The following is a 144179-nucleotide window of genomic DNA, read 5'->3' on the forward strand; positions in this document are numbered from 1 at the left end:
TTAAAAGTATAAAAAGGTATAAGCTCAACCTGCCCCAACATAATTGAACATAATCTTTTAGGTTATGTAGACAAATTGAAATCCACCAATCTGAGATTCTCTCCCTGTCGTGGTCGACGACGGCATTTACGCACAAACGAAAACCCAGCTTTAAGGTGTTCACAGACTTAAGCGCCAAGAACACAAGCATTGCACTATTCATTAGATGATGCACTTCTCATCATATCTGTATTTGCACAGAAACAGTAAGTTATAGATATAATAAGCAATCAGGTAAAGAAAAGTAAAATGCTCGTGTTCGTGGCATATAGGTCTTTAGGCATATTAAGACATTCAATTCTCCAGTTTGAGGATGGACTCAACTCCTCAACGGGACTCAACAAAATAATGATGTACTTCAAAGTCTCAATTCACTACAGCTGCACAACTCCTAAACAGGAGTCAACAAAACAAGGATGTAGTAGTTCAACTTCTTAATTAGCTCTCCTCACTACAGCTGCACGTACTAATAAGAAACAGTATACGAAACAGAAAGACTTACCGATAACAATACAAAAAACATTGATCTAATATGGGAGACCCTAACCTGCACCGTGTGGCACTCATAGGTTGGACTTGAGGAAGGGCTTCATGTACTTGTGGAAGGAGTCGTCGACAGGCTTCTGGTTGAGGGGCGACTCGTTGGCGGCGTCAAACAGGCGCTGATACACGTTGCCGTCCCAGGCGCCGAGCGCCGAGCCGAGGATCTCATCGCGGATGTCGAAGCTGTCAACAATGCCCACGGCGTTCGGTCGGATCGCAACCAGCAGCGCGTCCTGCCAGTCCTGCAGGCTTTTCACGTCCTCTTTGCGCAGGTTCGAGTACTAAAACACACATAGCAACATATCAATATTATTTATTACTAAAGCTAGTAGACAGAAGGTTGGTCACTCATCTACTGAATTTCAGTTGACATCCATCCAATTGGAGTGGGGGAACTGCAGCCGTGACGTAGGCTGTAGTACTAAGTAGGCAGAATATCGCATTCTTGAAAATCATACGGTGACGTATAGTCAAATTATTTAACACAAACATGTTCTGACATGCAAGCTTTCTGTTTTTGCTTTACAATAATTATCAATACAATTAAATAATACAAGAGTTTTGCCATTTAAAAGCAAAAACCCCACCTCCTAACCTACCCTTTCAAATCCTTAAGGTTTCTTCATCTTCTAGGTCTTGTTTATAATTTGTAGTTTGCCTATACTGTTTGTTTTCTGTTTTTGCTTTACAATAATTATCAATACAATTAAATAATACAAGAGTTTTGCCATTTAAAAGCAAAAACCCCACCTCCTAACCTACCCTTTCAAACCCTTAAGGTTTCTTCATCTTCTAGGTCTTGTTTATATTTTGTAGTTTGCCTATACTGTTTGTTTTCTGTTTTTGCTTCACAATAATTATCAATACAATTAAATAATATAAGAGTTTTGCCATTTAAAAGTAAAAACCCCACCTCCATACGAAAGAAATTCAGCTTGTGAATTTCTGGGATAAGATATTTTGATTCTCGTAGTACATGTGCTCGATACCAGCATGTGTCCAGTGCATTTATTATGAATGCAATGTTATCGGATTTATCGGGATCGGTTTATCAATGCATTGGTTTATCAAGATTGTTATATGGGTTAATCTGAAATTATAAATGTATAACGTTGTCTACAAACGCTTTTCCAGCCTATCAACTTATTCATGTCACGTTTTTAGATTCTTGAAAAACTTTCAACTTCATGTTATTCATACAAGTTGAATGAACTTAAAATATTTAACAACATCATTATAATCAGTGATTCATCCGCTATAAGTACGGAGAATTTTAAAGTTCTAGGTCGATCTTGATGGGAATAAACGACTATGTATTTGAAGATACAGTGAATAAACTGTATGCTCAGTGTGGTTACTCTATCACTTTTATACTACACGTGACGTCACGCTGGCGTTCCCCCCAACACTTTGAATGATCACTACACCTGTGAGTGATCAACCTTCTGTCTACTAACGTTGATTTATTACTACTACTCATGAACTGCGTGAGGGAGCCGGCTGGGGAGACTTGTACTGACACTTTATGATTAATATATTTTGAGTTTGGGTGTATAAATTTGTAAAAATTAGCTTGATTCTAATTTACAATTCATATACTAATAATCAGTAGAAAAACTTCATTCTCTGAAAGCTATTTAAAAATCATATACTTATAATCAGTAGGCAAACTTCACTCTCTGAAAGCTCTTTTGTGAAAAGCCAAGTAATTTTGTTTGCATCGGCTTCCATACCATCACGTTAAGGTAAATTTTCATCATCAGTCCCAATCAAAATCCCAAGATTTTGAAACTCATTATTTAAAAGATAATAATTTATAGCAAGGCATTATAGCCTTGTATTTTTTCCATCAAATCATAATCCATAAATCATAAATGGATCATCTTCCATGGGCCAAACACTACAGAATTGTTTCACCGGATATTTTCGACTGAAGTCGAACAGTCATCTGTAAGAGCTGACCTGAGAGAGCAAACAAACTACTGCACACCTGCGTCGGAAGCGACTGGCACTAACGTTCCGGTTTTCAAATGTACAGTCGAAAATATCCGGCGAAACATAATGTTGGTGGCTGGCCGTTATTCCTTCAAGTTGGAAATGCTTAAAGAAGAATATAGCTATTTATGTATTAAGAGCGTAATGCGCGACTTTATCGCTCGCGCAAAACAGTTATCACGCGACGCGAAGCGGAGCGTGATAATTTTGCAAGAGCGATAAAGAAGCATTACGCGCGAATTACATACAAAATTTTTTCTACAACTGCCCAAACCTGTTGAATAACTTATATCGGCGGAGTTACAATTACTGACTTTTTAGGTTAAGATCTGACTTTTTGGCGAGCTGCTTACAATCAGCTGATTAGGAAGCGTAAAGAAACTCTTCTGCGCATGCGCGACTGATTTGGGGGCGTAAAGTAAATCTACTGCGCATGCGCGGATGGTTAGCGAACGAAAAAGTAGATTCTCCTCAGAAATAAGCTGTTTTACGAGGAGAATTGAGTGTGTAAATTCTTTCTTTACGCACAGTTGTAGAAAAAAATAATTACCATCAAGAAATTGCCGACTTTCTTAAGAACCCAATAAACAGCATAGAGTTCACACAGTTGGGTCAGAACTTTCCTCAGCTCTGGAGATAAGTCTCTATTTGTTTCAATCACATTGATGAAAGTGTTCAATTTGAATGATCTGCAGTGAGCCTGAAAATTTAGAAAATAAATTTAGATACTCAATCTAAACATGTCAACAAGGGAAATAAAACACTTGCTCATCAAGTACAATTCCTAATACTTCACAATACTTCATTAAGTATGTTAGGAATCTGAATAAAACGTAAAATATTAGAGAATTGATGATTGTTGAAAAAGCAATTAACTTCAGAAACATAGAAGCCATAGTTCATGAGCTTCCAGCGTTGTTAAGTTTTTGTAAAATAACACTCAAGTGAGCTAACCTCACTATCGTTCACAAATAGGATGTAAAATGCTTTGTCCAAATTTTATTGGCAGTGACTTGAATGATAGGAAATCTTCAACTTTCTTCAACACACAATGAAATGAAATATGAATTGAAATGAGACAAAATAGAACATTCAAAGGTATTCAGACTAAACAGGTATTGTTCTTCAAAGCTATTAAAAATATTATTAGACAATTAATATTATTCAATCATGAATCACGAAATGGAATTAACTGGGTTTGGACCTTTTTTAGATAATTGTTATTAATACTATTTTAATTTAATTACACAAACAAAAATAAATAATATAAATATTAGGCTGAAAATGAAGCGTCGCTATCATGGTCACAATTGAGAATATTTAATACTTTCCTTATCTAAACATCTCATAATTTTTCAATTATAGAGAAATAATTCGAATCATAGTCTGGAAATCAGAAACTGAGCATACCTCCGCGGATTCCACAAGTTGAATAGCTGCTGAATTCCAAGCATCTTCAGGTGCCATTCCCTTCTTAGAGAAAATATCAATTTTCGACGCTGATACTTCAACTAACCTGTAAAAGAAGAAATCATTCTTATCCAAAATGATAATTCAACTAATTAATAAATAAAATAAATAAATGTTTATTTCCCCAAAAAAATAAAACTACAACATCAATTACACAAAATATTAGATAAATTACAATATTACATACAATAGTTAGTTACAAAAAAATCTTATAATGTGTCCTCTACTTGTTTAGTTTTTTCTGTGTGGAAATTGACCTACTCCACTATGGCGTACCATGTTCTAGAGTAGGTTTTGTTAGGTTTTTTGTGCGTATTATTAATTAGTTAGTGTTTAGTAAGTCAGGTGGCTAGTTCTTATTTGAAATAATGTTTTCTATGTTCTGTCTTCCTTTGCTCATCAACCAATTGTGTACTATTGTTTTGAACTTTCTAGAATGATTAATCTGTTTAAAGTTTGCAGGAAGTAGATTATATAATTTTGTTGCTAAATGATTGAAATGTCTTTGGTACAGTGCCTTCCTTGCAATACTGGTGATGAGAAGATTCCTGTATCTGGTGTTGAGGTTGTGGTTTCTGGTTTGAAATGTTGTTGGGTTCTTGTGTAATCTGCATAGTATCTCCTTGGAGTAAAGCTGTCTTGGATCCATCACGTCAAACTCATTGAATAGCTGGTCTGATAAATAGCGTGGAGACTTCTGGTTGATGACCCTCATGATCAGCTTCTGTACCCTGAGGGGCGGTTCGATGTGCAAGAAGCTTGCACCTCCCCATCCCACAATCCCATACAGCATGAGGGACTGTGCTAGAGAGAAGTAGATAATTCTGAGACATCCCTTGTCGACCAGTGTTCTCAGAATCCTGAATCTGCAGATAGTCTTCCTCAGTCTCCCACATAATTCATTGAGATGATGATCCCAGCGCAGAAAAGAGTCCATTGTAACTCCCAGGTATTTCTGTGACTGTTTCCTGTAAACTGTGTATGAAGTGTTATTCCGTTGATTCTTGATTACTATCTCATCTCCTGATGGCTGTCCATGTTGAGTCGCCGAAAAGATCAGAAAGAAGGTTTTCTCATGGTTCAATGTTAGCAGATTTTCAGCCAAAATTATTATTAAATAATAATAGGTATAAAAAGGTCGTGTTACCCAAATGCATATAAAATCTTCAAGATAATTTAGAAAAAATATGTTCAGCTTTATCACGCAATGTAGTCTTATATTTATTTAATTTTAAAATGATTTAGATGGCAAGATGTAACATGAGTAATCCTCCTCCTGGATAATAGCTTATTTGAATTTATAGCTAAAAAAAATATAATATATACATACACACACACACACACACCACACACACACACACACACACACACACACACACACACACCACACACACACACACACACACCACACACACACACCACACACACACACCACACACACACACACACACACACACACCACACACACACACACACACATATATATATATATAATATATATATATATATATATATATATATATATATATATATATATATTTCAACACCAAGAATTCATAGCATTGAGTGATAAAGTGTGTATAACCCCGAATGGAGAAAAACGTTTTCCTGAAAGAGAGAAGCTGGACTCATCCATCCAACCCTTCTGCATGCAAGCCAACAAACCGGTTGAAAAAAATATTCAATCGGTTTACACTAGAAACAGAAATATTGCTAAATTTCTCCATATATGGAGAAAGAGGTGAATTTCTCCATATGGAGAAATAGGTGGAATGAAAGAGATGTCAGTTGCACTGACAACACTTGGAACCGACAACTATCCTTTCATTTCACTTCAATCGGTTTTACAGATTCACAGCTAGAAATCAATTTAGGTTGATTGCATACCCGGCAGCCACTTGTTCGAAAGCCTCGGCCAAACAGTGGAGGCTGTTGATCCAGGGCCGTCTTCTCGACGTCGCCTTCCTCAGGTATTGAACGGTGGCTGGCAGCTCTGTGCTCCTTGTCAGGTGCCAACATTTCACAAGATACCTGCAAACCAATCACACAAAAATAAGTTGTAATGTTGAATTTAACAGTAACAGAATGATTATTATACATAATACAATTTAAATTTACACAGGAAAGTAGTTCACAGATTTCAAATTTGCTAGAAGCATGGGAAAAAGCTGATTTCCTTGGAAAACTGGAAATTTACGTCGAATTTTTTTAGGAAATTAGGGCCAAGCTACAAGAAGCGTTTTTGCACTGGCAGTGGACGAGTCGGCAAGCTTTCCAATCAGCTGGTTGGGTTAGCGTTCGATGGGTTGAAGCTCTTAGATTGGTTGATTATCAGCTGATTCCCTAACTCCAACCCAATCAGCTGATTGGAGAGCTTCCTTTCTTCTGCCGACTCGTCCGCCGCCAGTCCTAAAACAGTGCATGTGGCTTGGCCCTTAGTAGTTGAAATAAGATTTTTCTAGTATTTCAAATTCATACATTCAATACTAGTATTTTCATTTGATATTTTTATAAATTGCTCAAGTTTGGTCATTGATAATTTCTTATCTAGTTTCACACAAGTATTTCGAAAACTAAATATTACCGATAATATAATCTTCAAATTCAAATACGAATTGGTGAATATCAAATTGAACGATAGGCAATAATAAATCAAACATTGTATGAATATAATCAACTTGGTATAAATTACTTAATGGCAGTTGAAGATTTTATGTGGGTTAATCTTGATCACCCCAATTCCACAACGTTTGGCCAAGTAACTGCACATTGTACACCAGCACAAACGGCTTACAGAATATAACAGTTTAAACAGAACTCTATGTATAACTTCAAATGTTTTATTACTTTATTATTCTCTATAGTAAGATTCAAGTTGAATTGTCAGCATTCCTTATAAATAACATGAACTATGCTGATGTAAATTTAGATCAAAATGCTTTACATTATTATTATTCGTATGGCTTTTATTGGTGGGGAGTTCCTGACGGAAGTTACACCTCGCCTGAATATATCATTTGAGCCGTCAATGGGCCTTACGACTGACATACTTCAGACGAGAACGACAGTTCAACGTGCCCATCCGATAACACGGAAGTGACCTGTTCAAAAGCTTTTTGGTAATGAGCGGATTTGAACCGTTTCAATTTAATGCTTCACATTAAATCAATGATGACAATTTTCATAAGGGCCAAGCCACATGAAACGTTTTTTCAGGCATGTTTGCGCTGGCGGGGACGATCTCAATCAGCTGATAAGCAGGAGAGCTCCGAATCATCCGCCGCCAGTGCAAAAATGCCTGAAAAAAACGTTTCATGTGGCTTGGATGGCACTGACCTCGCCGTTTGCAAGTAGAGCACAGTATTCTCTCCCTCGTAGGTCTCGGCTGCGGTGACCATGCCATAGGTGGCCGGGAAGTTGCTGCAAGTCATGTAGCCGTGACCTCCGCACGCGCGTCTGCACTCCTCAATCGCCACCGCCGCGTCAGCCGTGCACACCGCTTTCAGGCAGCACGCCATTGCATGCAGCTACCACACCAAACATCACTCATCAGTTACTTACAAACACACTAAGAGATATTAAGAGGTACTTTCAATAAGAAGGTTATGAAAGCTACTTATGAGTACGTCTACACAATCTAAGAGGTATAAAAGGTATTAAGAGGTCCTTTAAGAAACGTGACAAATTTCTACGTAAGGTTGCCAACTTCATGTTCTGAAAGCTACTGATAAGTACGTCTACAACTCTAAAAGGTATAAGAGGTACTTTGAGAAACGAAACAGATTGCTACGTCAAGATGTCAACTTCATGTTCTGAAAGATTTATGAGGATCAATTGAGGCGTTTTGATGAGTAGTAATTTGTCTCGTTACTCATTGAACGTACCTCGTAGTGGGCAAGAATGACAAAGAATTAGGGTAATATGTATTGCCGCTTCGCTGAACATTATCACAATGTAACAAGTGAATAAACATGTGTGTGTCATAAGTAAACGAACTCATCAAAGTATAAGTTATAAAAATAACAAATAATTTTGCTTGCTTACATATGTGCACAATGTTAAAAATATCACAATAAAAGGAAGGCTCTAACAAATTTGAAAAATCAAGCAGATACTAGAAATTTGGAAATAATGAACCAAACATGAAAACTTTCTGGAAAAAAATCCGTTGGTAGTGACTGATTGATTTTCAACATGTTTCTATGTATTTTTCCACATCTACTAAATTTCATTTTTTACATCTTGAATTTATTATTGACGTTTGTCTGATATACAGTGCGGTAATTATTTACTAGGAATAGTATCCATATTGTTACTAATATTTTTTGCCCTTTTTCTTCAACAATTTTCAATTTTTATTGAACGAACCATCATGTTTGCTATAACAAATTCTTTATTATTTCTACAATAAGTATATGAATTAGATCAATCAATTTATTGGAAAAATATTGGGCCCTGCTATTATATTTACATTTTTCATCAAGAGCTTAAAGATTTCGAATGATTTTAAAACGTAATTGAAACGTCTGAATAAATATTAAATACACAGAATCAATACCAACAAAACTTTCAGATATAAAATAAGGCTTCTTATCTTTTAGGGCCGGTTTCCGAGCTCGAGATTTAGGTAAGTTCTAGACTTTAAACAACTGGAGTCAGAAAATTGGCATTCCAAAACGGGGCGTAGTCGCAGTAAATAGTTGCGGCAAAGTAAATCTTTATTTACTCACTTTATAATTTGGAAACGTTTTTCCTTGACGAATTGAAATAATTCAAAATAGCTGAAACTTCACACTATTTTCTCTTTATTTTATTTTGTGTTCAATTTTGTAGTTTTCGAAATTTAATTTAAACTTGGAATGCGACTACGCCCCGTTTCGGAAAGCCAATTTTCTGACTCTAGCTGTTAAAAGTCTCAGCTAGATCCCTAGCTCAGAAACCGGCCCTAAATCACAGAGTCAGTAGAGTTTGAGGTATGGGTAGATATGACAATGAATATGTCAGATATTGATCCTTCGAGTAAATAACGAATTAAGAAAGTATTTCCACAACATTCGATGATTTACTTAACAAACCCACCTCAGGTAGTTGTTCCAGCCGGCCCTCATCCAATTCATGCGTTACAGTGTTGTAGATATCCCACAGCCATTTGGCCGAAAAGAACATTGCAATACTGGTGGCAATCGCTGGGAACAATTTATATTGTTGAGTGCGATAATCTAGGATTTGAGGCTCTCTCTCACTGAAAATAAGAATTATAATAGAACAGAATTAAATATAATCAATGTAAGAGTAAATTGATATACTGTAATATTAATTGTCTTTTTTCTTTAGGGCTACTTTTAATATAAATAGAAATACAAATCTCAGTACCCTTTTAAATTATTTTTACTTGAAAATGGCATGAATGTCCGAAACATGTTGTGATAAAATAATTTAAAAGGGTACTGAGATTTGTATTTCTATTTGTAATATTATTGTTTAAGGTGAATTGATATAATGTAATATGAATGTTTTAGATTGTGAGTGATTGAAGATATATTAGATAAAGCATTCAATTTCAGATCTTTTAAATCTGCATTAATCTGCGTAATACTCATTCTTTAAAACAAAAAATTAATAGAGACTGTCGCTACTAAACACTCATTAGAATGAGTATAAAATTTATATTGTTGAGTGCGATAAACTAGGATTTGAGGCTCTCTCTCACTGAAAATAAGAATTATAATAGAACAGAATTAAATATAATCAATATAAGAGTAAATTGATATACTGTAATATAAATGTTTACGGTGAACTGATATAATGTAATATGAATATTTTAGATTGTGAGTGATTGAAGATATATTATATGAAGCATTCAATTTCAGATCTTTTAAAACTGCATCACTCTGCGTAATACTTATTCTTTAAAACAAAAAATTAATAGAGACTGTCGCTACTAAACACTCATTAGAATGAGTATAAAATTTATATTGTTGAGTGCGATAAACTAGGATTTGAGGCTCTCTCTCACTGAAAATAAGAAGTAAAATAGAACAGAATTAAATATAATCAATATAAGAGTAAATTGATATACTGTAATATAAATGTTTACGGTGAACTGATATAATGTAATATGAATATTTTAGATTGTGAGTGATTGAAGATATATTATATGAAGCATTCAATTTCAGATCTTTTAAAACTGCATCACTCTGCGTAATACTTATTCTTTAAAACAAAAAATTAATAGAGACTGTCTCATAAGTAACTTATGCTAGTTAACAATCATTAAAATCCCACAACACCAATGTACATGCACATTCATCTTAATCTAGATCAAGATTTATGTTAGATAAGATTCATCTTATTCTAGATCAATTTTTTCGATTTTATAGTATTTAAAAAAAATCAATGTTTTATAGTAATTCCACCTCTCGCCAATACGAAGCAATGGTGTGATTAGCATTGTAAACAAAATTCATTTTTCATTCATTATTCAATGAATTTTTTTATTCATAGATCAATTATATAACTCAAATCGCATTAAAAATTCTACATACGAGCTTCGAAACGATAAAAGCTGACAGACTACTTTATCATTAATAACCTAATTTGATTAACTTCCTGACATCATAATTGCGGGTCAGCTCATAGTTCATGCGATTATTTTATTACTCCAATAAACAATAATTCACTCGTAAAATAAATTTACTCGGAGTGATAAACTATTTCGAATAGATAAATTTTGTTTTGAGTGTATCTACAAACAATTAAATAGAAGTAGATTAAAAAATCGAATCTAGAAAAAATGGTCCAACATTGTACGCTAAACATTCGGCAATATGAATAATTGTCAATAAATGTATTATTTTATTTATTTGTTTCTTTAAAATGACTAAAACTGTTATCATAACAAATTTTTGTTGACATAATTTTGAACAAACACACTATCAAATCGTATTCCACCATTCCTCACAACCTCCATAGACTATATTCTTTGAACGCATTTCTTCAATTCAAGTGAGCCAATTTATTCCTAATCTATAATATGAACAAAATTAATACACATGTATTACAGGCGAAAATAAAACTTTACTAACAATTAATTGGTCGATAACTCATTGCGATAGCAAGTTAATTATGAGATACACGCTCAAAGTTTGATACATGATAAACCTATTAAGTAGCCCTGTAGAAATAAATGACAAATTGAACTACCGTAATTCAATTTCAATTATCTGATAGCAGAAAATTGTTGTTTACCAGTTGAAATCAGATTCATGGGGAAATATTAGACTTTTTATAGTACGGTGTGCAGTAAGGCCATGTGGCCACTAAACTACTGATTAACTAAACATAACTAACTAGAATTATGAATGAGTTTAGAGGTTTATTTAAATAAATGTTACAACTTGAAACTCACCCAGGTTTCATTTCAGATTGCCTTCTTACAGCACTGTATCTAGTGGCTATAGTAACGGCTTTGGCCAGATAGCTGGCAGCCACACCCTTAACAACGGCCACTCTTACAAAAATCATCGTTCCGTAGGCCAACTTATCACCTGGAGATTTCTGATATGTTCCATCCTGAAACACAATAATTAATTTATCAAATGTAATCAATCCTTTAAAACGGCATGAAAACAATAATTTGAAATTTACTTGCCAAAGAATACATACATTACAAATACAAAAATAAACTAATGTAATAGACATGTTTATTTTGAACTAAAATTTTATAAAAATTGTACACGTGAAATTCTAACCTTATCTTGGACTTTGTCACCTATAAATTTGGAAGAAAAATAGCACAAGGACTACCTTATTATTTTTTATCTACCAATGTTATTACATGAGTGTCATTTGCATTGTAAATAAATAAATAAAATAATGATGATAATAGACCCAATATGATAATTCATTAGTCAAATACAACCAATATGAATAGAAATTAAAATCGATTTTTCAATTTCTTCAAGTTCTTTAGTACAATTGATAACTTTTTTCTTGTAAATATTATATGCCTGTATATAATATATAAATTTGTACAAGGAGCATATACATTTTAAATTTGAATTTGAAAAACAATAGCAATACTTATTTTAATTGAAAAATTACAATCATCAGTTAAATAGCACGTATGTCGGTGTCAGTTGTGTATTAATTATTTGGAAAACTGCACTTTAAGCCTCAAATAACTGTATTAGTAACTGCTATATTCTCAATAATTTATAATCTAGCTAGCTCGAGTAGAGGAGAAAATTACATAATTTAACCACATACTTAAAAACGTTGGTCTTCTATTTTGTTTTATTCATTTATGTAACAAACGACACTGATGTGGAAACATTGATAGATAATATACTAACTTAACAAAGTTCTCAGACAATCAAGTAAGTTAAATCTTTACTTTGTACTAAAATTACAACGCATGTTTTGCATCCTCTGACCTCTAAACAAATCGGTTTTCATCATGGTGGAATGTGTCGATATAAGAGTGGATTCATGAAATTTTGTAGAGGTGAAAAATTCGGGTTGAAATTTGTAGAGCCAGTCTATTACTATATTTTATTTCTGCATTATTTGTGTGAGAATAATTCATTACATTAATGAAAATTAGAATAAAAAATTAAATGAATGCGTCTCTCACCTTTAATACTTGAGCATTTTTCATAAGCATCTGATCACGAGGTATCCTGACATGATCAAAGCCTAAATAGCCATTATTCGTACCATTCATTCCTAGTTTTGCTCCTATTTCACCAATCTTTATTCCTAAAATTAAAACGTTAATATGTTAAAAAGCTAATATTGCAAAACAATTTCGAGCACCACCATCAATTGAATAATACATAAGTGAATCTGCGAGTAAGACAGAGATAATTGAATCTCTGACGTATTTCCTTATTCATTTATTCTTTTGAAAACAATGGAGAGCTCAAAATGAGATTATGAAGTGGAAATGAAAACAATATGGAAAAACGTTAAGTTCACTGCTTTAACTTACTCTCCGGTTCACATCGTACAGTTACTCTAATCTGTAAATAAAATGAGTGATTATTTGGAAAGATCACTTGCATGAAATGTGCAAACAATAATATGCATAATACAGGCTACCACGTTTTAATATTGGGAAATCACGATTGATGAGCGAAAATTCAAACTCATTGAAAGATAGTTTTTATGAAAAAAAAATCTGAAAAAATCTTTATCAGGCGGAGTTAGGACTTTCAAGTTCTATCTACTACTCAACCTCCAAAAAAAATTGTTTCCGCCCAGGATCGAACTGGGGACCTTCTGCGTGTTAGGCAGATGTGATAACCACTACACCACGGAAACGTTGAATGCTCGAAAGCGAACGCACCACGAAAGCTTATTTATGCTCGATCTTATTTCGAAAAAACCAAGACATTTATTTCAAATTAATTCCATAAATTTAAGATAATACAGTAACAATGCTACTTACCAGGCATTGGCATATGGGTTTCTTCATCTCTCAATTGAACGACAAAAGGATGAATTCCATGACAAACTCCGTTTGTATAGAGCTGTGCCATGACCAGTGCATAGTTTGCTGTATGTCCCACTGAAACAAACATTCATAAAACATAGAACATAAAAACTCAAGTAGCGCAAACTTAAACGGAAATAGAAATATAAATCATTGAAGAATCTACTATAGAGTATTCGACTCTGCTAGTATAACTATTCTTTAGTTATATTCTATATCGTTGAACTAGAGTAGAACTATTGCATAGTTAGTTCTGGTAGAACTATTTAATCATGCATATTTATCACTCATGATGAATTAATATCATCTAATTCTCATATAATTAAAAATCAAATTCTAATAAAAACTGATAGAGAAATAGTTCTACTTACAACCACCAGGCCACCACTTGTATGATGTCAACGTCGGACTGTGGAGAACGAATTCTTCAGTTGCTGGATCGTAGGTTGATGTTGTTTCGAGGCCTCTTATGAATGTTCCATGACCTAGTTCAGTCTGTAAAAAAATAGATTACTGAAAATTCACTTGGAAATTTGGATCGTTTTAAAAATACATCAATGTAAAGACACCAGAGATGGCGTTTCACAAACTCGAACTGAAGCTGGTTCGAAACGAAAAAATATTACATACGATTTTAATTAGGTTTCAATGAACTCGGTGTTAACATTTTCTATTGAACTATTACGGTTTTCTTTAATATTAACCATTTCAACAAATGAAATAGTAGTAGGGCTGTTCATGTTTTTTCACTGATGATAAGTAACTAAATAGGTGAATACCACTAAAATTAATATTATCATCAACATTTTATAATTGTTTGCTTTTTAAATGTGAATTTGTGTTTAGAAATAAGTTTTATTAATTTTAAACTTTATAAAATAGAAACTCAGGATGTAAAAAGTGCAAATTTTTAGTGAGAAAACATGAAGAACCCAATATATAACCTATAAACTTGAGTGTTAATAGGAGATGACATTGGGTAACACGGCAAGGCAGAACATCCAAAAGCATCTCTCTGCCGACAAAGGCCATATGAGTAAACCACTAAAATTTTGCATTAAAATTTCCGTTTTAGTCAAGCTTGAAAATAATTTTGTTTATTAATTTGTAGATGATTCAACGAAAAAGTTAGGTCCTGCAAAGATCTTGAAATCAATAATTAGTAAAGAGCATTAACAAAACTGAACTAGTCTACTGATGTAAATCAAAGAAAAAAATAACGAGTCTCTTTTATGGGCTATTCTGGTTACCTGAGCATAAGTGCAAATAATTTCACAATTCCAAGCTCTGCTAATCCAATATGCTTGCTGTTGTAGGGTGCCTTGACCCACTAGGGCGGGAATGAACATCACATAATGCACGACAAAAGGCATGCCATCTTTCATAATGGCACTACCCAGCGTTCCACCAAGAATTGACCTGCAAGTCGAAATTAAATCACTTAGAAACAGAATAGGTTGACAAAAAAATAAAGAGCATGAATAGATTAGTCGTAATATTACTGTTTAACTGACCCAAGTGTGACGGAGGTTGATAGTTGGAGTAGAAAAATGAGAAACTGGATATTTCACTTGAAGTACAGCATGCGACAGTTTTGACACGATTTTTTATAATTTGTATATATTTGATGACGTTGATAAACATTTGTCTATCAATTTCTGTGGAAGAGTTTTTCAATTCAGTGTTTGTAAAAAATCTCACAAGTGAATGTGCAGAAATACGTCATCAAGAAGTAGTATAGTAAATGAAGAATAATATCACACAGATTTTTTGTATTGAAGAATTCAACCTTGGACCAATATGTAGTAAAGTTAAATATATAGAGAGAATGTTACCCGTTTTCAAACACTTATGTAGACAGGTCCCTTTTACTTGTTCACCACGTTGGAAGATGAAGACAGGATCTCAAGTAGAAAATTCTCAAACTCTTTTACGCTCTATTTTGCGCTAAAATACTAAAATGAAGGCTACAAACCTCCTCAACCCTCCCAGAACCTTATAGAAGCTGTAAGTAAGCCTCAAACTGGAGATGCAAAGAAATTATAGTTTAGATTGATTAAACAATAACTCAACAGAGGTGCAGTTAACAGTCATGCAGAAGAGTTATAAGCCCACGAACATTGAAATGCATGACAGTAACCAATTACCTATATTCTAGATAGATGTTTAGCATATAATGCTTGTTTTTTGCTAGTTCATTCTCAGTTACTGAATCATTCGAAACCAGTTTACTATTATTGTTTTCAACATTGTTGCTAGATTGGGACCTAAAACAAAAGATTATGTTGCAGATCTCGAATGAATCTTGAGATTATTTTATAATGTGATCTGGCATTAGATATTCCATGAAATTTTTTCGTGATGGCTGAATTCCTAGTTTACTCAAACCAGCTCCAAAAAGTAACACGCAGAATAAATTAAAATAATTCATACACAATAATTACTTGTGAACGAATACACACTAAATATGACATAGAGACCAATTACACAGCGTATAACACTTAAGTTCAATTTTATTAACTTGACTCAACTTTATTAAATTTGAATGTTTAATTTATGATTTATCATTAAGTTTTTAAATTTGTAAAGATTTAAAAAACACAATCTTTTAAAGCAGATTCTTGACAGTTTAGTCTATATCTTACTCTGAAAATATATACAGTAAAAGAAAGAAAAAAATTTGTAAAACAACAAATCCAAGAATATATCACAACTAAATAGGTATATTTTACATCCATCAACTTTTATGATCAGCAGATAAAAAGTATTATAGCCGTAATACTAGAAATATTTGGTAGGACAATCATATTCATAATAAAATTAGCAAACATACTACCATTGATAATGAATTCGGAGTTATTAATAGCTAGACTTACACCAGAAAAAAAATTCTTTACAGGAGGAAATTATGTTTGTACAGTGACTACCATCTTGAAGCGAATCTTAGTATTTGTTCAGCCGCTGAATTGTGATAGCAATAGTTATTTACTCATCTATTTTGCTATCCATGTCGAACTGCGAGTTAATAATTCTAATAGATTAATAGAATATTAGACTACAGTCTACGACTGTAGTGTCGTCATAATAGTTCAAAAACGAATAGAATAGCATAGAATTCTGCTAGGCTATTATAAGAGTATAAAATACTGATCCCAGATCAAACAATAATTGAAGAAAATAGAGAACATACATTAAATCCATCAATTGATTATTATGACACATATCTAATTGGAAACATTTTCTGTGCCATATTGCCAATTCTAAGTATTTCCCATTTTCCCATCCCAGCTAGGCTACCATTCCATTACACAACATATATGAAGTTGGGTGATCTCAGGATTTTTGACAAGCATAAATAAATTGTAGTGAAATATTAAGACGAACATTATGCACGAGAAACAAAGATTTTATGATAAATTTCTACTAGCTACCGTAGCTTCACTTTTATATTATCACATAAAAACAAAAATTACATCCACATTCTTCCATGAAAAAGTCTATACTAAACCAAAGAAGTGAGATAACATATTAATAAATTCTGAAAGTTCGAATTTTGAAAAAAGAAGGACATTTCAATACAAGTCGCATACAGACAACATTGAAATACGTATTACACAGATACATTCCCTTAACCTACTACATTTATCTAGGATAGAAGCATACATTAATAACGATTTCAAAATAGATAGCATTATGTTTATAGACTCACTGGTACATATCGACAGAGCTTCCGCAATTTTTGTAAGATTGCCAGTCCTGAATTTTTTTGAACAGAATACATGACTTGCGTATAGCTTCTTGGTATTTTTCAACATGGCTGGAATATTCGCCCGCTGCTCCGATGTCTTTCAGCTCAGGATCACTGAGAAAGAAATTTTCTGAAAAAGAAAAGAGAATAGGATGGAGTTTGATTTTCAGTTGTAGGAAAGTTGAACAGTGATGTCCACCCTACTAATTGAACAATACAAGAACAAAACAATTCAAACTGATCAAAATAACTATTGATAAATTGACAGAAACTAAAAACAACTGATCAACAAAAGTGTGAAATTAAATTAAAGGGCAATACTACAATACTTCAATGAAAGTGAAATGAATAATTATGAAAATTGTCAAGTTATCTCATCAAATGAACCGTAGCTATTTTATCTAAAATTTTAGCTCAGTAGGTACTCTACATTTCAGTAAATTACTTCTTAGTTCTTCATTTCATTCATCGTTTTTTTCTCTTCAGTATTTTATTTCAATCATTTTTTTTATTTGGGTTTTCGTTGTGCGTGAGTGTGTGTACATATGTGTATCTGTTGAGAAATTTTGAGTCATTTTATTTATTTAGTATTGATAGAATTTCAGGTGTATTCTCATTTCTATTCTGTATAACAAATATGTTCTACTCTTTGTTTCAAGAAGTTATCTACTCATCTACATATTTATTTTCTGTTCTGAATATGTTAATTGTTCATTTGTTTCCATTATAATGTAGTGTTATTATGCAATGGGTCTTGCAACACCTGGCAATACATTGTCATTTGTGATAAAGAATCAATTATATATTATGTAACACGTGACTTTACTAATGGACTGATAAAGAAATATAATTGATACAGAATAGTTATAGCATTTTCTCCAAAAGAAATAGGATAAGTTTGGATAGAGATTTTTTTGCTCGTACAAGGAGAACAATAAATGATGAGTATGATTCAATTATGAGTGTTATTAGAGCTACTGTATTATTTTATAATGTTTAGTAATTGTTGTGGTAGTAAAAGGTTTTTTAATTTATTAAAACTGATCCATTCATTTGAAGGATCACATATAAATATTCAAAATTATTAATTAACAATAATGTTTCTTGTTGCATAATTACAAGATGGTAAACCCCATCAAGTTTGTTTGATTCAAGTTTCGTTGTATCATAAGTTTGAATTTATGAGTGTAATATCGATTCAATTTTTTAAATTTAATTAGTTCAAAACATATTTTTTTATAATTATTAAGTATTTTAAGGCTATTTATCAATAAACTCATTAGGATGTGTTTTCCATCATTCACAAAGGCACAAGTTATAATTACTGTAATTATTATTATTTCCGAAATAGTACTACCGGTGAAAAAATATGAACATGAGATGAGAAATCTATTAAATTTGATGTGAAACTGAGATATCATCTTTATCCTTGAGAATCGTATAGTGTAGAAATGAATTCAACATGGAATTTTCCGACAAATATAATTTATTCTGGTAGCCTAATGTACAGGAAATATAAAACGAATGAAATCTGTGATTTTTTGTCAGATTAGCTTATTCATCTATCATCTGAAATCTGGCAATAAATTTCAAAATTTTTCAACTCAAATCCTCTCGAATGATGCTGAATAATCAATTATATTGAGTAATGAATTAGCATTTCTTTCAACAATGAAGAAGAAATAGAATGCAATTCACTGTCAAAAGCCATTGAACTATGCAAATGAATATTGAACATTACAACCAAGGTTGAATATTTGCATTGAAAATAATAATTATGGAAGACATAAGGGAATTGAAACTGACGTTTATTTGTAGCCTGTTTGTTAACAAAGAGAAATAATAATGCTCTAATGTTGGTAAAAAATTGTTCTAGTAATTGGTAATTAAATTGGATGCTATCAAAATATATAAAATTGGGACTAATTGAATGAAAATTAAAAAAGGAATATGGTGTTCTTAAACTAGAGCAGTATGTATTTTTGAGGTAGCTCAATATTAAGTAGGTCTATTTAAAGTATTAATAAGTGGATGAGATTTGGGAAGAGTTTGATACTTTTCAAATGAAAATTCGAAATGGATGAAATTCGGTTCAGATAATTTAGACATATTAAGAAAACTTTAAATTTAAATTTACATAATAATGAGTATGATGATCGAAGGAGCATTGCCATCAACACTCCCAAATTTAGGTATTTAGTTTACATATAGTGAAATTCAGGAATAATAGTCAGCATCTGATTAACATTGGTTTTCTATCCTTGTCTATAATTACATAAAAACCAAAGGAAATACTGTAGTTTTTCAACTATGCACCGTTACCAAACTGTTTGAAAATTTGTAGAAATATGGTTCAGCCTACTACCAGGATATTTTATCTCAATAATTGAAATCTATAATTAAATCATGAAACAGTATACCTTATCTTTGGCGAATAAGAAATGTTTGAAAATTATTAAGAAAAATCAACAATTAATGTAACCTCAGCTTCACAGGAATAACTTGGATTCATCTACTATAGCTATACAGTTGTAGCTTACAGGATATCTACTACAAAAAGCGGTAGTCGCAAAATAAAAAGTCGCAAATGCTTTCCTATCATTTCCACTGATTCACGGACGTGAATCTCACTATATATGTACTTTATTTATTCGAAGCACAGTATATTATTCTGGAGACAGAGTTCTGGTTTCTTATTCAGTCAGTTAGTTTTGTTGTTGAAGATTGATAGTAGAATAGATCCAAACGGAATCGAATTCTTTAGTTTGCGATATCAGTGTAGCCGTAGAGAGTGGGTGAAGATTGTCTACGTCTGTCCCAGATCAGCAACGGCTTTTGCTTATTAACGTCATAAACTGACGTACCAAATTAGATTGATAATGCAAATCTGCGATATTCAATGGAATGGGAGTGAGAGCAACAATATTTTGAATAAGTTACTATATAGAATAATATGAAGTAATATAGCTCCGGCAAAAATTTGACTAACCAACTTTTCATATCATCCACAAGTTTATAAAAAAAAAACATTCCTCTATTGAAGCAATCCTGTACTTCATGCACATTGATATAATTAACTTGCACTGCTCACTAATCACTATGTTTTGAAGAATTTCACCTTATGAGCTAATTTTCAATGTAATATCAGCCACAAAACTAGAAGAAAAACTGAATGAAACCAGTAAATAGAACTTGTTCTACAAAAATTGAGGGTCTAATGTCGGCTATAACAAACCGGGAATTACAATCCCTACCCTCGCCTAAAAATGCTTCACTGTGTAAAGTACAAAAAGTAGGCTAGTGTAGTATAAATTCTGGTTCCTGAGGGATCAGGTTGGTGCTGAGCTCCTTGGGAGCTCTTTTTAGAGCTACTTTGGAGTTCGTTCCTCACCCCGTCCCAGGAAATACTGGATCCCCTAGCCCGGAGATCTTACGGTGAAGGGAAAAACTGCCAATCAGGGGGAACCATAGCACACTTGATAACTGTGTGACAAGCACCCACCTTGGAGGCGTAAAAATTGGGATCCACTATATTTTTCCTGGTTTGTAGACGAGTTAGAGTCCAGGCCCCGACCGGGGTGGATGGTCAATTGGGGTAGTTACACTGCAATGCAGGCTAATCTCCTCTGTCATACTTGTGTACTAACTTGGCAGTGCCGATGTATAATAGCATTGCGTGTCACACCTCACGGGATGTGCATACAGCAGGTGCCCACTTGGAGGTGTGACGTTAACGTGAGAATAGATTTGCTCAACGTTTTTGATCAAACAGAATTTGATGAGAAAGTTTTTGATAATTGTAACCAACATCAAGTTAGACTTCCCAAGTTTTCTACCAACAATTTTGTATCTTTACTGCCATAAGTAGCCCAGTAGGTCTTTAGAAGTAAAGGGCCTCTTACCTGGTGTTGCATTTGCAGTCATCTGCCTTTTTCTCATCATACTAATCACTTCAACAGTTTCAAGAGTGTAATTACATGGTGGTTGATCAAAGGGAGATATCATTGTCTAGCCTAATAAATATTCTTTTATGACAACTCAATTAGCCAAACCTAGTACCGGTACTGAATATTATTCTGATGACAAAATCACAATAAATCATATACTGCAGTAAATAAATCATACTAAATCGATTGCAACCAAACTTTTCTGGCCAGGTAGGATGGCTCATTCATTGTAGGTTTAATTTAGGCTACTTTTATAAACATGTTGCGTAGCATGGTCGGTAATTCTTTTTCACATGAGAATTCTAGCTTATCATTGGTACTTATATCGCATCAAAAATATAATACTATACTATATCAAAGTATGCCGTAATAAAATAAAGTACGATCCAAGTTTGTTACTCACCCAGTTCTCTTCTTTCCTTAGTTTTTTCTTCTCCTCCTTCTATCAAGTATGTAAGTTCTGATGTGTTGAATGTACATGTTTTTCTTTCTTTATCCAAGTCTTCATTCACTTTACCATAAGATTTAGAAGTCATATTTTAGAAAGATTATTACACGGTCACTGAACGATGCAAAATTATTCAAAAGAAGTTTTATAACCTAGAAGTACAGTAATCAAAATAAGTAACACTGAACATAATAAGCAAACGTCAAATAACTAATTACATAAATGACTGGATTGGTTCAAAATTGGTACGTCATTGCATTTCAAAACGTTGTACCTTGAATCTCAATCTCAGTAGTGTTGTTTTTGATTAGCAAAGATACAACATACTGAGGAAATGAGTGACAGACAGCTATAATAGCAGACGCCAGTCGTTTCCCAATCAGCAGTCTCCCCCCCACTTATGAACTTTTCAACAAGTCATGTCGTCATCTATAGATTTATTTTATTTTGAAAAAAAAAACGTTTCAAATCTATGATATAAAATGAAAAATAATGTATAATTCAATTTATTAATAACTCAAATGTTAATGACAAAAGTCAATAATTGGAATAAATTACCAGGCTTCCAATTTTGAGTTGACCAGAATGTATTAACGCAGAAGAGGGGTAAACGGTAGTGAACAGCTGACAAACAGATGGCTCGTCGTTCATGTTGCTCAAAAACTTGTTGCTTCTTCATTTCAAGGACTTTCAAGCTTTCAAAAGTTTTGACTTTCCAGTTCAGAGTTCAATATTTATTTGGACAGACAGCCGACAGAGTGATGTTTTGGTGTTATAGGTTAGGTAGTAAATATCTTTAGATCTTTAGTAGGTTACATTAGTTTGTTATTAAATGATTCATAGAAAACTGTTAAATGTACTTGGCTATTTAGTTATCAATTAATGATGTTTCGCTTTATGGTGTCGCTTTGCCGACAAAACATTTATTTTATTGTAGGAGTGATACTAGGTTTGGGTCTTAGTCTTCTCTTAACACCACTAATTGACAATGATTGTCTATTTTCAATACAATTTAGTAGTGAAGACAGGCAGATACTAAGAGTTCACAAGAATGACGACTATGAGCCTAGAATTAATTTGGCAGGAAAACCGCAAAAAGCCCAAAAAACTCCTCAAACTCTAATAAGACCACGATATTTTTCTACAGAGCTTGGAATTAAGGATAAACTATTTATTGGTGTTCTGACCAAGTCTGAGACTATCAGCTCGCATGCTGTAGCATTGAACAAAACTGTGGCGCATTTAGTGGACAAAGTAATGTATTTTATTGATGCACCTTCTGCCCAAAGATTGAATGTTTCGTCTCTAAAACTGCCTGGGATTGTTGGTTTTACAGACACCCGTGATATTCTAAAGCCATTCCATTTGTTAAAATACTTAACAGATAACTTTCTTGAAGAATATGATTATTTTTTCATAACAAAAGATACAACTTACATTCGGGCAAGGAATCTGTACGATTTTGTTAAGAAAGTTAGTGTTAGTGAAGAAGTATATGCAGGGACTGAGACAGCTGAACAATCTGGATTTTGTTCCTTGGGTGAGTACCGTAGTGAACAAAAAGCATTGAACAAAATCATGGTATTCTCTGTGGGAAAATCCACACACTACATTGCTTTTTTCATTTTTCAAACATATTTCATTGTGTTTCTTTTGTAATCAACATAAGTGATGATCTGTTTATAATATTATTTAATTAAATTCTTGCAATTTTACAAAAACTCAGATGAATCTATTTTTTTCTTGAATGGAATATTATCGATGGTTATTGAAACTGAGATGAAGCAGCAAATGGTGGAGTTCTTTAATGCAACAGTCTGCTGACCTCAACATCGATTTAGACATGGCCGCTCCACCACCTGTGCTTTGCTGACATTGACCTACAAAATACAACGTTCTTTTGAGGCTGGGGATTCTCTTGCCCTAGCCATCTATGACCTCAGTAAGGCTTTTGACTGTGTGTCCCATGAACTCCTCATCATCAAATTTAAAAGGTATGACCTAGGTGGCACAGTTCAGAAAATGGAAGATACCTATCTGAGGAACAGCGGGCGGCAGTTCAACTTGGTGTCACTTCTCGATTACAAAGTGTGAATCATGGAGTTCCGTAAAGATCTGTTTTGGGTCAACTGTTGTTCACAAGCAATCAGGGTGCATTTGATCTCTAGGGCTTCCTTTGTGGATCAGGTGCAACCAGTTGAGCCAATCTTGTTGAGGAGGCAAAGCTCTTGTTCGCGGCAAACAAGTTGAAAGTAAACGAAGAGAAGACATCCATCCTTGTCTGTTAATTGAGGAGACTCACAGCTGCAGTAGGTGAACCACTCAAACTCCTTGGCTTCTGTCTTGATGGAAGACCGCCCTGGAACCACTACATACACCAGGTGTGCCTGAAGATGTCAAGAGTCATTTACCTTCTGAGATGGCTGATACACAAAGTCGACCTTGTGAACTCTTCCACAGCCATTTCATGTATGGAGTGTTCCTTTGAGCTCCTGTCTGTCAGTATTTACTGATTATTCAGAAGAGAGCACTTTTGCGGACTACAGGAATCACTGCCAACCATTTTTCAAGACCCTTTGAAGTCTTACAGTCTACAGCCAGTACACACTGTGCTCATTGTTGTATGTCGACTAGACACATGAGCATCTGCCAAGAAGCAGTGACATACACAGCCACAACACTCGACATGCTGCCAGACTGAAGATGTCTCGATATAGACTGGCGGTGATCCAACATAGCCTCCCAACTCAAGCCATAAGATGCTTCAAAACTATGCTAAGAGATATGATGTGTGATACAGTATGAAATCAGTTCAACACTGAGGAAGAGGCTGCTGGGTAGGACTCTGTATTCGCTGCAGGGGATGAGGAGCCTCTCTTTCGGGTTGTAGCACCTTCACAACCCAGATGTTTCTTGGATTTTACCTAACGACATTGCTGATACGGAAATCCCAGTCCTTGGCAACTACATAAAGTATCTTTACAGATGCGGGGCTCTGAAGAAAGACTAATTAGATTATCCTCTTTGTGATTTTTATAATATCATGCTATTTACGCTACATCATAGTAAGCATTTGTCTGTTACAATTGATTTTTTGCTATTTTACAGATGCTGGGATTCTTCTCAGCAACTCGGTTTTGAAGAAGATTCAAAAGAACTTGGAATGGTGTGTCAAAAGTGCTTACTCAGATAGTGATTCCGATAACATTGGTAGATGTGTACTCCACGCCACCAAAATACCATGTCATAACATAGTTCAGGTGAGGAATTCCTTCTTATATCTGAAACTTTTAATACTTTTGAGAATAATATGTATGGTAACCTTCCTACTGGCTGTGTCAAGAGAAGATTAATTTTTATTTGGCATCTTCCATGCTCTCGGTTCTCCCGTTGGATAAGTATTCTAATTGAAAACAGCAAACTGACTTATGAACGTAAGAACTTTATAATCACTCATTTATTTGTAGTTTATGCTTAATAAGTATATTAGAGAAGTATAAGTATACTTTGTATTTTATTTGAGATGATTGGAGTTAATCTGTATGATCTGAACATTTGAGAGGTCACCTGCAATTACAAATATTATGCATTTAATCTTCAGGGCCAGTTGATAAGCAGCTTTCATTTGTCAAACATCAACATAGATGTTGATGATAAGGAACTTTTGAAGAATCAACATTTCGAAGAATCTCTAACTTTTTATCCTGTGAGGGAGCCAACAAGTTTCTACAAGCTTCATCTGTACTTCTGTAAGGTGAGTCTCTGAAAGAGGTTTGCTGATACAGATTTTTAGAATAGAAATAGAATATAGGATGACCACGTTTTAATATGACGATTTTTAGAATAGAAATAGAATATAGGATGACCACGTTTTAATATGACAAGTTGTGAAGTGGCCAAGTGTTGTATTGGTCACTCAGAGGTCCCGGGCTCTATTCCAGGTACTTAGTATTTATTAAAAATTATCAAAATACCTCTTATTGGGCTCTATTAATGATGGAGCTTGAAAGCATGAGATGGAGATGAATAGCCTGATGAGATAAGAATGTAGCATCATTTAATCTCTCAAAACCCCAATTTGTTTTTCTCATCTCTTTAAGAAAGAATGATTTGTGTAAAAATAGGTACAGTGTTCGAATATTAGCTGATTCCAGAGGAATCAGAATTAACGCTTGGGAGGTCTTGTAAAAATCAGTAACTTAATCTCACATATCATATAGAAAACAGCTAATCAGTTACTTAATGTCACATGACGTATTGAAAACTACTAATCAGTTACTCAATGTCACATATCTTATTGAGCACTACTAATCAGTTACTTAATGCCACATATCTTATAGAAAACTGCTAATCTTAATTAAAACTGTTAATTTTCGTTTCAATATTAAAGTTTTAAAAATGAGCTTAAGGCAATTTATTGTTTGCCTTATTAAATCTAAGCTTTATTCCGCTATAGGTGTCCAATATTTATTATCAATTAATGGAAAGATATATTTTCTAGACAAATAAATATATTTGTTATAGAATTGATAATTATTAACAGAAATGGATATTATTTCACATATACCGAGATGACTTAAATCACAACTATCTATACTATATGGTAATAAAGGAAAGAAATGGCTTATACACGTATGGGCTAGGAAAATTGTATTTGACGCATCATCAAGTCTGAACTACTGGATTGATGAATGTTAAATTTTGCATAAAGATTCTTAATTCACCGAGGATGGTTATAGGTCTATTTTCAATTCTTCAAGATTTCATTACGTTAAGTTTTAAAATGTGCCCTTGCGGAGCACGGGTTACCTGCTAGTCTTCTATAAAGAGTAGAAAAGTAAAGAGTAATAGAGGAAGTAAAGAGTGCTGTGAAAAGTGAAATTGACAGCAATGCCTCCCTTCCATTTTCTCTGACTTTATGACGTGAATCTCACTATAGTTCTGTACTAATTTGTTGTATTGTAGTTAATTCGAAATATTTCCTATTTGCAGATAGCGATGATGCATGAGAAACTAGAAATTTCGAACCTGCGGCGTTCTCTGGTGAATATGTCTCACGTGGCGCCTGGTGGCAGAGAGAGTGTAACGTGGCCAGTTGGCAGCCAACCGGGGAATAAGCCGGTCAACCGGTTCGATGTGCTACGCTGGGACTACTTCACTCAAACCCATATGTACCTGGCCAACGACTTTACTAACATCAGACCCCTCACTGGCGCCGAGAAAATTGATGTTCAGGTAATGTTAATTTGAAAATAAATTACAAAATGGGTAGAGAAAAAAATACTAGGGGAGAATTTTTTAGAAACTTTTTACCTTTTTTACTGTTTACTAATTGTATTGTCGGTCTTTGTATGAGCTATTGTAGAAAATGACGTTGTTTGTAACATTTTTATGTTCTTTGACTATAAAAGATTGATTGATTGATTGAAATGTCGTCTTGAAATTTATAGTACCTACTAGGTAAATTCAATTTGTAAATCCCTTTTACTGTTAAGGACGAGACCATATTATGTGTTTTTCACGCAGCAACCCAATCAGCCAATTGGAGAGCTTCCTGCCCTGCCGACACTGAAAACGCCTATTATGGTCTAGCCTATTATATAGATTCAAGGAATAGTGAAGCACGTGTAATATAAAAATAAGGCAACGAGTTTTTACTTGAAGCAGTTCCACCAAAGTAGAAGATGAATCGATCTATCTACCTTGGTTTTCCACCTTATAAAAACACCTTTCACTACTAAAATAGACCCCTAACTCGAATTTTTAAGTTGGGACAGTCTTCCTCCTCAGATGTTGAATGTATAAAGGTTACTGATTTATATTTATTTCATCAGATTTCTTCATATAAAACGAAATAAGTGTTTTATTCAACTACAAAGCATTGTACAATGAACAGAAAAAGCACTCCTATATCTAATTAGGGATCCTAATCTTGAATTTTTATGTCAAAACTCCTCATTTCTGTACTTGGAATTAAGGACTTAAGGCTTTTTCATTTGTGTAAAAAACCCTAACAACAGGTATACATTAATAATTTAAGGCTGTGCAAAGGCTAAAAATGAACTTTCTACTGGTGATATTTTTCAAAGTTTTTTGATTTGTATATTATCAAGCTATCAAAATGGAAAAGTATTAGTATAAGTTCTCAGGAAAACATTCTCTTTATCATTACTTTTTGAGATATGAGCGCCTACAGTCCAAATTTTTGGGACAGAACATTTCAAATTCGGTAAGAGATAAATCCATGAGATTCAAAGGATAAATTCTGCATGGTATTGTTGATCTAGTAAAACAAGAAGTTTCTGAAAATATCAATTTTTGAGAAAGTTATTCAATTTACTAAAAATAACCAAAACTAACTTTTAGTTAAGCTATTTTTGGTAAATTGAATAACTTTCACAAAGATCTATATTTTTAGAAAAATTTTTGTTTTACTATATCAACAATACTATGAAGAATTTATCCTCTAAATCCCATGGATTTATCTCTTACCGAATTTGAAATGTTCTGTCCTAAAAATTTAAACTTTAGGGGCACATATCTCAAAAAATAATGATCAGAAAAAAATGTTTTTCCAAGAAAACTTTTTCATTTTGATAGCTTGATATTCAAATCAAAAAACTTATCACCAGTACAAAGTTTATTTTTAGCCTTTGCACGGCCTTAATACTCTGTATCCAACAATACTTTCAAATTTTGTTTGTCATGCTTGGTATCTTTATATATTTAATGTTGATAATTTTATACTAACAATTACTGTTGCAGTACGTGTTGAATTCGAGTATATCTCATTTAGAAGATAAATACGATGGACAGATTCATTACAGACGACTTGTCAACGGCTATCGGAGGTTCGATCCCTCTAGAGGAATGGATTACATTCTAGATCTGGCTTTCAAAGATTCTACGAATGGCAAAGAAGTACATAAGAGGTATTTTCAATTCAATGTTTTATTCATTCAAATACCAAAATAATCTATTTAAAATTGGGGAGGATTATAAATTGATTTATGGAAGTAGTGCACCAAGGAAACTTTATAGGTGCTTCTTCGTTATATGGTCATTATATGGTTTATGCTTTTTGTTCTTTGGAAAATTTGAAAATACATAAAATCTGTAAGAAATGAATCAAAATCAAATCAAATTTATTGCCGCACAAAATATGTTTGAGATTGAATACGGATTACAAAAGTAATATTTTAGAATAAGAAATATAATTTTTAACATAATATATATTAATTCGGCGACTCCAGCAAAATAAGAGTTTGAGTGCCGGTGACGAATAACAAAACAGAAAACTATATTTTTTCATGAAAACCATGAAATTTTCACAACTCAATCAACAAGATTGTTTTGTTTCTTTCAAGAGTATTGTATTATACGGGTTTTGAAATAAAACCAAACCACTCATTTTATCCAGGTGTCAACAAAAAATTATCCTTTCTATGAATAATTATTAAAAGTTTTTTAACTTGATTGAACGTTTAAAACAATTATAAAAGAAACAGCAGGAGTATTTTCCTATTTTAAATATTGAAATTTAGTGGGATAGTCTCATTCAATTACGCAGCTCAAAATTGTCCGTACAAAAACGTCATAGATTATTTGATACTGAAGACACTGAACGTTGCAGCTTCATGTACACAGGATGAGCAATGCAATAAAGTCTATTTTCAGAGAACCATACATATGCAACTGCTATGAATTTCATCTATTTCAAAACATTCCAAGGCGATTCGATGCATGTTTATAACTGTAAATAATCGTAAACTTTTTTAATTCAAACCAGCCGTTTTCTTATCCTATCATTCTATTCAATATAGTTAACTATTAACGGATAAAACGATCCTTTACGAAGGTTCTAAATAAATGATTAGAATAGCTACTATTTGTTAAAACAGAATAAATAGTTTCTCATTTGTTCAAACTATTTTCATTGCATATAATTTGAATTAAACTTGAGAAAATCAAAGTTTATATTCTAGCCAGCCAGTGCTCATCTCTAGTCACTCATTTAGACTATACTAATGATAAATCATGTTTTTCCTAGCACCGTTTTTTTATATTTTTACTGTCCTCGATTCATTATGCAGTACACCGCTTTAGATTGATTTATTTGTTTTTCGTAAGAAACATTGGAAGTGATTAAAGTGTACAGTAGTTATTAATTTCCATTCCATGTGCAATGCAAATTTCATCAAAAACATTTTTTTTCAGAGTTGAAATTTGCAAGCCGCTTGGAAAAGTTGAATTACTTCCCATTCCCTATGTAACCGAAAATACTAGAGTGAATTTTATTCTCCCAGTGGACGCTGCACATAAGAATGAAGCTGTCAAATTCATTCAACAATATACAAAAGTGTGTATGGAGAAAAAGGACAAAACTTTCCTCATGCTTGTAAGTAATCACATCTTCATCATTCTTTATAACTTTGATCATTGCTGTCTATTTCTTACTATTTTCCTTTTTTATCTTAATTATTCTTAGTGATTTTTTTTTAAAAATGCCCTGTCAGTTCATTTATGTACTATTTATTTTTCGAATGTATTCTAATCTTGGAAATGCTATGTAGTAGTGATGATATAATTGAAAAATATGTATTCTATTAGAATTATTTGACACTAGAGGAATCCTGCTCAATAAGACAATTCAATTACTGGCTTATGCTGATGACATTGACATTGCAGCCAGATCAGTCCCCTATATGAAGGAGGCATATAATAGCATGAGAGGGACAGCAAATAGCATGGGACTGATTGTAAAAAACAGAAAACAAAGAGCATGGTCTCATCAAGGTCCAATGCTCAAAGACTGAATGCTGCTCAGTCTGATCTGATATAGTGTGGTCCACGTTATAATAGCAGTGGATAAAGATAGAAGAATAGTGATGCCAATTCTCTGCATTAATTAATTATATTTCTACACCGTCAAAAACATAATTGTCATCGGTGTGGACCTAGAAAAGGATAGTACCACTGCCTTTGTCGAATGATAGACAAGGATAGCAAAACCGAAGTTGAACAAATACTGTCATTATAACGTGGACCTCACTATAGCTAATTGTGGTTTGGAGGTGGTTGATGAGTTCGTCTACCTTGGGTCTTCAGTAAACTCAAAAAATGAAACAACATAATATATGAGATCAGGCGAAGAATCCTACTTGCAAATAGGACATACTTCGGTTCAGCCAAACACTTCAGATCAAGGAATTTGAGCCGAGAAACAAAGATAAGAATCTACCGCTCACTGATTCTGCCTGTGCTGACCTATGCCAGTAAGAGGCATGGATCCTAACAAAACTGGATGAGAATATGATCAACATTTTCGAACGAAAGATTCCACGCCGAATTTTTGGTGGTATGCAGATTGATGGAGTGTGGCACAGAAGAAAGGATAGGGATCTGTATGATATGTACGATCACACCAATTCACTGGCTATTATCAGAGTAGGGAGACTCAGGTGGGCAGGCCATGTTGAAAGAGCTGATGACTCATATCCGCCTAAGAATCATGAATTACAACATGGAAGGAAGAAGACGCCCTGTTCGACCAAAACTGAGATGGATGGACTCAGTCACTGAAGATGCAAGGAGGCTTGGTATAAGAAATTGGAGACGAGCTGCCATGGACAGACTAGAATGGAGGCGATTGCTGGAGGAGGCCAAGATCCGTTTTGGATTGTAGAGCCGTGGATGATGATTAGAATTATAATAAATTGGTTAAAGTTTCATCGTGAAAAAAAAACGACTGTGGATGTTCGTAAACTTAATTAAAATGTATCATCATTTTTCATATTATGTAATAATAATTAAATGAAAATGCATTTTTCATATATAGTAAACATAAAAATTTTATTATAGAGAATTATTGTATCGAATTGATATATTCTTGATAACTGAGTATGTTTATATCAAGTACATGATTTTTAATATTTACTGTGAAACACAATTCGTATTTGTTCATAGAATAATGTCTGTATTAGAATGATTGATTATATATTTTTGTTTCGTCATGGTAAACAAAATCAATTATTTTTTCTGGATTGACAAACTTATTACTTTTGCTTTCAAGGTATTTCTGTACGATGCGAATGTGCCAGGCAAAGGCCATTCGGCTGATATTTTCAAAGAAATAAAGGAGAACGCAGTCGCCCTGAGTAACAGATTCCAGAAAGATGGAAGCAAGATAGCGTGGCTGTCGATCAAGTTGCCTTCTCTGTCCAACCAGTACACTTCTGTCCACCGAGCGTTGCTTGACTTTGCAATAGCTGACCTAGCGCTCAAGAAGTTCCCTCCCGAGTCGTTGATGCTCTTCTGCCAGACCAACATGGACATCAAGCAGGACTACCTCAATCGAGTAAGAATTTATGCCTATTCTTTTCACAGAATTCAATAAATTTTTCAAGCATAGTATCATCTTTCAGTTATGTTCTAAGGGTACGAACAGAACTGTCAGGTCAATATGAAGATTGCAGCTCGCTATTGAACTTCTTTACAGTGTGTACAAAAAAGAATGACCCGATTTTAAATAGCTATATTTATTAGGAAGAGGGGCTTAACACTAACAAATTGCATACTAAAATACTCACAAAATATTGGAGTTTACGAATCATAAATGTTTAATATGTCCTCCATTGGCTGCACGGACGACATCTAGTTCATCCCAAACGTAAGGTGTCTTCTGTCACTGAGGCTACAGCCGCTAATATTCAGGTTTTTAGTTCATCAATGTCACGAGGTAAGGGAGAAACGTAAACATGTTGTTTAACATCCCCACAGGAAAAAATAGCATGGTGTTATGTCAGGGGACCTAGGAAGCCAAGAGTGTAAAGATTGGTCTTGCGGTCCTGTATGCCCTATCCAACGTTGAGGCAACGGCAGATGTCGTCCGTGCAGCCAATGAAGGACATATTGAACATTTATGATGCATTTTCGAAAACTCCAATATTTTGTGAGTATTTTAGTATGCAATTTGTTAGTGTTAAGCCCTTCCTCCTAATAAATATCGTATAGCTATTTAAAATCGAGTCATTCTTTTTGTACACAATTTATATTATCTCTATCAATGACTCCAAATGGTCGTATCATTGCATAGCTGTTTATTGGCATCATCTTCACCGCGACTTACTGGTTCTGTTCGTACCTTTAGCCCGTAGACAAATTCATAAATTCATTATTATATTAAACCTGATGAACCGAATTCATGTGTTGTCTTGAACAATATTTTTATCAGTTACTTATACTAATGAATTCGTATGGTTTTTTGTAGTATGGCTTTTGGCTGTATTTTTTAGTACATGGCTTTTGGCTGTAAATTCGTATGGCTTTTGGTTGTAGTCTCTTGCGGAAAGTAACTTCTAGTAATAACAAGCAGGTGCACCTGTGTTCCGCTACAGTATGTGAAAAACACATATAGATGAGTATTATCAAGTCAACTTGCACATTTTTTAGGATTAGAAGACCAAACATTATTAAGTAAATTTCTTCAAAGGGTTTCATCCTAACTTGAACTACATGTAAATAACTAAACTTCATGATTCACTTATACAGCACCATGCACACAGGAACAATAGGGTCTACTATAGTGAGGTCCACCTTATAATGGCAGTGGAGAAAGATAAGAGAAAAACGTTGCCGAACCTCTGTCTTGTTAATGCCTTCTATAGACGGTAGCAGATACAGGTTTATTGAGGTTTGTTTTCTTGTTTAAAATAATCAATTATATTTTATTAAGCTATAAATAATATTTTTTAATAATTTCATAATGAATTTACATAATTAAGATGAAATATTTTGTTACTCACTTTACTTTATGTGGCTCTACAGTCCATGATGAACTTTGGCCTCCTCAACATGTCGCCTCCATATCTCTCTATCTTGTGCTCTCTGTCGCCAGTTTGTCACTCCCAGCACACGTAGATCACCCATCACATCACTAATCCATCTTCTCCTTGGCCTTCCTCTTCTCCTCGTCCCAATCACTATATCATCCATTATTCTAACCGGTCCTCTTTCTTCAGCCATTCTCACTACATGACCCAGCCATTCGATTCTTCTTGCTTTTATGGTGCGTATAATATTTTCTTCCCCGATTTTTTCATCTATCTCACAATTATATCTGCCTCTCCATATACCTTCGTCACATATTGGACCCCAAATTCTTCTGTACATCTTTTTCTCAAAACATCTCAGTGCTCTTTCATCTTTGCTCAATATCGTCCAAGTTTCAGCTCCATATATTACAACTAAATATTTTGTTAATTAACTATTAATTCTACATCGTTAAAAGACGATCTGGCAACAGAGCAAAGTGAAAAAGAGATAGCGCTATCCGCTTTGTTGAATGAAAGACAAGGATAGCAATACCATTGCTAATCAAACACTGCCATTATAACGTGGACCTCACTATAGCAGTATCCATTATTGGCAAAACGCAATCACACGGGGACGGACAGCGTTCGAACCCCTTCTCACAGGGATTAGATGGAATATTTCAGTAGTCAACACCAATGAGCAGGTCTAGTGGACGCCAATATCTGCACCTTGTTCAGGGTGTTTTGACGTAGCATGGGTATCCTCTTCCAATACTATAGAGAGGTCCACATTATAATGGCAGTGTTTGATTAGCAATGGTATTGCTATCCTTGTATTTCATTCAACAAAGCGGATAGCGCTATCTCTTTCTCGCTTTGCTCTGTTGCCAGATCGGCTTTTAACAATGTAGAATTAATAATTAATTAACAAAATAATTCATCTTAATTATGAAATTATTGAAAAATATAATTCATTGCTTAATAAAATATAATTGGTTATTTTTACTCTAGGCGAACAACTTCTGCTTCAAACAGTCTATACCTGGGTCAGATGTGTAACTCAATTACGTTTAGCTTCCACACTTTCGATGTATTTATTTGTTGACAATAAAAGTATGTTGATAGACTGCACTGAATTGTGCCCAATCTGTAATTTGCGAGAAGACGAAACAGTGTCACACTTCTTAGTGCGCTGCCCTATGTATGCAGACGCAAGGAGGCAATATACTTACAAATATATTCAAAATGTAGTCAATGTCGAAGACCAATTAATGGTACAATTGTCAAATTTTAACACAGAGATAATTAAAAATGTATATAGCTATACACGAAATCCGGTTAGGATTAGGGAATTAATAATGGACACAACAGGTTGAAGATTTAAGTTGAAATGCCAGATATTCAGTTGTTTGTTTTTGTTGTCACTTCTATTGTTATTGGGACTGTTTTGTTGCACTAATTTTGTTTTATCGTCATATTGTTATGGATAGTTATATTGATGTGTTATCTATCGATGTGTTATGCAATTATTTTAATAGCATGTAAAAATTTGAAATTTGTTACAGACAGTTAAAATGAAACATTAGTATTATTATCTATCGAGTGTTATGCAATTATTTCAATAGCATGTAAAAATTTAAAATTTGTTAGAGACCGTTAAAAAGAAATAATAGTGTTATTATCTATTGATGTGTAATCTATCGATATGGTATGCAATTATTTAAATAGCATGATTGTAAAAAGTTGAAATATTGTTAATGTAAGAGCAACTCTTTGTATGAACTAACGCTTTAAACAAATAAATTTATTCATTTATTTATTATTATTTATTTAATTGTTTATTTTAAACGAGAAAGAACAATTAATATTACATTAATAAACTTGTATCAGGTACCGTCAAGAAGGCATTGACAAGACAGTGAGGATCGGCAACGTTGTTCTCCTATCTTTCTCCACTGGCATGATAACGTGGACCTCACTATAATAGTTCTTTCTCTTGTTTAGTGTTCTAGTGCTGAGTTCACAACCGTTTAATGATAGTTTCAATGACAGTAATAATCGTTTCTAGGTAAGAATGAATACGATAATCGAGTGGCAAATATTCAGTCCGGTGCCCTACTCTGAGTTCAACCCGGCCATTGTGTATGGACCTGAGACGGCGCGACCAGCCGAGCTTGACATCAACAAAAATGTCGGACACTTCGACAGTCGCAACACAAAACATATTTCATTCTACAATCAGGACTACGCTGCAGGTAATCGATAATCTTCAACTGTTTCTCATTTATAATGCATCATTTATGAGATACGAAAACTATCTCCACTGAAAAGCACTGAAATAAACACGATTGTTTCAAATCGAAATATGCCTCATAATATTTGTATCACGCCAGTTACACACACGTCGAGTTTTGGTCGTACGATCTTTTGCCGTTTTTATGAATTCTACAGATTAAACGGAACTTGACAAACATAATTTGTTTGAAATCATCTTTTTAATGACATTTATAAGTACGTCCAAAAATCGATGTGTGTGTACTAGACTTAGGCTAGGCTACCAAATTATGATTAATTTTGTTAATCGCACGCATCGCTTGCGAGATAGTAGTAGTTCCGTGAATAGTAGACCTCACGCAGTTTTCTCATCCACAAGTATCTGGTGTCACCTGTTCACCGGCATCTGTGTAATGCAAGGTATCTAGGTACATTGGTGTAATGCATGCAATGAATAATCCACTTGTCAGCTGATTGATTATGAATAATTCTATAGTCTGATTAATCCCATCTTCAGAGTAGATGATATTATATATAGTGATATCGGAGTATGGAGAAAATTCATTTTCCTTTCATATTATCCTTAAAATGCAAAATTTCATCGGCGCACAGTTAAAAAAGGAATATTCCTGCTGCCAAATCTCATAGAATTCTAGCAACGCGTTTGACCGTAAATGCGTTACATACATACAGACAAAAGAAAATCAGAGTTGAAACATAGACCTCACTACGTTCGTTCAATTAAAAACATCAGCTTCCCTCCATTCAATTAAATTTATTTCAAAATAAAAATGTATCATATTATCATCGATTCTTGAAATGAATCAAGCAATGTAAGCGTTTGGGTTCATGGTGGCAAATTATTCTTTAACCAATAATTCATCTCTCAAGAATCCTTATTGTCATCAAGAGGTGAATACTCACGACTCTTTTGTGTGTAGTCCTGTTCTTTGAGAAAGAAGTTACAGTTGAATTTATTGAATTTGTGTTGCCGGATTTCAATGTCCAAATTCGCATAAACGTATAAGTTCAGTCACTAAGAGATGTTGATTCATTGTCTATTATAGTTAATCCCTCGAACCACACCCCTTTTTGTTAATATTGGTTGTATTTATAATTAAGAATGTTTTGTTTTATATGATAAGACTCACTTAGAACTTTCAGTATTGGTATAATGGGAAGTATTGATCGATTAAATATATTTCTTAAGAATTCTGACATTTCAAAGTAAATCTCATTATAGTTTCAAGCCCGGTTGCACTAAAGCCTGTCAATTTTTGACCGTGATTAAATGCCACGGGAACCAATCAGTGAAGCCTTCATTTCAAGAAAGCCTTGGTTCTAGTGGCATTTAGTCTTGATTAAAATTTAGCAGGCTTTTATGCAACTGAGCCTCAATAAATGTTGTAATTAATATAGTTAGTATATGTTTTTTATCGTTATATTTCTTAGTTCCACCAATTTTAATTCTGATTTCTGTAGCTTTCTATGTTCTTTTGGAGCGGAAGGTGTTGGGGTATATTATAAGTGATAAATATTTTTATTCTTCTGTTGCAGCCCGTAAAATAATTGATTAATATTGTCTATTTTTCTGTTGCAGCCCGTAAAGCCTTGGAGAAAACAATTCCTTTAGTGAAGAACGACAAGGATATACTGAACCTGTTTCAGAATCAGGCTACGAATTTGACACACTATGCGGTTCACACACTCTACTCTATGTTCGTTCGAAACAGCAATGTTCACGTGCTGCGTGGTGTTGAGCCCAGTTTGAGACTGAGATACGAGGACAGAAGCTGTGTGATGGACGACAAGTCAACAGCTAGTGCCACCTCAACCGGCCTCTATGAGCATTGCATGCTGGCTCGCTCCCTCAACCTGGGCACCAGGAGTCAGCTGGCCAAGTTGATCCTCGACTATAAAGTGGCCACCAATCACATCAAACGGTGATCTTTCGTCAGATCTGAATAGTAATATTGATAGTCATTGGCTCGGTTGTAGAAAAGTCTGTTAAATTTGAACGAAGATTGAATTATAATTTAACGGTGATTAATTGTAATGAACTAATCAGAGAAGACAGGGACTCAGTTCCTCGCGATATCAGTTCATCCAGTGCCTATTTTGGGGTAAGTGCGATAATGTGATTAATAATGAATTAACTGATCAGAGAAGAGAGAGTCTCAGTTTCTCGCGATATCAGTTCATCCCGTGCCCATTTTGGGTGTCATTCGTAAGTGCGATATCAGCTCATCCCGTGCCTATTTTGTGTGTCATTCGTAAGTGCGATATCTCAATTGTGCGCGTGTTTATTTTCTAAAAATATCAGCAAATTTCAAATAATATTAACATATTGGCATTGAAAAGCCAAAACCTAACCTTCTCTTTTACCTTTAAAACCTAATTGAACAGAACATTTAGGTTACTAGACAAAATGGAAACAAAATGGTTACTAGACAATCTCGCAGTATTGAGGCAAAATGGTTACTAGGCAATCTCGCAGTATTGAGGCCTATTTTGACCATTTTGTGAGAAACTGAAACAAGTGAGAAGTTGAGCCGTTCATTTCGTCGAATCTCACGGCATCACGACTTAATCTAGAAGGTCAAGTTTGGCTATGCTTAAAGGTTAGAAGGGTAGGTTACGTTTTCGCTTTCAATTTACAATGCTTAGGTATTATTCCAAATATGAATATCATTAGAATAAATGATACTGAATCAACTGGACTTTCTGAAAGCAACAGGAACTTGAACTGAAATTTTGAGATACTGAGACCCTCCCAAACAGCTGATTCGAGATCAACTGAAATCCGAGATGAAATAAATGTCACCATCAGAGAAGCGGAGGACGTTGTTAATCAGCAAAGTTAGTAGACAGTCTGTCTACTAATTTTGATTGATCAGCACTCAATCACAGTTTAAATTTAACAGACGTTTGTGTAACCGGGCCATTATGTGTCTCCTCTAGAGATGATCCAGTTTAACTTGGCTAGGCTTATTGCACAAGTAAGAAAAAGCAGGTAGTTCTAAAAACGCCACACTGTGTAGAGTGCAGTAGTATAGAAATGCAAAGATTTGTACCAAATAATATTCATTCCTTCCATCTCAGGAAACCTAATTCTTGAGTCAACGATACGACAGCAGGGTTCATGAGGTTCAATGAAACTGTTACGAATTTTGTGGAATAAAACAAAATGATGTTGAAATATTCCATATACATCTACAGTTACTCATTTTGTGACAAAATTTTATAATTTCTGAAAATTCAAAATCAAAACATCAAGTGCCATATTATACTGGCAAGTATCTGAAAGTCAATTCAACAATTTGTTATGCATATTTCTTATGCATTAGTGTCCATAAGTTTTTTATTAATTATTATGGCTGAATAAATAATGACTGACATAGAAATATGGTTCCTGAATGCGTCAATTCCTGATATTTTTATAGTCAATTGAATCTTTTTCATTGAAATTGTCAATGAAAAAATTGAATCTCATTCCCTCTCAAGTAGTTGCACAAAAGCCGTTTAAATTTTAACAGTGATTAATTTCATAAGAACCAATCAGAGAAGGTGTTTTTGAAAAGACGACTTCTCTGATTGGTTCTCGTGGAATTAATCACTGTTAAAATTTAACCGGCTGTTGTGCAACCGGCACTTAGACGCCTAGAAATTACCTCAGGTAAAATAACCTTTTATTGAAAAATTTCTACGAATGAAGATATTTCTATATATTATGATGAAGAGCAAAAGTTAAACTTTTCTCCTGATTATGAATGTAACAGTTCAAAATAAAATTATGTATCAAAACGTTTTTATAACAATGAATTTACGATAGAACAAAACTAATTTACAACGAAATGCGATATTTTTATAGGATATTTACACGTTTATGCTTTTGTAAACATTTTTAGGTATTTAGATTATTTTAGTTTTAGAGTATCAACGAGCATACATGATTGTCTTCCTTAGATTGTGAAAATGAATTAGAATATTTGTATGTTAGTATTATGTTTTCAAACTGTGACCAAAACTAAAATTTAATAAGTGATCGAGTAAAACGCTTTTTGATAGTTCAAAAATAAACTAGTTTTTGCAGTATTTTTTGTAATAATTAATTTTCCTCAACCAATTTTGTCGTATTTGTCGTATTTTGGTAAATATACACTACTATAGCCAATTTAATATGTTATTTCTCCAGGTATTTTCAAATATTATAAATTAATCCAAGACATGTTGGATTATTTTACACTACACTAATTCTATTTGTTAAGGTTTATGTCTAATATTAGTGATGTGGGCCGGGTAAATACCCAGCGGGTAGGTAAATATAAATTGGGTATTCACCCAAGGCCTAGGTAAATACCCAAAAACTGGGTATTTATAATTTCTAATGAATTTGGAGAAGATTGAGTTGTCTTTTTGCCGTAACTATCCTCCAAGGATAGTGAAATGATGTTTAAATGTATTCAACAGTTTTTCATGCAGCATGAAATGAGTTTTTTACTCCTGAGCATGATTGACATAGATACCAAAGTACTGGGTACTTTGATTTTCTTTGTTATTGTGATGTTACATCTTATTGAAAATGACAAAATTAAAAACTATTATTCAGAGTTCAGGGAGTGGGAGATTTTTATCAGTCAAGTATCACATGCAGTCCATTTTCTAAAGGAAAATCATAACATAATTAAAAAACAGTGGAATCATGTTCATGTTTTTTTAAATATAGTGAAGAGTTTCACTATATTAAAATATAAAATTATTTATATTTGAAATATAAATTTACTATACAATATAAATAATTAATGCGAATAAAATGTAATAGATAATTACAGTTATTTTATTTTTAAATAAACAGGATTTTTTATTTTTAAAAGAAACTGGTTAAATAAGAGTTAGTAAGCTTCATGAGTTTTATGCATGTATTTCTACTTACTCAATAATAATTATTGTAAGAAAAACATAACATTAAAAACAACTACAAGCTTGAAAATGAAAAAATAACAGTAGATTCATTTTCATGCTCACCATTTTTTTTATGTAGTGCTGTCATGATTCCAAGACACAAAAAATCCACATTATTTACTAACTTTTCAAAGAATTAATTTTATTTGCCTTTTCAAATAGATATTTTTCTCGATTTTAAGGTTTGTAGTTGTTTTTAATGTTATGATTTTCTTACAATAATTATTATTGAGTAGTAGAAATACATGCATAAAACTCATGAAGCTTACTCTTACTTAACCAGTTTCTTCTTGAAATAAAATATCCTGTTTATTTTCAAATTTTGAGTAATATTTGAAAAATAATAATAGTCATTGAAAAAAATAATTGCATTATAACTAAGACTATGCCATACATAATCACAATATCATACAATGACAATAATAATTTATTCAGGGGTATAAACATCCATGATTCCATAAATACCCAATTTACCCGGGTATCTATGAATTTCGGGTTTACCCGGGTAAATACCTACCCTAGGTATTTACTCCAAGTTTTAAATACCCGGGTATTTTACATCACTACGTCTAATCCTTTCCAAATCCAGAATAGGAACCGACTATTTTTCTAAATCTACTGTAGAAATGACCTTACTGTGATTATAGTCCTAATAGAGGGTATAAAAATGAAAACATTGAATAATAATTCAGTCAGTTGTGCCTCGGTTTTAATAAACCTAATTATTTTATACAGACACAATATTTACAAAATTATTTAATAATGTAAGATGCAATTAAAATGGTAATTGAATTACCAGAGTATTCAATCAAAACAACACTTATCAATTTGCGTATTCCTTTATTTTGATCCCAACAACTGAAATACAGTTTGTTGTTGTTACAAACCAGGTAAGGCATCCAAAAGATCTGCAAAAAATGGAATGAAAAATTAATTTTAACGGGAAAACAGAAACTGATTATGCTATACTATTAAACGAGCAATTTCTGTTTATATGTTTATATATCTGTATGTGACCGGATCTCGAAAACGGCTCTAACGATTCTCACGAAGTTTGGAACAAAGTAGGTTTATGATATGAAAATTCGATTGCACTAGGTTTCAACCCTGGATAACTCGCTTTTGTCGTCTGTCGATACCGTAATGGAAGTGAGTGAGCGAGTGCATGTGTAGGTTATTCCTCAGCTGATGTCACGAGAATAATAATCCAGGAAGAAAAACTTATTTTTGTTTATTTATCTTAGAAAACATGTTTACTTCAGAAAGTCAAAAATAGTAACAAGATGCTGTTAGTGTAGAATAGTACATAGTATATTAACGTAATTGTAGCAAACATAGTATATCAATATCGGGGGACCGAGCTTTGCTCGGGAGTGTAAAAGCATAGACAATTTGTAAAGAAATATTGAATTTATAGTTTATATTTATTTATTCATTTTCTCAGTCGTACAATTGTTTTCACAGTTATATGAGAAGGCACAACAGGCTTATGCCCAAAACTGTCCCTTTTAAAATGTATACTACAGCCAAATCAAAATCTAGGTTAAGCTACTATCACTCATCAAAATAAGAATTTATTCACAGTTCAAAAAACAAATACATCATCAATTACAAATAGATATACTATGAATTCGATTTAGAATGATACACTATCAGTCTGTATCACTAACAGCATCCAGTTACTATTTTGGACTTTCTGAAGTAAACATGTTTTCTAAAAAAAATAGAAATGAACGAAAATAAGTTTCTCTTGCTGAATTTTTCTTCTCGTGAGATCAGCTGGATGATCCCACACACATGCACTCGTTCACTCTCTTCCATTACGGTATCGACAGACGACAAAATTTCCAGCTGTTTTTCCAAGGACGTATTTATCCTTTTAATGTCCTTCAGCGAGTTATTCAAGGGACGAGACCTAGTGATATCGAATCTGCATATCATAAACCTACTTTGTTCCAGATTTCGTGAGAATCGTTAGAGCCGTTTTCGAGATCCGGTCACATACAGATATATATAAACATAATTATAAACAGAAATTGCTCGTTTAATAGTACAGAATTCTAAATCGGATTAATAGTACATCTATTTGTTATTGATAATGTGTTTGTTTTTTGAAGTGTGAATAAATTGTTATTTTGATGAGTGATAGTAGTTTATCCTAGATTTTGATTTGGACTGTAGTATAAATTTGAAAAGGGACAGTCTTGGGCATAAGCCTGTTGTGCCTCCTAATACTGTAAATCTAACTGTAAAAATAAGTGTAAAACTGAAATAATGAATAAATAAATATAAACTATAAATTCAATCTTTCGTTACAAATTTTCTATGCTGTTACACTTCAGAGCGAAGCTCGGTCTCCCGATATTTATATTTATCTTTGGAACTGGAAAATTTATGTTGCAAAATACTGCCCACATCAACACGCTTTTTCAAAGCTATCATAAAAATTATTCCAGAAAAACAACTAAATTCATGAGATGCGTGCCTGAATAGGCAGAATTTATTGGAAAGCACCTGTGTAGTCTTTACAGTAATTCAACTCTTATATTTAAATCTTATTAGATCAAACTTTTTATTTAAACCAATAAACATATTAATATTAATGTCAATGAGTAAATAGCTACTTACTTGAAATTAGTCATGGGTGTCAGTCACTCTCAGAGCCTGATTCTGAAAGCTGTAGATCTTCGTTTAGAAAATTGTCAGGCATTTGAAGAGATTGAAGAGAAGGTGAAGAGACGCCATTCACGTGACCTGCAAAATTAATAAATTGTATTTACAAAATAAATAAAACCATTGTCGACAAGTCATATAAGATATCAATTTATTCAAGACAGTATATCATACATGTAATACAATAAACAGTTGAACATCGTCATAGAGATTAATTTGAAATAAGCTACAGAAAGAAACCATACAACAATGAAATATCAAAATTGGAGAAAATTTTACCGATATAAGCTTAATCGGTCACTGGTAAAATGTGTTTTTTATGAGAGATGAATGGACCGATAATTTCATGTGGGCTCCCAACTTCCAGCATCTTGGAACTTATAACGGTTGTTAACAAATTTGAACGGAAGTAGCCACGCTTCCAACGGAAAAACCCAGAGCACGGTGCTTATCTCAGAGCAGAGGCCAATGAAGTATCTGGACTGGCCTCAGTTAGGAAACCTATTGAGCGTATTAGGAAGAATGAAACTGTTATTGAAGATATAGAATCCATAGTTAATATATTTAATGAATATTTAGTCAATGTTCCGAAAGAAGTAATAAATTCTATTAGTGTGCCCAATAATGAGTCAAAACAGTCCTGTACTAGACATTTCAAAAGTGGTACTTCCCGTTCTACAGCTTTTTTGAACCCATTTATTACCATGAAGTCTATTCCTTGATAAATTCTTTAGAAAATGACAAGTCTCCTGGAATGGATGGAATATCGTCACGCCTAATAAAATAAATTGCAATGCCTATTGTTCCGGTTCTGGTAGATGTATTCAATACTAGAATTTTCAATGGTGAGTTTCCCTCTCTGTTGAAATTTGCCAATGTGGTTCCTATTTTCAAAGGAGGAGATGAGAGTGAGGTGGGGAATTATAGACCGGTCTCTCTCATTTCAATATTTTCTGGTTGAGTACTGAAATGGCACTAGACCACTTCATGTCTCAAATCTATTCAGGACTGAATAACTCTGAAGGATTGAGGGTGTCAGGGCTTTTTCTGGATAAGAAAGGCTTTCGACACTGTTGATCATTCAATTTTATTGGATAAGTTGAACAAGGCTGGCATCAGGGTAAATCTTCTTCAGTGGTTTGGGTCATATCTGAGTGACAGGAGGCAGTGCGTTTCGCTGAAGGGTGTGCGAAGCGAAACGTTGCATCTGCTACGCTGTGGTGCCCCACAGGGTTCTGTCTTGGGTCCAGTTTTATTTTTAATATATATATTAATAATCTATTCGCTCATAAATTTCACGGCTCAATCACTTCATTCGCTGATGACACAGCCTTGGAATATGTTGCGAATGACTCAAGTTTGTGGTTTGGAGTAAATAGGCTGGCATTGAACTCTGATAAAACAACGTTTATCTGTTTCACATTGTCTCCTTCATTTGATCTTCCTGACCTTCTTAGATATCATAGTTTAAATTGTTTATTCCAAGAGAGTGAGGACTGTAACTGTAGTATAGTCTCCAAAACCATCTCTATAAAGTATTTGGGCTTGACTGTAGATGAGCTTCTAACTTGGAATTTGCATATCAGGAAACTAAAAAGATCTTGCTTCCTTCTCCTAAGAAAGTTTTATTATATCAGAAATGTTTTCCCAAATAGAATTATTCGGAACATGTATTTTGCATTTGTACAGTCCAGGTTGAGTTATGGTATTTCTTGTTGGGCATCCATATATTTATCACATTTTATGCCAATTATCATATTGCAGAAAGCTTTTATTCGGGTTATCTGTGGTGAAAGTAGACATGCTCACTCTTACCCCCTTTTCAGAGAATCATCTATATTGCCTCTGCGTCATTTATATGTATTCAAAGTTCTTTCCATGTTCTTTAGGCTAAGTGGCAATCGAGGTGCGGATGTTGCTTATAATACAAGAGGTAATACTAGAGGGTTAATAATTCCACCCAGATCATATTGCAGTCAAATAATTTTAAATCTTACAAATCTAAATTACACCTATGGTTGATGGATCATTCTCCGGTTGATATAAATGAGCTTTTTATCATTCTTAGTTGAATCACCTTGACAGTCACTTGTTTCAATTCTTTCAGTGTTTTATTAATGATTATTATTATTTCTCAATGGTGTGTGTGTCTGTGTGTGTAACAATAAAAACTACATTTCAAACTGAATTAAATAATTTTTCCTAAGTTGAGCGGTTTATTACTTATAACCCTTCCAAACTCGTCAATCGGCTCTGCCACACCCAGTAGAAAACTGTGGTAATAGAGAATTGGGAATTATAATTATGCCTATCATTCCCACCAACTTTATAAAGTGAATCCAACAAAAGTAATCAATAATCTCTAAATATCAAAATTTGACTAGCTATTTGTCAATGTATAAAAGAAAAGTCTAAATTCAGCGAATTACGCCAGGTCCTCACAAACACAGGCTTAAGCCTACATGTGAGTCTCTCACAACGTAAGGGTATTTTACCCGTTTATACATACATGTATTAATAATAATAATAATAATAACAATAATAATGGTTTTTGTTCATAGCACAGACATGTTACCAGGGCATGTCCATAAGGGAACACGTCAAGATAATAATAAAAACAAGTCCTTAGATGGACAGTCAAAATGTTACAGAAAGTAAAAAAGAAACACAAAAAATACAACCAAGCAGCAGGCAAATGCGCTATTGCAAGAAGTAGCTACTTACAGTTATTGTAACTGTACTGTATTATTTGTAAATTGTGAGAATAAATTGATTTGATTTGTAAATTTAAATGATACAAATGTTTAAAAGTTTTATATTATTAGAAAGGTTAATAATTACCATTCATATTATGGGACTTGAACTTTGCGCTCTCATTGTTGCTATGATTAGATTCGCTGTCACTATCTGAGATGGAACTGTCATCGCTTGACGAGTCACTCGATGAGTCGGTCAGAATATCTACTGCGCACCTATTCTCCTAAAAAAAAACATTATTGTATGATGTAACTTACATTAGGTCCGTGAAGAATTGAAGCAGAAGCTTGAATTAAAGCGTGCACGTAAAACGTAACAAGAAAACACATCATAGTAATGAAATGTACTGTACATTAAAATGCAATTCAATTTAATTCATTTATTATAACTTTCTGAGAAGTTGTGAAAATGATAATTTTATTTAGCGTTTATTATAACGCTGTGATGAATTAGAAAATACGAAAAAAGAACACCGAAGTGAATCTATCGGAAATTAGTCTACAGTAGAAACAGAGCAATTTTGAAAATTATTACATTCAAAAACAAAAACGTATATAGATGGCAAACTCAATATGATGGTCTATAAATATATCCTATATTTGAAAAGCTGATGAAAAAGAATGCCTACAATATACAATCAGCACAGAAAGATTATTCATAAAATCATAGAAAAAATACAATTTGTCATGTGTTTTTATTTTTCTAATAAAATAACATAGTTCATCAGTGATGTCCCGATACAAATTCATATAGAGGGGATCCCAACAAATATTCAATTCTAATAGATTTATGATAATATTATCATTTAAGATTTACAACAACCATAGTTTTGAGAATTATAAGATGATTAAAATGATTAAAAGACGAATGTAGATGGCAAACAGAATATTAATTACGAATGACTAATTTTGTCTAATAAATTTGTTCAATTTTGACAAATGACTTTTTTCTAATAAAACATATTTATTCACACGCCATCTTAAAGAATTTCCTAGTGTATTGTAAATAAACCTTTGGTAGTGATGTTTCCACAACCAGCCAAAAATTGGACCGACAATATTATTTTAGGTTGATTACAAAACACCACATAAGATAATTTATGAGGTGTCTTGTAACAAATCTGTCAACAGCCAAAAATAGTTTTAATTGAAGTGTAATTGCAAATTAATGCATGAGAACAAGAAATCCATCCAATTTTTATATCAAAATCGTTTATCAACTATCATTGCACGTTGTAAGTGATATGACATACCTCTTCATTGCCAGGACGAAATGGTGAGGCCGAATTAATTGGACTGTGGGACACATCCATTGCAATACATTCAGTATTAGGGGGAGCACTCGTGTGACTCTCACTTATGTCGTCCAGACTAATTAAAGGAAGACTTCCACCAGGAATGGCCGAAGGTGATAGTCTGAAATCAATTTAAAATGGTTACAATAATCTATTAGATGCGGTCGATATGACCATGAATTGAAAATATGCACATATTTCATGTACAGTGTCTTTGTATAAAGACTTGGAAAGAATCCAATGCTTGATATCTTCTATCGGAAAAGCCGAAAGCAGTCATCAAAACATCGGAAAATAAAACATGATTCAGCACCAATCAAGCAGCGTTACAAAAAAAAATGCTTCAATCTCTATTTTATCACAACAGATTTCAAAACACTTCAGTAAAGTCCGTATAATTTTCTATGCGAACTTATTATAGAGCTTTTTTAATAGAGCTGACAAATCATCACTACAGTTATCACATTTGACAGAGTAATAAATTAAACACAATTATTCTTGGAGTAAGTTATTCAATAATTTTAAAAACTTACAGCACTTTGTGCCTCTGATCAAGGTCAATGTGGTACGTTTGCAAGGTCAATGCTAATCAATCTTTATATAATGAGAAGGGACAGTTTTGGGCATAAGCCTGTTGTGCCTTCTCACATAAGTGTAATAATTGTACATGACTGAATAAATAAATATTTTTGATCATGTTAACGAAGCATAAACTTTGTCCTTTTCTCATCCCATTTAATCAAATATCTTTCACTCTCGACGAAGATCATCTTTTGAATGAATGAATCGTTATAAGATTAAAACAAAAATACTTCCCCTTCTTTAGAAGCACGCTTGTAGCCCCGGTTCTTTATATAATTACAAAATAGTATCTCACAGAAAATTATTAGTACCCTTCTTATATTTCTATCTAAAACACGACTAGTTTCGGGTATTTATCCCATTCTCAAGGGTCGAAAAATGGTGTCTTTGAACGCCAGCTGAAATGACTCCTGGGATCGTGAGCCATAGATCTCTGCCTCACAGTGCTGGTGCAACCAAAATGGCTCCTCCAGCAAATCAAATCACTCAGCCTTACAAACCTGATTTGGCCAGTAGTAACTCAAACCTTTTCCCCAAACTCAAGATATTACATTGGGGGCGAAGCTCCCAATTAAACAAGGAGTTCCAAAACAATATAAATATAAGACCACTCAAACTCATTTTAAGAAGAGAGTTTTGGTAGGCTATTCCACTGGCATGACAAATGCCAAATGTCTCAACCTTCACGGTATTCATGTTGAAGAATAATCATAAGTGTAAGTAGCTTTTAGTGAAAAAAAAATCTTTTATAAATATTTGTTTTCTATTTATGGTCAATCGGATGAATAAAATGACTCTCGTAAAAAGAGAGGCTTGCTGATTGTGATTTGGTGTAGAAATTGGAATGGACGTAACTTATGTATAATATTTGAACAATTTGAAACTAAATTAGGAAATTGAAGAAGTTTTGGGCAATAGCATATTTTTTCTTTTCCGATCCTCGTATTGTTTTTGCTAACCCAATAAATAAATAGAAATACTAACCCCGCCGTGGAGGCCGACTGCGGTGACTTGTGCGAGTGCGAGTAGGATGGCGAGGCGTGCAGTGGTGAGTGGCGGGGAATCGGCGCCGAGAGATTCTTGGGCAGTTTGCCAGTGCTGCCTCCGCCCCCACCACCCGCGCCGCCACCATGCCTCTGCCGCCTGTGGCCGGGGGCGGAGGGGGGTGCTGCGGCGGGGGGCGGCTCCAGGTGTGACTTTTTGCTGCCTCCGGCCGAGGAGGCTGCAGCAGCCACATGGTTGCCACTTGACCAATTCGACGAGTTCGAACTCTGTGGCAGCTGCTTGGCCGATTGTTGTCTGCAAATAAGCAAAGCGAATATTTTCTAAACAAGATTTACTTTAGAATGTAGTCATTTATAGGTATAAATGCATCTATTATTCTTGTAGCGTAAATCAAATATTTAGCTGTTTCCATAATTTTCATCAACTCTGTACAATTAACAGTTGCGGGTTTCAAAAACTGCAATACAACAGTTCTTGAGCGAGTTCTCCAATCCAGAGGCTCACTAGTCTATCCATGGAAAAAATTAGATAAATTTTTCAGAGTATTAATTTTTTGAAATTGATAGTTATTGATTGAAGCTTCATGTGGGTTCCGATCCACCATAAGGGATTTTGCAAATCATAACTGTCTGATAGTAGAACTGGACTCAAGTAGGCACATTTCTAACGGGAGAACCGATTGCATGACGCATATCTCGATCTGTGCGTCACTGAAATGATAAACACTATCCATGACTTGCAACTGAAGAAAAACACTTTTGACATGTTCCTTTACGAATCTGTCCATAGTTTATAGCTGTTTCTCGTGTGTTATGTAATGCCAGCGCCACACTCTCGCCAAGTCGCTTGCCAAGCGAGTTGCTGCATACATAGATACGGACGGAGCAGCCATCCACGCTCATTCTTGCGTTCGTCGTCATTTCTACGCGGCGCTTGGCCAGAATGTGAAAAACAGTTTTGTCTGAGTGTTGCATCTTCCAAATGTTTTAATAAAACCAAGTTGAAGATCTAGCTCTAGATCTACACAATAGTAAAGGCTAGTAATTGAGTTCTATCTACTAACTTTTACTAATGTGTGGATCTAGAACTCCATCTTTTCAACTTTGACATGGCGCTACACGGAAATTTTCTTATAGGCTAACAGGTATGGACTGAAACCTGAAATTGAAACTTGATTCTACAAACAAGAATAATCTACTTCTTGAGAGTGGAGAAGTAGAAATTGCATAAATATAGTCTAACTTAGAGATATAATCTACTCATTCCACTATTGCACCATTGATGCTTCTCTTTCAAATCAAATCAAATTCTATGCCAGCTCTCAGGACAATTGTAAAGCTTGAGATAAAAGGGCATGATCCTCAATCTCTTTTGAATTTTTCCTAGTAGATTTTGCTACAAAACATAATTTTTCTCGAATGAATCAAAAATCTATTTTTTATAAACTCACCTAGTTTTCTTCAACTGAATACATGTGGATAGCTTTTCCAATGTAATTTCTCCAGTCAACTTATCAATAATTAGAACACATTCTTTCTGGCAGGGGCGCTCTGAGCCTTTGAAAACAGTTTGAGCAGTGCCTGCTCCATCTAGATGAGGAACAGTAACAGTTATCTGGTGATTAGAGGCCACATCGACGGTGGCTTGCTTCGTGACGTCCACACTAGCCGGCTTAAAGTCATCTAGAAAAAGTAGAAAATATTTCATTTCATGAGACAACAATTGGACTTTGAAAATACATATGGAAGAAAAATAATAAACTGCACTGTTAACTCTGAATACTTAAATACCAAACACTTTTTAATATCGTACCTAATGTTTCACCTCTGTAGAGACGCCTTCCTTAGCTATTGCTATATAACTATGGGATGAACAATGAGAGAGCTCTGACTAATATTATCAACAGATAACTTAAACTGATAAGAGTCATGAGGGTAAGAGTCAAGATTCAAGAGATCGTAAAGTTACTGTTAGTTTTTTATCTGGTAGGAATTGCATCTCTGGAGTAGTATATTTTTAAAACTTCTGTCCAAGTTGACATTTTTTTGCAACCTCCACATGTCATGCGGAGAGAAATTTTAAAACTACCATTACAAAGTATTTCATAAGGAAAGTTGTCTTAGTCTACCTCCTTAAAGCACATAGGGACATTAATAGCGTCCACTATCTACTAGGAAAGCGGAATTGTAAAAGTCATGTACGGTTGCGTTCCAGAAATTTTCAATTCCATGTTCCCGTAGCAGCTAGTAAAAGCTACTAATGTTCCTGTACACCGTGTGCTTTTGGTCTTTTAAAGATCCAATAAATATATGTTTCTGTTCTCAATGTTGTAAATATCACAGTAAGTTAACTGAGCTATGTTGAAAGCATCTGGCTGGAAACTGGGCACTCCTAAAACTGAGGTTTGGACTGGGAAACTGGGTTTCTCCTAAAGTATATATTATGCATCTTAGCTACATAAAATTTGTATTAGATTTACTCATAGCAGAGCTATATCCTACATGTAACTACCCTATGTCAAATTTAGCCAATGAGCAACTACAAATAAAGCTACATACGTAGCTTATTTTTTATAAAGACCAGCTATTGAACTCATCCATAAGAAAAACGTGAAATTAAGCTGTTATATGGTTTAATAATTAATGAAATAATTTTTAATAAAATTTGACCTGAGCAACGTCAGCTAAGTTAACTGTTCTGTCATACATAAATAGCCTACCAATGTTTGAGATAACTTCTTAAAAGTTTTTTGTAATAGGAACAATGTGATCAAAGTATTTAATGCAGTAAAAGCCTATTATGAACTGAATAATCAGTTTTTCACGGACATTAACCCTGAAACTCCTTCATTTTTTCAAAAAATATAAAACCTGTTTTTTGAAAACTTTTAATAGAAATCTTCATTTTCAAAGGCAGAGACAAAAATATAAAATTAATAATGTAAAAATAAGAATTAAAATAGATTAAACTTGTACAATATGTTACTCCAAAAAGGATAGGTTAGAACGGATTTACTCTAGAAATTAAATAAGGCTACTGCATTGAAGTACAATATTAGAGTTTTTCTTGAAAAAGAGTATGTAATTCACATTTGTACTCACATTTAACGGTATGAAATGTGGTATTTCTACCATTCAGGAAACTAGAACCGAACTTCAATTCTCGTCTCTCAGGTCCAAGACCCAATTTTTCAGACATGCTTTTGCCATTCATCTGGCACGTTGGTATACCTGTTCAATGTTAATTATAAGCATCATCAATGCTTGTAGAACAAATAGAATGGTTATTCACGTAATCGGTTAAAATCACACAAAATCTTCATTGTAACATAACCTGTTATCAATTGAGCACTAAACGTTTTCAACACTACTAGCCAAGTAATTTAACACGAATAGAAGATGTCTTGTTCACAGATTTTGACCTTATTTCACCATGCACGATTGCATACTCAACACATTGACATTTTTGTTTTCGTTTTCATTTCCTTCATCACAGCTTATTAGATTTCATAGATGCAAAGCCTTCTAGAGTTCAGATTCACCTGTCACTATCGTGACGTCACAGGACAAATTTCGATAATCGATTTTTTAAACGCATCGATGCTTGATAGCTTCTCGTAATGTACGGTTGCTCAAAAGCCGGTTAGATTTTAACCGTGATTATTTTTTTTAGAGAAGCCTTTTTTATATGGCTTTGTAAGTTTTGCAAACTTGAAGTCAAGTTTGCAAGAACAGAAACTTGAATTCACTTTACCAATGTAAATCCACTATACCATCATTTTTATCAAGTTGTGTTAATTCAAGTAGATATTGAACATTTTTGATTTTAGAATCAACTTGAAGTCACAAATCCACATCCACAAGAATTTTGCTCAACATTTCGGATATAGACCATACTACAGCCTTGACGAGTTTCTTTGTAGACGAGCACTCCTACAGAGGCTACAGGCCATAAGGGATAAACGACCACTACAATAGGAAAGTTGAATGACGTTTCCCGCAGCCCTGGCTGCTGGTGAAGACCACAGAAGTATCAGAAGTCAAAAGTATCAAGTAAGTAATAAAAAAACCAGGATGCTTAGACTTTTAATTTTTAAAACAAGTAGGTAGCCCTTTACAAAATTGTTGTTATTCATGATTGCTTATGCTTATCCAGTCATCAGCAGTCTCCAAAATAATGTCTTCTAATAAAATCAATGTGTAATATTATATGAGCAGATCATGGCCAGGGAATAGATTCTCATTTGGAATTTACCGGTTTTGCACACAAGTTACACAAATGCCCGAAAATGTGCATTGCTTACATGAACTCTCCAATCTGAGGAGAGCTTGAGTTGCCAAACCAATCAAATAAATTGTTCAATGCAATAAGGAGATTCAATTTTAATTCATTTCATCAAAGTCGTGCTAATAATATTATCATTGAATGAATGCTTATCACAATATTATTGAATTATATTATAGATATCATCAATTTTATATATTATAAGATAAATATAAAAATTGAAAATCAAAGTAGGCTACCACTTGTACTATTTTCTTATTTTTCACACCATGTTTCAACTTTATAGATATTTTCATGTGAATTCAAGTAGCCTCAAACAAGAAAGTGAACTATTTAATATACGTTTTGTTTCAACGGATTGTACTTCAACAACATTATGTGTTGGTCAACTTTCAAAACGTAGAATCGATTGTAAAAACAAGCTACGCCTAGAAGCAGCTCTAATAACAAGTTCTGTTTTTTTGTGTTTGCAAGTGGCAACACTGCTACATTTTCCCGCCGCCGCCATGAAGATTCCAAGTATTTGCATTTTATAATCAAGCTTAATCGCTTATAGGGGATAATAAGTAAAATCGCTTACTTTTACTTATTAAAGCCTATTTTCTTGATTACTAACTGCGATATAATCTCTTTAAATTTTTTCATATTCCCAACGTAGTTTTGGTAATTGAAATAGTAAATGGTAGATAATAAGTAAAAATGAAAAGTAGGAATTAACGTGACCTGACACATAAATTAGAAACTTTTAAAATATGTAATCATATTGAAATATAATTTGTTCCTTTGACAAAAAATTATCAAGTTCATATATCTATTTGTAGAAATATGATGAAATTCTCATCACAATGGATTACATAATATATAAATAATTTGTTCTATATTTTTGACAGCTAAGAAGGCTGGAGAAAATATTAAAAAGATCAACATTGCATTTAAACTGTGGAAGAGTTTTTATGGTAATAGAGCCCTATTACCATGGGTAAGGAAAGTATTGCTTTACGAAAAAAATTAAGGTACCCCAATTTCTAAATTTCTATACGTTTTTAATGTGTTTCAAGGTCCCCTGAGTCCAAAAAACTGGTTTTTGGGTATTGGTCTGTATGTGTGTGTGTGTGTGTGTATGTGCGTCTGTGTACACGATATCTCATCTCCCAGTCAACGGAATGACTTGAAATTTGGAACGTAAGGCCCTTACAATATAAGGATCCGACACGAACAATTTCGATCAAATGCGATTCAAGATGGCAGCAAAAATGTTGTCAAAAACAGGGTTTTTCGCGATTTTCTCGAAAACGGCTCCAACGATTTCGATTAAAGTTATACCTTGAATAGTCATCGATAACCTCTATCAACTGCCACAAGTCCCATATCTGTAAAAATTTCAGGAGCTCCGCCCCATCTATGCAAAGTTTGAATTTAGATTCTCAATTATCAGGCTTCAGATACAATTAAAACAAAAAATTTCAAGTGGAAAAGATTGAGCATAAAAATCTCTACTATTAATGTTCAGTAGCATTTTCACCAAAAATTGAAAATAAGCTCGAAATTAGAGAAAATAAGATTATTCAATTGTAAACTTTTGGCAACTACTGTTGATCTAGTGGAAAAGATTCAGCATGAGAATCTCTACAACTAATGTTCAGTAACATTTTCACCTAAAATTGAAAATAAGCTCGAAATTCGAGAAAATGAGATTATCCAATTGGAAACTGTTGGCAACTGTTGATTCTATTAAAAAATCTGGTGCGGCGCACTCACACAACTTTCCTTGCCATTATGAAAATTGATCACCTGACGCTAGTGTTCCCGCGCATCTCAAGTCTACTATTCAAAGATTTGAGCCAGCTGGTGACAGGGCAATAACGCTGGAGACACACATGAGGTCTGCTATCTCTCATAGTGAATGATTTAATAGAATCCACAATAATTTGCAATTGAATAATCACATTTTCTCGAATTTAAAGCTTATTTTCAATTTTAGGTGAAAATGTTACTGAACATTAATTGTAGAGATTTTCATGCTCAATCTACTCCACTTGATTTTTTTTGTTTCAATTGTATCTGAATTGGGAATCTATCTGCATTGATGGGGCGGAGGGAGCTCCTGAAATTTTTACAGATATGGGACTTGTGGCAGTTGATAGAGCTTATCGATGACTATTTTAGGTATGAATTTGATCAAAATCGTTGGAGCCGTTTCCGAGATAATCACGAAAAACCCTGTTTTTGACAACATTTTCGCCATTTTAGCCGCCATCTTGAATTGCATTTGATCGAAATTGTTCGTGTCGGATCCTTATAGTGAAAGGATCTTAAGTTCCAAATTTCAAGTCATTCCGTTGATCGGGAGATGAGATATCGTGTACACGGACGCACATACACTCATACACACACACACACACACACACCTACAGACCAATACCCAAAAACCAGTTTTTTGGACTCAGGGGACCTTGAAACGTATAGAAATTTAGAAATTGGGGTACCTTAATTTTTTTCGTAAAGCAATACTTTCCTTACCTATGGTAATAGGGCCCTATTACCATAGGTAAGGAAAGTAAAATGATTCACTATGAAGAGATAGCACACCTCGCGTGTCTTCAGCGTTATTACCCTGTCACCAGCTGGCTCAAATCTTTGAATAGTAGACTTGAGATGCGCGGGAACACTAGCGTCAGGTGATCAATTTTCATAACGGCAAGGAAAGTTGTGTGAGTGCGCCACACCAGATTTTTTAATATTAACCACTGCTCGTGGTATTGCAACTCGAAACTCATATATCAACCGCTACCTATTGAACAATTGAACATATTATTATGGAAAGGGTAGCCTACTCAGGATTGAAGAGAAGTCAAGATGTCCTTTATCAGCACTTAATCACGATTGAATATTTCATAAAAAGTTGTATTCAAATGAGCCACAAAAATATTATTAAATTAGATTATTAGAAGATTCAATAAATTGGATGAGGAAATACAATAAAATTGGAATTTATCTTCCTGCATATTTATCTAAATCGGTGTTAGTGGTTAGTGATTCCTAATACGTGGTCCGCAAAAGCTCTGAAAGTGGTCAGCTAGGAGCCAGAGGAAAGAAAAAATTGATGTTTGAAGCTTTATGAGTGTTTTTAAAATTACATTTTATGGTCTGTATTTAAGTAAAGGTACCGTAATCAATTTCCTTTGAAAATGTTATACCAAACTCATCGTGAGTTCAAAATATGTTTCCAATTATTGGTAAAAGAAGTGATAAGTTCCAAATTTACAATGCAATAGGATGGGATTTTAGAGTTTGAAATATTAATGGCGGATTTGTACCACGTGCTCGAGCTAGCCAATCAAAAGCGTGACAGTCAATGGCCATACTGTGGTTATATAGTTAATGTAAATACATCTATATGCGCAGACTGAATGCAAGCGGTAATCATCCACTCTCGCGCTTATCAAAATTTTTACGCACTTGGCAAGAGTGTGAAAGCAGCATAAGATTTGTTCATCTTTTCATCTCCCAAAGTAATTCTGATATCGAAGATAAAGGTATAATAAAATCAAGCACTTGAAATAGGAATGGAATCAATTTCTAATTAGGTACCTAAATAAATTAAAGATAGAATGTACAAAGTTTCAACTTAAGAATAATACTATATCAATTTAAAAAAAATCATAAATAATATAAAATCATAAATAATATTTGTCTTTTTCTACGGGATAACTTAGTTAAAATACATATTTACACAAAATTCTGGTAGAAATAGAGTACCTAAATATTGTACTTCCTTCCATGTTGAAACACTTATTCAACATTTCCAGTTTTAAAGCTATATTATAATCGATTAAAAATGACATCAATTAGTGATACGAGTTGAGGTGAGTGGGGAGTGATGTCCGAATTGGAAGGTCAACTTCAGTTCACCTGTCCTCGTCATGGGCAGAATGTCGGGGATCCATTCTATGATGAACGGTGAAGGCTTAGTTTGTTCCTTAAAATTATAACCTGTAAAACACAACAATATTTGATTCATGTTACTAGAAGAAATTCACAACTTATGGCAACTAATACTGGATTTTGTGTCCTGAAATAACACATACCTAAAATATTTACTAAAATCCCTTTTGACGGATCAAATAATGTACTTCATCTCCAATCACGAGAAAATCAAATACTGAATAAAAGTGAAAAAATGAATCAAAATTGCATGTGTATAATAATTGATAGAACAGAAATCCAGTGTTATTTGATAACTCGCTATTCCAATAAACAAATTTTATAAATTTATTTGTATTGTGAATCGATAAGCATTTAATAACTAAAATCTCTCACCTTCCCTTGCATTTTTCGAAGTTCATAATATTAATAAAAATTGAAAATTATCTTATTAGTTTTACAGTGCATATATAACTTTATAATACATGAATAAATTACAAGTTACACAATACACTTTTAATATGAACTTTTATAATACATGGATAAATTACAAGTTACACAGTTAACTATATTATTCCAGAAGTGAGCAGATATGAGCAGACTATAAACTTACGCTGATATAAAAACCCAACATTGTAGAAGAAATAGTTAAGAGGGCCAGAGAAGATTAAGAAATCGACTCAAAGCGATCATTGAACATTTTTTGAGAACAAATATAATTTTTATCTTTATATTTTTAGCACAGTTTTGATGTAATTTTAACAGTAAATTTTTCTGATGCACTAGGACAATAGAATGGAGCGTTTCAGTTATGCACCCGAGAAAATACATACTGGGTATTAGGAATATGTGAACAAGAGAAACAACTAAATTAAAAGCAAATACTGCAAGGCAAGAATAGTGTTCAGTTTGTGAGAACAAAATGAGTCGGCTCGTTTGTGAACACTAGAGTAAACTAATTCGAAATATGAGAGAAGCAGAGAGACTGAGGTCATTATTATTATTGAAGAATGTTAGTTGAATAAATTTGTAATGTTGAATGAATAAAGCCTTACCAACTTTGAGGAATGTTTTATATTCGAGAGGTTTTATCCTAGGTGTATTCTCAGTCTTGGCGAAATGCTCATACGAACTGCTCGCGTTGTAAACGTCATAGCTTCCATCACTATTCTTTATAAAACTTCTGGCTATTAAAAGAGATACCTGAGAAAACAAAGTGAAGAAATGGATACAGATAATATTTAAATATTCTATCGTCTAATCAAATAAACATTAGAATGCGATGAAAAATTACTTTCATATACTTATTTATTATCAAATTGATATCGAGACCCATAATTTCATATAATATTTTAATATCTAAAGCAGGCCATTCCTTATCCAATGTGAATGTTGTATGTATGGACAAATGTTGAATGTTGTGAATCCACAAGCAATTTTGGACTACTAGTAAGACCAATAGTCGGATGTTTCAACACTCACACTCCGACCGGTTATCCAACTACAGTCTAGTCAATGGAAAAAAAGGCTAGTTGGATGTCGGTCTTTCGTGTTGAATCTCTAGTTAATCCAACATCCAACAGCCCCATTCACCGTCCAACATTCACATTGGATAAGGTATCAATAAACATTCATATACTTATTTATGATCAAATTGATATCGACCCTGCCTGAGATAGGTACCCTGCCTGAGATATCAAAATATTCATGAGATTCTTGGATCTTGATATCAATTCAATAATAAGTATATGATACAAAATCCTAAAAAAATTATTTTGGACCACAACTTGAACAAAAATCGGATAGTGAATGGCATGCTTTACTTGAATGAAACTAAAATACTACTTGTATCAAATAATATTAGTGATAATAGTTGTACAGCGTACTCCTCCATCATCAAAGTGTTGGAATGTACAGCTAATGACCTTGTGAGTCTTCTCACAAGACTGGTTTCAAATAGATATTAGAGCTCAAAAGAGGACAAGTTGAGTCTCCTATACTATTTTTTTTTAATTAATAGCTTCTTATTTCATTATTTGTTCAATTAAACATAAAGTAGAAAATTTGTTTGTTAATGTAACTTTTGAAAGTGTCAATTTAAATTTTTAAGGTGTTTAAAATTAAAAGTGGAATCTTGGGTAGCTAAATTCACGTGAGTAAAAATTAATTAATCTATCTATTTTGAGAAAATCAGTAAAATTTGTTCATTATTTTAAAAATTAGGTCTTGTCAAAAAAAAACATAATTCAGAGTATGGTGTGATAGTAATAAGTTGTTTATTGTGTACACATTCTTTTATTTTGTAAACTTGAAAAGTTTTCAATAAACGTAATCAGATGCAATGTATTTATTTATTGCCAACGCATTGTCAACTTAATGAAAATGGTAAATTTGTTAGTTTAGGATCCAGAGTAGAATGATGAATTTTTTATTAGACAAGAGGCAAAATCCTTCTTGGAAAATAAGAGTATCAATGATTCTATCTCTGAAGTGGGGTTTCGGTGCGGATACAATCAAAGTAAGACACCCGAAACGCCCCAAATGGCATCCCTGGTGGGGATAATATAATTATTGAATAAAAATATGCGTAATATATATATATAATATATAATATATTTGCGTAATATATTCTAATATATTTATATATTTTTATATACGTAATATATTTGCGTAATATATTTTTTATTCTTATTAAAAATTAAATAGTAATTTTTATTCTTAAATGCTCATACATTCTTGACATGAAAGTGACTACTAGTGCATCGAATAACACTGCAACGTATAATACAAATGTGAATGATATCTTCGAATCTTCAATATTCTACGACAACGAAATTGCTGAAAATAAAATGGTAGTGGTATGGAACTTCGTCGCAGAACTTCAAGCTGAGATGTGGCCTAACTCCATTCCACAGCGTAAAGATGTCATTCCACATAGAGGGTGTTCCAGAAATTATAGTCACAAGAACTTCAAGATTTTGCATTGCAAGAAACCTTTACCTAAAATTTACCTTACCTTAAAAAAGCTATTCCTTTCTAGATATTGGCAACAGTGAATCCTTTCTAGCAACTCACTCCGTTCCTTAAGTTAATCCTTTCAAAATTTTCCACTTGCACATAATGCAACTACAACTACAAATAAAAGTGCTATCTAAACGAGTATGGACATGTAAAAGTGAGAAGTAAAAGAAATGAGTGATTAAAAAATAACGAGATGTATCTACGAATGTGCCTGCAAATGAACTTTCATCTTCGTCTAAATCCAAAAATGTTCCAGTTGTAAAAAATTGTTAAAATTGATCTTCGAGATTCGCATAAAACCAAGTTTAATGGATTTTTGTAACATCTTCATCTAAATCCAAGTCAAATGGATTTTGTAAACAATGTTCCTGCTTTACAAAATGTCAAATTGATCTTCAAAACTCGTAATAACTATCGAATAAAATAGTTATTTCTACAAGAACTTCTATCAAATGAACTTTCTCATTGATGCTAAAAAAAAAAAAAAAAAAAAAAAAAAAAAAAAAATCATGACTAAAATCTACAATATCTTCAAGTTATTCACGATGTATCTACAAGTTATTACTGCATAAGATGTGTCTGAAATCTGTATGCTGTTATGTTATCTTCGAGAATAAAAAAGAAAAAAAAATCACTCCTAAAAAATTTTAGAAGCACTAAGAAAAATGAAACAAGATGTTTGCGATGTCTACAATTTGTGACTATAATTCTTCAATGATGACTGATGACTACAATTCCATGGTACTTCAAGAACGAGTTGGTCTACAAGAACTTCTAGAGTTCTATACTGCTACCATCTTCGCATTCATTGGAATAAAAACATTCTTCATCATCATTGATCATCACATAAAACATTTCATCGCAAAAAACATTCATCGACGTAAATATATTGAAAGTGTCTTCATATATTGAACTATTCTTCGTAAATAGACTATAATTGAGTATGAGTATTTGAGAATGTTTTTTATAACATGAATATATCCACTATACATCATTGATTTATTCTATATTTGTTTTGTATTCTAATAATCTATATTCATTTATTATTAACTTATGGAATTTTATTCTTACAGTTTGACATTGTTTGTATCTATAAGGTATTCATTTTGATGAAAATTTTGACAATATACATTCTAGATTGTTATGCATAAAAATGTAACGGAAATAATTTTGTAATTTTCTTATATGAATTAATAATCATTTGAATATTTTTGACATACTTAAATTTTGCTATGAGAATTTAATGCAATTGCTTTTTATATAAAAAAAAAATAATTATTTCAGTATATTCGATGTAATAATATTGATTTAGAATTTCTATACTTTGTGTAATTACACTTATAAAAAAAAATCAATTTTAAATTTTTTCAAAATTGAAAATAAATTTTTTTTATTGTTGAAGGCGGGCATTTGTAATGTTAGAAAAAATAATGAAAAATGTCACATTAAATATTATCAAGTTAACTTGAGAGAAAATTAATTTTGTAGTTCAAACTTGTTGATCGTACCGCCAAAACAAAATTTTAAACTTGCCGCCTTTTAATGTCAATAAATCAGGTTGAATAAATGAACTCATTTGAATTGTAACAATAGTTTATTTAATTTTTTATAAAGTTTTGACAGTGTACAAATTAAATAACCAGATTATAACTTAAAATTTAACTTTTATTTGGTTGATACATTGAATTATATAACTCAGATTTCAGTAGCATTGAGATTTAATTGCTCCAGGTAAAGGAAGTTTATAATATATCCTGTTTGTTTCCGTACCTTTTTTCACCTGAGATTCCACGAGTTAGAACAAAAAATTTGGTTGCTCCACATTTATTGGTAAAATTCTAATTAATAGCTTATTATTTCATTTATTTGTTCAATTAAACATAAAGTAGAAAATTTGTTTGTTAATGTAACTTTTGAAAGTGTCAATTTAAATTTTTTAAGGTGTTTAAAATTAAAAGTGGAATCTTGGGTAGGCTAAATTCACGTGAGTAAAAATTAATTAATCTAATCTATTTTGAGAAAATCAGTAAAATTTGTTCATTATTTTAAAAATTAGGTCTTGTCAAAAAGAAAACATAATTCAGAGTATAGGTTTGATAGTAATAAGTTTTTTATTGTGTAACATTCTTTTATTTTGTAAACTTGAAAAGTTTTCAATAAACGTAATCAGATGCAATGTATTTTATTTATTGCCAACGCATTGTCAACTTAATGAAAATGGTAAATTTGTTAGTTTAGGATCCAGAGTAGAATGATGAATATTTTTATTAGACAAGAGGCAAAATCCTTCTTGGAAAATAAGAGTATCAAATGATTCTATCTCTGAAGTGGGGTTTCGGTGCGGATACAATCAAAGTAGACACACGAAACGCCCCAATACAGATGAAAATTACTGAGATATTGCAATTATTCAAATGCTAATGAATTAGATATTATTACTAAACGAAAATCCAAATTAAATGCTGTAGTTCACCCCGAAGACTTCTGCTACTGCAAATATTGACAACAGGGTAAACAGCTAGATTACAGCATTTGATTTGGATTTTCGTTTAATAATAATAATTTTCTCTGAATACCATTTATGAGTTCAAAAATAGATTCCTGGTGGTTTGCAATCCACCTAAAACTGTAGGTTCACTTATCTCTCATTATTCGTATCATTACCAACATCAGCATCAGCAAAAAAAAACTGACAGGGGAAAATATTTTCTCGTATCCACGATTTTACGATTTTCAACTCATTATTATAGAAAATAATTTAATAGAAGGTTATCTCATAAATATAGTAGAAAGTAAATGGATAGTTTAATAGTACTGAAATCAAAAAGTATAGGTTTATTGAGATTTACTTCAAACTGTCAGCATTGGGATGCATTGAACGGGATGCATTAATATTATTCAAGTTTATATTCAGACAGTTTAAAATAAATTTTTCCTCCACCTACTGTCTAAAGTACTTACTTTACTCCCTGAAACCTAATACTAAAGTGTCACTTTTTCGCTCTCGGTAGTAAAAAACAGAAAAACTCCCTAGGGAGTAAAAGTGACTCCATTTAAATAACATGGGGAGCATCTCTATTTTGAAACCTACATTGTAATAGGTAAGAAGGTCTAAGCTCAGATGAGAAAGCATAATAGAGGTGTCTGTCATTGAGTCAACTGAATTCAATACCACAACCAGAAATTTGATCAACTTATGAAATATATGTTTGTATGATATTATATTCTTAATATTAGTAGACGATAAAAATTTATACAATTTTTAAAATATCTTATTCTATTCAAAATACCAGCCAACAAATATTTTTGATCTGCAATTCAAATCTGAACCGCGTGATCTAGAGTCAGCCATTTTTGGTAAACACCCAGCTGATATAATTTAAAGTTACAACTTTAGCCGGTAGATAGCGCAATCGGCAGTGCCAATCAGACGGCCAGTTTTTAGGTTTTAGATTTTAGGTTATGTTGTTAGGAAACATTGTCACCAATACGTAAGTTATTAAAATGATTTTATTTGCAGTTTCTATAAAAAATGTAGATGGAGGAAAAATGTTGTGTACATCACGAGTGAAAAATACTTTTTCTCCCTCAGGAAAATTGTTGCCCTCGGCTTCGCCTCGGGCTTCAAACTTTTCCCTCAGGGAGAAAAAGTCGTACTTTTCACTCTAGATATACAAATAACTATCTCAATTGAATCGGTCCTGATTTGAATGACCAATTTTTACGATGTAATGTAATTAACAACTAAGTATTCATTAGTATGATTATTAGTTATAACCCAACGTACCTGAGGTGTTTCGAATATGTGCTTGAGCTGGATAATATTATTTATAATCCACGTGTATTTAGTGAATTTGCCAAACGGAGGCGAATCTTTTCTGGTAACTATAATCGTTGAATTCGGCAACCTCTTCTTGAGGCCAGCGTTTGAAATTCGCTCTTTCAGACACTCGTAGAATTTCTGAAAGTAAAAACATACAAATGTTTTACTATAATGAATGGAAAAACAGCCAAGATGTTCTATTTTCATGCAAATCTGTTCATGCAAATTTTAGTTAACAGCACGGTGCTTTATAATCAATGTTATTTCTTAGAAGAATAGGATAACCCTGCTGCCGTATTTCTATCAAAATGACCCACTCTGTCTTTTTCGCTCTTTCTCTCACACAATCAATTCTCAGATTTTGATTCTGGGAAATCTGGCAGCACGATATAAGCGCAATGCTGCAACCTAAGCTTTGCACAGACTATATTATACAAAATCAACTTTTATAATCGATTAAAAATTTGAAAGTGAACAAGTCAGATCTTTCCTGAGATCTCAGATTCGGACTTCTGTCCTCCTCTTACAACTATTTACAGAGTCAGTACTTATCAAGTAAAATTAAAATTACGAGTGGAATCTCAATAACACTTATCGGATAAAGGATAGCAAATGCAAAGATTGGACTGACCTGAGGACACCTGAAAATGAGTGGATCCGGAGTGCCACTGCACTGGTAATGCATTGTCTCGTTGATTGATTCAGTGACCGACGACAACCACTCTAAAAACATCATGTTTGTCGCATTCTCATCATATACTTCCTTGGCAGCTGTAAAACCAAAAATATAAATTCTTATCGTTCAGTCGTGAGAAACGCTTTAGATTGCAGCGGCTTGAAAGTAATGTTGTTTTATTTATCAAATGCCTCCAAACTAAAAACATGAATTCAATTAATTTAATATCATTCAATTAATTTAATCAAACATAAATTGTTTCATTTAGTCATGAGAAAACGCTTAACGCATGAAAAAACGCTGTTTTTCATTAAATGCAAGACGAATATGTATAAAATACTTTTTCCCCACTAAAAGCTACTTACACTTATGATTATTCTTCAACATAATTGCCGTGAAGGTTGAGACCTTTGGCATTTGTCTTGCCAGTGAAATAGCCTACCAAAACCATGTTCATAGAACGAGTTCGAGTGAGCTTATGTTCTTTTTGAACTTCTCGTTTAATTGGGAGCTTTCCCTCAATGCCATATCTTGAGTTTGGGGAAAAGGTATGAGTTACTACTGGCCAAATCAGGCTTGTAAGGCGGATGATCGAATTTATTAATTTGATTTGCTGGAGGAGCCATTTGAGAATGGGATAAATACCCGAAACTAGTCGTGTTTTGGATAGAAATTTAACAAGGGTACTAGTAATTTTCTGTTATTACAAACTACAAACATGATAAATTCAACTCTAATAAATGACTACTACCATGGAGAATTACTGGTTTTTTCTTGTGACTGAACCATCAATAACCATTGTTTATTTCTGAGTCACTTCCAGAGGCGACTTTTCAGCGAGATTCCGAACAAAAATCAAAATCCATAATTTGATTTGGTTCAGTTTGAAATAATCATTGGAAGTAGAATGGCAGTTGTGTTGCCTGTTGTTTTTTAATCATATGCCTTCTTATTTCAAACTACAAACATGAATTTATCTACACTATAATAAAGGAAAGAACTGGCTTGTACAGGTAGGGGATAGGAAAATCATGTTTGATGCATCATCACGTCTGAACTGATTAACTTGAAATTTTGCATATAGATTCTTAATTTACAGAGTATGGTTATAGGCCTATTTTTAATTCTTCATGATTTCATGACAAGTTTTCAGTTTGTCAAGTTTTAATATGGACCCTTGCGGAGCACGGGTTACCTGCTAGTCTACTATAAATAACAAATATCACAGATAACTATGTGTATCACAGATAACCTATAAAGAATAGTGCAGTAAACTTTGAAATAATTTAATTTCCTCTAATATATTCATAAAACTAGTCGATCCCGCAAAGGACTCTCCACCAACAAACAGTCAACGAATTTATATTCTTATAATGTAATGGCATATATTCATCATGTCATTTATATTCTTAAAATCAAAAGTTTCCAAAAGAACCTCTTTATTTTTCAAGAGACATCGGAAAGTTTTGCGGCGTACACAGCCGGTTATGAGTGAAGCAAGGAAACACAACATTTTGGAATAATGTCATTTCCATGAAAAATATCATGAAACTATAGTGTGGTCCACGTTATAATGGCAGTGAAGAAAGATAGGAGAACAACGTTGCCATGCAATTCTAAAACTATATACCTGGAAAATTCGAAATTAAATACACAGGCGACCGAATAATAGTGGGATTACAATGCGAATTATAGTCTCTCTCTTTTATTTGTGTATTATAATATAGTGAGGTCCACGTTATAATGGAAGTGGAGAAATATAGGAGAACAACGTTGCCGAACCTCGGTCTTGTCAATGCCTTCTATAGACGGTAGCTGATACAGGTTTATTGATGTAATATTAACTGTTCATTCTCGTTTAAAATAATCATTTATATTTATTAAGCAAGAAATTATATTTTTCAATTATTTCATAATTAAGATGAAATATTTTGTTAATTAATTATTAATTCAACATTGTTAAAATACGATCTGGCAACAGAGCAAAGCGAGAAAGAGATAGCGCTATCCGCTTTGTTGAATGATAGACAAGGATAGAAATACCATTGTTCAAACACTGCCATTATAACGTGGGCCTCACTATAGTACCTAATTACTAATGAAATGGTAGGAATTCATGTAGCCATTTATAATCCTACGATAAAAATGCCTCTGGAGATCAGGGAGGTTGCCAGAGCCGTCTATGTTGTGAATGTTGCATTTACTGTGAATAGAATAAATTACAAGTATTTTGAATTATTACCTAGTGAACTTGAGTAAGAATAATCTTCTACAGAGCAGAATAGTTCAATATGTAGAGATCAAATGATGGAGACATGATGAAGTGTCACAGCTTGGTATGTTAACTAAAATATTTTTTAATATTCCATATTATTTCATCCACAGCTCGTCGCCCTTAGTTTTCTTTTCTTGTAACACGCTCCAGAACAGAAAGTCATTATAACTCTCCAATTAATAGATTCCATAGGCTTTTCAATCTCTTTTCTGGGCGCCTAGACGTCTTTGGGTGCTCTCGTGGCAGATTCCGCAACACTCTGAAGGGCTTCATTTAGTATAGATATTTGTGGCCAGGTTTCCATATGACATTTTTCATCTTTTTTTATGACATTTTTCTTTCTTTTTTCTCTCAGTGCCCACATGATTCTTTGTTCTGTATTACATGGTTTGTGTCCATGTAAGATATTTTTCAAGTGTATATTCTCCCACCTCTCATTTTTTCTCCTTGAAAGTAGATTCGGAAATAATTTTAAGATATGATTTTTATAAAAACCCATATTTCTATTGTTAGGACGCGTTTTTATTCTTAGCTTGTTATTTATTTTAAATCGAATTTTTGAATGAAGATGTTGTAATGTTTCAAGGAGACATATAAGGGTTTAACCTGTTGTCTCCATGTATGTATTTATATAAATAAATAAAGTAAATAAAAGCAAAACTTAGTTCGTAATCTACACTACTTACAAAGGTTCGGTGCTCTTTTTCGCTTGGCCAGACTGGGCAGAATCTTCTGAGCATTCTTTTCGCTAGATACGGTTAATGAATTTTCATCCTTCGACTTGCATTTTTTGTACTTATCAGCGTCCTGAAAATCAACAAGTAACTTTCATTTTTCAAAAATAATATCGAGTGATCAGGCTGGCTCAGGTCTGGTGTCAAGAGTTTTCAGGTCGCAACTGATCAATTTCAGGGCCTCTCACATAACCTAACGACTGGTTTTCAATAAAACCTGCACATATAGGAACGTTAACCTCTGTTTAGACACAAACTTTAAAAATACCCAAAATTGGTTGTCATTAATTATGCAAAAGTCTTTCAATACATTGTACATGTTTAACTGTCTCATAAACAATTTGTTCCTTAGTTGAACTGTATCAAATTTCAAACTGTACTGAAAATCACTTATTAATTCTTATAAAACTGAAAAAAAGCATAAAAACTTGAATTTCGGCGAAATTTTGAAATTCTTCTAACACTAAATTTCTAGAACTTGGATGGAAATTTGTACCAAATTTGAACATTTTACGTTGATTTGCTCTTGATAAAGCAGCGAAAACGCAAAACGCAAACCCTATAAAACAAAAAAAGCATATAAAGATTTATTTCTAATCTAATTAGGGTAAAAAAATTGAAAATATTACACTAATAGTATCAGTATGTAAAATAGTATACTTTTTGTGTAGTTGAGAAGTTGATATTGTGGTAATCATTCATATTAAATAAGAAGACTAAGAAATTGTCAAAAACATACAAATACACATAAAAAACATACCATTAATCTGTGGTTTTTGACAATTTCTTAGTCTTCTTATTTAATAGAATAGTATAACTAAAGTCAACAGGTATCTTGTCTGTGTGTGAAAAAATAAATTGATTGAATAGAAAACGTACGTACGTTCTGACGCTGATCCGGTAGAGGAAGGACGGAAGGAGTCGGCAGGGCGGAGGGTGGTGGGGTGGTCGCCAACAGCTGACTCAGCGATTTCTGGTTGACAAGGACAGTGCGCGCGGCTGGCTGCTCCATCACCAGTTGCTCTTCATTCACACACATGTCCAGGCTATGCACCACTTCCAGGCCCTGCATCTGCACGACAAACATAACAGAAATCCCTGTAGTACAGTAATAAAGCAAATTCATATGGCTTTTGTTGGTGGGGAATTCTTGCGGGAACGTCTCACCTCGACTGAATATATCATCATAGAGAAAATATTTTTTTTTGTGTGTGAAACCACAAATTCTGAGCAGTTCTCACGTGACATATAACATGTCATTTAAACAATGGAGTCATATAAATGCTCTAAAACACTCCTCAATGGTATAAGGTCAAATCTTTAAAAGAATCCTAGTTATCTTTGATACAAATAATTTGTAGTTGCTGCACAGCCTGATATCCTCTGGAATACAATTAAAACACTTGAGTCCTGAATAATACGATCCCTTTTCGAGGAGAGTCAGTTTATGAATAGGGAACTGGAATAATTCTGCATTTTTACGTCGTGTTTCATAAGTATGACTAATTCGGTTAGTATCAAAAATATGTTTGTTTTTGAACACAAACGAAACAACTTCCAGGAAGTATATTGCTGGAACTGTAAGTAGATAGCATAAGAAGATAGTCCAGGGTATTGGGCGTTTATGTTCCAATTTCTAATGTCAACTAATAATAATAATATTCCACTGTCAACTCAAGCCGATAGTCATAGTAGTTCTTTTCGTGAAGCTATGTGAAGAAGTCTCTCCTATTGTGCCTTTCTTAAGGTGCGTACAGACTTTCGCTCTGCTCCGCAACCGAACGTCACTCCAGCAGAGCGATTGATGATCGACCGGGGAGCAACAGTGGTTCGACCGGGGAACGCGAGAAGATCTAACATCTTCCATAACGTTCATGATGGGTGCGTGGGCGGTGCGACTGTGGTTCGATGGTGGTACGAGGGCGGTACGAGGGAGGAGCGTGCTCGGTGCTGGTTGGAAGCGCGAATATGTGTACGCAGCTATACACTCTCACCCAGCCAAACAAGTAATAATAGACAGTAGTCGATAGTAATTGGCTTGAGTTAACAAGAAATCGGCTTGAAATTTGGACTTTAAACGACCTATATCATGGGATATCTTCTATGCTATCTTTGTTCTATGACCACATTCAAGTAGTACTACAGTAAAGAAGTAAATTCGTATGGCTCTTTTTGGTGGGGAGTCCCTTGCGGGAAGGTTCCACCTCGCCTGAATATATCATTTGAGCCGTCAATGGGCCTTACGACTGTCATACTTCAGCCGGGACCGACAATAACGTGCCCATCCCATATGCAAGTAGTACAGTTCCTATAAGGTTGAAAGCACCTTATCACTAATCCGTTTTACATGCCATTACATAGTCGAGAATTATGTAATATGCAAAAGTCTTTCAATACATTGTACATGTTTAACTGTCTCATAAACAATTTGTTCCTTAGTTGAACTGTATCAAATTTCAAACTGTACTGAAAATCACTTATTAATTCTTATAAAACTGAAAAAAAGCATAAAAACTTGAATTTCGGCGAAATTTTGAAATTCTTCTAACACTAAATTTCTAGAACTTGGATGGAAATTGTACCAAATTTGAACATTTTACGTTGATTTGCTCTTGATAAAGCAGCGAAAACGCAAAACGCAAACCCTATAAAACAAAAAAAGCATATAAAGATTTATTTCTAATCTAATTAGGGTAAAAAAATTGAAAATATTACACTAATAGTATCAGTATGTAAAATAGTATACTTTTTGTGTAGTTGAGAAGTTGATATTGTGGTAATCATTCATATTAAATAAGAAGACTAAGAAATTGTCAAAAACATACAAATACACATAAAAAACATACCATTAATCTGTGGTTTTTGACAATTTCTTAGTCTTCTTATTTAATAGAATAGTATAACTAAAGTCAACAGGTATCTTGTCTGTGTGTGAAAAAATAAATTGATTGAATAGAAAACGTACGTACGTTCTGACGCTGATCCGGTAGAGGAAGGACGGAAGGAGTCGGCAGGGCGGAGGGTGGTGGGGTGGTCGCCAACAGCTGACTCAGCGATTTCTGGTTGACAAGGACAGTGCGCGCGGCTGGCTGCTCCATCACCAGTTGCTCTTCATTCACACACATGTCCAGGCTATGCACCACTTCCAGGCCCTGCATCTGCACGACAAACATAACAGAAATCCCTGTAGTACAGTAATAAAGCAAATTCATATGGCTTTTGTTGGTGGGGAATTCTTGCGGGAACGTCTCACCTCGACTGAATATATCATCATAGAGAAAATATTTTTTTTTGTGTGTGAAACCACAAATTCTGAGCAGTTCTCACGTGACATATAACATGTCATTTAAACAATGGAGTCCTATAAATGCTCTAAAACACTCCTCAATGGTATAAGGACAAGTCTCTATAAGAGTCCTAGTTATCTTTGATACAAATAATTTATAATTGCTACACAGCCTGATATCCTCTGGAATACAATTAAAACACTAGAGTCCCCAATAATACGGTCCCTTTTCGAGGAGAGTCAGTCTATGAATAGGGAACTGGAATAATCCTGGATTTTTACGTCGTGTTTTATAAGTATGACTAATTTGGTTAGCATCAAAAATATGTTTGTTTTTGAACTCAAACGAAACAGCTTCCATGAAGTATATATAGCATAAGAAGATAGTCTGTGGTATTGGGCGTTTATGTTCCAATTTCCACTGTCAACTAATAATTATTATTATTCCACTGTCAACTCAAGCCGATAGTCGTAGTAGTCCTTTTTCGTGAAGCAATGTGATGAGGTCTCTCATACTGTGCCGTTCTTACACTCTCACCCCGGCCAAAAAAGTAATAATAGACAGTAGTCGATAGTAATTGGCTTGAATTAACATGAAATCTGCTTGAAATTTGGAATTTAAACGACCTATATCATGGGATATCTTCTATGCTATCTTTGTTCTATGACCACATTCAAGTAGTACTACAGTAAAGAAGTAAATTCGTATGCCTCTTTTTGGTGGGGAGTCCCTTGCGGGAAGGTTCCACCTCGCCTGAATATATCATTTGAGCCGTCAGTGGGCCTTACGACTGTCATACTTCAGCCGGGACCGACAATAACGTGCCCATCCCATATGCAAGTAGTACAGTTCCTATAAGGTTGAAAGCACCTTATCACTAATCCGTTTTTTACATGCCATTACATAGTCGAGAATTATGTAATATTCATAAGTCTGAGGCCCGGTTTCTAGGACACTTGTTAAATCTCATGGATTATTAAATCGATATTAAATCTATAGTTCTAATGGTCTATTAGATTTAATAAGTATTCTAGTATAGGTAGGGAATGTGGAACTTGGTGATCTTGTCTGTGGTCCTTCGAAATCCAAGTCCCATAGTGCTTATTATTATTTTTTTTTGTAGCCAGTGTAGTTTACTGTTATAGTATTACATGTTTTTGATTGGATTGTCCATCGTCATCACCATCTTTCATTTTAAGTTTGGAAAATTCTTTATAACTTGGTATTTAATATTGCATTGCTATAGTGTATCTACCTTTTAGTTTTACTAACTTTTAGTCATTAATTATAACTGGCTGTTTCTGCAGCCAATTATTTGTTTTCTTCCTATAATATCAACATTTACTCATATCATTTTTTAATCTGTATTTTTCTTCATTTAGTTTAATATAATATCAATTTTCATAATTTAGTTTATCGATTTTAAATTCAGCGAATTACGCCAGGCCCTCACAAACACAGGCTTAAGCCTACATGTGAGTCTCTCATAACGTAAGGGTATATATAAATGTAGGTACTGTAACTGTACTGTATTATTTGTAAATTGTGAGAATAAAATTTGATTTTATTTGATTAGTAACACTTCCTTTTTTCTGCCCAAACAGGTTTTTGTAACCTTTGGGATTATTTTCAATAATAATGATTTTTTGTAATGTTCTTTAGGGTATGATTGTGATTTTTTAGTTACTTGTAATTATTTCCGTAACTATGGTAATTTGCTCTGTATATACTGTAAAAATGGAAAATAAATTTATTTGATTGATTGAACTGGGCCTAAAAGTATTGCCACTATCAAAAATAGAAAATGAATCGTTGAATAGGTCATGAGACTCGCAAGTTATGTGGATTTTTTTATAATAAATAATAATAATATCGAGTGACCTGGCCTTTTATAAAAAATGTCGCTTGATTTAACATGTGTAGTATAGGGAAAATACATTTTCGGATCTCTAATTGGATCATACGATCAGCCGTTTTGATTCTGCTCCTTGAATTACACACCCAGCTACGTTTAGATAGAAGTATGTCTTCGGAAGATGTAGCCGCCCTATCTTCCCAATGTTAATCTACGCTACGCTAGTGTGAACGGACAGATTGCGTAGCGTGACTCAACATTGGGAAGATAGGACGGCTACGCTACGTCTTCCAAGCTACGGTGCATTTCTAGCTATACGTAGCTGGGTGTGTGATAATCTTTGGGGCCCGGCCATGAAGAGCACAATCTGCGATCCTATAGGTTTCTACAATAAACCTTCAACTAAGATATGCGTTCTAGATATAGATACAGAAACCCACGAAATCGCAAATCGCTCTCTGTATGGCCGGGCCCTTATCGTGAACACTACCTTCTATTCTAACTACCCAACAGAACCTAGACGTTCTGGTTACTGAAAGCACAGGTTGAGGCGAGCTACAAGACGATGGTGCATGGTTACCTGAGTGATGTCATCAGGCAGCATGTGCTGCAAGAGCGACGTCTCTACGGGCAACATCTCCACTTCCACCTCACAGTTGTCAACGTCGACCACATCTCCAAAAATGGCCACCAACTGCTTCTCATTAGCATCAGCTGCTCCATCGGCCACCTCTTCAATATGCTGCTCCTGCTGCTGCTCTTCGTCATCCAGAATCTCAGGAACTATCACCTAAAATTCAAATTATCATTAACTGTATTAAAAACAAAATCTGAAGCTGACCACTGACGAGGAAAGTGTATAGAAAGAGGTCTGGACACGAGGCCGTTTTGTTGCTAGTTGAAAAATTTGTTTACTTGCTGTTAGCCTGAACCACAGAATTAATAATAGCAGTTATTATAACTGCTAACGTGTTTATAATGTCATTATAGGAGTTTTCTCTGAACTGATAAACAGCAGCTAACGTGTTATTAGTAGATAAATATAGTTTTGTATAAATAGTATAGTATACATAATTGCATAAATTATGTTATTAGTAAATAAATATAGTCTTGTATAAATAGTATAGTATATATAATTAATTACATAGAAGCCGGTTGAATTTTAATCGTGATTAATTTCACGAGAACCAATCAGAGAAGCCTTCTTATCGGAAAAGCCTCTCTGTTTGGTTCTGAAAAATGTGAAATTAATCAGGATTAGAATTTAACCGGCTTTTGTGCAACTAGGCCTTATTATTTTGATATAATGGAAGAACATTCATTATGGAAAGTATATTCAGTATGAAAGTATACTTTCATTCATTAATGGAAGTAAATTCAAGTATATTACCAGTATATTTTGATATATTATGGAATAGACATATTGTGTCTAGCTTCAAAATGAACATTGGTGTCATGACCTCTATCGATCTATAGACCTTGCTGACCTACGTTCCAACAAGCCAACACAACACCCAAAATGTCCTCGATTGACTGAGAATCAGCTGTTGGTGAGAATCAGCCAATCAGGACATTCTGGGTGTCGTAGAAATAATAGTGCATTCGAGTTTTTTCAAAACTCCAGGGAAGAGAATATGACAAGTCAAATCACAATATACACAACTTTAAAAAGATGGAAATAAATTGGAAGTTCCATTTGTTTAAATCCTAATTAATGAATAATTATTATTAAACGAAAATCCTAATTAAATGCTGTGAATCACCCGGAAGACTTCTGCTAATGCAAATATTGACAACAGGGTAAACAGCTAACAGCCCGGTAATGACAAATATTTTTTGTATAGTAGTGCTCATCGAATTTCCAACTAGCTGTTTACCCTGTTGTCAATATTTGCAGTAGCAGAAGTCTTCGGGGAGATTTACAGCATTTAATTGGAATTTTCGTTTAATAATTATTATACACAACTTTAGCTACAGTGACGTTCACTTCTAACTGAAACTGAAAGGCACAATTCACCTTACGCGACTGAAGTCGAGAAGAGACTGTGACTCTAGTCTCTTCTCGACGCAGCATGTGTTTTCAAATGGTGACACTCAGACTAGTCGATTCTAGTTTCTGCGACCTCACGACTGTGAGACTGAGTCGAGCGTCGACTCGACATGCTGGTCGAGCCTCGACTTGAGCTGCGAAGTACCATGCATTTATGATGAAGTGAGGTTAGAAATTGAACTCTGAAGTTCATCTTCATGGTTAAAGCACATTTTCTTTCTTGTTACTTCTTTTTTGTTCTATAATTTTAGATAAGACAATAATAAGAATTAGATTAGATTCATGATGTTCAATTATAATAAAATTTGAGGTGAAGTGAGGTTAGAAATGGAGTAGCATGAATCTGAAGTAGTGACAATGAGCAAGAAAGTCGTAGGGTTAAGAGACTGGAGTCGTACGATTTGAGTCGAAGTAGTGTGAGTCGAGCCAAAGTATTGAAACACAATAGAACATAATATCAAGTACCTACCCTTTTATTTTTCACTACACAACTAGTTTCAACTCTTCAAGAGCTATTTCAAATGACTGGTAAATCATTGTAACACTTGAAATTGATTCTTGAAGAGTCGAAAATAGTTTTGTGTTGTGGAAAATAGAAGGGTACTTCATATTCTATTTTGTTTCAATCTGGTCTAGTGTACTAGTTGAAAATTTGTCTTGACGCACCTGGCCAGGCGTCTCGAGCAGTTCAAGACTGAGGAAGTGGTTGACGGGAGGGGGGGCGGGGCGCTCAGCTTCCAGCACTGCGGCCAACTCCTCGCTCAGCTTGGCGTCGCCAGCAATGGCCGCCACGCATGCGTAGTAGTGCACACAGCGGCGCAACGACACAAATCCTTCCATGTCGCTGCGGTTCTGTGATTTTGTCTGCAAAATAGCCGTCACAACTCACAGTATCACTGGGCACACAGTATCAAAAGTTTATACATTAGAATGTCTTATTGAAACGAATTGTATGGAATTTTTTCAAAGTACCTCAATATTTTACAGTTCTAAGTGCATATTGAGTGTGTCTGCGTTATTTAATTTGGTTTTTAATCTATATAAATTCAAAACTTTCTGCTTACATGTATTTTTACTGAAAATTGGACAAGTGAAGAAAACATAAGGTATTCTAAATGTATCATCTAGTCTAAATGTAGCCTAATTGTGCGTGTGTGTTCTGTAATGACTTGACAACATATAAAATAAAGTGCTCTTATAATAACATTGCTTTGTGCTTATTTAAAAATTTATGCTTGGTAGACTAAATAGTATAAGGATTGCCTTAGTATTTTATCTACCAATGTTTTCACAACAGTGTCATTTGTTACATAAATAAATGAATAAATTCACTAAGTTAAACCTAATTCGAGTCTGAGAGAAACTCTTGTACACTATAAAAAGCTTCATCAAATACTAAATACTTTTTCAAATAGTTTTTGAATTTTTGATATTATCAGTACTTTTTAGTACTATCTATAAGATTTATTCTTACCTTATAGAAAGGACAACTACACGAATACTGAATTTGACAGTCCTTAGTTTTATACAAGAAGAATGAGACGTGGAGATAGCCGAGAGGATGTTTAGAGTTGCTTTCACACTTGACGGCCATTATGTGTCGCGACACCCTTTGCACTATTGGACTAGTCGATTCCGATTTTAGCTGCCAAACCGCCTGCAAAATATTAACGTATTTCTTTGAAAAATCCAAAAATATACCAATACCAACCAATATTAATATTAAATGCCAACCAAAATCAATAACAATAACAACCGACTTTAACCTTAATACGAGCTAATCAAGGATTAATATAATTAGCTACACTTATCTGAACTATCATTTTTGGAATAAAATTAATCCATCCAATTAAATAACAATTGAGTTTAATGAAGTCAAGACTGAAGACCATTTTTAATGACATTTGTTAAATTTAATGGACTATAAAACCGACTGGTTTAATATGGATTGGATGGTCCATTAGATTGAATAAGTGTACTAGAAACCAGGTCTAAGAAAGTTGAGACTTGAGAAGACATAATATAATTTGATTCAAGTTAGAAGGAAATAGACATATTATTGTATTACAGTTACAGAACGAATAAGAAAAATGTTCTTAAGCCTAGCAAATATTTGAAATTATTTGGATTTGCGATGTTACAACAATGGTTGATGAATATTCTATAGCTAACTGCAGCTTGAACAAAACTGTGTTGATACATATGTTGCTGCTTACTGAGATATACTGTGGAACATTCATGCCAACCAGTTTTATACCCGGATTTTGATCATAATAAAGAGTTAATAATCATATTTTTATAAAAAACAACATCCAAAATCTCGAAAAACTTATTAAGATATTACTTAATATACATTCTACGAGAATGAAAATTTATTAGAAACTGACACTAATTGAAACTTTTACTGTTACTAATTGTATTGTCGGTCTTTGTATAAGCTATTGTAGAGAATGACGTTGTTTGTAACATTTTTATTTTCCTTGACAATAAAAGATTGATTGATAATGGTGTAACAATCGAACCTAGTCTCTCAAATTGTTATATCAATTAGTGGTTTTGTCAATGCTAACTCGTTTTCATTCAATATGGATATCTACCACAACATCATCTTCACAAGGACACAGAAAGATTTCAAGCAAAATATAATAAATTAATTAATTAATTTTAATCAGTTTTTAAATATCAAAATTCAAAATTTTTAGTTTAGTCATTAGTTTTGAAGTGGAAATTGGACTTTTTGAAGTGAAAGTGAAATCTTAACCTTATTCTTTTTTGAAACTTTTATTTGTAAAAATTTGGGAGAAGACAGTTTTGGGCTATGCCTGTTGTCTTCTCTCAATCATATTATATTTATTATAATTATGATTTGTAATTGTCAATGGAATAAATAAATAAATAATTGTGTATATAAATGAAGTGTACCTCCTTCATTTCAGTGGACATACTCAAAGAAGCAATTGACTCTTCTGTGATGTCCAATGGTTGAGCAATACTTTCACAGCGAAGGGCGGCTTCTATGTGCTGACAAATCGGGATTACTGGAGCATATTTCTCCTAAAAAACCAAAAACAAATTAAACTTATGCACCTATGTACTTCTTTCAATAGTAAACTACATCAATGTTTTCGCTAAACATGTTTTGGAATGTATAAATAAATGAAGAAAAAAGTCTGATTCCGTTTAGGAATGTCCAAGTGATGGATCAAGTAAATTTCCCCAAATAAACACAATCTAGTTTATCCAATTTTCATCCAATAATCTACATCTTTCTCTATTATTACTAAAAATTAAAACAGGTTCAGGCAAGGTTCATAGGTTTCAAATAGGCCTACTGCAATAAGGGATGTCGAAAAAGGAAGACGTTTCTTTCAGTCAAAATAAACTACTAGTGTAATATTGGAGTTTTAATGAAATATAATTAAAAAAAATCCCAATAACTCAGATTTTATTCCCCGTAGAAAATAGCACGATCAAATAAGAGTGCCACAAATGAAAAATCTATAATTCTGTGGAAAAGGAAAACTACGAACACATTATGATGTACGTATGTTTACGACGTTCTGTTAAGCTCTCAGATTTTGTATATTTTTCATGTGTTTTGTATGTAATTAAGGATTATTTTTTAAAGGTTGCATTTGTCTATTATAGACTTATTTTACATCTTCCACTTCGAAATTGAATATTCTACAAGTATTGTAAAAAATATTCTGTGTTTATTGTACATTTAACAAAGTAAATCTGCTTCAAACCTTAAATTTTATTTAATAAACTTGTCTTTCGGTACCAAGTTTCGCGTATTCCGTCACATCTCTTAAAAATTACTTTAGCTACAGGTCTGGAAACGGTTTTATTCAATTTTTTAGTTCATTTTAAATAAAATACGCTAAATTGTACATCTTAATTAACAGCCAACAAATACCCACAGGGCTTCGTTTCAGCAGGGGAACTGAAATTCTGACTAAATTTTTCACCCTGTATAACTTGGTAACCAAGCATTTTCGGACCTTTGTTTATTAGATTTTTTCTTCTCTTGAAGTAAGGAAACACGCCCTGACTTATGGATACCTTTTTTAAGAACACTGTATATTTTTCAAGTTGTGGGGTTGTGAAACTCTTGCTTGATCGTGCTGTATTTCATGGGGAATGAAAACTGAGTTATTGAGTTATTTTGTATTATGTACATATTGGCTTTGCAAAATACCATAATATGCACGTGGTAGGATTGTGAGTAGGACGAGTCAGAGTATTAAATTGATATTGATATTGTCTGGAGGTAAACTTGTTTTCAGATAGAGAAAATTCATTGTTTATTGAGTAATATGTTCAATATTGCATTTTTTAGACTTTCTATAAGATTGTGAATTTAGAGTCTTAAAATTGTGTTATTTCGTACAAAGCACGCTCTAATATGGAAGTATTGGAATATGACATATTATGAATTATTTGGATATGACTTCAGTAAAGGATAGTAAAAACGATGATACGGTACTCACATGACACCCTAGATGAGCTTGAAAGGTGCGTTGGCAGGCTTCGACAAAGCACAGGGCCTCATCGTAGGGAATGTTGCCAGCCAGGTTCGGCAACTGCACAAAGCCACGGTAATCAGGCCCCTTGTCTCTGATACGAACCGAGAATATCTGTAATATAGTAAATCACACTTAGTTTAATCCTTAATAATTTTGTAATAATTTCAACTTGTACTGGAGAGAAAAAAAGGAAGAAGAAATAGAGACGAGTGAACGACTTTGTCAAATGATAGACAATGATAGCAAAATCAAAGTAGATCAAATACTGTCATTATAACGTGGACTTCACTATAGTGAAATCGACCGACCCAACTGGATATCTCTGCCTCCAGCCGGACTGAAAGTCGATGTCTCAAGTTTAGACCAAATCATAAGGACACCACAGAAATAGCTCATTATATCAAATTTCATAATTTCTTACTTGGATCCGTTCCTGATTTTCTGGCCTTCAGTCGGGCTGAAGGCCTGATTCAAGTATTAAATTTTAGAGTGGAAGCGCGTTAAGCAAGGTAAAGAGATAGAAGGTAGAAAAATCATCAGCTGATCGTAATTTTATATTCGAGTCTCGCGTGAAGACGTTATGGAGCCCGTCTTTATTATTGCTCTAAGGGCGAGTATTCTACCTTCTATCTTCTATTAACCTTGGTATCTTTAAAAACCTTTCAATCGTGAATTATAAAATAGGTAAGAGCTCAAACAATGGTTAAAAAGGTGCAAACATAGCTTGATTTGACTCACCTGAGTGGAATATCCAGTCACAAGCTTGCACACTTCCGTGGAGTTTTTACGCTTCTCACCGGCTTCCTTGAAGACGGCATCACAAGCTTTGTTTTTGCAGCAGATGCCACGAGTTCCATTGTATGTTCCACACTTGGGACATTTTTTAATACCTCTTAGAGTCGACTTGCCAAGATCTGAGAGCAAAGCCTTCATACGATCGTTTGGTGTCATTGTCACTTAAAACGGCTGAGCTCTTCAACTGCTTCTCACATCGTCAACTTTGTGGACGTTTTTTGTTTTACCTTGAAAAAACATAAATAATGCAATTGATTCTGGAATTTGGAAATTCCAATAAGCTTCATTATAGCTTATCTATACATATATATGCGTATGGCGTGAGGGAAGAAAACGAACATAAATAACATTATTTACACTGTATGAAGTGCTTGCCAGTCAAATGGCTCTGTCAAAACGTAAAACATAGAAAAAAATAGTAATTGGGTTCAAGTACCCTACACAGAAAATCAATCTCCATATTTCAAATGTCAACCTCCAGGTCACATTAAATGAATGTCAATAGGTTGAAAAACCTATTGGAGAGGCTGTCACATTTACTGTGTCTCCAATCTCATTCTGTTCTCACCGCTCTTTCCATGTGTCCAAGATTTGTTGGTTGCTCATCCTACAACTAAACCATGGAGGTCTTCGTGATCTCAGTCTTATTTCTGGTTCATCACTCAGAAATTGATGTATGGGAAGGGATAGGCTGAGTTGTTCCCACAGTCGGCTGTTTGATTTGATACTTATCTGGTTTAAGATTTCAGAAAAATATATTCAGATAGGCCTAATGTGTTACAGTACCAATTTCCGATGTCATCTTGATATTTTACCATTAACAAGCTAAACTTACTAAGACTTGCCAAGTAAATACTTAACTGACCTGAAAACACTGGTAAGGCTTGCCAAAAAAATACTTAACTGATCTGAAAACAAGTTAACTGACCTGAAAACACTTGTAAGACTTGACAAGAAAATACTTAACTGATCTGAAAACAAGATAACTGACCTGAAAACACTGGTAATACAGTATTTTGTCAAAGCGATATTGTGAGTGGTTACCTTGACAGTCTGAATGATTAGACAAGCAAAAGCACTTAAATTATCACAGTGCAATTGCCATTCAACTTTGAAAAATTTTGTTGAATTTGGAAAGAGGTTATTTAATAAACTGCCTGCTCATATTAAAGAATGTGATATTAATAGTTTTAAAGGTTTGCGTTAAAAATATTTTAATTGACTGCTGTCCATATAGTTATGGAGATTTGTGGTGATGTCTTTGTATTTTCTTAACTGTGATATACCTGTTTTGAAAATGTTTTTTATATTATAAAGAATTTGCTGATCTCTGTCTCATTTTTTGTATGTATTTTTGTATGTACAGTATAACGATGTGACTATGATGACTATTAACGTTTATTGTTATATTTTAGAATTTTTTATTGAATTGTTTATATTGCATTTGTTTAAGTGTTCTGCCAATAAATAAATCTTAAATCAAGGAATACACATAACTTACACCCCTCATAGATGTTTTCTCTAAAGATACTCTTATTATGACCGTTCTGACCACTGCCTATATATCGCTCTCTGTGTGTCCTGGCACATTTAGGCTTTTATCATGACTCAACAACTGATAATCATAACTCAGTTCAGTAACTGATAATCTGATGTAATTTAGTTGGAGATATAACTATTTGAGATTCAAATTCTATGTTTGCACTTGTTTTGTTTTCATTTCGTAGAATTGGTTGCTTTCTAATAGTCATTTAGTCATTTTATAGACAAATTTGAGAATACTCACAGCCAATCACAAATTGGTAAAACAAGACGTGACAACCAAAGCATTCTTTGTGAAGTTTCTTAAGAATCGCTAATAAATGCAGAGCTTAAAGACTCTGTACTTTCCATCACTTAATTAAATTCGTAATCCCTGAAGACTAGCTCAGTCTGATACTTTTGAGAAATGTAGGTAAGAGGTGCGAGGGACTGTAACTGAGGCTGGACTGTGGAGTTGAAAAGACCATTGTTTCTGGCTACTTGGGTGAGTTGAGGTGCGATTCGCTTTATTAGCAGCGACAGAAGCCACTCCAATCGTCGCTAAGGAATAATTGCACCTTTACGCCACTACAGGCTACACCAATATTGAATAAAGCCTTCACTCATCGTTAAGACAGTAGCAGCAGAATTATATTAATACAATAGAAGAATTTTCTATTTATATGATGAATGTATTTTCTTGTAATCTGCATTAAGTTATTCAAAATATAATAATGAATCAACATAACACATAACCTCAAAAATAATTAAGAGTGCAATCGAACTTGAAGCAAAATGATTAATCCCTGCTTATTTAACTTGAAAAGTGTTGAAGTTTATTGGTAAAAATTACTTTTGAAAAAGTAATATGAAAATGTCGCTTAAAGATGAGACTACAGCAGCGAATTTATTTGCTAACAATTTTGATTACTGTTCAGTCATTTCAAGCAAGAATATTTTGTTCTCAAATCGGTATATGGAAGGTTGAGACGTCGGCTTAACTTATATTAAGACGTCTACTACAAATTCATAGAGTTTTAATGTTTAAAAAGTAAAAACAGAGATAAAATCATGTAAAAATGAAGCCACAAGCTAACGCAGTTTCTGTAATACGAGATAACCTTTCTGATTTTAGAAAAATTGTAAGAAAATAACTTACCGTATATTAGTAGGCTACATGTAATCAAGCTACCGGAAGAACTTAATTTCATAAATAGTAGTCGTATATTTTTTAAACAATGCAGTTTACAACATACTATATAAATAAAACAATAAACAACAATCTCAATTCACAATATTATTCACAAGCACAAGCGAAATTAAAACAGCTGGCAACAGACGACGTTGTATTTTGGGATGAGTACCGTGACAAACTGAGTCAACGAAAATGGGATATTTTTTCCAACCCAGTATGTCGCTCACGCACACGACAAACTGGGTCCACTGAGGAATGTTAACATGGCCATCTTGTGTGTTTTTCATTTTGTGCATTGGCCTAGCGATTGAAACCGGAAATTAATATTGATCTATTTATTATGCTACCTTCACATACATCTGGAACAAACATCATTCATAACTTTATGAAATGGAAAAATGATTCAACTATTGGTATATTGCAGTATAATCATTCCAAGATGGAAACGGAGAAACTACTCACTTACCGGTACTGGAATACTTGGAATCGTTGCCAAGGACTGGGGTCTCCAGATAGGCAGTATCAACAACCTCTGTTACATACATTTAGAAAACTGCATGGCTATTCCTGTTGTAGACGTGCTGAAAAAAGGACTATTCCCTCATTTCCACAAACAGTGAAGTGGTCTTTCAATAAGTTTGTTATTTACAATTGCGTAGAACCTGGAGTTTGAATTGCTTCGTATCTCCTTGGGAAGACTGTTGAAGAATTTTATAGCCTATGTTGGGAAGCTGTTGCAAGTTCTAGTCAGTCTGCTGCAAGCTATCTGCAATGAGGCAGCATGTCTGGAGTTGTATGCCTTTATATAACTTCTTCTGTGAAGCAGATCCCGGTTTTCCTTTATGTACATCAGTGAGCGCAGTACATACTGGGTGTTCACAGTGAGGGTTCCAAGACTTCTGAAGAGAGGCCGGCAATGATCCCTGAAGTCTGAGAAGGTCATTATCCTCATGGCTTTTTCTGCAGGAGCAGGACATCATGTACGGCTGAACCCCAGAACAGTGATTGGTATGCCACGATGAGGCTCCTGAAAGTTTCCTTTGAAAATGTTCACACCTGTTGAACATGGTGATTCCAGCTCTTCCTCCTGATTCCTGTCCATCCAGAAACCCAGCAGCTTCACTGGTTCTTCAACAGCTGCATGACTCTTCAATGAGCAGACTATTATTATTATTATTAGTTGTAGAGCTCCCGAAGTGGAAGACGCTGAGTAAAATCATGATCATCGATTTTTATTAGACTTGGTGGTTTTCTTGTTCGCCCACCAGCTTTTCATTCTCTGAGAAAATGCAGCTTTTCATTCTCTGAGAAAATGCAGCTTTTCTTTCTTCACTCCATCTTGTGCCAACTCTTGGTGCTTTTATCTCTGGAATAATTTCCCATTTGTTCACTTTTGTTTTGAAATTATTTCTATTTTTAATTTCATCATCAGTAATTCCTGCCAAAACTAGATCTTTCTTAACATTCCTAATCCATTCTCCTCCATAGGCAAGCGAAGCTACATATTATTATTATAATTTTTTAAGGGACGGATTCAAGGATCCAAAGGTTCAAAGAACCCCACACGTCAACTGAAGCTTATTGTTCTCCCAAGTAGTATGTTGGTTGGGCAAACCAATACCTGTGTCATTTACAAGAACCAGGAGTTTTTCCCTATGCTAACATCTCATTCATCACCTGGTAGCTTGTCGCAATCCAGTGTTATATGCTTGGCAGTCTCTTCAGACTGATTAGTCCTCATAAACTACGTGAGTTCCACTCCTGGCCTTCTTTGAAGGTCCTTCCGCTGAGGAAGGGGTGGCCAATTTGCCTCTAGGGCGCCTGGCCACCCTTGACTCAGCCTCTTGACCCACATTATTTTGTGCCTGGAATTTCACCCATCTCTGGTCTGTTGGGTTTTTCTATTTCCCCCCTCTGAAACTTCACAGGGTCAAAAGCATCACCTCTCCCAAGAAGTTTTGCCTAAATGGCCACCCTTCTTTGAGCACTGGTGAGCTTCGGCCTCTCCACCCACAAACTCGTGACCTACGTGAGTTCCACTCCTGGCCTTTTTTTAGGTCCTCTTCTGAGAGAGAGAGGACGCCAAACTGCCTCTAGGGCGCCCGGTGCTCGGTCACACTTGACTCAGCCTCTTGACTCACATTCGTGCTTGGAGTTTCACCCATCTCTGGTCTTTTGGGTTTCTATTTTTGCCCCTCCGAAACTTTGCAGGGTCTAAAGCATCACCTCTCCCAAGAAGTTTTGCCTAAATGGCCACCCTTTTTTGAGCAGTGGTGAGCTTCGGCCTCTCCACCCACAAACTCGTGACCTACGTGAGTTCCACTCCTGGCTTTTTTGTAGGTCCTTCCGCTGAAGGAGGGGTCGCCAAATTGCCTCTAGGGTACCCGGTCACCCTCGATTCAGCCTTTTGACCTACATTATGTGCCTGGAGTTTCACCCATCTCTGGTCTCTTGGTTTTTCTTCTTGCCTCTCCGAAACTGCCCTGATGGGGGGCAGATCCCGTGGGTTTTAAGGCAAGGCAACTTCTGGAGTTGCCTTGGGGTCCCTTTCATTCGCCTCCCACGACAAGCAGGGATACTGTGGGTGAATTCTGGCTTTCAACACATTCTTGATTACGATGTTCGACTCAAAGCTCCCCCAACCCACAGGGGGCATGAGCAGACTAGGATGGTCGTTTTATCCTCATTGAGCTTCAATTTGTTTGCAAGAAACCAAAGTTTGGCCTCGTTAATGAGACTGGCAGACCTTTGTTTCACCTCTTCGATGGTGGTGCCTCAGGATAGCAAGGTGGTGTCATCCACAAAAAGTACTGCATCCTGCCTGCTCGTGAAGTCCTGCCTTCTCGTGAAGTCGTTCATAACCAATATGAACAGCAGGGGGCTCTGAAATAACTATATAAAAGAATACATAGAGGACTGAAATACATAGAATTCTAAATTATTTTTACTTTATATTTTCAGTATCATCAAAACTTAGCTTGAATCTATTTTCATTGACAGAATATGAGAAAATAATGGAATGAGTTGAGGCCAAGTCCGGAAACTATCAGAATCTGAAAACTACAAGGCTTCAACAGCGGGACCTACCCGACGACGGGCGATGGTCATTTCTGATGAGGATGGTCGCAGGAGGTCGGAGAGATTGAAGGATTACTGGAGAAAAATACGAATAGGGGAGCTCCTAGGCAAATCATTAAACCAAGTTTTTCAATTTATTGAGCTTATGTAGACCAATGCGGCTTTAGAAAGAAGAAGAAGAAGAAGAAGAAGAAGAAGAAGAAGAGAAGAAGAAGAAGAAGAAGAAGAAGAAGAAAAGAAAAAGAAGAGAATAATAATTATTATAAGGGTGTATACTTATAAGTATTGAATGTACTCCCACGAAGACTGAGCAAACTTCTCAAGTTGTAACTCATTCTCACATTCATAACTGAGATAACTTATTGAGTAAAGGTTGAGAACATAGAGGAGCGGTGAAGGAAGAGTAACACAGAAAAGGTAGCTGAAAATGCATGTTTGTCTCCGCTTCCTTATACCTTTTTACCTATTTTAAGGAAATTATATTCTGTCTCCATCGCCACTCCGATACGGTATGTTCGGACACATTTGAATACATGCATTACATTTTAATACTCTCTACTACCTTCTTTGATACACTCTTCATTAGCCGCTCCACTATGTTTTGCCCCTAAAAAGATTTTAAGTAAAGTGTAGTTTTTGGCAAATACTTTTTGTGTAGTTGAGAAGTTGATGTTGTGGTAATTATTCATATTAAATAGCACAGAAGAAGTGCTTCATCAGCACAGAAATCTGTGGTTTTTGACAATTTCTTAGTTCTTTTATTTAATTTTGGCAAATACCTCATCCCAATCCCCCCAAAATAAATTGCGGTTACCCATACTATCAGTATTCAAATGATGAGTTATCACCTTCTAGCATTGTTCGAGAGCAGATGAAGTTTTGAATTTATTGTTATGGCTTGGAGGAGGGGGCAGGGGGGTTCAAGGCCGGCATGTGGTGCACTGCACTCTTGCAGCTGACTGTACACTCACACTGTTGTGTTGAGCGAGCTGAGCGAGCACGCCGCCGGCCTGTAATTAGGCAGACATTAGTCGCCCCTACTCCCTAATTTTCGCAGCTCATTGTTGGCCTAGACTCGCCTCAAGAACCTCCACCCCCCCCCACGAGCCACCCTTCCCCTTGCCACCTCGGCGCTGCGGCATTCCTCTATTTCATTACTCTCTGTGGGTCCATCCTAGCACCAGCTGCCAAGATCCTAATAAAATTTAGTAGCCTATCTAGTAATACTCCACGATGAGTCGACGTCCAGGATTCAGCAGTTTAGCCCAGGCGGCGAACTTCGGATTGAGGCCTTTCAAAAATATTTTACAGACAAAAAAATCGACCAGTGCTTTGTAGAAGTTCACTTTATAGGATTATGAATCCAAAAGTGCGTACAGACTTACGCGCCACGAACACGCGCGTTTCACTTTTCATCAGCTGATGCTGAACCCTACTGTTTCTTCACAAATACAGAATCAGCTGATGTGAAACGCCACGTGCTCATGGCGCATAAGTCTGTACGCACCTTAACAAGAAGTAAAAACTAACGAATTTCTCAAATAGGCCTACCATCAAACAGTTCTTGATGACTTAATTATTCAAGTCTCACTTATATCTGGTATTTTTTCAGAGGGTTCCCGAAAAAAATTACCCTATATAATTGACTTTTTTAAATATAATAAAAGAAGCATTACATGGATCTTGTTGGTGGGGATGACTTGGATATATCTGTTATGGTTTTCAGGGTGTTCCCGAAAAAAATACACTAAATAATGACTTTTTTGACATAGAATATTAAGAAAGGGCCTTACGTGAATTTTGTAGGTAGTGAGTTCCTTACGGGGTCCCACCTAGCCTGAATCTATAATTTAAGCAATCGACGGTCTTCACTACTTTTATACATCAGCCGGGTCCAACAAAAGCAACAATCACTGTCTGATCCAACAATCACCATGATGAGCATGGTACTCCGATTCTCAATGCCAAGTTTTTCGTTTTTTCTATCGTTAGTTTAAGATAGTTTTTACGTAATATTGAATTTGATAGTCCAGTCAATTTGTCAATATGACATGTTGAACTGTGCTTGAATATGCATCAACAGAAGAAAATCACAAGCAAAACTAACCTTTTTATTCATTATTGATAGATTTTAGCATGAAACAATTATACCAGACATAGAGTGAACAATAATATGGGAAAGTTGGATACATGGAATATGGAATACAGGAATCAGCCTATATACAGAGTGAGCCAAAGAAAAATTATGCATGGAAGTGAGTGACAGATATTATGAGGGATTTAATGAGAGAGATGGAATTAGCAGGTTAATGAGTGCAAAAGAGTATTGCGAAGTGGCTAGTGGAGTGGGTGGAAGAAAATGTTGGAGAAGAATGAAGAGTAGTGGAGGAGAGAGGAGGGGAGCCAGGTGAATTGTGTTTATGAGCGATGAGAAGATATAGGAGAAGTATGGGGGTTGGGGAAGTAGCGGCAAAAGAAGAGAAGCGAAACCTGTGTAGAGACCCTTTCCGACGGTTGCTTTTGAAGACCTCTTTTTCTTTTTCTCCCAGCCGTTTCGTACTTTCAGTCTGCTGCTCTGAGCCTCTGAGCTCTCGTACCCAGTTCGACCTCTTGGGCATTCAGTTCTTCAGTTCTTGTTCAGTCCGCGTGCGTCGCTTGCAGTGTGAACATCTCCGTGATCGGTTTCTGTTTTCCTCTCAACTTGTAAACAATGTATCGGATATGCACCACGAACTAATCAGTGCCTGAGTGATTCGGAACAACTCTTCCTCAACATAATTGACTTTTAATATTGAAGATGCGGTCGCTTTGGACGGTGATGACCATTGCTGTTCTGCAATCGGCTTTGGTTTGGCAGCAGACGATCGGCAACAAATGCGAAAAGATAACGATTCCACTCTGCCAGGAGCTCGGATATAACCACACCGTAATGCCGAATTTTGTCGGCCATGAGGATCAGGCTCAGGCTGAGCGGGCGGTAAGCATCTTTTATTGTCTCAAATACCTATTATCTTCAAGTATCTTATTAAACGCACTGTCTCATTGAATATTATGTTTTGTATGTTCATGTTATCATAATCAGTATTCCAATCACAGACTCATCTCTAGTTTATCCAATGGTTCTGCTTCATTTTATATAAAAACATCACTGATAATACTTATTGTATTATTCTAATCAAGTTCAGTTTTTACTATAGTCCAATTATTGTAGAAAATTCAAAATAGAATTGTATTTTGATTTAGTTGTGGTGTAGTACTCTAATAATGTTGATCACTGTATTTGAGGTTCACGTTTACATACCACAGTTGACAGTACCACACACAAATCATCTACATATCTACAGAATGGGTAAGATAAGAAAAGACATGCCATATACTACAATGCAATAATAATATGGGTAGCCCAACACATTCATAATGCAGTTGATAACTTTGAGTAGCCTCAGAAGAATAAGAATATATAGGAATAGTACCTACACACCGTAGATAAGTGTGTAAATTGAATTGAATGCGTAGATAAATAAGGAGAATAGGCTCTGCTGTGTTATCTAAATTATCATTGAATCAATTATTGACTTAATTCTCAGTGTTATTATTTGGAATACATGTTCAGGGTTATTCTCTCTTCTTACTTATGTATTTCTCGATCATATAAACGAGCAAGAAAAACGTTTGCTTCAAATATCGTGAATCTGGCTGGCTTTAGACTTGAGATTTGATGACGCAGTTTTTCAGATTGTATCTGAACTATAGTAAGTTATAATATTCTTTTTGATGTAACTTTCGACTTTGTGTAACCCATATAAGATAGGGAATTCAATGTATTCCAAATCAGAAGTTGCATCAATAGAAGTTATACATTAGAGTATATAGCCGAGTTATCGAATGATTCCCTTGTTATCATTTTCGTACTTTCAGAAAAGTAATTGACTAATAGATAGATAGATAAATGATAAATGGCTTTTATTTTTACTATTCACTTTACAACATTACAAAAAGTGATGTGGGCGAAGTTGAGGCAATAAGAGCCCCCTCTTCCACTTAACCCACGATGTTATTGGTTACATAAAAAATATACCTTAATCATACAGCATTTCACAATGAAACCAAAATATCAATTACCTACAATTCCAATAAAGCAACTAAATTAATACCTAAATTATAAATCAAACGAATGAAAAAGAAACAGAGAAAACAAAAAGCAAGAAAACTACATAGTGAATAAATCACAATTACACAAATATCCACTAACACACACACTCACACTCTCTCTCTCACACACTCACACTCTCATAATATGGATTCTTAGCGATGAAATAGATGAATAACTACCATCTACTGCAAATGGTTGCATTCAGAATTAAACTTTATTGTATCCCTACTCTTTATGCAATTTTTTTAAATTTTGTATTTGACTGATATTAGTGCTCTTCTCACTATCAGCTTTCTCTGCAGCTTACCTAAATCTTGAACTTACTCCCTACTGCTTATTGAGAGATGAGCTCTCAATAAAAAACTCCATTTTCAAAAAAGCAGAGCACAGTCCAGAATGAGTTGTCTCAAAATAGTTTGATTCTGAAACCAAATCTCAGGTCTTAAGAAAAGTCAATGTCCGGGTGTGAGATTATTTTGATATTTTGCCAGAACTCATTCACGACATTAACAAAAGAACACTTTTGATGAAGATACGACTTTTTATAGCCTAGTGTCTTCAATGAAAGTATTTTCTTTATTTTTTTGAAAGAAGTCCAACTGTAGCTTAGCTTAGAATCTACTGATTCTGTACTGAAATTATCGTACAAATGAAAATATCAAATGAGGAATAGTTTATTACTATCCAATTATTGCTATGAAATTCTCAACTCAAGTCTCAATCAAATAATTACAGATTCCTGGAGATGCTGAGTGTAAAGGGATTATTAATTTTGCTAGAGGATTCTGTATGCCGGCTTCTTTCTTTATAAGCTATCATAAACCTTTGTATTAAATGATTTTTTAAATAACATGAACATTTATAAATGCTGCTCCAAACAATTGAGCATAAGATTCCATTTAAACGACCTAGTAGAAAGGGAATTCTTTCCGTAGATTCATTGATGTTAACCAACTCAACGAGGTAGGTCAATGATGTTTCTCGATTGACCTTGCACCTTGCTGATTATAGTTCAATCAGGAGAGCCCACGGGAAACGTTACATGATGAAATACCCCAATCTCAATGTGGACAATAATTGACATTCAATGAACGTCTAAATAGACGGGGAACTGACATGAGCTGGTTGGAATTCGAGTATTGAGCAATTTATTACCGTTCGAAATTTCAAAGCAGAATATAGGAATTGGAATAGGAATGAGGAGGATATCGAAATATATGAGGAGAGGATAGGAATTGATGCATCTGAGATCAACCAAGTTTTCCAAATAAAACATATTTATGCCTCAAGAGACACAGTTCTAATTTATTGATAATAAGAGTGAGTTTGATTTTTTAAACACAAGCGGCCCTATATGTAGGCCTACAGGTTTTACAGGTGTACATATTTTTAATTGGAAACATTTTATTTGGGTACAAAATGAGTAAAGTATAAATAAATGTTGCCACCTCGCTGCTTCTTGACAGAGCTAAGAATTACACTTAGAGCATAGAATGAACTATTTATATTGGTAATTCTATAACTCAGACTTAGGTACTGCTTGGATTTGATTGCTCGAATAAAATTCAATGAAAGTGATAAGGTGACATAAAATTTTAACAAATCAATCGATGCTTGGCATTGTGGGTTTTATTTATTATGGTTATATCCTTATAATAATGCAATATTACCAATTTGTATTCATGAATGTTGCCACCTCGCTGATTTTTTAAACACAAGTTTTGACCTTTATAATTATAGAACCAAAGTATGATTTAATCAAATTAATTGATCAATTATTAACCAAGTTTTTGTGAGTACGAACCAAATCAACCAAAATAGGGATACAATTACCAGTCGTATTGAGTTGAATCTGTTTCAAATATCTCCTTTACAAAATGACACAAGTATCTTTTAAAACCTGCTCTAGAGAGTTTTGCACCCAACTGACGTGTAGAAAGCTTATAACTATTTTTATTCACAATAAAATTTAAATTTTTGAGACAAGATTCCTCAATTTCCTTTCTCTATCTCTCCTTCCTGTAATACACAATAAGTTGGCCTTTCGAGTTGGTCATTCATGAGACAAACTCGTGAAAATGGGATACTAGATAATGACTGTAGTCTTCCCCTCTCCCTCCACTCCTACAATACAGTCACTCTCCCTCTCACTTTTATTATTATTATGGTCATTATGTTGCTCTGGCGACTAGCTCGGCTCACGGCAGAGGTGTTATTAGGAGGCGCGGTGGTCCCGCTGATGTGATGGTCCTGCCAGCTTTTCAGGGCGATGAGCTTATAAGGCCGGGGCGTCGGGGTGTGGGAGGGGGGGGGTCAGGATTGCTGCTTCGATACAACCGTGATTAGGAACTTCGCCTCGGTACAGTCATCTTCAAAACTATCTATCTTTCTACGGCCTATCTCGTATGGTGTGACTTGGAGGAAGGAAAATTATGTTCTTGTATCGAATAAAATCGAATTATCATTAGCAGCTTCCTATCATAAATTTGGAAACTGTTGAATAAAGAGAGTTTTTAAGGATTCCTAATCTATGTAACCAAGGTGCTTATGATAAAGAATGGTGTTAGGAGTTTTCAACTTTTCATGTCAATTGATAAAACTGAATATGAAAACGGTACCTAGAACTACTACATTATTAGCACTAGTTGTTGTTTTATAATGAACTGTACGGTATGTATGGATCCTCAAGTCCACAAACTATAACAAGTAGCCTATCTACATGAAGCCAGCCTAATACCAATTGAACTTTTGAGATCATACAGCAAGAATATCATGATCGAGGAACGAGAGTTAGCTGCAATCTAAATACATGCTATGAGTTTATGTTGTAACAAAATGAATAAAATATCTGATGCAGGACAAAGAGCCAAGAAGTAGCAAAACAAGAAATGATGCATATGCAATTCCTGTAATTAGAATATTATTTCATCCCATTATTATGTCAAAATAATTTCAATTATCACAAGGTGCCGTATTTTCAAGTATGATTGGGAATGGGGAAAAAATTCAAAGATATCAAACCATTGTCGTTGTGAGAATATATTTATTTGTCTACTGCTCACAAATTGCTGCTGATAATTTTACTATTTGTCAAATTGAATTGGTTTGAATACATAGCCTAATAACTGTGATATTTTGTTTCTGATACAACTCACTATATTTGCTTCAAGAAAGCGTTCAAATTATTTGTTGTCACTCCAATTGTACGTTATATTTGTGTCAAATAATCTGACTTCAGAAAGATTATGCTTCTCACAGTGGACCGTTGTGAATGACGGGGATCGCAGTGGGAGATCACCCTCCTCGCCAACCACAACAAGGTCGCTAACACCTAATACCATGTTTCACTACCCGAATCCATTTCCTTTACGCATAAATTCGGCTTTTACTAAATCCTCGGAAAAAATCGTACGTCCCACCTCACTCAATGTAAGTAGAGAGCGGTCTGATGATGAGCTTCCAAATTGCGTAAGCGAGTTTTCGCTTGCATATAAATTGCTATACAGCATCGAATTATTTCATGTCTCAGGAGGGATTCAAACTATTAAAAGCACAGTTCCCTCTTATCCTATTGCTTGTAAATTGTCTAGTTTTCAGTCTTCCAAATATTGTGAATGGGATAACTTATACTTGGTTTTATTGACATTCAAAAGAATCATCTCTCGTTTTTCGTGACTCTTTTTCTATATCCACTATAATACCACTAATACGAAAAAGTTTATTGTTTTGTTGTGGATGCTTCTTATTCGTCTTCCAGTAAAGTTTCTCTGATCTAGGAAGCTACTTGAAAACTGTTGAATAAAGTAGAGTTCATTCAATAACAAATACTATAGCTGAAATATTAACGTTGAAAGTGTAATTTATAGGTGTTATTGCCGCTTCATACCTTCAAATCTAGTTTCTTCCCTACAAATGCAAACTCATTTATAGTTGATTGCAAATTGAACATAAATCGCCGATTTGCTTATTTGATAGAAATTAATTACAATACTCATGAATACGTATATTCTCAAATCAACCTTTCGAGGTTTGGCCTTAGATTCCTTCAATAGTCATTACTCAGGCATTAGTCTTGGCATCTTGGTAATATAGTCGAATGCACAGAGAAGATTTAATAGTTCTGAGTTACTGTTACCGTCCCGCCTTCCCGTACTATACGTGGTGGTGGTGTATGAACACCTCCAGTCTCCAGTCTTAGCCGTGGCGTAGCAAGAGCAATCTTTTTTACGAGAGAACTGAGTGTCTTCTCCACGCTTTATTACAAGTTAATAGCCACCTCCACCTCCACCTCTACCTCATGACTTGGACCGCAGCTCAACCTGAGACCTGCAGCCTCCTCCAGCAGAGAATATCGCTTTGGAGGAGGGACCCCCTCCACCTCTCCTTCTTCTTATTTCGTTCGAGTGAATTATCGTCGTATTGTTTTGCTCGAGCGCGGCGAGCTATGTTAATTTTCTCTTCGAAGGCGTTTCTGAGTTTTATTTAAAAGCGCTATTAGTGAGAGCAAGAGAGAGTGCCGGAGACGCCTCTTGAGTTGAGTTGTACGCCGGAATTATTAATTACTGGACTGTGTGATCCGCGAACCTCGACTGAGACTGTACCCTGGAGAGGCGAGCTAATTAACATCCATTGGCCACGGCCGCGCTCATGATTGCTGTAATAGCCGCTTCCATTACCAATGCACACCTCTCGTGGGCCCGTGGGCGGTCCAATCAAAATAGTCCATAAAATTCAGAAGGAAAAGGTCGTAAAAATGAAATTGCTGAGGAATGTCTGACGGAATTAATGACTTTAGTTGGGGGTGTAGCTTTGTGAGAATTAAATTCAATAATTCGATTTCATACCTGACCTACCCACATGAAGCTCGCATACTCTTATATTTTCTCAGTGGCATGATTTGAGAATTTTCAAGAACAGTTGATGCGTATCATGTTTCTTCCATAAAACATTAAAACCTTGATTATGTAAGTAATTTACACAAATTTTTCAACTTATTAAATTCATATATTTGACACGTAGGCTGTTGTGCAATAACTTCCTAAAATCAGGACCTCCTATATACAATATATACTGTAGGAAGTATATAGATAGTCCTGTTAAAATATACATCTATTATCAATACAATCATCACTTTTGTATAACGAATATCATAATCAATCATTATTTATTCATCTCACTCTACTCTCTACTCTTGATTGTTCCAAGTATAGAAACAATATGAGATTAGGCTGACGGCTTCGGCTAAGCCTAAAGAACTTTTTTTTACTTTGTCGAAAGAGAACATTATTATGTTATTTTGAATTCATTTTTCAAACGAGGTGTTTTTGTGAATGAGTTTTCATTTTCTCATTTTGTATTATTTGAATTATGTAAATAAAGTTCCATTCTATTCTATAGAAACAATTAACGGTTCTTTCCGTTTTTTGGATCATCCATTAAATTATTTATAAAATTCTACTAATTTTTTTACAGAAATCAATAAAAGATGGGATCAAATTAGATCTATTAAATTTATTGCTTAATTTCCTGCATTATCATAAAGAAATATGTAATGTCATTGGATCATTTTCTAAACTATTTATTTTAATTATTATTTCTAACAACGAACAACGGTAACAGCAAAATCATGCAACCATGCTCGAATAACGCATTAAATTCAGCTTGTCTTATTTCTCAATCAATATTTCCCTCATTTATTATTTATCACTTTCTCATAAAATCCATTAGGTTGGTTCATTAGTGCTTGTACCCCTCGTGACTGAACCGACCATTATCCTCTTCCTTCTCCTGCAACGGACAGACAAAGCTTGCCTGTCTGTCTTCTGAGCTGGATGAAATCGAAGAAAAGGTATTTACGACTGTAGAAACAAGCCTGGCTGAGTGGCACTCCTCACTCGCTCATATCTGCTTTCACTCTCTGACCCATACAATTGCTGATAAGCCCTCTCCGTCGCTCTCCGTCTCACACACGAGCGAGCATGTTCTTCTCCAGTTCCATTCGTCCGAGAATAACCTCCTTCTAGCTGTTCGTTCCCTCCCTTCGCCCCGTCCTTCGTCCTTTCTTCTTTACCTGTCCATCCTGTGCCGACAAAGGCGCCTCACAGACACATAAAAAATGTTCTTCCTGTAATAATAAGTTCATCGGTTCATCTTTCCTCCACCACCATAATATACAATGCCTCCAGCTTGTGCTGTTTGAGTAACTTTTCAAAAAAATTCAACTTCTTGCCACTACGATTCGCGAGTCAAGTTTATTTCAATTATTATTGCTTCTTACTAAGATCTCGGTATCTTTTAACTGACATGGTATCAGAAATACTTATGTTATTGCCAGAAAGAGGATATTATAGATATAGAATGGATATGAATATTACATCATAGTATGAAGTTCACGTTCTATATTCTCTGCTAATGGCTCCCGTAACTCCCTTGGAATATGAAATATCATACTTTTCAGGATACATTGCTCAATATTTATCTCAAAATCAATGTAGTTTCAAATATATTAGTATAATACTTCGAACTATTTATAAAAATAATGAAAACTCTTCTTAGAAATGCACATGATACTACTAAACATTTCTCAACAATGATAAAATTCCATACTTCTGTCTTAATAAGAATATAAACATAGAATAACAATCTATCATACTTCTACTAATAATTTCCAACTAATTATATTTCCTCCTAGGTATAAAGAATAAAGATAGCTAAGTTTCATGTAACCTTGGCATCAAAATCCAATGGGACTAATTACAAGATTGAAACTACGTTGATTTTGAGATGAATATTGAGCAAAATATTCTGAAAAGAGTGATTTTGATATTTCATATTTTTTGTAGGTTCGTCGTTGGAATTTAGTATAAGTTTTACACGTGTTTTCGATGTGCTCGATTTATAAAAATCGTACGCCGTCATCCGGTGCCACAACGGAAGAACATCCTTCGGAGATGGTATGAATGCTCAATCTGAAGTTCAAACTACTCACTAATTCTATAAATTAGGCTACTTCTAAAGTACACTCGGTTCATTAAATTTACCAATTATTACACACATTAGACTTTCACGGAATATCTCAAACTCCTGAGCTTCAAAGTGATTCCATTTTACTATTTCAATCCAATGCAATTCAGTTCTATGCTTCAAAAAGTATTCAAGCTTTCTTGAAGCAGTAGAATATTTCTGTACAATTGGTCTGAAATATACGTTAGGTAAAACTCAAAATTTAGAATTCTAGTTCTAAAGATTTCTAAATTCTAATTATCGTTAGAATTCTAATAATGGTACTCTGAAAAGTACATTGACAAAGATATAAGTTCTAGGAAATTCGATATGCAAGTCTATACCTGTATGCAGGCAATGAACAGTTAGATCCTAGATGGCAGAGTTGGGGAGCTTTGTGTCGTAAATATATCAGTGGGCTATCGCTTACTTCTACCTGCAGCCAGGTCAAAGTCCTGGGTCCCCTGTTGAAAGAAAGTTTCAATTGCAACAGTACCTTTTTCCATCAACTGTGACAGGGTGAGGACAGTATAGATATAACACAGTTCATTCCGGTTCTGAACACCAGTGGCTATACAACAGTCATCCCTTGTAAAGCGATAGAAGACAAAAGTGTCGGCACTTCTACTATTGTCATAACATGTTTTGGTCCTACAGTTTCAGTCCAAAATTCTACGAAGGACTGTTGTCTCGCACAAGGCTGTAAATAAGTCATATTCAGTTCTGAAAGATATATGGGAGGTGTTGTAAAAGAGAAATCAACAGTTCAGCGAATTGTTGAAAGCATTTTTAGGAATTTAGTTTTCAATGACTTTTTCATGAAAAGAATAAACTTTCGAAGAAAGCGGGTTTTGTTCTGTTAATTCAATGCTATCTGTCAGAAGGTTGTTTCTATTCAAGAAATTCTCAGATATGGCATGAATCTTCCCAGTTCAATGAACTAACAACTCTGTTCTTCTAGGAAACATTTTTCGAGGAAGTTGAGGAGGTAAACTTGGATGAACAGTAATAAAAAGCTATTTTGTATCTGTAAAAGTATTATATTATAATATAAATATAGGGAGTATTCTCGTATTTAGGATACAATACAGAGAACAAGATATTTTCCAATGTGTAGGGGTTTTGATTACCTGAGATCATCGTGTTTCAAAGTTCTAAAGACTGACGAGCTTTGCTTCGAATATTGCAGGTTCTTAATAAATACTTATCTCATCAATAGTACTATTTTTATAGAATCCCAATTTAGTCTATCCATTGCAAAGAAATTACATTTGTGCAATCAGAATGATCTTTTCCTAAATTTAGGGGTCACCCCTGTTTGATTTAGCCCAAGAACAGTATTACAACGAACACATAACAGTAGATAATCTAGAAAATAGAGCTGTTTCAATGAAATTGAAGGGGAATAACAGCCAAGATTGAACGATAATTCGTAATTGAAAGTAATTCCACTATTACATTCACTAAAACGTCTATGTTCACCGTTCACCTTGTGCGATAATTGTCCAACGTCAGATTTGAAAATGAACAATGACTTGACTATTTGAAAGGTTTCTGTTCCCACCTGTTACTTCTCTGTGCTCAAGATCTTTGGAAACAGTTGGAGAAAGCTGCATTACATGAGAGCAAGGTCGTGTGAAAAGTTTTTTCGGCTCTACTCTAACTGAAGAACATTGGTACTACAACTTCATAGGACGTATACTGTTGTGCTTCAAGAATGATGGTAACTTTCGCGTTGATTGAGAGCTCTACAAAATATACCCACTTTCAACTTTCATTATTCCAACTGGAATTACTATTACTTCACACCAATTTTATTGTTATTATTATTATTATTATTATTATTATTATACTATTACAAGAATACCCCTACAAGGTTACACGTCTGTGTGTATAAGAGTGAACGAAATGTACATTTGATTCTGATCAATTGCTAGTCCCATTTTCATAGTTCAGATTTGAAATATTACCAATTCTTATACCAAGTAGTCTATCATTTCCAATAGAAAAAAATCATTGTAATTTTAGACTTCGAAATAATATAAATCAGTGAGACAAGATATTATCCAAGTTTGACCCCAAAAATAGAATGAAGCCAATGAATGAATAAAGTTTCAATAGGCAAATTTTGTTTAAAGAAGTAAAACAAGACAATAGTTACCCACTTGATAATTCCATCTATCATCAAAAATTAGTGTAGTTAGTAAGTCCGTGCACACTTCTATTTACTATACTTATTCTTATGCCATGCAGTAATTAAAAGAACTATTATTTGCACTAGAAAATGTTGATTATAATTTTGGACTTCGAGATAATATCAATCAATGAAACAAGGTATCATCCAAATTTGATCCCAAAAATAGAATGAAGACGATGAATGATTCAAGTTTCAATAGTCAAATTTGGTTTCAAGAAAAAACAAAACAATACTTGATAATTCCATCTATCATCAATAAGTAGTGCATTAAGCCAGTAATCTCATGGTTGATTGTAATTTTAGACTTTGAGATAATATCAATCAGTGGAACAAAACAGGTTTTCCAAATTTGATCCCAAAATAGAATAAAGGCAATGAATGAGTCAAGTTTCAAATAAAATCAGCAATGCTGTCAATTTATCTCATTTATTTACTAAGCTGCTATCCGGTTTGCATTGTTTCACTGATTAATATTGAAATGAAATTAAAACATTCTTTATTTGGCGGAGTTGGGACTTTTTAGTCTTCTTTACCACTCAACCTTCTGTTGAGTTTCTGTTGATGTTATGTTGAAGTCTGAAATTACAATGAACATGTTTTGGTAGAAATCGTTTTTTAATTGCTAATTTGCAGTAGAATCGGAAAGAACAAATTTCAAAACAAACAAAACAAATGTTCTTTGTTATCGGATACTGCAGTCTGTTCGTGACATTGATAGAATACGATTCATTTTCAATTAAAGCTTGATGAATACATGGTATCCACGCTAATGGATAATGGAAGTCACATTTTATAGACATCTCATGGCTCTCGTCCATAAGTCCTGCTGGCCCGCGCGGAGTTATGAACAGACATCATAGATGGATCGTATATCTATAGATAGACTCATATAATCGTGACGACGATCATCGTAATAGCGGACACCCGAGTCAGGGCCCCCTGCCCCCTGCATCACCCTCCAATCTCTAATGGACGACCTAATGGTACCCGCCGAGCGTGAAAGGGGAGGATCCGGCTACGCCGCATCACACCGCCAAAACCGGTTGGTTGCCTGGACCAAAAATCTATTCTTCTAGTTCTTCTTAATCATAATCTTCTTCTTTTTTTTCTTCTTCTTCATCAACGTTTTCATCATCTTCTTTTTTCATATTATTCTTCATATTCATCTTCTTCATCTCCTTTTCCTTCTATCCATTCTTCTACGTTTCCTTCTCCTATCTCGTCAACTCCTTGTTTTATTGTAATCTCCTACTTCAATTTGTATATTTCCTTCCTTCCTCTTGCTCATAATCCTTTTATAATATTCTTCTTCTTCCACTGCTCGATCTTCTTCTTTCTCTTTTTTATCATTCTACATTCTTCCTTATCAACTTGATTTTTTCCTTTGTTGCTCGTTGTTGTTGTTTCTTTTTGTTGTTCGGCTCCCCCTTGGATGCCTTTCTACAAACGGTAGACGAAATCTGAACTGTAGAACTGTAGGTCTGTAATCTAAATCTCGCATTGAATTCGGCAATCTATGCTGTACTTATACCGCCACTGTAGAACTATGCTAGGGCAGCTGATCCTGATTGCTCCAGATCCTCTTCGGATTTGTTATTACGGTACATTCATTATCATCATCGCCATGAATATCACTCACCATTACGTCTCAGACTTCTGTAGGTCTCTTGAAGATTTGCTAATTGTGAATCTTCAGTTGTCATGTATTTCAATCACATATTTTAATGCAGTTAGCTACGATGTATATAAAGTTCTTGCATCATAAACTGACAAGTCTTTACTATAGAATACTATAGATGCTATAGGATCAAAGAACGGAATGATTCTAAGTCTTTACTATATAGAATACTATAGATACTATAGAATCGAATAACAGAATGATTCCAAGTGAATGAAATTAATGGAGGAAAACTTGAAAGTTATTAGAGCCATGAGCCTCAAATAGACCAACTATCATTATTGTAGCCAGTCGTGTTAAAAATATTATAATATCCAATATTATACCATTATATTGTTATCATATTGAAACCAATCAGATTAATAACCAAACAGGCACAAATTCAATATAACTCAGTCAAAGAGAGTTCAATCACTGCCATCTCTATACAGAGATATAGAGACGGCAATGAGAGATATAGTGACGTCTGTATAGAGACGGCAATGGTTCAATTCCAACTAGGGTAGCAGTAATTCCCTTATATCGCTGATAATATTTATCTAGTACCTTATTTCAGACTCGAACTAATGAAATTTTCATTTCTCCAAAGGCTCTATGAAATTTTCAACTGGTATACTCAAACCTGAATTTGCAATGATATTTTTCAACATGGATAGTAAATAAATATTGTATTCCGTGAAACCAGCGAACTCACAAAGAGTTTAGATTATTTTGCAAAATAATTATTATAGTGAGGTCCACGTTATAATGGAGAAAGTGGAGAAAGATAGGAGATCAACGTTGTCGATCCTCTGTCTTGTCAATGCCCTCTATAGACTATTTATCTCTTAAGTTTGATTTAATTTTATTGTCAATTTTTGTAAATGTTACCATAGGCAACAGCCTAGTAACAATTATCAATAAATATATCTATCTATCTATCTATCTTTCTATAGACGGTAGCTGATACAGGTTTATTGATGTAATATTAACTGTTCATTCTCATTTAAAATAATCGATTATATTTTATAAAGCAAGAAATTATATTTTTCAATAATTCAAAAATGGATTTTCATAATTAAGATGAAATATTTAAATTGATTATTAATTCTACATTGTTGAAAGACGATCTGGCAACAGAGCAAAGCGATAAATAGATAGCACTATCCGCTTTGTTAAATGATAGATAAGGATAGCAATACCATTACCAATCAAACAATGCCATTATAACGTGTACCTCACTATAGGTACTTGCATTCTTGGATTATTAGTAACAAAATTGTATTTAGTGCGCAGAACCAGCGAACGCACATAGGTTACAGATTATTTTGCAAAATAGTCTATTAGGTACTTGCATTCTCGGATGGTTTTTAAAAAAAGTAACAAAAATGTATTCATTTACATGTCAGTAACGAAATTGTATTCAGTGCGAGCCAACCTACAGAGGGCCGACCGACCTGCCAGCTGTAGTCCAGTCTGACGAGTTGGCGGGCGGTTGGTGAAGTCTGGGTCTGGCAGTGATTTAGTCACGGTCGTCGTTTCGTGCTCCGAGATCGGCGGACCGAAGCTAATGCGTTGATATTAGTGAACACAGTAGACATTTCTCAACGTTGTCCGAGAAAAACGTTGAATTATTATTAACCGCCTTGGCCAAGATAATGTGGGATCAGTTAGATGTGTTGCATTGCCTTTTACTAAATAGAAGTCTTCAGTAGAAAGTAACTCAGCTCAAATATCTCCTTAGATATCCTAATTACTGATGTATTCATAAAAAATAAGATTTTGATCGCATTATAGTTTCTATCAAGGATACTAAAATAGGTATTCTAGGTACTGTACCTTGGTTTCTATCATAAAATGCACGAACATGAGCTGCAATGATGTTTAATACTTCACATTTAGTACTTTCAATTTTTTGCTGTATAATATGACCTAAGTAGCTTTCTAACTTTCCAAGTAGGCTACTTAAAATCTAGAGATCATCAGAACATGAAAATTCTCTGCGAAACTCAACTAACTTCTTCTACTAAAACAAGACTTCAAGTTTTTTGAGAGAAGTAGCAGGTGAATAGAACTTTTCTTTTAAAAATGAAAGCTTCGTGAGGAGAAAAATTACAATCCGCAAATTCTGTGAGAAAGTTATTTGATGAGGTGAAAGGGCAAGAACATCAAGAGCACAAATTGAGCATCACACAAGAGTAATAAAAAATTAAATCAACATTCTCTTTACTCTTGTAATCGCTTTAGATTTTGTTGTATATCATCAATAAGAGTAAAAATGAGAAACACATGATCACCACAGTTCAATCTAGTTCTATCTTCTCATTATATATTGGAAACTATAAGTAAAATATAATTGATTATTGTTTGTTTATAACTATTATTCTTAAAAACCCCCACTTTCCTTCAGTATTTTACCTTCCATAGTAGTATTTCTACAAATTAATTAAAGTCACATTCATATTAATTAATCTTTCATACCAGTATTTGAGGTTGTGTGGAAGAGAGGACCTGAAGTCCTGACTCTTAATAAAGGCAATTATTCTACTATATTTCTAAAAAAAACAATAATTCACATCTTCCCAAAGAAAACATTGTTGTAGAATGTAGAAGAACAAAAAAGAGCTCAGTTGACTGTGCTTCAATGCACTTTTTTTAACCTTGTATATCCAGCAATCAATCCCATCCTACCTCATGTTTATATACAAAAAGCTGGTTCGATAGGATTCTGTGCAAAAGTGTGCATCCTAGCATAGAAAAAACAATCAACGTATAGGTATAAACCATTTCTCCTAGGATTGGCAACCATTGTTCATGGTAGAGGTGAAATAAGAATGGTTAGAGTAATGCATACGAAGTTCAGCCGTGGTTGAAGTGAAGCAAGGATGTATTAAAGTTCAGGGAACGGAAGGAAAGTGCGATGCAGAGGAAGGATTGTCCTCCGGTCGGCATCCATCAGTCAGACCGGCAGCGGCGACCTTCTTGTCAATCACTCAACATGTCTCCACCTCCTCTTCCTCATCCACCGACCAAGTCGCGCAATCCTGAGCTACGTGCTGAGCTTCGCTGATATTCCGCATCACCCCTCTCGCCAGCATTGTCCCAATCCAGCTCGCCAAAACACCGCGTCCACGTTTCTTCAGCGGCTCGAGATTTTGTTCTGCGATAAAAAAGCTCACGTCTGTCGGACGGCGACGAGCGCTACGCACGATTAGAAAAAAAGACGAGCCGACCTTTGTTTTAGCGGACGAGTTGTGGCGTTCCTTTCTCGAAATTTATTCTGCCAGAGTTCTACACCGTCTCCCGCGCAGGGTGAAGAAGGTGGACATTTCAACCAGTTGATGCACTATGTGCAGCCTACAGACTATCCTCGCTGTTGTCATCATTCTCAAAAATATAAAAACTTGCAGCTATGTGAGTGGAATATTATTTTTAAAGCAATGAATGTTCACATCATATAAACCCAGCAATCTTGAAGAATTTGTCAGAAACAAGTGAAGCAACAATGTGAGCCGAATGTTCACTGCTGTGACGGATCAGATAAGTATGAAGATTATGAAAAAATCTTGATCGGTGATAAATTCTGTAGACTGTAGATGAAGCATATAAATTGAAAATCACCAGAGTGAAGTGCTCTATCTATTCGTACTGAGTCTCAAGATCATGGGAGTATAGGTTTACTCAATTTTGAGAGTGAGCGAGCACTCAAGCACAGAAGAAGAGAAGAAGAGAAGAAGAGAAGAAGAGAAGAAGAGAAGAAGAGAAGAAGAGAAGAAGAGAAGAAGAGAGAAGAAGAGAAGAAGAGAGAAGAAGAGAAGAAGAGAAGAAGAGAAGAGAAGAAGAGAAGAAGAGAAGAAGAGAAGAAGAGAAGAAGAGAAGATGTTCTTTAATCGGTGACTAAAGCCTTGGATAATAATATTAGTATCTATGACAGATTCAATGTGGTTTTATCAATGTATTGTGGAGTTTAATCCAAGATAGACCAGATTTTGACTTAATCCTATATAGATTACAAAGCGAATAGGATATTCTGTTATTCAGCATGTATATCCCTATTTATTTATTTCTTGAAATTTGAAGAAACTTTGAAGTAAGATGGTTTCAGCAATTTCAAAACCAATTTTACAGATTACATTTACATGATTGTTGAATGATCTTGCGTTACAAAAACTATTTTATTTTATTTACGGTATTCAACTTATTTTTGGCACACGTTGAAATTATTCTCAGAAATTAGTGGTTGATGTATTGGAAATGAATCAATTGACATTATGAGATTATCATAATTGAGCATTTTGAAATTCTACTGGTATCAAAGGAATATTCTCCGAAAGGATTACTGCTGGAGAATAAAAAATCAAACGTATGGAACAGTTGAGCTATTAATGTCAAAATAGTCATTTATTACTGCACTATTCACAACATGCAATTTAGCATGGAACAACATTCAATACGTGAACAAAGTGAATTCAATTCGTGCCCACGTTCATTGAGATTGAGACTTGGCATATCTATATTTCATCTAAGGCCAAGGCCACCCACCCTTTCAGTGGGAGAGAGACAGAGAGGGATAGGGGTGAGTGAGAGGCGGTTGTCAATGCGGGGCTAATGCATGTCGGCTTCATATAATTCACTTTTGATCAATGAAAGAAAAAGGAAGGCAACAATTAAAGGCAATCTCAAAGGAACGTCGAACGATAAAGACTGGATTCTTTTGGTTTCTCTGCTATGCTGGGCAAGAAATCGGATCGGAATGAACATTTTGTCGGCTCCGTCTCGCTGAGATAATTTCGTCTACCCTTGCTCTTCATTACATCAAACGGCGGGCGGTGACGATTATTTATATTAATGAAAAGCAAATAAACTGAAATAAAACTCCGACTTTTTGTGTCGTTTCCGTTTATCGACTGGTATGGCAGCTTCTGTCTCGCTCGCACATTCCCTTTTCAGCGGTTTAATACTGTAGGAGACAATTATGACAGAGCAAGAAAGAAAGAAATGCACAAAGAAGAGTGCGCGAACTGAAAAAGCCATCTGGTCATTTTGAAAGTTTATCGTTGCCGGCTTGCATGAAGACTTTTTCACATCGGTGCAGAAAAAAGTTGTAGAATCTTGAAATTTCGTTGTGACATTCGCAAAGGGCGAACAGTTGAAGACCGCATTCAACTTTTTCGAACGGGATGCGAACTGACGAAGTGCTGACATTTTAATGGCTATCTCTGTTCTTGGCCATCACATCTCTGATGAAATGCACTTGCCGCAGCCCGAATTGCTAATCGAATTCCACAACTGTCGCCGCTGCTGTGTTGCTGCTCTGCTCTGCTTTGCTCCCAACTCGTGAGAACGTTGTCTCCCAGACTGGTTATAGTTATGGCTGATGATGGTTATGCCATAAATTACAACTTTTTAAAAAAAATCCAAGTGCAAAATTTGAGAATCCTTTTCTTGCAAAAATATCAGTACATTGTATTCTGGAACTTGGTGTGTTATACTTGTTATGAAAGATTTGAACTCGTTAATTAGAATTTAACTATTATGAATTGAGTCCATGACAAATTAAATAGATCAGTATCATTTCTACGATACGTTATTCATCTTTGTGTCACCTTATCTTCAGTTTCTTTTTCTCAATCATGGTGGATTTCCACATTCTACGGAACTAGTCCTTGAGGAATGAGTTGATTTGATAGTCAGCAACAAGTGGGGTGTCTTTGAAAGTCTTGATAGAACTGACTATATGTCATATTCTAGCATAATTCTGAGAGGTATCTGTATCTCAGATAAATCCCTTTTTCCTACGACTTGATAAATAAATAGATCATGTTCTGAATATACTGCCTATTTAGTGCCCATTTTAGTTATTAGTCTGCAATTAAACTATTTTGATTAGGAACTAAGTGTTGCCGTGTTGGGTTCGATTCCCGCACAAGGAAATAATTTTTAGATGTATATACCTCTAATCGAAATTCCTTCTATAGGTTTTATAACTTCATTCCTTTTATAGCTTTTCTTCCTGTTAATATTTGCATTGGCTTCAGGGCAAATAGCGATTGATATGGGCTTGAATCAATAATATTATCATGATGTATTCATAATTTCAATGCAATATCAATACCATAATTCACATGTACTACTTTTCCGAAAAATATCACTGTCTTCACTGAGATAATATTAATTGAATATTTATAAATTTTATGATGAAGCCTGTCTCCCGTAATTGAAAACTAGTGTTATCATATAATTTGAAAGTCACATTTCTTCGATTTGCAATCGCAGAACCTTTGTTCTTCCACTTATCATACAGGTTTTCCCGTTTTCTCAAATGAATAAATTCACACACGAATTCTTCGCTGAGAGGATGTCGGCCTAATACAGGGCCGAACTCATGTATTGGTTGAGAGGATGGTAGCAGTCTGATAGACCGTGAGTTGAGCTTTGGCGACATCTTTCGGATTTCTATCAATTTTTTTCCACTCCGAGTCTTATAATCTCGTTCTCTTCTCGGTCAGTAACCATAAAGGGACGATGAACGACAAAAAGAAGAAGTTGGATGAAAATAAGAAGCAGCATCGATGACAGCTGCTCTTCTAATGGCTGATGCCTTCTCGCTTCAATTTTGTCGTTTTGTCTCGCTTGGAAATCCTCCATGACCGGTTCTTCTATTAGATGCATATGCGCTCTCTCACACATGAGTAAACCCTGTCTTTTCCACCGCAACCACTCACGGGGGAAATGAAGCCGGCCGGTCGCCTTCCGTTGATGCAGCAAGAACTCGCTAATAACGGCGTAATTGAGCTACTCCTCTTCCTCATCATCCTCCTCCTACTCCTCCTTCTCCACACCATCCATCTATTCCTCCTCCCCCTCCTCCTACCACAGGTCTCACCTGTTGAGCGCGCGTACTTTTTTATTGCTGCACATTCGGATTACGATGCAAAGAAGTATTTATATGCGTTTTATGCTTTGAGCTTTGAGGCGGCGGCATCAGTACACAACGCACGGCTCCGATTCCATTGCCACATTAATGTGAAATGTGCTATAAAAACTGGAAATGGATGAGAGAAGAGCGTGTGTCTGGAGAGAAGAGAGAAAGAGAGAAATAGACAGAGTGTTTGAGAAAGAGAGTGTGTGTGAGAGAGTGAAAGAGGGTGTGAATTGCCATCAGGTACATACATGAACAAGAAATAAGCTATCACATGAATATACAATGACAAGGTGTTCACTATCGAAGCCGTCGTGAGAAGCTGCTGAGAAAGTCTGTCTGATCGTTTGATTTCTATAAGGGGAAAACTAAATTTTGAATTTGGATAAATTGATTGAATTATCAACAATAGGTATTATTTATATATCTAAATGGAGTGATGCTTATTTTTATTGTTATGATAAATTAAAATAAGTTATAAATTTGAACTCTTCCAAGTTTTATCTAGTTTGACAAGCTTATATTTTGTTCGAATGTGTGTTAATAGAAAATCTTTAATAGTTTGTTGTATTTGGTTTTTTCAGTTGCAAGTGTTCATGCCGTTGGTGCGCTACAACTGTTCGCGACACCTGCGCTTCTTCCTGTGCTCGGTGCTGGCGCCGTTCTGCTCGGAGCACGTGGTGGGCGCGATCCCCTCATGCCGCGGCCTCTGCGAGGAGGTGGAGCACGACTGTCACCCGCTCATCAGCAGCATGGACTTCCAGTGGCCGGCGCAGTTCAACTGTTCCCGCTTTCCCGTACCCAACAACGGCCTCTGCATGCATTTCTCCAACTCGTCGTCGGCGCCAACCTCGGCGGCAGGCGACGACACTCGCGGCGACGATTGGCATCGCGACGCCGCCGCCGTACGTCAGTGTCCGCCCGACTTCGCGAGGGCGCGCGAGGTCACAGGCGTTCCTTGTGCGCCACGCTGTGGACGCGACGCGTACTATCGCGCTGACGACAAACTCTTTGCTGAAAGGTACAGTATTCAAATTCATTTAATTCCTCTTCAATGATACAAACATGTTTGAATAATAGTGACAATATTACAGAGAAAGAATATTCTTCACTTTGGCTATGGTGCCTGTGTGCGAAGAATCAATTTATCTCATATTACCTATATTTGAAATGAAATATATTGTCTTTCTATAAAATGATGAATTCATAATTTCGCATGAAAAGTGCAGCTAGCACTATTGTATTGTGGCAAATACTAAGTACTTATATGCCATGACTTTGTAATTTGTGTCAAGTGCATGCAGATTGAATGTAACTGAGGGAAAAATTTGAATGTGTCAAATCTTTCTTGTATTTTATTTTGTGGAAAGAATTGGAATATGTTGCAAGTGAACATCTATTCATTATTGTCTTAAAACTCTGTTAAGAGAATCATTAAACCGTTCAAATCGAACCTTTTAAGCAAAAACGCCCTCACTTCAATCCACAATTACAGTTCATTGTCAGATCTTTCAAGCAATATTGATTTTTGTAATCTTGACTTCTCTTGTAACACTTCTTGATAACTTTGTATGGTCAATAATAAAAAGTGAATATTGAGCAGACGAGATAAGAATTCACAATTAACTAACACGTAAATACGAGATTGCAACAAGGAAGATTCAAATCAGTTTGCATCCAAGTAGAAACAGGAGAGTGGTTTCATTGAATGGCATTATATTAATGCAGTATATGGAGCGATCATTAAAATGCACCCCGCTACACTGGGCGAACAGTGTTACCTTATGAAAAGGATCATTCTAATAGAATAATGTACCACTCCATAAATTATATTATCTCATTATGAATCTTGAACATTTATGAATACATTCTACTCTAAAAATCACAAAATACAAGAACATTACGTACGATAACTTAGTTTTTATTCAAAAGATCTCTCAGAAAAGAAGTTATCCCATGGTATAGGTCGTTCATGTTCCAGATTTCAAGTTGATTTTTTTCGACTACTATCTATTATTACTGTTTTGGCCTTGAAAGAGTGTCACATAGCTTTGGCCTTGAAAGAGTGTGCCTTGAAGAACGGCACAGAATGAGAGACTACCAGTGTCACATAGCTTCACTAGGACTATCGGCTTGAGAACATAAACTTCCTATACCATGGGATATCTTCTTTTCTCTGGTACCGTATCTTCTTTTCATATCTACTATAATAATAATAATAATAATATAATAATAATAATAATAATAATATCGAGTGACCTGGTTGGCTCAGGTCTGGTGTCAGAGTTTTCAGGTCGCAACTGATCAATTTCAGAGCCTCTGACATTACCTAACGACTGCTTTTTTGGCAGCCGGGACCGACGACTTAAGGTGTCCATCCGAAATACGGTAGTGGCCCGAGATAAATATCATTCATATCTACTAATGCTATCTTTTCTCTATGGTAAAAAGTTCACGATGTGGAGTGGATGAGTTGGATATTGTACTGCATCTTAATTGATTTTTGGAAGATGATGCAAAATTGACGGGTTGATATTCTTTGTTTTAGATGGATGACTGGCTGGGCCTGGCTGTGTTTCGTGTCGACACTGTTCACACTGCTGACGTTCTGGGTGGAGCCGGCGCGGTTCCGCTACCCGGAACGACCGGTCGTGTTCCTGGCGCTCTGCTACAACGCGATGTCGCTCATCTACATCGCGCGCGTGTCGCTCGGCTCCGCGCTGTTTACTTGCGTCGCCGCCGGCCAGGGCTACAGCTCATATGTGGCCGTTGACGGCCTCGAGAGTGCCGCCTGCACTGTCACCTTCCTGGCGCTCTACTACTGCAATCTCTCCGCTGGTGTATGGTACGTAGACATAGGCCACATAGCAATCCACATCAATTGCTATACTCTGTACAAATTAACTTCTGACTTGGAGGAATATGCGGCGCAGAGAAATGGAGGGAGATCAGCCAATTGATGGTGATGGATAGAGCCATAGGTAGAAGCGCAGTTGCCAATTTGTCGATTAGAGTCAGTCGACTGAAGGATTCCAGATAGGAATCTCCATAAGTTTAACATGAGCGCTTGAATACTCACGAGAAATTAGAGGAATGGCCGGTTAGAACGGCAGCCGTTGTATCCCTACCTCTGTATGCCTTCTCTGCTGCGCATGTCCATTCCAAGTCAGAGGTTATTTTGTACAGAGTATGATAAGAGTGGAGTCAGCTTAGTTCAGCTGATGAGGAACATTGTGGAAGAGAAAAATTAGGGAATGATCACTTTCACATTGAATAACAAAAGGTTCACAGAATAATAATACAATAATAATTGATTAATACAGGTCCATAGAATAATATGTGCACCATTACACTAATTAATCTTCTTTTTTTGAGCTATTCAATAATTTATTCACTATATGTAATAATAATATTCAATAAGATTATGAATGCATCAAGATTATTGTTTCCTTTCTTTCTGTAAAACTTTTAATATGCAACTCTGGTTTGCGCACAGGCATTTTTTGCCCATGCAGACCACTTTCTAAAGATTTATTTGGCTTAGTGTATTCATGAGGTTGTTTTTATTCTTTGTTGTTGTTTTATATTGAAAATGAGTACATAAGATTTCTACTTTGTAAATTGCATTTTTTCTTTGAAATAAATATCTTTTGTGTGTATGTCAAAAAAACAAGAACAATAATAATTGAATAATACATGTTCAGAGTGGAGTGAGATTAGTTCAGCTGATGAGGAACATTGTGGAAGAGAAAAATTAGGTAATGATCACCTTCACATTCAATAATACAGGGTTACACAACGATGAAAGCTCAATAATTGAAGTTGACATTTATTGAATAAGTGTTGCCTGTAGCCTACTTAAGGTTGATAGATTAATTCTATATTCAGGTTACATTGTTATGACTTCACTATTTGAAAATTTGCTTCAAATATAAATGAATTTTCGCTTTTTTGGTTGTGAATGATGTGACATGATGGTGCCCGCATTGTGCAGGTGGGTGGTGCTTGCGGTGGCGTGGTTCCTGTCGGCGGCGAAGAAGTGGTCTAGCGAGGCAGTGCACAGTCTGGCCTCCTACTTCCACCTGGCGGCCTGGGCGGGCCCCGCCGTCCTTGCTGTTCTGGCGCTCGCCTTCCATCGGGTCGTCGCAGACGAGCTCACCGGTCTCTGCCAAGTCTCTGAGGTAAACATTCATTTCTGTTCACTTCGTCTGCTCAGGCTAGGTTACTGAGAAAAGCATCCAAACAGAAATTTAAACCACCTTATCTAATTATTTACGATATGCAATTCCAGCCTTAAATAATTTATATCAGCCTTTTATTAGAAGAAATTTAGGAGTTATAATAAGTGTTCCATTTCTTAAGAAGTTCTTGAGATTTCAGATTAGAGTAACTAACATAATAAAAACAATATAAAAACCTTGTAGTATCCTTTATTATTAAAGTACTACCGGTAAAACCGGTAAAACTAGAAATATTTCAAAGTTATTTAATAATAAAGGGTACTACAAGGTTTTTATATTGTTTTTATTTATTTGTACAAAATTAGTCCATGTAAGTGAAGTGTTTTTAACTAAAATATTAAAAAAAACATAATTATTCTGGTTTGAAGTACAAATCATACAGTGAGCAGGGGAAATTCAAATTCAATTTTTTATCTATTCCAATAGAATATCAGCCATTGAGTAAACAGTTTACAATTGGCTTTGTCGTCATTAATTTTCTATAGTTTGTCATTATTTTCTAGTCAGTTATTCACAAGGATCCAATTCACAAGTCACAAGTAATAGAGAAAAGTGAATAACTAAACAGACTCTACACAAAACTGTTCCTCTCCCGAATTTCAATAGATTGATATACGAAGGTCATTCATTTTTCAACCTTCGACTGGCCATACATAGAAGACAAATATAAATAAAAATATTAATCGGAGTAGCCTTCAATTATTTTGTCCAACAAGTTTCTGCTTCTATAATGCCATTTTCAAGACTTTAAAATGGCATTAGTAGCCGAAACATGTAGTGACAAAATAATTAAAGGGTACTCCGATTAATATTAAAAGTAGCCCTAAAGAAAAAATACTTGTATATAAAAGAATTATTATTTTTTTAACAGCACCAACTGTTTCTTGTTTTTATGTTTTGTTTTTGTTTATCATAGAATAATAATTATTGTGTTTTACTAACTTTTATCTAATTTAATCTACAAAATTATATTTGTGTGTAAGTTCCACTAATCTTTGTTCTTATTTTGGTTTAATTTCTTAGTTTATATTGAATAAATATATTACTGCAACTTAGGTCTACGCACAGGTTTTACCTTGTAAGCTACTCCTTAAACATAGATGGACATAAAAAAATATACTGCAGTTTTGAGATCATTTTATATATTTAATAGTATTTTGCTTGTATTATTTTTAGATGTTATAATATTAGATTACTATAATTGTGTATGTTTTTTGAGAAATAAATTTGAATTTTCATCAAAAGTTACTTACACTTAAGATTATTCTTCGACATAATTTGCCATACCAGTGGACCAGCCTAGCAAAACCCTCTTCAAGAAATGCTGCTGCCACATGAGTCAAGTGAACTATGACGTTGTTTTGGAGCTCCTCGTTAGTAGGCAAGCTCTGCCCTCAAAGTCATGTCTTGAGTCTAGGGGGAAGGTATCAGCAGAGAAAACTTCCATACTGTTTATTCGATGGTATGAGTTACTAGTGGCCAAGTCAGGTATTTATGATGGGTGATCGAAATTATCCCATTTGATTTGCTGGAGAAGCCGTTTGGTTGCACCATCACTGTGAGGCCGAGTTGCCATTGATCATAACGATTCCAGAAGTAATGATTTTGATTAAATTTTCTTCCTGGAGACTCTTAAAAGAGTATAGGAAATCGTCAAGAAGGACTATTTGTCAAAAAATAAAAGAATACAAATAAACATATGTATAGGTATATTATATACATCACATTCTACAATGCACATTACAATTTAACTCTCCCAAAAGCCTCATTCTCCATCCATAAATTCTTGAATACTGTAGTAAACCCCGTTTGGTAAATATTTTTTCAATTGCTTTTGAAAATATCCTTATTCTCATTTTCTCTCAAAGCTGACGGCAGTTTACTCATAAATTTGATACCCATATAAGAAGGCCTATTCTCATAATGAGCTGTCCTGTGGTATTGTGCAGAAAATTTACTCTTATTTCTTGTGTCATAATTATGTATGTCACAGTTTCTGTACAGTAATTTCAACTGACGTCTCTAATTTTCTGACACCATTCACGTAAATATCACCATCATAACGTTTCCTACATGAACTTGAATTAATTAGATTTATGCTGAACATCGGCTTGCAAAAACGAATAAAACTACGCAACTAGCACTTGGCGGCAGCCTGAGTTGAGGTGGCCATGTTTATGAGTCTATAACTCGACAACAATTGACGATTTGAACGTACCGATCACAGGGCGTTTGGTCGGGATGACAAGCTGTACAGCTCGCTGAAAGTCACCTTCCTTCCTACCGCTCCTCTGTGTCTTATGATAGTGATCGGAGGTTGGAAAAATGACCCTCGTAAATAATATCAAGTATATAGAATACGATGTATAGTGTAAAGTAAGATAATTGACGATTGAAAACTCTTCCTTTGACATCAGTAAAATATTGTAATTTATTTTTCACTATTAACTCCTTTGGTTTCTTTTTTGTTTCTTGTTAGCTTGATTCTGTTCTGAATTATTGGTGCTCTCACTCAGTGGACAGGATTTTTCCTTTGCTGGGTGATGCGAAGAGTATTTAAATTTTCTTAAAATTTGATCTCCATTATCGAATTATTCTAAGGAATTTATAGAATGATTTTATGCTGTATCTACTAAGTATGAGGTGTAACGTGTATTAATTTTGGCAGTAAAATTATTATTATTGGATGTTGTAGGTGGCAACAATGGGCTTCGTGGTGGCGCCTCAGGGCATCCTGCTTGGCGTCGGTCTGCTGATCGCCGGGAGGGGCGCCGCGGCGCTCGTTCAGGTGCGAAGGGAGGTGCGTCGTTCAGGCTCGGCCACCGCCAAACTGGAACGACTGATGACGCGGCTGGCAGTCTTTACCGCACTCTATGTTCTGCCGACGCTTGGCGCACTCGCCTGTACGCTCTACGAGGCCTGGCACCGACCTAGGTAAACAATTCTCACCAACCAAACAAAGTATTGATTATGAAATAGAAACACACATACATCATCAAATTCTACAGTTTTATTTGGTACAGGATCATGGTTTCGTGACCACACAGGTTACATTTTCAAGCTGACAGTGACAGTGACTCGGTCGAAAGTATTGATTGATTGAATTACTTTATTTACGCAAATTACAATATACGTGTCCCACGAAATTTATCTATTTACCTGCTTAAAATGTATGAATTCATGTCTACTAATTTTTATTTATAAAATAGAATAATTATAGTAACTTTTTTTTGAAATTAATGAAATAATAGATTAAAAATACAAACAACTAGTTTCAGTGATTCACACCATCTTCAGGTTTTAAAAATAAATTTTACCTGCTTATAAGACTGTACATAGAGTGTCCCACGAAAGGTGTAACGGCCTAAGACCATAGATTCTTCTTGAAATTTGCAACAAACAATATACAGTAAAGTTTTCTTATATCAACTTTAGTTTTCGAGATAAATCGATTTTTCATTTTTTTTCAAGAACTAGAAAGAAATTTCCAATGAGATTCAAACAATTCGTTCCTTTGACGTTTTTAGGAGCTCTCAAATTTGAAATAAAGTACATTCGTCTAGTTCAAAGCCAAATTTCAAACAGTTTGAACGCTCATGAAAGGTTCAAAAGTCATAGGAATAAATTTTATTAATCTTATTGGATTATTTTTCCTCTTCACAACAATATCCTTAGAATGAGAATTTGACTGATAGTCTTCTAGTTTTGACGTTTTTCAAAAATATCGAAAAATCCATAAATACGGTATCTCGAAAACTAAGGTCTATATGATAAAATTTTACTGGACAATTTTGGTGCAAATTTAATTTAGAATCTATGGTCTTCGGCTGTTACACCTTTCATGGGAAACTCTGTGTACAGACCGATAGTCCTAGTAATTAGTTCTTTAGGAAACTCTTTTCAACAAGTTTTCAAAACTATAAATACTATTGGGGCGTATCATGAAGAGTATCTCATACAAAATCATTCTCCACTTGTGCTGGACTTTATAACGTGATTCTGACTATGGACTTGAAAGGAGAACATTTAGATTTTTAATAAGAAAACAAAGCAAACACAAGACTTAACGACAATCTTGAACTATTTCAGATGGCGTTCGCTGGCGTTGCTGTCGGCCCTGGACTGCCAGGCGAACCCGCGCTGCGTGGCGGGGCCGGCCTACGCGGCACACTCGGCCGGCGTCGAGGTGGTACTGCTTCGACTCTTCCTCAGTCTGGTCGTCGGCGTGTCGTCCGGCATGTGGGTCTGGTCTGGCAAGACATGTCGCTCGTGGACCCGTCTCTTCACAGCTCCACGCAAGGGCGATCGTCCGCTACCTGTCACCAGGGTATAAAATACCCTCACATACTTTGTACATAACATTTGTATCAAAACATGTATATAAAATTATATTTATATTGTACAGAATAGGTTAATATATTGTTTATGCTTCAGTATTGTAAAAACTGACGAACAGAATGATCTTCTATTGTGTATAGTTTGTATTGTAACTTGTATATTTATACTGCTGAGACTTGATTTAATATTCTACTGTTATGCTGAAGCCTTTTACATTGTAAAAACTTGCTAAAAAGGTACTAATGTATACTATTTTTATCGAAGCGTGTATTTTTATTTCGGTTTAATAATGTGAAAAAATTTATAATACTTTTAGGCTTTAATATACAAACTGACCAAAAAACATAATCATCGAGTGTAAAATTGATGAGTTCATATAATTAAATGATGCTATCATATAAAAAATGGCTAAACAAAATTTGTTATTCAAATGTCATGTTATGATTCTTTAAGCAATTGTATACTTTTCAACTTAATAATTATTATTCAATAGCTTACAATGAGATCGAATGAAATTTAATTTTTGGAAATCAGATAATCTAGTATGAAGGATGGTTCTGAATCGAAAGATTATACTCACCCTGTACAGGATTCATAAGTAGAACCCTGGAACGATTCACCTCTCCCGCAGCATCAAATGCTACTATGCATAGCAATAACATTTGATCAACTAGCTCAGTTTTTGCCAGCTATTCGAGTATATAAAACACCATAATTTCAGGAATTCAATAGTCAGAAATGCGCAATTGGCTTATTTCAACATCTGCACGCCCCCGCAACGGAAAACGGTGATCTTTATCATAATTTATATAAGTTATGAGTTTTAAATCTGCTCAAAACTGTTGCTGTTCTAACAAAAATATTACCGTATTTATGACAGCAGATGATAGAACAATGCTTCTCTCTTCTATTCTCTTATTGACTGATGACTAAAAATTATTATGCAAATGAATGATGATTATGCAAAATTATTCTTTAATTGTGTGCTTTGACATAGAAATAAGAGAACACATGAGCACTTAAATAAATATTCTAGTTTTCTCTTATTAACGAAGTACTGCTCAACCACAATACCGGTAATCTTATTTACAGTAGAAAAGAAGGACTGTTCAAATAAACATTTTGTATATATACTCAAGTAACGAAGAGCATTTATCTCAAGTGCTACTCCATATTTTAAAATTGTACATTAATGTATAAATTCATGTAATAAAAACCATTATTTTACTTATAATATGATCTGGTTTATTTCATTTCAAGTTTCTTCTTGATCAAACCAATCGATGCTAACAATTTTAATAGAATTTTGAATAAGAATGATGAATTGAAAATTTGGAATAAGGGTTATGGTTCACAGAATATAATATACATTATAATACTGAGCCGCCTGGCTCATCTCGTAATGTGTTTGAAAATGCATCGATTGAGAATGCGCAAATTCTTAAAGGTTGCTCCTCCATCAATACTTTAAATTTATGTATTTTAAGTTTGAGTATTTTTACTTTCCTTGCCCTATTACTGGGTACCTATTACATAGGTAAGGAAAGTATTGCATTCCAAAAAATTAAGGTACCCTTATTTCATGTTTTCCATAGTTTCAAGGTCCCCTGAGTCCAAAAACATGATTTTTGGGTATTGGTCTGTGTGTGTGTGTGTGTGTATGTGTGTATGTTTGTGAACACGATAACTCCATTCCTAATCAACCGATTGACTTGAAATTTTAAAGTTAAAAGTTAGGCTCGGATCGGGAGAAATCCGTGAGTGTGTAGGCGATTTAATTGCGAGCCGAGCCAGGCCGAGCCGAGCCGAGCCAAATCCGTCCAGGGCTACTGGCGCGGCTCGGCTCGGCTCAGCTCGGGGCGAAATCCGTGAGTGTGTAGGCTCTCCCGGCCGGGCGCGTGTAGTTACCAAAATCGAAATCGTTTAAAAATCGAGATAGCAAAATTTTGATTTCAGATTCGGATTCAGCGCCCTCGAATCAGTAAAATGATTCGCGGGAGCTCTAAAATAGTCGAAAATGAAAACTCTGTGAGCACTTTAATGTTATTAATGAAGAATTCTATTTCTATGAAGAATTTAGTTGAACTTATAGCAAGAAAGTAGGTACTAGTACTGTAAAATAATAATACCAGTGTTTCCCAAAAAAATATTAGCTGTAGAATAAACATTGTAAGAGATTTTTTGAATAAGTTATCAAAATCACTAAATGGAAAGAATTTATAGGTCTCAAGCAAACAGCTGTATTGCTATCCCTAGATACGATGTCAACAAACTCGAGATTAGATAATATCCAGGCTACAGTTTTGAACAGCCAAATGAAAAGGAAAATAATTATTATTGCTATTTATTTAATAATATAAAATCCAAATTTTTGAGGTTAGGTTCCTTGGTACTTACTGGTCAGCAACCTAAATGATTGGTCAAGCCGTATAAATTGAGAATTAGCCAGACACCTGTGACAAATTTAGTTGCATACAAATAGCATTCGCTTAAAATGTGATCAGAGGGTTAGTAACATCCGAGCCGAGCCGAGCCAAATCCGTAGGTGTGTAGGGCCTTTTTAAGTTTAAAATTTCAAGTCAATCGGTTGATTAGGAATGGAGTTATCGTGTTCACAGATTGTTACTAACTGGCTGTACCAATCTATTGCATTCCGTTGCTTGTCGAATGATACAGTATCACGGTGGTTTGTATCATGTTTGCTGTCTGCACTATCTAGCGTCACATTTTACAACTACATTAAGCTTTTCTCTACTCGATTTTCCGTCGCTGCAACTTTGATCACTGCTTTTTATCAAATTTGAAGAGGATTTTTGAAAATTTGACTATCAATGAATCTTCTTTGCTGCGTGAAGAGCTTACAAAATGATTTTTAATGCAATTGGCTCGGAATATATCACTGTAACTGACTTTATAGGTGCTGCCTCTCGCCAGAGTTTTGTGCAAATGTTTGTATGGGATAGCAGCCGTGTATATCAATTACATCAAGTAAGGATCTTATTCGCGAATGTCTATCTCTTCACTATGCTTCTCACGATATAATTGTAATGCTGGGACATTGGACATGTTCATAAATGACTTGGAGAAATTATATTTATATGGGGCGATTGCTGAGATCGGGATTATCTCTTGCGCTCGGCTAAAAACCGGTTTTTGCGCCGCAGATCAAAAATCGGTTTGCTGAGATCGGGATTAACCACGCTCGAGCGCAAAAGTTAGCCGACCGGCAATTATCGCAGGGAAAAACCGGCGGTCAAAACATCGGCTGCTGAGATCCAGTCTAGGCTAAAAATTAATCTCGGTGGATTGCTGAGATCGGGATCAGGCTAAAATGAGATAATCTCAGGAGCAAAAATGATGATTTTAGACTCCAACTTAGACCTGCTAGGAGGCAGGTTTAATTCGGGATTAAGCTATTAACTCGCTATTCTTTTGATTTTATTGAAAACCAATGTCAAATTGGGGTTCATCTTTGAATTCTGAATAATTTCATTACCCATAAGTCATATTTAATAGTTATTTGTATATCTAGAGTGAAAAGTGCTGTTTTTTCTCCCTGAGGGAAAAGTTTGAAGCCCGAGGCGAAGCCCGAGGCGAAGCCGAGGGTAACAATTTTCCTGAGGGCAAAAAACCATTTTTCACTCGTGATATACACAACATTTTTCCTCCACCTACATTTTTATAAAAACTGCAAATAAAATAATTTTTAAAAACGTAGTATGTGACCAAACAATGTGTTACAACATAATCTAAAAAGTAAACAGAAACAGCTGGCTTGTAATCACAGTTCTCCGACAGCACCATCTGTCGGCTAAAGTTGTAACAATGACAGCCACAACTACAGCTATGATGAAGTTCCCGTTTCAAATTTGATTAGTTAATAAGTAATATTCGTTGGCTGGTATTTTGAATACCTAACATGGATTAAAAGAAAAAAATATATAAATTTTTTCTAGTATAGTGATATGAAGTTTGTATAATAATTTCAGCATACAAACATAAATTTATATATCGATCAAATGTCTGGTTGAGGTATTGAATTTAGTTGGTTTAATGACTACTCTATATGCTTCCTCATCTGAGCTTAGACCTTCTGACCTATTCCAAATATACGTTTTTAAAATAGAGATGCTTCCCATGTTATTTAAATGGAGTCACTTTTACTCCCTAGGGAGTTTTTCTGTTTTTTAGTACCGAGAGCGAAAAAGTGACACTTTAGTATCATGTTTCAGGGAGTAAAGTAAGTACTTTTGACAGTAGGTGGAGGAAAAATGTTTTTCGCCACACTTGGATGTAATGAGCTGGTTTACGTGCGTCATATGGTGGCCGAAAGTGATTGTTTTCCGACCAGGCCGGTAAAACTTTACGGCCCTAGGGCTGTAAAATGACCTTGAATAACAGCTGATTCTGATTTGATATGAACGGGTTTACAAAATAGTTTATGAAACAGAATCAGTTTATGCTTCTAGAATTGAATAAAGTATTTTGCAATAAGATACTATCATTTCATTTGGATGAATGAAATACAAATAAGATATTATAAACTACTCAAATTCAATTTTCAGAGTATAATAGAATCTAACCTCAAACCTCATAGTACTAGAGATGTGTCGTTCGGTCATGACCTGTTCGAATTGAACGGATCATTAAGGTGAACGAGTGATCCGGATCACATTTATTCAAAAAAACCGTTCATTTGACCCGTTCATCAACTGGGGTAAACCCCTGTTTTTACACATCAACTGTGGTGAACCTTTTTTTTTTTTTTTTTTTTTGCTTGTTTATAGGAAAGCTATAGGAAATTAACCGTTCAATTGAACGGGTCGCGACAGTGAACGTGAACGACTGACCTGAATCAGTAAAGTGATCCGAACTTCCCATCTCTACATAGTACTGCGTTTATCACAAAACCTGGTGGATAGTTTTGGAACTACTTGGGCAATATCCATGGTGCTGAACGTTTTAACAAATAGTTTATGAAACAGAATCAGTTTATGCTTCTAGAATTGAATAAAGTATTCTGCAGTAATATACTATCATTTTATTTGGATGAATGAAATAGAGGTAAGATATCTTCTTCTTCTATATAATAAGAGAGAGTGGGGTTGTGTTTGTTCGCATCAAAACATGTCAACTTGTGGATTGCATACCGGAAAAACGGGAATGATTTAGATCTCCAAATTTTGAACATAGATTCTAAAAATATCAATCTCGTGCACCTGGAAGCCCAAATTTCTATTTTCCTTCTAGATTTTTCAGAATATTAATGTTCAAATTCATTCATGCTACCGTAGGCTAATTGAAGTTCCATAGCCCAAAGTGTGTATTTTTATCAGCAGGTTATAAGACTACCATTTACGAACGTCTATGTAGCGCAGCGGTAAGGAGCTTGCTTACGGAGCGATGGTACCTCGGTTCAAATCCCCGATGCTTCCCATTTTTTTGTTCTTAATTTTTTCCCTCGAAACGTATTATTATCAATTATTTTTTGAAGGAATTTGTTTTCATTACTATTGAACTTGGATTTTATCAAATAATTATTTTCAATGTAAAATTTTGCCACCAGTACAAATGAATTGGACATAGTCTTCATGCTGTAGGCCTATAATTTATTGAATTTCATAAGAAAAACATGAATAGATCACAATAAAATGAGTAATAATTTATATTCTTCAGTTATAATGTAGGCTACTATCAGACACGAATTCCCAGTGAAACGAGTATTTTAGGTATTTTTTTTGGAATTGGGAAAACAAAAGGCTGCCTGATTCAAATTGAGGAGGATCCTAATAGAACTAAAATTTATTGATGTATTGGAAAAATCAATATGATTCTGTGAGGTTTCCAAGTATTATGTATTCTTCAGTTTTCTATACTTTAATAACTAGATACTAATAACTATACTAATAGCTAGAGCTATGACCTTCCACTTTTGTTTTCGGAACTGCTTAATAAACAATAAATTATTCTCACATATATTGTTTATTTCTCTGTGTGGCGAAAAATAGCGTTCGCACCACGGGCAAAAATGTTTTTCCGGCTCTCAATCTTTTCTAGTCCTCGGCCTACGGCCTCGGACTTGAAAACCGATTTCGAGCCGGAAAAGTCTCATTTTCGGCCCTAGGTGAGAAATATACTATTTCCACTAATGTTTAAAATATTATAACATAAGAAAGTGAAAATGAAAACACCTTCAAACAACAAGGAAATTCTTTACCTCGCACGAAAGAGGGATCCGGGGGGCCTCCCCCGGTAAATTTAAGAAAAATACCCTCAATTTGGTGTGATTTCAAGCAATTTCCACTTGAAAAACTACATCCTAATAATGAAGTTTCTTTATGTTCAGTGGACTGATCATTATTTAATTTTTCATAGAAAATATCATAGGCCTATGTTATTTCAGTTCATATAACAAATAGAATAGAAATATAATTTCATTAGTCATTCAATTGTTTCAAAAAATAGTTTCAAAGCTATAGTCTACAAACCTATGTTTTTCATGATTTTTACTAAAGTACAAAAAAATATATTTACTGTGTGGGGGGGATATATCCATGTTCCCAGATATTACTGGGAGATTTGTATATCCTCCTTTCCCCGGTGGAAACTACTCTTTAATTATAACATAACTAGGACATTAACTAGGACATATTGTGGGTACCATACTAAAAAAAGGTGCTGGAGCATTGTTTAAGGGACTACGTTTCAATCACATGAACTGTTTTACATACATGATCTTTTCATATTCATGCATGAAACTGAATGAACAATTATCAATACATGTTAAATTGAACTTTCAATTTTTAAAGATTGTAAAAAACTGACTTACTTCAAAAAGATCTTTCTGAAGTATTTGCTATACGCAGTTCCATAGAGTAAAGATACTGTTTGAAAGTTACCTATTTATTTGTCTCTGGCAGTACGCACTAGCCCATTCACTGAGTAGCCCATAATTTTATTATCATTCTGATATTCTCTCAACACTCATATTATATATTTTTTTGTTTAAACAATGTCTGAAAATATATTAAATTGGAAGCTAATTCTTTTGACTCAATTTCTATCAGTGGTCGATTACCTTCTACGAATCTAGGCTACGATAGTATCGATGCTATCTACCCGTATAATTGATTTGAACATAATATGGAACTGCACCTACATCAGTAATGAAGGAGAACTGTATTAAATACGTTGTAATTGTACGAAAGTGTGAGATGATATCTCATGGAGGCAGCTGCGTTTGCTTTCATCATCACGGGATGCAGAAATAGTGTGCATTGCATAATTGAAGTATTAAGTTGAGTCCAGATGGTGATGAGCGACCCTTTGTTTGCGTGTTCCTTTCTGTGGAATTGATTTTGTGAGTGGATGAAGTGAATAATGGATTATCTTGAATATTTGGATTATTACGAACCAATACATCAAGTCGGCGAGTACGGTATCAGAATTTAAAACTGAAGAGAAGTGCTGATTGCTCTCAGATTTTTTGCTGATGGTAGTCCACATAGAGACTGGCGATTTATGTGAGTACTGCAGCATCATGTCGTATTATACATAGTTTTGCGGCGATAGCTATTATTTGTTTAGTAATGGAAAAATATTAAATTAAATTCCTAGCTGGACAATACGCTAGAAAAAAACTACATCTTCGAAATAAATGAAAATGAATTCCAAATGAACACCAAAAAGGTGAGGAGTTGTTCATGTGTTCACTGTAACAACATTCGAAAGAGTTTAGAAGATTATCAAATCACAGATGATCATTATAACGACGGTCAAGAGAGGATCGAGACTGAAATAGAGAGAGAATGGGAGTAAGTGGGGGAAAGAGAGAGAGAGAATGAGATTGATTGATTTTTTCTTCTTCAATATGCCCTAATAAAGGCATATTATGCCTGAGAGAGAGAGAGTGAGAGAGAGAGAGAGAGAGAGAGAGATTGATTGATTGATTATATGCCTTTATTAGGGCGGAATTAGGACTCCTGGTCCTCTCTGCCACACAACCCTTTACAAAAGAAGACAAATTTACATAAGAACAGAAAAAATAGATTACATATCATGTAATAAGATTACATAAGATTAATATAAGTAAATAAAACTCTTAATCAAAATACAGTTTAAAAGAGAATTTTAAACTTTATTTATTTATACAATTAGAAACAATATTTCAAATTCCACTAGATAAATCCTAAAGGAAAACCTCTTAGAGAGAGAGATAGAGAGAGAGAGAGAGTGAGAGAGAGAGAGGGTGTGAGGGGAATAAGAAAAAACAAAAAGAAACGAATGATGGGAGAGTGAGTGAGTGTGAGTGAGAGAGTGCAAAAGCAAGACGCAAAGACAGCGTGTGAGAGCCAAAGTAGCATTCGAGATGGCTGTTGCCAACATTGCGACAATAATTCCCCGTGGATTCCTCCAGTTGCGCCTCGGTCTGGCTAAACTTGAGCGTCGGTCTGGCTAAACCTGGGGATCAAAGTTGCTCTCGACCAAGAGATGACCGACGGCTAAACTCGATCTCAGCAAACCGATTTTTTAGCCGAGACCAAAGTTGCGCTAGACCAACGTTGCGCCGGGGTTAGCCAGACCCGATCTCAGCAATCGCCCCTAAATGTCTCAATATAGTACTATACTACTAATATTATTCATTTATATAATATATATAATAAATATATTATATTATATAGAATGAATATTTATTCATATATATATATATATATTATATATATATATATATATATATATATATATATATATATATAATATATATATATATATGTATGTATGTATGTGTGTGTGTGTATATATATAACACACCAACCCTTGAATAACGGGATGTCAGAGCTAGGGAGACAGCAGAAGAAAAGACATTCTTCCACTATTTATAGTTGAACGTGACAAGCTCTGATGTTATTTACAAGGTACCTGACCCACAACCAAGCAGCTTTACAGTGAGACAGTGTCAGCATTAGTTGAAGGTGAAACATTGATGCTATTCACTAGCAATACTGACTGCTGAAAGTGAACTACACTATAGAGTACCTGAGTCGGTCAGCATTGACTGAATGGAAAGCATTGATGTTATTCATAAGGAATGCTGACAGTTGAAAGTGAATCTTCTCACAGTAAATGTCTAGCACTCAAAACTTTCCAGCAGGGCTATGAACATTTTTAGGCCAGTCCCTAAACCTACAACAATCAATTAGTTACGGAAGCCTGTAACTGTGAATAGATTTTCATTAGGGGAGAGCTCTTTTACGAAAGATTGACTATTTCGCTCTTCCACTCCCTCTAACACTCTCACTCTTCACACTCACACAAACACACATACCTTCTTCAGAGATTTTGTACTTCTTCTCGCCAAACCTATTTTTTATAGGAACGACTAATGGATTCTGAAGTTACCCAGCTATCCTGCCTAGCCTTTTAATGAATATGTTTGTCAATGTTGAGACATTTCGAGCAGAAAACATGAAATTTTCGACATGCTAGAAACTTTTTTATTTTAAAAGATAAAGTGGTGGTGAAAGCGAGAAAATTTCTCAGAAATAATTGAAATTATTTTTACAGTTGTCAAAAGTAGTCGGAAGAACGTATTTTGGCCTCTCAGGAGTTTCAAAGTCAACAATAGCGGCTGAATGGTGTGCTACCATTTGATATCAATAGCTGTGACCAACAAAAACAATACAGAACGCTTGAAAAAATCAGTGACTGCAAATCACATGATTATAAATAGTGAAAATGACAACCACGCCTTGATTAATCCAAACAATGTTACATTGCAGCCTTTCTGTATGAAATCAGCTGATTGAGTTAGAAATAATTCAGTCAAATATGTTGTTTTCAACCCCTTACCATCCCTAGTAGTTGACATATTCTTATAAAATTTTAACAGTATGTTAAGTATGTGCAAATCATCCGGTATGCCAAATTTGAAACGAAACAGACAATTAGAAATACCCGGTCAATCACTTTTTATGCTGGTCAATAGGGCTTTCAACCCCTTACCACCCCTAGTAGTCGGGATATTCTTATGAAATTTCAACAGTATGTTGAGTAGGTGTGAATCATTCTGTATGCCAAATTTGAAAGGAATCGGAAAATTAGAAATACCCGGTCAATCACTTTTTATGCTGGTCAATAGGGTTTTTAACCCCTAACCACTACTAAACAACATTATATTTTGATGAAACTTCAACAGTATGTTAAAAGGGTACTCCCTACAAAAGTCACAATCCTATGCCAAAGCATGCTAAAATATTTATCATTTAGGTACACATTTCTCATTAACCAAGCTTCCCATACAATTGGAATTGGTTTAAATTCAAAACTCGGGATTTTTCTAAAAATTAGGGTGTGGTTGAATTTTTTTTATAGCAAATTTTGTATTTGTTACAGATTTTATAGAAGTACGCTGCAAATTTATGCATCCCGGCTTGTGATTCAGCCACTACACCGCCACTTTAAAGATTGTTTAAAAAAAAAAGACACTAGAAAGAAAGATGATAACCAGTAGTGTAAATTGTTGAAAAAATCGGACAAATATTCTCAATAGAAACCGAGAAACATGTACCTAAAGTTACCCCTCGGTAACTCGGATTGCAAGTCTAAACACAGAACCATGGAAGGTTCGACAGAATGCACATAGAGGTCGCTTCGTTCGTCTGCCCATTTTTGCGCTTCTCAAGTTTTCAATGTTTAGTTTAGTTTGAATTCAACCATGCCTCGCTGCGGTCCGGTTTTCAAAAAAATGCGACATGGTTTTGTCAAAAAACGGTCAGTACCTCTTGCGCGGCCTGCTCCATTGGCTCCTCCTCCGTCGGTTTCTCAATCTAGTGTTAAAATTAAGTTGCTTGAATACGAAAAACGATTAGTAGATAATAAGGATTTCGAATATAATGTATTGAATTTAGATAATTTGTTCATTGGACTCAGTGAGATAGCTAGCTGTAGGATTTGTAATCAAAGTTTAGTGTTTAAAAAAACTCATTTGATAGAATTAGCTTTTAGGATAGATATTTCTTGTACAGCCTGTGATTTAAATAAACAGATTAAGAATTGTGAACAAGTGCAAAGTGAAAAAACTTATTATGATTTAAATTTGAGACTAGCTTTAGGATTTAGATCAATAGGGAAAGGCGAGAACTCGGGGAAATTGTTTTGTGGTGTGATGAATTTACCGTCACCGCCAAGTAAATTCCAACATCACGAACAATTTGTTAGTGAATGTAGTAAAAATATTAGTGAAAGGTCGATGAGAAGCGCGGTAGAGGAAGCAGTCGAGTCGTGTGGCAGCCGAGACTTGTGCGTAGCTGTGGACGGGTCTTGGCAAAAACGTGGACACACGTCTCAAAACGGATTTGTATCAATAACGTCAGTTGATACTGGCAAAGTTTTGGACGTTTCTGTGAAGTGTAAATTTTGTAGATGTCCACAGAAAGCGAAAAATATCCACAGCGACAAATGCACGGCTAATTATTCAGGGAGTAGTGGTGGGATGGAAGTTTCTGGGGCTCTGGATATTTTCAAAAGGTCTCAACAATTATATGACGTGAGATACTTGGAATATTTAGGCGACGGCGACTCCAAAGCTTTTCAGGCGGTTTGCGCGGAGGCGCCGTACGGGCCGGACGTTTCAATTAAGAAATTGGAATGTGTCGGTCACGTGCAGAAACGGATTGGCTATAGACTGAGAAAATTAAAATCGCAGAAGCCATCGATAGGCGGTAAAGGTAATAAGCTAACCGATAAGGCCATACAAACCATACAAAAATTCTATGGCTATGCTATACGAAATAATACGAATAGCGTAAAAAGTATGGAAAATGCGATTTGGGCTACATACCATCATTTAGCCTCCAGTGATGAGAACCCTAAACATGATTTATGTTTAGAAGATTGGTGTAAATATAAACAGGCACTCAACACTGGAGCAGTCTATAGTCACAAGTCCCACTTCCATCTACCCGAAACCGTAATGAATGAGATTGAATTTATTTTCAAAGACTTGTCACGTACGGAACTTTTAAAAAAATGTACGGCAGGAAAAACCCAAAATTCGAATGAAAGTTTTAACAGTGTTGTTTGGACGATTGTACCCAAAAAAATCGTTCAAATGAACACCTTAAATTTCGTAATGTTCGAAGCAATAAACCGATATAACGAAGGACATTTGGCAAAAGTTTGTGTGTTAGAAGAGATGGGACTTAGAGCCGGTAAGAACACGCTAATTGCTTTGAAACGGTTGGACCATGAGCGCGTCTGTAAAGGAAACACTCAACTGCTAAAGCATAGAGGAGGCACAACACATAACAATTGCGAAGACGACCCAAATTATAGCGCTGGTAATTTTTAAGGTAATTATTTTTTAATGATTGTTATAGTTACAATAATAGCATCTATACAGTAACCTAGTATCAAAAACGGACATCTGTCAGTACAGAGATTTTCCACTACAAGCAAAATTGTAGTACTATCTGATTGTTGTACTGCACATAATAGAGTAAATATTTCTTATAAATTTATTACTTCAGAAGTCATATGAGATATCACTTCCATGATATCTGTTGTACTGCACATAATAGAGTAAATCATTATTTCTTATCAATTTATTATTACTTCAGAAGTTACATGAGCCACTTCCATGATATATCATGTGTTAAAATAGCTTAAATTCCTAAATTTAAAACACTGATGTCTGTTTTTGAAACAAAAACTCTCAGTTGTCCAACACTTTTGCAAGAAACATTCCAATCCAACAAACGGTTTCACAAGAATCCAATATTGAATAATGCCATTACATTAACGTTTTCAATTTGCATTGGTTCAATTAAATGATATCATTTTATTGAAGTAGAATTCATTTGGATTTTTGTGCAACTGGTCTTATTTTTCCTTAGAGAAAGAGTTTGTGCTAAATTTATGTTTGCTCAACTCTATTTCCCAAATGGTTCTTATTTCGACTGTAGATCCTTGTGCATGAACAAAACACGACATTACCCACACCAATATGCGTTGCTATTTGAATTTATTCGACAACAGTGTCATAATCTTCTTTTAATAATTGGAAATGAAAAGGAGTCCAAATGGAAATCTAATGTAAGTATATTGAACTAAGATAAATATTCACAGTAAACATTTTTTCAATGATTTGCTATAAGTTAGTGGGCAAAATTATTGAAGAGATTTTTATTGAAAAACTTCAATAATTGATCATTTAATCATAATTGAAAAGATATTGAGAAGTCTTTATTTGAATCATAGAGAATTATGAGTACTGTATTTAAATTATTGAAATACCACAAAAATAACGGTATCCCCCCCTCTAAATGTAATGTTTTGCAGATCTGCTTCCGTGAATAGCTATTTTTGAACTCGATTTTTTAATGAAATTCCAAATCTGTTTTTTTTACTCTCTGTTTTCTTGTCTTACAGAAAGCTCACTTTATAAATATAATAATCTAAATAAATGATTGCCTAACTTCATTAACGATTGGCGAAATATTAATACATTCAAAGCGAATCAATCATAAGAACAAGAAAAAATTTTCCGTAGAAATTACTACTGAAATAATTTACAAATAGTATAATTAATGATAATATGGATGAGGTTTGCACGTACCTATATTTTGTCTCTCTCTTTCATCCGAAATAGCTAAATTTACTGCCTTTAATCAGCCTTAACTTTTACATACTTTCTCTTATTGCAGTATTTTACCTTCCAACTTCAATATGCTTGTAATTAATTATTAGGCTATATCATGTTATCAGATATCAATGAAATATAGTAGCGTGGGCTACAGTAAAAGGACCGTTGTCTTTGAACGGACAATTATGTTGCTACACGAGATTAGCCGTGAAATAATACCAATCTTTTAGAAGTCTGATTGCCAATAAACAAGAAACTAATATCTTATCATTCTAAACGAATTCCTTTGCTTATCGTCATTACGGCTCTTTCGTCTTCATGTTGCGCTAGTTATTCTTGTTTTGAGGAGGCTAGTATCAATACAGAATATGGCAACAATTTAACATCTATCAATATCAACCCTATCTTATTTATCATGGCAACTTGGCAACACTCCGTACTCTGACATCGGTTCTCCACTAGTTTTAATCTTTTAGTAAATAAATTGATCTTTTCTTCTTTCTATGGCATCTATTCACTGACGCTTAAATTTTATCTTTTCATTTATTTTTCACATGAATAATAAGTATTCACATGAATAATTTCAATTTTTATTTTTTCGGAAATCTTTTTTTATTTTATTAGTATGGTTCAGCAATGAATTTTATCACCGGTATGTTGAGATGATCGACTTATCTAAAAAAACAATTTTTTTTCTCCTTTTCCTTCCAAAAAATTTTTTCTCCTCTAATATTTCACCTCCTTTTTTAAAAATAAATCTAACTTTTACTTTAACATTATGTCAGTTTTTGAAGGTGATGAGGGCATAGGCTATCATATATATGTATATGATACTACTGAGATAGATGACCTTTTCTTATTCGAACCACAGAGATATGAATTAGGCCTAACCAATAACAACATGTTAAATGTTTTCCATACAAATATTCGGAGTATAAATAAGAACTTTGAAGAGTTATTACACTATTTAAATGATATTAATTTTAAATTCCATGTGATCGCTTTGTCCGAAACTTGGATTACAGATGATGCACAATTTACCTATAATCTTGAAGGCTACAATGTTATACAGAAAAAATGTGAATATACAAAATACCATATGCATTTCATATTCATTAAATTATAAGAAATACACAATTATTTCTATTTACCGATCACCAGCTCGTAACATAAATAATTTTATTGCAAGTTTGGATGCATGCCTGGAAAGAATAAAAGAAAATTCCAATGTAATTATACTAGGTGATATTAATATAGATATTCTATCAAATAATAATTTATCAAATGAGTATTTGAGCGCCTTACATATGAAAGGATTCAAGTCTTTTATCAACAAACCAACACGGATAGGTAATGAGAATGGTTCATGTATTGATCACATTTTTTTCAAGGAGGATAAGAACAATAGAGATGCATTGTATGGTTCAATTATAAAAACAAACATAACTGACCACTTCAGTATTTCACTGCATCTGAGTGAAACCATTAATAATAATGCCATCAGAGAGGAATGGACAAAAAACATAATAGATTACGATGGACTAATTACAGATTTACGGAGAGAAGACTGGAACAAAGTTTATAATGAGGAAAACATTGATACAATGGTCAACATTTTCATAGAAACACTAACTACACTTACAATAAAAAGAACAAAGACCATCAGATTAAAAAAGAAAAACCAGCCACTTAAAAAATGGATTACGCCCAGTCTAGTAAATTCAATACGTGGGAGAGATAAATTATAATAAGAGAAAAGCGACATGAAAGTATCAAATTTTTCAGTAACTGGAGATTGAAAAACTTCTATCCAGTTCAAAAATAACAGCTGTTTGTAGAACATGTCTACATAACATTCACTAAGATTCCGACGCAGTTTCCTAATTGGATTTACAGGATTTCGAGAAGTTGGGTGTCGTGATCTGATATATGGGTAATTTATTCCAGATATTGTTAAACTATCGTCATTAATGTTTGTGATAAAGTTATCAATCGCTGTTTCGGAGGTAGCAGTAATTCTAGTAGCAAAATCAACCTTGTATTTAATATTAAACATTCTTAAAACGTTCATGAACTTATTGTAAACATTATCTCTCTCTAAAACATTAATATTTATGTCTCCTGCTAAAACAACATATTTATATTTCTTACATAAAATGTCAAGTAAGATCTCTAGCTTTTCTAGAAACGGGTCAAGATAACAATGCTGAGGCGTTCTATATAAGCATGCTAGTACAAATGTGATATTGTTTAGTGAAAATTCCGAAACGCAACATTCTAATTCTTTTTCAGTTGTGATAGATGCTATTGCAGATAAGTTTACAGGTTTACATTTGAAAACAATATTATTATGCACTAAGATCATAACCCCGCCTCCTATACTATTGATTCTAGAAAATTAAGAGCTTAAGCAATAATTAGGTAAATTCAGTATTTCTGTTTCTGCTTCCGACATTTTGTGTTCTGATAGGGCTAGTATCTCAGGTCCTATCTCTTCTAAATTTATTCCCAACAAATCAAGGCGTGATGGTAGGTGCTGAACATTCTGATGCATTATTGAAATATGGTTTAAGTGATTTTTTTCTAGATATTTACAATAAGGAGAAGTAGCTATCACAAGATCCTTGTCATTATCTTCACTACATACATTATCTTGTACTAAATTTCTAACACAATTTGCACTAACTCCATCTAATCTCAAATCATTGCATGACAGATTCAAAACGTTGGGCTCTAGCCCAACCCTAAAAAAGATTCCCTGTCATACTTTAAAGGTAAAGGCTCAGGCATTTTTTCTATTTCAGAAGCCAGCATGTTTGTCACACTCAGGATTCTATCACAAACATATTTTTTCCCTATAGAATTCAGATGCAGACCATTTTTTGTGTGGAATCTACGACCCATATCACTTATATTTTTATAAAAGTTACATTACTAAAATGCTTACATAAGTTGAAATTTTCTTTGTTAGCCCTGTAAATCTCCTTGTTGATGGCTGACCATGTTGGTAGATCATGTCTGTGTGGCACAGAGAACACAATCGCGTGTCTGGATCGACCACTTTGCAGCTGCCGCAGCTTACTCCAAAGAGAGGTGTGAAGTTCTCTTCTTTCATTATGGGCAACATCATTTGTTCCAGCTAAGAAGAAACTTACGTCATTGGCATTCGGTTGGAGAGTTCCATCAACCACATCTCTGAATCGAGCACCCGGTTTCACCATACCAAAGAATGTGTGGTTCTCATCATTGAAGTACTTATAGACATCCCTGCCCTGGCTATCAGCGTAAAGACTTACGTTCATAGACCTAGACCTTTTATTTTTTTTCCAATTCCAAAGAGCTCACTAATACTTAATTTTCCTTAGTCATATCCGTGAGACATTGTTGCAAATCGTTATTCACTTTAATACAAGCGTCATACCTATTCAATAGTGTCGTCATTTCTGGGATTAAATCAATAATTGCGTCACTGGAATATCTATCACATATTCCTGACATAATTCCATGGACAGTCATTGCAATCTCAGCCACTTCTGGATTAATCAAGTCGTTCTTTATATCATTAAGGTGTTGTTGCGCCAGACCACTGGCTTTGTCATATTCACTCCGAGTTCTGGTCATTTTGTTTCTGTTGCTTTATGAAGAAATGAAGGAGATATAATTTGGAACAGGAAATTCAAGAAAGGATTTGGTAGAGCCTAGAGAGCAATCAAGGCGGGAGAATGGGAAGCTCCTGGTAGAAGGAAATTGGTCACAGAAAGGGAATTGTAATGAGAAATATGTAAGATCTCAAGCTAGTCAAATATTCTCTTAAACGTAAGTAATGTTCGCCCATAAACAATAAAACTTTGAAAAATAGCGCGTCTCCCTATCCGTTATAACAGCACTCTCGTTTCAAAACAATATTGTTGCCATGACATCCAGTGAGGACGCTAAACTGTGCTATCAACTGATTCCTGCTTATCGGCTCGGGTAGACAAACAGGATTCGTAGCAGTTCAGTCAGGAGGCCTTATCAGTTGATATATATATATATATATATATATATATATATATATATATATATATATATATATATATATACATGCCTATATCTATGTTCAAGCGATGGGAAGACCTGAGCAGTCTATGATACACAGTCAGTACAAAAGAGGAAACTGAAGCCAGTCGTTGCTCTTACAATACAGTTATTTGACACTAGGTGAAGAGACGAAACACTGGTCCGTCCAATAGGATAATATATTATAATAATCCACCGACAAGCTGAGTTGTCAGCGTCGTCTGCTACGTATCAAAGTTACAGAGAGTCAGACTAATTGAGTTGTCTGAATTTAGAGACAATATCTAATTGAAGCTTTCATTTTTCGTGTCGTCAAGTTTATCCCAGGGTAATCAAAGTCCAAGGACGTCCTGTAGCTACTGATGAAATTGAATACAAGATTCCAAATACCCTTTTAGGTTAATGACGAACAACCCACAGTGAGTTAGAACAAATACGACGGAATTGATTGTGTGCGATATTTCACTACTTAACTATACCAACAGACACAAGAACACCTTACCTACATCACAGTATCTACCTCATTCAACTTTTAACTATCTTAAAATTGTATTAAAAACTGACTCGATGTGAATTTGTTTTGACAGAGCACTTCAGGCTTTACTATCACCACTTTCATTCTGTCAATTTCCTAAATAACGACTTTCATTCTGTGATGCAAGCAGCTTCCTGAATCATCACGTTCATTTGTTGAATCGTGTGATTATCCAAGTACCTACTGAGCAAAGATTTGGTGTTCAGTTTCCACAGCGATCTTATAGTTTTGGCTGAGAATTTTTCGTATTCGGGAATTTTCGATGAAAACTCAATTTCCCGGGCCATTTGAATTTGGTTGAAATTTAGCTATGGTTATATATGCTTAATTGTTGCCAGCAACCAGCCATCTTCAGTTGAGGTGCAGCTGTTGTGGAAATTCTATTCCAGCATAATTGTTGCAATAAAAATTCAAAATGTTGAACAAAATGAGCTTGCGAATATAACCTCATTGACGTTGTCTGCTCCATTTAGCTCAGTGCATGGAATAAAATTCAAACCACACGTTTTTCATTAAAAAAAACATAGTCTGTTGTAAACTTATTTCAAATTATTCTTTTCAAATGTATGAATTCAGGGCCACTTTCTTGTATTTATAAAATAGAATTATACTTAGTACTCTTAAAAAAAATAAATACAAGAATACTACAATAGTAGTTATGTTACAATTTGTATTCTTGTTTTCTAATATTTTATTTATTTTTAAAGGACACAATAATTATATTTTATAAATTCAGATTATTCGCTTGTGTAGACTCAGACCGAAGGGTCTCAATTGACAGAATCCCAAACGACCGAAACGCTATATTTTCCCAAACGGCCGAAAACTACTTTTTTCCCAATTGGCAGAACGCTTTCTGTCATTTGCGACAAACTAGAGAAACTTTCTGTCGTTTGGGAAACCTATCACTTTCGGTCGTTTGGGACTCTCACTACTTTCGGATCAATGCAACAAACAACGTTTTCTGTCAATTAGGAAGATTCTTAAAAGTTTTCTGTCACTTGGGATTCGGCTGAATGAGAAAGTTCCAGTTTCAATATTTCATTAATTCTGCCGATTGGGAAAAAAGTAGTTTTCGGCCGTTTGGGAAAATATAGCGTTTCGGTCGTTTGGGATTCTGTCAATTGGCATGCCACCGACTCAGACAGCTGTCAAATTCAACACTCTACATGAATAAGAACTTACACCTTATGGGAATTTTGATATAGAGGATAAATTCATTTATTTATTTATTTGTTGATATAATTACAAATCATATGAATATGATCGGAATAGAACAACAGGCATAGCCCAAAACTATTCTGTTCCCAAATTTTGATAAATAATAAAATGTCCGAAAAATAGGTTATGTTCATAGTGAGGTTAAAGTTCAAAGTTGTGTCCAAAAATATATATGAGCTAGAAATGACAAGTGCAAAAATCGATATTTTTCATCACCTAAAAAATAGTTTTCCGATGCAGGCCATATTGATTTTTCATGCCAGTCCAAATTAAATAATCAATAATAAGAACCAATTATATTTTTCATTTTTCGCTTGTTGTGGTATTTTATTATAAGTTTCCAATTAGTTATTTTCATCATATTCGGTTTCAAATAATCATGATTATCACCTAAAAAATAGTTTTCCGATGCAGGCCATATTGATTTTTCATGCCGGTCCAAATTAAATAATCAATAATAAGAACCAATTATATTTTTCATTTTTCGCTTGTTGTGGTATTTTATTATAAGTTTCCAATTAGTTATTTTCATCATATTCGGTTTCATAATACATGATTTGATTTGAGAATAGAATAACTTTTACAATATACTGTATCAATACACATATGTTTATGCTTAGAGTAGAGTAGAGTAAGAGTAGAGTTTATAGCCGCTTCTATCATTCTGTATTGATTCATTCTGTATTAATTTTACTTTTACATTACATTACTCGTATCATACCTAGCATTTCGTACAGTCTATAGAAGTGACTAGGTTCCCCGTTTTTGAGTTGAACATCCGTTTCATGAAGAATTCACCAAGCTATACTCTCATGTAGATGAATTTCACAAGTACAAGTATTGTTATTTTCCAAATCAGGTACATTTTCTAATCAGTTGATTTTGGATACATAACGAATTTTCTTATTATAGGTGGAGATATTTTCTTGAATTGAGACAGTCATTCAATAGTTGAAGAGTAAAACTGTAAAGCTGCGTTTACACCAAAGTTACTGCTGCAAAATTCAATCTTAATGATTTACAAAAGGAATAGTAATAAATGACAATAAGCTGTAGATAGTGCTCAATAAATAGAATACATTAATATAGGCGGCATAGGCCTTCAGTGAATTAAATGTCAAGTTAGACATCAATTGAACAACTCAAATATGTGAATGTGCTTGCAAGCCAAGTGTAGCTATCAATACAGTGAAATAATTACTAATATAGAATACGTTAATATAGGCGGCATAGGCCTTCAGTGAATTAAATGTCAAGCTAGACATTAATTGAACAACTCAAATATGTGAATGTGCTTGCAAGCCAAGCGTAGTTATCAATACAGTGAAATAATTACCAATATAGAATACGTTAATATAGGCGGCATGGGCCTTCAGTGAATTGAATGTCAAGATAGACATCAATAGAACAATTAATAGGCGTCAGTGGCCTTAAAATGACACTCAAGAGCTAAGGGTAGCTATTAACAAAATTGAATGTCTTGGTCGACATTAGTATGCTTGTAAAGCCAAGGGTAGCTATCAAATACAATGTAAAGATTGTCAAAGTTGAATACAGGCGACATGGGCCTCAGTGAATTGAATGTCAAGATAGACATCAATAGAACAGTTAATAGGCATCGGTGGCCTTAAAATAACACTTAAGAGCTAAGGGTAGCTATCAAATACAGGCGACATAGGCCTTCAGTGAATTAAATGTCAAGATAGACATCAATTGAACAACTCAAATATGTGAATGTGCTTGCAAGCCAAGCGTAGAATTTGCAATTAGTTATGTAATACATGTGTAAATGAAAGTTGATTAAAACAATTTACGTAACCTGAATGAAATTTTGAAGAAGAGATGCAGCCAGGCAGACAGGCAATGAATCCACGGTACCCAAAGAACAGGACATCAGCAAGCGACGATGTGATCTGGCCATGCGAAGACAAGAATGGAAGCATCCAACAGTAGGCGAATCCCCCAGTGGAAATGTGAGCAGGAACATGTAGAATTCCAGACGAATAATCCAAATTTCAAGTTGTGGAATTTTTAGATTGATTTCCAAACGGTAGAGATGATGAAATTGAAAGCTTGAGTTTCAAGAGGTGAAGCCAATTGTTAGAAGAATGGCAATAGACGCCACCACGAGTTTGTGATCTTGACAAAGTTTATCAGCGTAAATAAGTGAAGAAATTGATGAATAATTAAATCACAATTGAAGAATAGAATAAACGAATTAATTTGAAAGAATAATTCACTTTTAAAAACGTTCTGTAAACTAGATGAATTTGGATGAAAAAGTTTAGACCGGGAGCGACAGTGCACTCACCGACTAGGAACCATTGAAAGACAAGAGGCTAGCTAGACACGCTAGCAACAAAAAAGGAAGGCGGAAATGTCAGCCACGTACGTAAAACGTTTACAAATGTTTGGTGAAAAAGTAGCAAATATCTAGAAAGTAAGATGCCTAAAGACAAAATAAATTCCAAAAAATCGATTGGTACAAATATTAAAATTGAAACGACAAATAACACAACGAATAATATAGAAAACCAACTTGATTATGGCAGTGCCGTAGAACCGTGACTGTGTCGTCACCGGACAGCGCAGATGGAAAATGACGACATGATGTCTACGTAGTAGCGGAACGAGTAACAAGTGGAACCGTTACAATAAAATCTTTGTCAGATTTTACAATGCGGACGGGATTTTATAACTTGCATTGTTGACTATTTCCACATATTTTTTATTTATTGCTCTATAGTGATGATAAGAAAGGAGATTTAACAGTATTATTATTTCTTAGTATTAATGAGTAGTTGGTTATTTTCTTACACTTGCCCTAGTTGTTTAACTTGTTCTTTTCATGTGGAAATAGATATTATATTATTATTTATTTTTAACTTTGGTGTAAATGTAACTATAGAGCTGACTTTTTGTAGATTTTTAAGAGATTTTCGTTTTATCTTTTCAAACGCAATAGATCCACCTTTTGAATACCCAGCTGTATTTGCGAAACTTTTCACCGGTTTCACTAGTGAATTGAACAAGATTGCAAACGATATGAAACTGTGTGAGTTTACAATTTAGTTCTACATGGGAGAATAGCCTAGTGAAACGGATCTTTAATCCGAATAGGTTTATAGTCATGTTGGAAATAACTATGTTTATAAAAAATGATGCCAGTGCGTGTTGTTGATTTTCACTCAGAGCTAATAGTTTGTTATTTTTTGTGTGTGTTGTAGATCATAACAATGAGTTCATACCAGAGCTGCAGGCCCTTGCCCAATCGTCCAAGGACGCCAATGCTCTTGGTAGAAGAACCGCCACTCCATCAGTCATCTCCATCGGTTCCGTCTACAACCACACACTTGTCTAGAACAACCACTCACGCCTCTAAAGTTCGTACATTGGTTCCGTCTACAACTACACACTCGTCTAGAACCACCACACACACCTCTAAAGGATCTTCAACTAGTACATTGGTTCCGTCTAGAACCACCACACACACCTCTAAAGGATCTTCAACTAGTACATTGGTTCTGTCTAGAACCATGACACATACCTCTAAAGGATCTTCAACTAGTACATCAATTCCGTCTAGAACCACCACACACACCTCTAAAGGATCTTCAACTAGTACATTGATTCCGTCTACAACCCCACACTCAGTGCCGTCTTCATCTCCAGCATCTCCATCTCTGGCATCACCATTCCCAGCCATAGAAAGACCCAAGACGCCAATGCTTTTAGAAGAGCTGGACTCACTTATTAGATTCAAGGCGGTGGAGAAAATATCTTCTTCTTCATCATCTTGTTCTTCATCGTCTGATAGTTCATCATCTTCAAGCGAGTCTAGCTCGAGTGAGTCATCATCTGAAAGTGATTCTGAAGTGGTAGCGACCACCGACACAACAGACACACAAGACAAGACAGCTCTATCAATGAAGTCACCTCGAGTTCGTTTGTCATTTGAAGATACTTTGATGGAGCTGAATTCGACAAAGTCTTGTCTCGACAAACCTGTAGTTCCCGAAGATGAAGAAGATGAAAACTCTGACAGTTCTTCTTCTTCTTCATCTTCGGGCAACTCAACAGGAGATGAGACTGATGACGAGAGCACAGGACCATCCAAAAGATTGACAAGACAACCACGAGCCTTGCCCATAAGATCAGCAGTTGTGTTGTTGGATTCTGAGGAGGGCTACAGTCCAGAAGATTGCAGCATGAAATTCATGAAGCCAACAAAAGAAACAACAAAGCTGAATCGAAACCTGAGGGAGTTCAAGAAGGACGCGACGCCGCTTACATTTCCTGATGTAGGCTGCAATGCAAAATCTGGATTGAGGTGCCAAAGGTTTTAATTCAGCTGCAAGGCCGTGGATGAGGACGAGACAAACAATCAAATCGAGAAAGACATCATCTACCTGGCCAGCTTCGATCTAGTATCACTGAAAAATTATCCAGTGAGCTAGATCAGTCACGTAAATGGGTGCTGGCGCCATCTCAAACGGGTCACACATTAAAAACACTTTCTGAAGACTTGACCACCATTAATCGCGATACCCACTTGTTTACAAACTACTATGTCAAAAATTAAATGGATAGTGATTTGACTTGCTATCCAGTGGTTTATGGCGCAGTACCCAAAAAATATTCAGACGTGGCCAAACACTTCATGTCTATCATGCATGAACAGTATGAAGTGTGCATAGAGTCGGGCAAAACGTGTTCTGCAACAGAACACCTCTCCAACATGAAAAATATAATTATGCGCATTTTGCTGATGGTGAGTTGGAAATCTTAGTCCACAGCTACTGGCAGCTAGAAACTACAGATTTGCTGCAATGGAGGAGCTATGTGCCCCGACAAAAACTCAAGGCACAATTTACAGCCATGTGGCTAGAATTGTGTCTCGTGTTGGAGTTGGAAACACGAAAAATCCAGCAAAAGTAACCAGTAGCACCACTACCAAAATTTCTGATAGATTTGAGAAAGGCTGTGGAATCAATTGGGAAGTTTGCAAAATTTGATTCAAAATTTGTAACAGCGGCAAGTCTTCTCATTGTTAAAGTATATTTTGGTACAATTCTTTGCGTGTCTAGCCCCGAGGCTAGGAAACAGTGGTGCATGTTCATGAAGAACTGCAAGTTACACCACTATTTGTGTGAACACACACAATATGCAATCACGCAAATGTCGGCAGCACCCATTTTGAAGTCTAAATTTGATCAAACAAAGGCTATTGAAAATGATACTCAGTTTGTTGTTCCCATTTTATAGATAGCCAACATTTTTGAAATATTTTCCAATGTGCTATCGCCAAAGCACAAGAAAGGCATACCTGAGTTGCAAGCAGTATGCAATAATTTATTGTATAAGGTAGCACGTAGCATCAGGTTCCATATGCTTTATCATGGCATAGTGGATGAAACAAATACCATTATCACTGAGCGACACCTAAGTGGCTTTATAGGCAATCATATGCCTTAGAAGAAGAGCCCTCCTCCTTTGATGCCACATCTGACAACAACGAAAGTCAACATCATCGAGAATATAATTGATGTGACCATCAAGACTAATGAGTTGATAGTAGATCGAACAAAAAAAGTGAAATGCGATAAAGACGCCAAAGTGTCGCTGGGTAGCTACATGCATATGTGCTATTTGCAGCTACTGTTGGCCCATTGTCACATTTTGCTTCGAATGGTCTTGATGGGAGCAATAGTAGTAAATCGTGGGCCAAAATTCTAACTTTGGGTGTCAATTTGTACTTGGAATCATATTTTTGTAACATAAGATGAATCGACGAGATCCCGATTGTGGCTGATGCCAATATTGATATTTTATCGAGAGACGGTGTCACAATCATCAACTTTTTAGATGTAGAAAGGCAAAAGGCAGAAGGCACATACTTGGAGAAGAAGTCTGATAATTCAGATGACTCCATGTATTTACCCGAAGTCTTGAGCAGTGACAGCGATGATATTGATGATCGAGAGTTGTCATGTCTGGATGGCAACAGGAAGATATTGGTGCACGCATATACCGAACCGGAAATGAAATGAGGCGCAAAGTCTCAACACGTTGCACCGCGAGCGACCCGTTCACAGCCACCTTTGAACACAGCATCGGCAGCTGCTGAGTATAGTCAAAATGCAGAAAGTTCTGGGTTGCTGCCGGATTCCCAGTACAATCCTGAAGATCCGGACATGTTCAGGATGGCAAGCTTGGCTAAAAAACATACAATCTTGTGAGAGCATCAAAAATATCCAACAAGAAGCGACTCTTGGACGATTGTGTTGATGCTTTTTACAAGAGAAAGCACAAAGAATGCCAACCACCAACCAAGCGTAGGTCGTGAACTAACAAGTTGAGCATCAAAACTGTAATATGCCAGTATATACCGACTGTTAACAGTTTCGTCGATAAATGCTGATGCATTAAGTGTGTGCTCTGTGCTCACACATCGACTGAGAAGCTGATAAAAGTCACTGACAAGTTGATCTTGCCCATTTACTGTTTTTGTGTTTACACAATGGACAAGATCGAGCCGCTCACCGAGGCTCAGCTCGTCACACTTATTCATCGGGTGGAAAATAAGTACAGAGCACCGCTCGAGTTTTCGGTATCGAATGAGACTTCGCGTGTTTGGTTGACCAATGTCAGCCAACTTTTCAAAACTCGGGTTAGCTATAATTGTGTACAAAGATTAGAGAAGTTGGCTGATAAAAGAAGATGTCTGACAGATTTGAATGTACCACCTACAAAACGGTCGACTTTCAAAACTCCAGAGATGGTCACTACCACAGACGATGATTCCACTAAGTCTATCAAAGACGACAACTCAACAAAGCATTGGCGTCAATAATGTAGGCTGTAAGTAGATTAGGTTTTTGTATTATTTGATAGTTTTGTATTTTTTTATATAGTTTTTGTATATAGTTTTGTATATAGTTTTTGGGTATCGGTTCTATCAAAGACAATGAACTCAACAAAGCATTTGCGTCAATAATTTAGGCTGTAAGTAGATTAGGTTTTTGTATTTTTGTTGTATATAGTTTTTGGGTATTGGTCTGTATGTGTGTGTGTATGAGTGTATGTATGTATGTATGTCTGTGTACACGATATCTCATCTCCCAATCAACGGACTTGAAATTTGAAACTTAAGGTCCTTATACACTATTAGGATCCAAAACGAACAATTTCAATCGAATTAAAGATGGCAGATAAAATGGTGAAAATATTTTCAAAACTAGGGTTTTTCGTGATTTTATCAAAAACGGCTCCAAAAATGTTGATCAAATTTATACCTAGAGTAGTAGAGTAGTAATTGACAAGCTCTATCAACTGCAACAAGTCCTATATCTGTAAAAATTTCAGTAGCTTTGCCCCATCTATGCCAAGTTTGATTTCAGATTCTCAATTATCAGCCTTCATATACAATTTAAACAGAAACTTTCAAGTTGAAAAGATTGAGCATGAAAATCTCTACAATTAATGTTCAGTAGCATTTCCACCTAGAATTGAAAATAAGCTTGAAATTCGAGAAAATGTTATTAATCTTTGAATAGTAGACTTGAGATGCGCGTGAACACTAGCTCCAGATGATAATGGCAAGGAAAGTTGTGTGAGTGTGCCACACCAGATCTTTATTACATATATCTGTATGTAACCGGATCTAACGATTCTCACGAAATTTGGAAAAATAGTAGGTTTATGATATGAATATTCTATTGCATTAGGTCTCAACCCTGCGTGGGGATCATTCAGCTGATCTCATGAGGAGAAAAATCCAGCAAGAAAAACTTATTTTTGTGTATTTCTCTTTATTCAGAAAACGTGTTTACTTCTGAAAGTCCAAAATAGTAACTAGATGCTGTTAATTTAGAATAGTACATAAGCAGGTTTGAAGCTAGGTTTGAAGGTAGGTTTGAAGCAAAAATTAAGGGAGTAAAATTTGGAGCTAAACGTACATTAACAAATAATATTGTAGCAAACATAGTATATCATTCTAAAACTGTACACAATGTGATAAATAGATGTGATCAATCAAATTCATATTATATATATTAATTGTAATTGATGATGTGTTTGTTTTTTTGAATGAATAGTTATTTTGATGAATGATAGTAGC

The 144179-nt window shown here is 34.7% G+C and overlaps 6 protein-coding genes and 1 non-coding gene across 8 annotated transcripts; 3 read left to right on the forward strand and 4 right to left on the reverse strand.

The window, feature by feature from the left end:
- Positions 1-478: 478 nt before the first annotated feature.
- LOC111064091 (probable peroxisomal acyl-coenzyme A oxidase 1) lies at positions 479-22064 on the reverse strand. 2 transcript variants are annotated; one of them, XM_039430503.1, is made up of 14 exons: positions 21642-22058; positions 17253-17421; positions 15691-15810; positions 14794-14962; positions 13915-14038; positions 13499-13618; positions 12683-12807; positions 11456-11619; positions 9127-9289; positions 7384-7574; positions 5935-6078; positions 3988-4093; positions 3128-3277; positions 479-863 (listed from the first exon to the last, which is right to left on the reverse strand). In XM_039430503.1, the coding sequence occupies exons 1-14, from the start codon at positions 21772-21774 to the stop codon at positions 603-605; spliced, it is 2139 nt and encodes a 712-aa protein (XP_039286437.1). In that variant the 5' UTR covers positions 21775-22058; the 3' UTR covers positions 479-602. The 2 variants fall into 2 exon arrangements, with proteins under 2 accessions (XP_039286437.1, XP_039286446.1); XM_039430512.1 differs by lacking the exon at positions 15691-15810 and having other exon boundaries at positions 21642-22064.
- Trnav-aac lies at positions 13299-13371 on the reverse strand. Its single transcript has one exon. It is a non-coding gene; the product is annotated as a tRNA-Val (tRNA).
- A 100-nt stretch (positions 22065-22164) lies between the features above and the next one.
- On the forward strand, positions 22165-37875 carry LOC111051776 (chondroitin sulfate synthase 2). Its single transcript, XM_022338331.2, has 9 exons — positions 22165-23226; positions 24795-24946; positions 25288-25440; positions 26679-26921; positions 28452-28618; positions 29904-30084; positions 31759-32043; positions 35568-35754; positions 37374-37875. Exons 1-9 carry the CDS (start codon positions 22569-22571, stop codon positions 37718-37720), a joined length of 2373 nt encoding a protein of 790 aa, XP_022194023.2. The 5' UTR covers positions 22165-22568; the 3' UTR covers positions 37721-37875.
- Positions 37876-41416: 3541 nt separating this feature from the next.
- Positions 41417-52563, reverse strand: LOC111051779 (ELL-associated factor 2). The gene is made up of 7 exons (XM_039430539.1): positions 52148-52563; positions 50497-50728; positions 49026-49340; positions 47418-47580; positions 46250-46388; positions 43364-43489; positions 41417-41643 (listed from the first exon to the last, which is right to left on the reverse strand). The coding sequence occupies exons 1-6, from the start codon at positions 52257-52259 to the stop codon at positions 43383-43385; spliced, it is 1068 nt and encodes a 355-aa protein (XP_039286473.1). The 5' UTR covers positions 52260-52563; the 3' UTR covers positions 41417-41643; positions 43364-43382.
- A 4328-nt stretch (positions 52564-56891) lies between these two features.
- Positions 56892-83141, reverse strand: LOC111054361 (uncharacterized protein C2orf42). Its single transcript, XM_039430551.1, has 13 exons — positions 82980-83141; positions 80243-80526; positions 79469-79615; positions 77898-78029; positions 76450-76632; positions 75642-75839; positions 73506-73715; positions 70753-70941; positions 67736-67856; positions 64730-64869; positions 64063-64236; positions 58310-58457; positions 56892-57323 (listed from the first exon to the last, which is right to left on the reverse strand). The coding sequence occupies exons 2-13, from the start codon at positions 80453-80455 to the stop codon at positions 57175-57177; spliced, it is 2004 nt and encodes a 667-aa protein (XP_039286485.1). The 5' UTR covers positions 80456-80526; positions 82980-83141; the 3' UTR covers positions 56892-57174.
- Positions 83142-88620: 5479 nt separating this feature from the next.
- On the forward strand, positions 88621-117839 carry LOC111051780 (frizzled-10). The gene is made up of 6 exons (XM_039430558.1): positions 88621-89070; positions 108609-109045; positions 110573-110869; positions 112019-112205; positions 114961-115199; positions 116355-117839. Exons 1-6 carry the CDS (start codon positions 88891-88893, stop codon positions 116596-116598), a joined length of 1584 nt encoding a protein of 527 aa, XP_039286492.1. The 5' UTR covers positions 88621-88890; the 3' UTR covers positions 116599-117839.
- Positions 117840-128552: 10713 nt separating this feature from the next.
- Positions 128553-140650, forward strand: LOC120351860 (uncharacterized protein DDB_G0271670-like). Its single transcript, XM_039430562.1, has 2 exons — positions 128553-128953; positions 139288-140650. Exon 2 carries the CDS (start codon positions 139297-139299, stop codon positions 140404-140406), a length of 1110 nt encoding a protein of 369 aa, XP_039286496.1. The 5' UTR covers positions 128553-128953; positions 139288-139296; the 3' UTR covers positions 140407-140650.
- Positions 140651-144179: the final 3529 nt, after the last annotated feature.

The sequence above is a fragment of the Nilaparvata lugens genome, chromosome 1, assembly GCF_014356525.2.
Source record: "Nilaparvata lugens isolate BPH chromosome 1, ASM1435652v1, whole genome shotgun sequence".
Lineage (NCBI taxonomy): Eukaryota > Metazoa > Arthropoda > Insecta > Hemiptera > Delphacidae > Nilaparvata > Nilaparvata lugens.

Excerpts from the sequence above, each read along its gene's own strand:
- LOC111051780 (XM_039430558.1), top strand. The coding sequence starts at position 88,891 with ATGCGGTCGCTTTGGACGGTGATGACCATTGCTGTTCTGCAATCGGCT. Across the intron at positions 109,046-110,572 it reads GACAAACTCTTTGCTGAAAG|ATGGATGACTGGCTGGGCCT; the intron begins GTACAGTATTCA and ends TCTTTGTTTTAG. Across the intron at positions 112,206-114,960 it reads GTCTCTGCCAAGTCTCTGAG|GTGGCAACAATGGGCTTCGT; the intron begins GTAAACATTCAT and ends TGGATGTTGTAG.
- LOC120351860 (XM_039430562.1), top strand. The coding sequence starts at position 139,297 with ATGAGTTCATACCAGAGCTGCAGGCCCTTGCCCAATCGTCCAAGGACG.
- LOC111054361 (XM_039430551.1), bottom strand. The coding sequence starts at position 80,455 with ATGACACCAAACGATCGTATGAAGGCTTTGCTCTCAGATCTTGGCAAG. Across the intron at positions 78,030-79,468 it reads AAGCTCATCTAGGGTGTCAT|GAGAAATATGCTCCAGTAAT; the intron begins GTGAGTACCGTA and ends TTGGTTTTTTAG. Across the intron at positions 73,716-75,641 it reads TGCTCGAGACGCCTGGCCAG|GTGATAGTTCCTGAGATTCT; the intron begins GTGCGTCAAGAC and ends TTTGAATTTTAG.
- LOC111051776 (XM_022338331.2), top strand. The coding sequence starts at position 22,569 with ATGATGTTTCGCTTTATGGTGTCGCTTTGCCGACAAAACATTTATTTT. Across the intron at positions 24,947-25,287 it reads CATGTCATAACATAGTTCAG|GGCCAGTTGATAAGCAGCTT; the intron begins GTGAGGAATTCC and ends TTTAATCTTCAG. Across the intron at positions 26,922-28,451 it reads CCGAGAAAATTGATGTTCAG|TACGTGTTGAATTCGAGTAT; the intron begins GTAATGTTAATT and ends TTACTGTTGCAG.
- LOC111064091 (XM_039430503.1), bottom strand. The coding sequence starts at position 21,774 with ATGACTTCTAAATCTTATGGTAAAGTGAATGAAGACTTGGATAAAGAA. Across the intron at positions 15,811-17,252 it reads AGCTCTGTCGATATGTACCA|GTCCCAATCTAGCAACAATG; the intron begins GTGAGTCTATAA and ends CTTTTGTTTTAG. Across the intron at positions 864-3,127 it reads AAGTCGGCAATTTCTTGATG|TACTCGAACCTGCGCAAAGA; the intron begins GTAATTATTTTT and ends TGTGTGTTTTAG.
- LOC111051779 (XM_039430539.1), bottom strand. The coding sequence starts at position 52,259 with ATGAATGGCAAAAGCATGTCTGAAAAATTGGGTCTTGGACCTGAGAGA. Across the intron at positions 47,581-49,025 it reads CAGTCGGCCTCCACGGCGGG|ACTATCACCTTCGGCCATTC; the intron begins GTTAGTATTTCT and ends AATTGATTTCAG. Across the intron at positions 46,389-47,417 it reads TTCGTCCTGGCAATGAAGAG|GAGAATAGGTGCGCAGTAGA; the intron begins GTATGTCATATC and ends GTTTTTTTTTAG.